General features: G+C 44.2%; 2 protein-coding genes across 2 annotated transcripts; both read left to right on the top strand.

Moving 5' to 3' along the window:
* Positions 1–58,373: 58,373 nt before the first annotated feature.
* ercc4 (excision repair cross-complementation group 4) lies at positions 58,374–65,237 on the top strand. Its single transcript, XM_055890296.1, has 11 exons — positions 58,374–58,852; positions 59,134–59,314; positions 59,553–59,748; positions 59,888–60,095; positions 61,632–61,812; positions 61,991–62,116; positions 62,320–62,424; positions 62,571–63,147; positions 63,259–63,351; positions 63,459–63,571; positions 63,695–65,237. Exons 1-11 carry the CDS (start codon positions 58,676–58,678, stop codon positions 64,426–64,428), a joined length of 2,691 nt encoding a protein of 896 aa, XP_055746271.1. The 5' UTR covers positions 58,374–58,675; the 3' UTR covers positions 64,429–65,237.
* A 191-nt stretch (positions 65,238–65,428) lies between these two features.
* Positions 65,429–109,198, top strand: mrtfba (myocardin related transcription factor Ba). The gene is made up of 14 exons (XM_055890295.1): positions 65,429–65,588; positions 74,555–74,637; positions 80,824–81,056; positions 94,988–95,053; positions 95,154–95,209; positions 95,307–95,544; positions 95,786–95,970; positions 97,023–97,163; positions 97,487–97,737; positions 98,566–99,667; positions 99,831–99,983; positions 100,163–100,297; positions 104,319–104,379; positions 104,577–109,198. The coding sequence occupies exons 3-14, from the start codon at positions 80,903–80,905 to the stop codon at positions 105,074–105,076; spliced, it is 3,042 nt and encodes a 1,013-aa protein (XP_055746270.1). The 5' UTR covers positions 65,429–65,588; positions 74,555–74,637; positions 80,824–80,902; the 3' UTR covers positions 105,077–109,198.
* The last annotated feature ends 27,832 nt before the right edge of the window (positions 109,199–137,030 follow it).

Raw genomic sequence — 137,030 nt, 5'->3', positions numbered from 1 at the left:
GAGAGAACCAAGGGCTATATCTGTTTCTGGTTCTAAATTTCTTGAATGGGGCATGCTTATTTAAGATGGTCAGGAAGGCATTTAAAAAAAATAACCATCCTCTACTGAGATCAATATCCTTCCAGGATCCTTCCAGATCATTACTGAGGTCGGGCACTGATCGGTATTCATCCCAAAAGTGTTCTATGGGGTAGAGGTCGAGATTCATCACTCCAGAGAATGCATTTCCACTGCTCAGGGGTCCAATGGCGATGAGCTTTACACCACTCCAGCCGACACATGGTGAACTTAGGATCGCGTGCGGCAGCTTGGCCATGGAAACCCATTTCATGAAGCTCTTGATGATCAGTTCATGTGCTGACGCAAAAACCCTTGTGCTTACAGTTTGGAACTCGGTAGTGAGTTTTGCAACCGAGGTCAGACGATTTTTACACGCTGCGCGAGCTTGTGTGAGCTTGTGTGGGCTTGTGTGGCCTACCACTTTGCGGCTGAGGGCAGAAAGTTGATGAACTGGCTTGTTAGAAAGGTGGCATTCTATAACGGTGCCACGTTTAAAGTCTCTTCAGTAAGGCCATTCTACTGGCAATGTTTGTCTTTGGAGATTGCATGGCTGTGTGCTCGAGTTTATACACCTGTCATTAATGGGTGTGGCTGAAATAGCTGAATCCATTCATTTGAAGGGGTGTCCACATACTTTTGTATATATAGTGTACCTCATGAAGCAACAACTGCTCTCTATAATCACCTCATGATCATGCATTCGTCTGTCTCTTCCATAGCAGGCGTAAAAGAAACACAGACTGGACAAGTAGATGCTCAATGGATTATGATCACTGTAGTTAATTACCACGTTTTATGCGCTTAACTATGTAGTATATTTGCTTGTTGGAAACTAGAACTCCCTACTACATTGCACAGTTCGGGCTGGATCTGATTTATTTCTAGAGAAACTGTGCAATGTGCGCTTTGAGCATTCATTTCTGGGTAACATTTAAGTTCCTTACTGTGATTGTTTTCAATTATATATATTTTTTTTAATGAACGAAAATAGCTTCTTAGCAAGAGCAATGTCTTAAGCAAGAGGTTTGCTAGGAAAAAATCTTGCTTGAGTGGTCTAAGTGGGGAGAGGAAAACGGAAAACTACCTATTATTGGCAGAGAGATTTGTAACTCTTTCTTATTGGTCTATGAACTAAATTACTACCTGGTGATGTCACCAGGCAGGCCAAAACTCCACCCCACCACAACAGGCAGAAATTCCAGATATTCCTTTCAAACAGCTCTTACACTAAAAGGGTATTATCATCATTTTGACTATATCACAGTATTATTACAACCTTAGTGTGGAAATATATGCATCAAATACAGGAAATCATGTTTTTGACTGCGCTGGGCCTTTAATACCACAGATTTGTATAACTAAACTAAGATAGACCACAGCTTGTCGTTTCCAATGGCAACAAATGAGTCATAGTGGGCAGAACCAAGTACGCGTTAGCGATATCCTATTAGCCCGTTCTAGCAAACATCTGCATATTTCCGTTAGGGAACGCCTACTCTGTGAAGTGTGCATGTGCAATAACTCAATTCGCCTTTGCACTCCTAAACAGTATGGTTTTTAAAAACTTTTGCAAAAGATCAAGTCTACAAAACTTAGTTAACTCCGTTCATAACAGATTTTAGTTTTGGGAACAGAAAACTGTATTGAGATCAAATGTTTAATCGATGAGAAAATTTGCAGAATGTCGGCCAAAATGCATCTTGTTCCCTCTTCCCCCTCCATATCTGGTAGTGAGTGGAAACGCCAACCGGATGCTTCACATTTATACATCCAGTGAAATATCTGTCTCATTGTTCTATTTGTGCTCATACCATTGTTCCTTTGGAGCCCTGAGACGTACAGTATAGTAATATAACACACACACGCACACGCACACGCACGCAGACACACACGCAGATACACACAGACACACACACACACACACACACACACACACACACACACACACACACACACACACACACACACACACACACACACACACACACACACACACACACACACACACACACACACACACACACACACACACACACACACACACACACACACACACAGCCAATGATGTGAGCCATGTTGTCTACTCTACTCTAGCTCCACAATGAGATAGGGTGCAGGCCAAGCAGCAGGCTGTTAGTCAGCCTGCCAGATTAGTGGAGTCTGCCACTAGCACAGTCAGTGTAGTCAGCTCAGCTATCCCCAAGAATCCGTGTCTGTGCCTCGATTTAGGTTGAGCAAAACAAAACATGGTGGTGTTCCCCTTAGGCATCTCTCTGGAATAAAGACCTCCTCCATTCCTATCATTATTGAAAGAGATTGTGATGTCTCACATCTCAAATAGGGTTACTTAATGTTTAGATCCCTCACTTCCAAGGCAGTTATAGTCAATGAACTAATCACTGATCATAATCTTGATGTGATTGGCCTGACTGAAACATGGCACAAGCCTGATGAATTTACTGTGTGAAACTAAGCCTCTCCCCCTGGTTACACTAGTGACCATATCCCCTCGCATCCCGCAAAGGCGGAGGTGTTGCTAACATTTATGACAGCAAATTTCAATTTACAAAAAAAATAGCTTCTTTTGAGCTTCTAGTCATGAAATCTATGCAGCCTACTCAATCACTTTTTATAGCTACTGTTTATAGGCCTCCTGGGCCGTATACAGCCTTCCATCAATGAGTTCCCGGAATTCCTATTGGACCTTGTAGTCATGAAAGATAATATTCAAATTTTTGGTGACTTTAATATTCACATGGAAAAGTCCACAGACCCACTCCAAAAGGATTTTGGAGCCATCATCGACTCAGTGAGTTTTGTCCAACATGTCTCCAGACCTACTCATTGCCACTGTCATACTCTGGATCTAGTTTTGTCCTGTGAAATAAATATTGTGGATGTTAACCTGTTGAGGCTGGGGGCGCTGTTGTCACTATTTATGGTAATCGTGTAATTTTTGAAACGGCTTCCTACAAAATTCTTGATCGTACAATATGCATATTATTATTATTATTGGATAGAAAACAGTCTATAGTTTCTATGGGAGTTGAAATTTTGTCTCTAAGTGGAACAGAACCCATTCTACAGCAATTTCCCTGACATGGAGTCAGATTTCAGAAATGTTGGCCCCTGATCTGGAGTCAGTTAAAAGGCCACTGTTATTGCTATGAGTATACGGACACTGCTTACGTCTTCCCCTGGATGCCTTTACGTGATGACGATTTGAATGGGGTCGATTGCGCGTTCACAGGCACTATAAATTAAAAAACCCTGTAGCTAGTAAGTCTTTTGGAGCTGCGTCATGCGCGTGGAGGACACCGACCCGCACCTGTTCCAAGCATTAGTGTTGGGAGTAATCTTTCTCCGGTCATGTTAAGACTCGTTATAGGAGTTAAAAACATCATAAGGTAGTTAATTTAAAGCGTTTTATAGCAATTTATATCCGTTTAGTGCGATTTTGGGACATTTATTTCTGAAACGCTGTGAATCGCTGGGCACGCTTCCAGTTCATGCTGAACGCAGTTGGCATTTCCACATGGCAAGAGGACAGCTTTCCACCAAAAGACGATTAGACCCAAGAAAGGATCCTTTGCCCAAGATACTGATGGAAGAACAGCTCAAAGTAGGAAATTTTTATTATGATAAATCGTGTTTCTGTCGAAAAATGTTAGTGGCTTAGGACGCCATGTTTTTTGACGTAGCTTCGCTTGGCGCAAACTGTATTGAAAAGTAAGGATAATTTAAAAAATGTAATTCCGCGATTGTATTAAGAATTAAATTGTCTATCAATCGCTGTCCACCCTATATTTTTTAGTCACGTTTATGAGTATTTATGTATACGAGTAGATCACTGTCTAATGTGGCGCACGGACATTTTCTCACCAGCTGGGCTACTTTCCCCATTGTCTAACCATGATTTTGGTGGCTAAATATGCACATTTTCGAACAAACTGTATATGCATGTTGTAATGTGATGTTACAGGGGTGTCATCTGAAGAATTCTGAGAAGGTTAGTGAAAAAAATAATATATTTTGGCGATGTTTACGTTATCGCTCACTTTGGCTAGAATTAATGCTGGGGTAATGTTTGCACATGTGCTATGCTAATATAACGATTTATTGTGTTTTCGCTGTAAGACACTTAGAAAATCTGAAATATTGTCTGTATTCACAGGATCTGTGTCTTTCGATTAGTGTATGCTGTGTATTTTTACGAAATGTTTGATGATTAGTAAGTAGGTAAACACGTTGCTCTATGTAGTTATTCTAGTCCATTTGTGACGGTGGGTGCAATTGTAACCTATGCCATCTACCTGAAATATGCACATTTTTCTAACAAAACCTATCCCATACCATAAATATGTTATCAGACTGTCATCTGATGAGTTTTTTTCTTGGTTAGGGGCTATAAATATCTTAGTTTAGCCGAATTGGTGATAGCTACTGGTGTTGGTGGACAAATAAAAGATGGTGGATTATGCTAATGTGTTTTTAGGTAATAGGTTTACATCTTTACATATTGTGTCTTCCCTGTAAAACATTTTAAAAATCGGACATGTTGGCTGGATTCACAAGATCTGTGTCTTTCATTAGCTGTATTGGACTTTAATGTGTGAAAGTTAAATATTTAAACAAAATATTTTTTTTGAATTTCGCGGCTCTGCCTTTTCAGTGGGGGTGGGGGGGGAGTGCCGCTAGCGGCACCCTCATCCTAGACAGGTTAACGTTTTTCCTCATAATCCTGGACTATCGGACCAACATTTTATTACTTCTGCAATCGCAACAAATAATCTGCTCAGACCCCAACCAAGGATCATCAAATGCCGTGCTATAAATTCTCGGATGACACAAAGATTCCTAGATGCCCTTCCAGACTCCCTCCACCTACCCAAGGATGTCAGAGTACAAAAATCGGTAAACCACCTAACTGAGGATCTAAATGTAAACTTGCGTGATACCCTAGATGCAGTCTCACCCCTAAAACTAAAAACATTTGTCACAAGAAATTTGCTCCCTGTTATACAGAAAATACCAGAGCCCTGAAACAAGCTTCCAGAAAATTGGAACGGAAATGGTGCTCCACCAATCTGGAAGTCTTCCGACTAGCTTGGAAAGGCAGTGCCGTGCAATATCGACGAGTGCTCACTGCTGCTCGATCATACGCTTTTTCCAACCTAATTGAGGAGAATACGAACAATCCCCCCCCAAAATGTGCATGCTATCGCAAAGCTAACTAAAAAGCAGCATTCAACAAGAGACAATAGCTTTCACTTCAGCAGTGATAAATTCATGAACTTCTTAAACGAAAAGATCATGATCATTAGAAAGCAAATTACGGACACCTCTTTGAATCTGTGTATTTCTCCAAAGCTCAGTTGTCCTGAGTCTGCACAGAACTGCCAGGTCCTAGGATCAATGGAGGCACTCACACTTTTTAATCCTGTATCTCTTGACACATTCATGAAAATAGTCATGGCTTCTAAACCATCAAGCTGCATACTGGACCCTATTCCAACTAAACTAATGAAAGAGCTATTTCCTGTGCTTGTTCCTCCAATGTTGAACGTAATAAATGGCTCCCTATCCTCCGGATGTGTACCAAACTCACTAAAAGTGGCAGTAACAAAGACTCTCTTGAAAAAGACAAATCTTAACCCGGAAAATGTAAAAAACTACTGACCTATATCGAATCTCCCATTCCACTCAAATGTTTTAGAAAAAGCTATTGCGCAGCAACTCACTGCCTTCCTGAAGACAAATAATGTATATGAAACTCTTCAGTCTTGTTTAAGACCCCATCATAGCACTGAGACTGCACTCGTGGAGGTGATAAATTATTGGCGTCAGACCGAGGCTCTGCATCTGTTCTCATGCTCCTAGACCTTAGTGCTGCTTTTGACACGATCAATCCTACATTCTTTTGGAGAGATTAGAACCCCAAATTGGTCTACACGGACAAGTTCTTGCCTGGTTTAGATCTTATGTGTCGGAAAGATGGTTTGTCCACTGACAAATCAATTGTACGTTTCTGTGTTCCTCAAGGTTCTGTTTGAGGACCAGTATTGTTTTCACTATATATTCTACCTCTTGGTGATGTCATTCGGAAACACAATGTCAACTTTCATTGCTATGTGGATGACACACAGCTGTACATTTCAATGAAACATGGTGAAGCTCCAAAATTGCCTACCCTGGAAGCCTGTGTTTCAGACATAAGGAAGTGGATTGCGGTATATTTTTACATTTTAAACTTGAACAAAACAGACATGCTAGTTCTAGGTCCCAAGAAACAAAGAGAGCTGCTGTTGGATCTGACAATTAATCTTGTGTCATGCCCTGCTATAGAGAAGGTTTTTATTCTCTATTTTGGTTAGGCCAGGGTGTGACTAGGGTGGGCAGTCTATGTTCTTTTTTCTAGGTTATTGGTTTTCTATGTGTTTGGCCTGGTGTGGTTCCCAATCAGAGGCAGCTGTCTATCGTTGTCTCTGATTGGGAGCCATATTTAGGTAGTCTGTTTTCCATTGTGTGTTGTGGGTGATTAATTTCTGTTTAGTGTGTGTTGCACCTGATGGAGCTGTTTTCAGTTGTCACTTTGTTGTTTTGCTTTGTAGTGTTCAGTTTACCATTAAAATGACGAACACTTACAACACTGCGTTGTGGTCCTCTCCTTCTCCAGACGACAATCGTGAAATATCACCCACCACCAAAGGACCAAGCATCGTGGTGGAATGGACTCCTGGACATGGGAGGAAATCTTGGACGGAAAAGGACCATGGGCACAGCCGGGAGAGTATCGCCGTCCGAAAGAGGAGCTGGAGGCAGCTAAAGCGGAGCGGCGACGCTATGAGGAATTGGCGAGAGGAAAAGTGCACGAGAGGCAGCCCCAGAATTCTTTGGGGGGGGGAACATGGGTAGATTGGCGGACTCGGGTAGGAGACCTGAGCCAACTCCCCGTGCATACCGTGGTGAGAGAGTGACTGGGCAGGCACCGTGTTATGCAGAGAAGCGCAAGGTGTCCCCAGTGCGCCCTGTGCGCTACATCGCAGCTCCTCGAATTGGCCGGGCTAGAGTGGGCATCGAGCCAGGAGGGATGATGCCGGCTCAGCGCATCTGGTCTCCAGTGCGTCTCCTCGGCCCGGGGTATACTGCACCAGCCCTACGCACGGTGTCTCCAGTTCGCCAGCACAGCCCAGTGCGGCCTGTTCCAACTCCCCGCACTTGCCGGGCTACAGGGGGGATCCAGCCAGGACGAGTGGTGCTAGCTCTGCGCTCGAGACCGCCAGTGCGCCTCCACTGTCCAGTGCATCCGGTGCCTCGGCCAAGGACAAGGCCTCCTGCATGTCTCCCCAGCCTGGTGAGTTCTGTGCCTGTGCTAAGCACTAACCATCCTGCATGTCTCCCCAGCCTGGTGAGTCCTGTGCCTTCTCCCAGAGCCAGGCCTTCTGTGTGTCTCTCCAATCCAGTGATAATCCACGGCAAGAAGCCTCCAGTGATAATCCATGGCACAAAGCCTCCAGTGATAATCTATGGCACGAAGCCTCCAGTGATGATCCATGGCACGAAGCCTCCAGTGATGATCCATGGCACGAAGCCTCCAGTGATAATCCATGGCACGAAGCCTCCAGTGATGATCCATGGCACGAAGCCTCCTGTGAGGATCCATGGCACGAAGCCTCCAGTGATAATCCATGGCAAGAAGCCTCCAGTGATAATCCATGGCACGAAGCCTCCAGTAATGATCCATGGCACGAAGCCTCCAGTGATGATCCATGGCACGAAGCCTCCAGTGATGATCCATGGCACGAAGCCTCCAGTGATGATCCATGGCACGAAGCCTCCTGTGAGGATCCATGGCACGAAGCCTCCGGTGAGGATCCATGGCACGGAGCCTCTGGCGACGCCCTCTAGTCCGGAGCCTCTGGCGACGCCCCACTGTCCGGAGCGGCCAGAGTCTCCCTCCTGTCCGGAGCGGCCAGAGTCTCCCTCCTGTCCGGAGCAGCCAGAGTCGCCCGTCTGTCCGGAGCAGCCAGAGTCGCCCGTCTGTCCGGAGCAGCCAGAGCCGCCCGTCTGTCCGGAGCAGCCAGAGCCGCCCGTCTGTCCGGAGCAGCCAGAGCCGCCCGTCTGTCCGGAGCAGCCAGAGCCGCCCGTCTGTCCGGAGCAGCCAGAGCCGCCCGTCTGTCCTGAGCTGCCAGAGCCGCCCGTCTGTCCTGAGCTGAGCTGCCAGAGCCGCCCGTCTGTCCTGAGCTGCCAGAGCCGCCCGTCAGTCCGGAGCTGCCAGAGCCGCCCGTCTGTCCTGAGCTGCCAGAGCCGCCCGTCTGTCCTGAGCTGCCAGAGCCGCCCGTCTGTCCTGAGCTGCCAGAACCGCCCGTCAGTCCGGAGCTGCCAGAGCCGCCCGTCAGTCCGGAGCTGCCAGAGGCGCCCCTCAGTCCGGGGCCCGCTGCGAGGGGTCCACGTCCCGCACCCGAGCCGCCGTCGTAAGGAAGGCCCACCCGGACCCTCCCCTTTAGAGTCAGGTTTTGCGGCCGGAGTCCGCATCTTTGGGGGGGTGGTTACTGTCACGCTCTGGCTATAGAGATGGTTTTTATTCTCTATTTTGGTTAAGCCGGGGTGTGACTAGGGTGGGCAGTCTCTGATTGGGAGCCATATTTAGGTAGCCTGTTTTCCATTGTGTGTTTAATTTCTGTTTAGTGTGTGTTGCACCTGACAGAGCTGTTTTCGGTTGTCACTTTGTTGTTTTGCTTTGTAGTGTTCAGTTTACCATTAAAATGACGAACACTTACCACGCTGCGTTTTGGTCCTCACCTTCTCCAGACGACAATCGTGACATCTTGATAGTTTTACAGTCATCTCAAATAAAACTGTGAAGGACCTTGGCGTTACTCTGGACCCTGAGCTCTCTTTTTGCGAACATATCAAGAATATTTCAAGGACAGCGTTTTTTCATCTTCGTAACATTGCAAAAATCCGAAACTTTTTGTCCAAAAATTATACAGAAAAGCTAATCCATGCTTTTTTCACTTCTAGGTTAGGCTACCCGGATAAAGCACTAAATAAACTTCAGTTAGTGCTAAACACGGCTGCTAGAATCCTGACTAGAACTAAACAAATTTATCATATTACTCCAGGGCTAGCCTCTCTACATTGGCTTCCTGTTAAGGCTAGGGCTGATTTCAATGTTTTACGGCTAACCTACAAAGCATGACATGGGCATGCTCCTCCCTATCGCTCTGTTTTAATCCTGCCGTTCATACCTACAAATACGCTACGGTCACAAGACACAGGCCTCCTTATTGTCCCTAAAATTTAGGGCTTCCTGCCTCCAGGAGCGATGAACCGTCATTGCTGTCTCTGCCTGGCTAGCTCCCCTCTCTCCACTGGGATTCTCTGCCTCTGACCCTATTACGGGTGCTGAGTCACTGGTTTACTAGTGCTCTTCCATGCCGTCCCTAGGAGGGGTGCGTCACTTGAGTGGGTCGAGTCACAGACGTGATATTCCTGTCCGGTTTTGCACCCCCTCGGGCTCGTATGGTGGAGTAGGTCTTCATGGGCTATACTCAGCCTTTTTTCAGCGTAGTAAGATGGTGGTCTGTTGATATCCTTCTAGTGGTTTGGGGGCTGTGCTTTGGAAAAGTGGGTGGGGTTATATCCTGCCTGGTTGTCCCTGTCCGGGGGTTTCGCCAGACGGGGCCACAGTGTCTCCGGACCCACCCCTGTCTCATTCTCCAGTATCTATGCTGCAATAGTCTATGTGCCGGGGGGATAGGGTCAGTCTGTTATATCTGGTGTAATTATCCTGTCTTATCTGGTGTCCTGCGTGAATTTAAGTATGCTCCCTCTGATTTTCTCTCTCTCCCTCTCTCCCTCCTCTCCCTGAGGACCTGAGCCCTAGGATCATGCCTCAGGACTACCTGGCCTGATGACTCCTGGCTGCCCCCAGTCCACCTGGTCGTGCTGCTGCTCCAGTTTCAACTGTTCTGCCTGCGGCTAGGGAACCCTGACCTGTTCACTGGAAGTGCTACCTTGTCCCGGACCTGCTGTTTTTGACTCTCTCTCTCTCTACTGCACCTGCTGTCTTGACCTCTGAATGCCCGGCTATGAAATGCCCGGCCTGTATGTTCTATGAAAAGCCTTAACCTGTCTGTTCTGGCCTGGAGGCATAGAGCTGTGATCGGCCTCCTCTCTGTGTGTTAGCCTGTCTGTTCTGGCCTGGAGGCATAGAGCTGTGATTGGCCTCCTCTCTGTGTGTTAGCCTGTCTGTTCTGGCCTGGAGGCATAGAGCTGTGATTGGCCTCCTCTCTGTGTGTTAGCCTGTCTGTTCTGGCCTGGAGGCATAGAGCTGTGATCGGCCTCCTCTCTGTGTGTGTTAGCCTGTCTGTTCTGGCCTGGAGGCATAGAGCTGTGATCGGCCTCCTCTCTGTGTGTGTTAGCCTGTCTGTTCTGGCCTGGAGGCATAGAGCTGTGATTGGCCTCCTCTCTGTGTGTGTTAGCCTGTCTGTTCTGGCCTGGAGGCATAGAGCTGTGATCAGCCTCCTCTCTCTGTTAGCAGGAGGTGCTGCTATTCCTATCATTCCTAATCATCAGGGTGAGATACGGGTTAGGATCTCTAAGCTATTGTTTACACAGTACTTTATTTGTTCTGCTCTGGGTGCATTATACAGCAGTAGGCAGGCAGGCTGCAGTGTATTTTGGTTCTTAGACTCTAAAGGAAATATTGTGTTTTTACAGACAATTTGTTCCTGTTATTGGGAAATTGGCACATATGTAAGTACATATGAACCGTTTTTCACTGCTGTGGGCGTCTGGTAAAAATATCCCGACCAACTGACCAAGCTTAATTAAACATTTTTCTGCTTGGAAAAACAGCTAATTATTTCAACGTAACTAAATAATGCACAATTTCAAAATAAGTGTTATGTTCCATATGTCTGGAAAAACTGCAGAGGGTAAGAGGGTGTTTTCCCACTCGTAGTGTTCGTGGTAAATAGTCTTATTTCCTAGATGGCAGCTCTGCTTCTAGCTCCTAAGCAACTTTGCACTATTTTTTTTGTGTGTGTGTTATTTCTTCCATTATTAGCCCAGAACATTTTTTGTGTTATTACATACAGCCGGAAATAACTTTTGGATATCAGAGCGGCGGTAAGTCACCAGCATTACGACCAGGAATACGACTTTCCCGAATTGGATCCGTTGTTCGTACCCCCCCAGAGTAAGTGAACTTATTCCAGAGGCTGCACCAAAACACTGGCTGCGGAGAAGAGGTATTCGGAGTGGACTTCTAGTCCGACTCAGGAGGCGTGCACAACATCCACCTCTTCCGAGTATATTACTCGATAATGTTCAGTCTCTGGATAATAAAGTAGACGAGCTCAGGGAGAGGATCTCCTTCCAAAGAGACATCAGGGATTGTAACATACTCTGTTTTACGGAAACATGGCTCTCTCGGGATATACTCTCCCAATCCTTACATCCAACTGGGTTCTCAGTACATCGCGCAGACAGGAATAAAGTACTCTCTGGGAAGAAGAAAGGCGGGGGTGTATGTTTCACGATTAACTACTCATGGTGTGCTTTTGATAATATACAGAAACTCAAGTCCTTTTGTTCACCCGACCTAGAATATCTCACAATCAAATGCCGACCATATTACCTCCCAAGATAATTATCTTTGATTATAGTCACAGCGTGTATATTCCCCCTCAAGCCGATACCATGACGGCCCTCAAAGAACTACACTGGACTTTATGCAAACTGGAAACCACATATCCTGAGGCCGCATTTATTGTAGCTGGGGATTTGAATAAGGCAACTTTGAGGAAAACACTACCGAAGTTAAACTGTAGTACTCACTTTGACTGTAGTACTCGCTCTGGAAAAACATTGGAACATTGCTACTCAACTTTTCAAAACGCCTACAAGGCCCTCCCCAGCCCTCCCTTCGGCAAATCTGATCATGACTCCATTTTGTTCCTCTCTTCCTATAGAAACTCAAACAGGAAGTACCAGTGCTAAGGTCTATTCAACGCTGGACTGACCAATCGGAATCCATGCTTCAAGATTGTTTTGATCACGCGGACTGGGATATGTTCCGTCTAGCCTCTGAGAATAACATTGACGAATACACGGATACGGCGACTGAGTTCATCAGGAAGTGTATAGGAGGTGACTATTAAAACCTACCCAAATCAGAAACCGGGGATAGATGGCAGCATTCGCGCAAAACTGAAAGCGCGAACCAGCACATTTAACCATGGCAAGGTGACTAGGAATATGGCCGAATACAAACAGTGTAGTTATTCCCTCCGTAAGGCTATCAAACAGGTAAAATGTCAGTACAGAGACAAAGTGGAGTCGTAATTCAACGGCTCAGACACGAGACATATGTGGCAGGGTCTACAGACAATCACGGACTACAAAGGGGAAACCAGCCACGTCACAGACACTGATGTCTTGCTTCCGAACAAGCTAAACACCTTCTTCACCCACTTTGAGGATAACACAGTGCCACCAACACGGCCCACTACCAAGGACTGTGGGTTCTCCTTCTCCGTGGCCAACCTGAGTAAGACACTTTAAGCGTGTTAATCCTCGCAAGGCTGCCAGCCCAGACGGCATTCCTAGTCGCGTCCTCAGAGCATGCGCAGACCAGCTGGCTGCTGTCCCCACTTGCTTCAAGATGTCCACCATTGTTCCTGTACCCAAGAATGCAAAGGTAACTGAACTAAATTACTATTGCCCCGTAGCACTCACTTCTGTCATCATGAAGTGCTTTAAGAGGCTAGTTAAGGATCCTATCACCTCTAACTTACCTGACACCCTAGACCCACTTCAATTTGCTTACCGTCCCAATAGATCCACAGACGATGCAATCTCCATCGCACTGCACACTGCCCTATCCCATCTGGACAAAAGGAATACCTATGTAAGATTGCTGTTCATTTACTGTAACTCAGCATTCAACACCATAGTACCCTCCAAGCTCATCATTAAGCTCAGGGCCTTGGTTCTGAAACCCACCCTGTGCAACTGGGTCCTGGACTACCTGATGGGCCGCCCCCAGGTGGTGATGGTAGGAAACAACATCTCCACTCTGCTGATCCTCAACTCAGCCCCCTTCTGAACTCCCTGTTCACCTATGACTGCGTGGCCACACACGCTTCCAACTCAATCATCAAGTTTGCAGACAACACAACAGTAGTAGGCCTGGTTACCAACAATGACGAGACAGCCTACAGGGAGGAGGTGAAGGCCATGGGAGAGTGGTGTCAGGAAAATAACCTCTCACTCGACGTCAACAAAACAAAGGAGCTTCAGGAAACAACAGAGGGAGCACCCCCCTATCCACATCGACGGGACCGCAGTGGAGAAGGTGGAAAGCTTCAAGTTCCTCATCGTACACATCACTGACGATCTGAAATGGTCGACCCACACAGACAGTGTGGTGAAGAAGGCGCAACAGATTCACAATTGAGAGCATGCTGTCGGACTGTATCACCGCCTGGTACGGTAACTGTACCGCCCGCAACTGCAGGGCTCTTCAGAGGGTGGTGGCATCTGCCCAACGCATCACTGGGGGCAAACTACCTGCCCTCCAGGACACCTACAACCCCCAATGTCACATGAAGGCCAAAAATATCATCAAGGACATCAACCACCTGAGCTCCAGAAGGCGAGGTCAGTACAGGTGCACCAAAGCTGGGACCGAGAGACTGAAAAACAGCTTATATCTCAAGGACATCAGACTGTTAAATAGCCATCACTAGCTGGCTTCTACCCGGTTACGCAATCCTGCACCTTAGAGGTTGCTGCCCTATATAGTTAGACTTGGAATCAGTGGCCTCTTTAATAATGGATCACTAGTCACTTTAATAATGTTTACATACTGCTTTACTCATCTCATATGTATATACTGTATTCTATTCTACTGTATTTTAGTCAATGCCACTATGAAATTGCTCAATCTAATATTTATATATTTCTTAATTCTATTCTTTTACTTTTAGATTTGTGTGTATTGTTGTGAATTGTTAGATACTACTGCACTGTTGGAGTTAGGAACACAAGCATTTCGCTAAATCCGCAATAACAACTGCTAAATATGTGTACTGTATGTGACCAATAAAATTTGATTTGATTATAACACATACATACTGTTCAGTATATCACATACATACTGTTCAGTATAACACATACATACTGTTCAGTATAACACATACATACTGTTCAGTATAACACATACATACTGTTCAGTATATCACATACATACTGTTCAGTATAACACATACATACTGTTCAGTATAACACATACATACTGTTCAGTATAACACATACATACTGTTCAGTATAACACATACATACTGTTCAGTATATCACATACATACTGTTCAGTATATCACATACATACTGTTCAGTATATCACATACATACTGTTCAGTTTAACACATACATACTGTTCAGTTTAACACATACATACTGTTCAGTATATCACATACATACTGTTCAGTATATCACATACATACTGTTTAATATATCACATACATACTGTTCAGTATATCACATACATACTGTTCAGTATATCACATACATACTGTTCAGTATATCACATACATACTGTTCAGTATATCACATACATACTGTTCAGTATATCACATACATACTGTTCAGTATATCACATACATACTGTTTAATATATCACATACATACTGTTTAATATATCACATACATACTGTTCAGTATATCACATACATACTGTTCAGTATATCACATACATACTGTTCAGTATATCACATACATACTGTTCAGTTTAACACATACATACTGTTCAGTTTAACACATACATACTGTTCAGTATATGAAATCAAAACAAATGTTATTTGTCACATGCTCCAAATACAACATGCGTACTTACATGCCCTTAACCAACAACGCAGGTTTAAGAAAAATAAGTGTAAAGTAAAAAATAGATAAGTAAATAAAAAATAAATATAAAAGGTACAAATAATTAAAGAGCAGCAGTAAAATATATACAGAGGGTACCGGTACAGAGTCAATGCGCGGGGGCACCGGTTAGTTGAGGTAATCGAGGTATATGTACATGTAGGTAGAGTTAAAGTGACTATGTATGCATAGATAATAAACAGAGAGTATTTTATTTTATTTTTGTATTTATTTTTTAATTAACCTTTATTTAACTAGGCAAGTCAGTTAAGAACAAATTATTATTTACAATGATGGCCTACCAAAAGGCAAAAGGCCTCCTGCGGGGACGGAGGCCTGTGATAAATAAAAATAAAATAAAAATACAATATAAATATAGGACAAAACACACATTACAACAAGAGAGATACAACACTACATAAAGAGAGACCTAAGACAACAACATAACAGAAAAACATGACACAACATGACAACAACATGGTAGCAACACAACATGGTAGCAGCACAAAAACATGGTACAAACATTATTAGACACAGTCAACATCACAAAGGTCAAGAAGGTAGAGACAACAATGCATCATATAAAGCAGCCACAACTGTCAGTAAGAGTGTCCATGATTGAGTCTTTGAATTAAGAGATTGAGATAAAACTGTCCAGTTTGAGTGTTTGTTGCAGCTCGTTCCAGTCGCTAGCTGCAGTGAACTGAAAAGAAGAGTGACCTAGGGATGTGTGTGCTTTGGGGACCTTTAACAACTGTCAGAATGGGTGTTGGCAGAACGGGTGTTGTATGTGGAGAATGAGGGCTGCAGTAGATATCTCAGATAAGGGGGAGTGAGGCCTAAGAGGGTTTTAATAATAATCATCAACCAGTGGGTCTTGTGACGGGTATAGCAGCAGCGTAAAAGAGGGGGGGCAATGCAAATAGTATGGGTAGCCCCTTGATAAGCTGTTTAGGAGTCTTATGGCTTGGGGGTGGAAGCTGTTCAGAAGCCTTGTGGACCTAGACTTGGCGCTCCGGTACTGCTTACCGTGCTGTAGCAGAGAGAACAGTCTATGACCAGGGTGGCTGGAGTCTGTGACAATTTTATGGGCCTTCCTTTGACACCACCTGGTATAGAGGTCCTGGATGGCAGGCAGCTTAGCCCCAGTTATGTACCGGGCCGTACGCACTACCCTCTGTAGTGCCTTGCTTTCGGAGGCCGAGCAGTTGCCATAACAGGCAGTGATGCAGCCAGTCAGGATGCTCTCGATGGTGCAGCTGTAGAACTTTTTTAGGATCTGAGGACCCATGCCAAATCTTTTCAGTCTCCTGAGGGGGAATAGCCTTTGTCGTGCCCTCTTCACGACTGTCTTGGTGTGTTTGGACCATGACAGTTTGTTGGTGATGTGGACACCAAGGAACTTGAAGTTCTCAACCTGCTCCACTACAGCCCCGTCGATGAGACTGGGGGCGTGCTTCTTTTCCTTTAGTCCACAATCATCTACTTTGTCTTGATCACGTTGAGGGAGATGTTGTTGTCCTGGCACCACACGGCCAGGTCTCTGACCTCCTCTCTATATGCTGTCTCATTGTTGTCAGTAATCAATCCTAACACTGTTGTGTCATTTACAAACTTAATGATGGTGTTGGAGTTGTGCCTGGCCATGCAGTCATGAGTGAACAGGGAGTACAGGAGGGGACTGAGCACGCACCCCTGAGTGGCCCCCGTGTTGAGCGTGAAGGATGTGTTGTTACCTACCCTTACCACCTTGGGGCGGCCCATCAGGAAGTCCAGGATCCAGTTGCAGAGGGAGGTGTTTAGTCCCAGGATCTTTAGCTTAGTGATGAGCTTTGAGGGCACTATGGGCTTGAACGCTGAGCTGTAGTCAATGAATAGCATTCTCACATAGGTGTTCCTTTTGTCCAGGTGGGAAAGGGCGGTGTGGAGTGCAATAGAGATTGCATCATCTGTGGATCTGTTGGGGCGGTATGCAAATTGGAGTGGGTCTAGTGTCCCTGGGATAATGGTGTTGATGTGAACCATGACCAGCCTTACAAGCACTTCATGGCTACATACGTGAGTGCTACGGGTCGGTAGTCATTTAGGCAGGTTACCTTAGTATACTGCTCCTAACCCAGTTTCTATTCAGCTGTAATAACAATTGTGGTTCTCGATCCCCTTTGAAATGGTATTAGTGCTGAATTTGAATGGAAAGGTCTCTATCATTCAAAAAAAAAAAAATTTTCTAAAAACTAGGGTTCAGGTCGTTAAAGTCTCATAGGTATATTTTGGTTAATTTACCTTTAGTATAGTCAGAGCCACCCACCCCTTCCCTCCACATGCAGAGTAATAATAAAGATGCCCCCAGCAGTCTCGGTAGGATCTCTAGCTCCCATCACAGATTCATGCTACCTTCGTTAGCATTCAGCCCTGTTCTATTCTTTAAAACACATTGGAATTCCCAACATAGCTAACGGCGCTAGAGTTGCATATACAGTAACTACTTAGCGGAGATAGATAAGCCTGTTCTTAGTATATTACCCTGCTATCTCCTCCTTTCCTCTCCTATCCACCCTACCCTGCCACGGGTTCCCAGGCTGAGCTAGGCTGCGTCCTCAATGGCACCCTATTCCCTACATAGTGCACTACTATGGGCCCTGGTCAAAAGTAGTGAACTATATAGGGAATAGGGTGTCATTTGGGACGCATTCCAAGTCTCTATCTAACAGCAGGGGAACCTTTTCTCTTAACTAAGGTAACATTTATCATCCCCAGGGATTTGATTAGAGGCAGGAGATAAGACTTTAAACCCCCTTGTTTTAAGCCTGAGAGGGTGAGGAATGGAGGTAGCAGGTGTAGAGCCATGGGAACAGAGATGGAGGTTGGTGATAATGTAATGTTTAGTGTTGCACCAGGTTGTGTGTCAGAGCCCAGAGGACGGGAACCAAAATGAAGCTGTTAAATGTCCAGTGTCATCTTGGGAATGTGTCACTTGTTGCACGCCCATAGACTCTCACTGTTTAATTTAGGTGATGGACGCTTCGTTGTGTTTACGGACCGGGAAAGACGAGGGTTCTCTCTCTACTGTATTGTGTCAGACTCTGAAGTAATTTCTATTGTAGATGCATGAGCATTGTTTTTCCTCGCGCTCTCAGAATGGGGGACATTTAAAGGGATACTGCAAGGTTTTACTTACCCAGAGTCAGATGAACTCTTGGATCCCATTTGTATGTATATGTGTGCTGTATGAAGGAAGTTAGTGGTAGTTTCACGAGCCAATGCTAAATAGCATTAGCGCAGTGACTTGAAGTCTACAGGTACTGTAGCATTGCTCGCAGTATCCCTTTAACTGTGTATAATATGATGTAAGGTTTTAGTTGAATCCATGTTTCCTTTGTGTTGTCAAGCATGATGTGAATTGACATAAGGCAAGTACAACTACTATGACCAAGCTGAGTTGTGTGTTTACCCATTCATATCTCATGAGTTAGTATGATTTAGTATTCGATTTAGTATTCATGAGGACCCACAATACCTGGCCATCTGCCCTCCCTAAATCATTGCATTGAACGTTTTAACAGACTTGTAGCCCTCCCTAACTGCAGCTCTGTGGGTGATAAAATGTAGTGACAATTTTGATACCTTCTGGAATCAAAGCTTCTTTTATCAGGAGGATGGGATGCACCGAAATCATTTGGGTTTCTGGATCCTTTCACACCATTATAAGGCTGCGTTGAGACAATTACTTATCAATGACCCCAGCCCAGCTCCATTAATCCATACCCTTGTGTCGCTGAGTTGCCATAATGCTTCAGCAAATGTACATTATCCCAGGGGGCGTTGGAAAACACAATTGTAAGTAACCTAATTTAAGTCCCTCTAACAGCCCTGAATGCCTCTGCTGATCCCACAGCTATTTTATGCAGTTGTCATGTGCCTATGAACCAGAGTTATACTGTTAGCACTGAGGCAGTGTGCCCTAGTAGGAATTCCACTGTGTGCAGTTTACCCTGCACTAACATAAATAGCATGAGCACATCTACTTCTGCTAAACTTCCCAGTAAAGCAATGAAAGCAAGTAAGCATCCCAGAAAAGTGCTAAAAATAGCCCATGTTAACATATGTAGCCTAAGAAACAAGGTTCATGAAGTCAATAACTTGCTAGTAACAGATGACATTCATATTCTGATTATCTCAGAAACTCACTTAGATAATACCATTGATGATACCGTGGGAGCAATACATGGTTATAACATCTACAGAAAAGGCAGCAATTCCAGTGGGAGCGGTGTTCGGTCTATATTAAGAACCACATTCCTGTAAAGCTTAGAGAGGATCTCATGTTAAACACTGTTGAAGTAATATGGCTACAGGTTCATCTGCCTCACCTAAATTCCATTATTGCGGGAAGCTGCTATAGACCACCAAGTGCTAACAGTCAGTAACTGTATAATATGTGTGAAATGCTTGATAATGTATGTGATATCGACAGAGGTATATTTTCTGGGTGATGTCAATATTGACTGGCCTTCATCAAGCTGCCCACTCAAGAAAAAGCATCAAACTGTAACCAGTGCCTGCAACCTGTTTCAGGTTATAAGTCAACCTACCAGGGTAGTTACAAACAGCACAGGAAGGAAGTCATCAACCTGTACTGATCACATCTTTACTAATGCTGCAGAAATTTGCTTTAAAGCAGTTTCCAGATCCATCAGATGTAGTGATCACAATATAATTGCCATATCTAGGAAAACCAAAGTTCCAAAGGCTGGGCCTAATATAGTGTATAGGAGGTCATACAAGAAGTGATTCTTATGTTGATGATGTAAATAATATTTTCTGGTCTGTGGTGTATAATGAGGAGCAGCCAGATGCTGCACTTATGAAATCGCTTATTCCAGTTACTAATAATCATGCACCCATTAAGACAATTACTGTAAAAACGGTTTAATCTCCTTGGATTGATGAGGAATTGAAAAATGGTATGGTTGAGAGGGATGAGGCAAAAGGTTTGGCAAATAAGTCTGGCAGCACAACCGATTGGGAAAAGTACTGCAAAATGAGAAATCATGTGACTAAACTGAATAGAAAGAAGAAGAAACTATGCTATGAAACAAAGATAAATAATATAAAGAATGATAGTAAAAGGCTTTGGAGCACCTTAACTTCTTTGGGGTAGGAGGCAGTATTTTCATGTCCGGATGAAAAGCGTGCCCAGAGTAAACTGCCTGCTACTCAGGCCCAGATGCTAGGATATGCATATTATTGGTAGATTCGGATGGAAAACACTCTGAAGTTTCTAAAACTATTTGAATGATGTCTGTGGGTATAACAGAACTCATATGGCAGACAAAAACCTGAGAAAAAATCCAACCAGCAGGTGGGAAATCTGAGGTTTGTAGTTTTTCAACTCTTTGCTTATACAAGATACAGTGGGAATGGGGTCATATTGCACTTCCTAAGGCTTCCACTAGATGTCAAGAGTCTTTAGAACCTTGTTTCAGGCTTCTACTGTGAAGTGGTGGCGAATGAGAGGGGAATGAGTCAGAGGTCTGCCAGAGAGCCACGAGCTGACCAGGAACGTTCACGTGAGAGAGTTAGCTTGCGTTCCATTGCATTTCTGAAGACAAAGGAATTTAGAAGATTTATGTTAAAAACATCCTAAAGATTGATTCTATAAATCGTTTGACATGTTTCTACGGACTGTAATGGAACTTTTTGACTTTTCGTCTGCACCTAGTTATCGCGCGTCATGAATTTTGATTACTGGGCTAAACGCGCTAACAAAAAGGGGTTATTTGGACATAAATGATGGACTTCATCGAACAAAACAAACATTTATTGTGGAACTGGGATTCCTGGGAGTGCATTCTGATGAAGATCATCAAAGGTAAGTGAATATTTATAATGACATTTCTGGCTTCTGTTGACTCCAACATGGGGGATATCTGTTTGGCTTGATTTGTCGTCTGAGCGCCGTACTAGATTATTGCATGGTGTGCTTTTTCCGTAAAGTTTAAAAAAAATCTGACACAGCGGTTGCATTAAGGAGAAGTGGATCTAAAATTCCATGCATAACAGTTGTATCTTTTAGCAATGTATATTATGAGAATTTTTGTACATGTGGCTCTCTGCAAAATCACCGGATGTTTTGGAACTACTGAACATAACGCGCCAATGTAAACTGAGATTTTTGGATATAAATATGAACTTTACCGAACAAAACATACATGTATTGTGTAACATGAAGTCCTATGACTGTCATCTGATGAAGATCATCAAAGGTTAGTGATTAATTTTATCTCTATTTCTGCTTTTTGTGACTCCTCTCTTTGGCTGGAAAAATGGCTGTGTTGTTTGGCTGACTTAGCTCTGACCTAACATAATCGTTTGGTGTGCTTTCGTCGTAAAGCCTTTTTAAAATTGGACACTGTGGCTGGATTTACAACAAGTGTATCTTTAAAATGGTGTAAAATACTTGTATGTTTGAGGAATTTTAATTATGGGATTTCTGTTGTTGTCACGTTCCTGACCTGTTTTCTCTTGTTTTATATGTCTTTATTGGTCAGGGCGTGAGTGTTGGGTGGGCAGTCTATGTTTTCTATTTCTATGTGGGGTTTTGTGTTCGGCCTGGTATGATTCTCAATTAGAGACAGGTGTGTATCGTTTGTCTCTGATTGAGAGTCATACTAAGGCAGCCAGGGTTTCACTGGTGTTTTGTGGGTGTTTGTTTCCTGTGTTAGCGTTTGGGCCACACAGGACTGTTGCAGGTTAGTCACGTTTGTTGTTTTGTTAATTTGTAGTGTTTGTTGGTTTGCCATTAAAATCATGAATACCTCCTACTCCGCATCTTGGTCCGATCCATGCTCCTCCTCGTCTGAGGAGGAGAACGACATTGACAACCTTTACAGAAACACCCACCAAACCAGGACCAAGCGGATTGGAGAAGGACGGCAAGAACCAAAGCAATGGAGAGAAGAGGAATGGACTTGGGAGGAGATCCTAGACGGTAAAGGACCCTGGGCACAGCCAGTGGAGTGTCGCCGCCCCAAAGCGGAGCTGGAGGCAGCGAAAGCGGAGAGGCGGCATTATGAGGCGCTTGCAAGGCAGAGTGGCTGGAAACCCGAGAGGCTCACCCAAAAATTTCTTGGGGGGGGGGGGGGGGGGCTAAAGGGGAGTGTGGCGAAGCCGGGTTGGATACCTGAGCCAACTCCCCGGGCTTACCGTGGAGTGAGAGGGCGTCGTACTGGTCAGACACCGTGTTATGCGGTAAAGCGCACGGTGTCCCCAGTACGCGTGCTTAGCCCAGTGCGGGCTATTCCACCTTGCCGCACTGGGAGGGCTAGGTTGGGCATCGAGCCGGATGTCATGAAGCCGGCCCAACGTATCTGGCCTCCAGTACGTCTCCTCGGGCCGGCGTACATGGCACCAGCCTTACAGGTGGTGTCCCCGGTTCGCCTGCATAGCCCAGTACGGGCTATTCCACCTCGCCGCAGTGGCAGGGCTACGGGGACCATTCAACCTGGTAAGGTTGGAGAGGCTCGGTGCTCAAGAGCGCGTGTCCTCCTTCACGGTCCGGTATATCCGGCGCCACCTTCCCGCCCCAGCCCAGTACCACCAGTGCCTACACCACGCACCAGGCTTCCAGTGCATCACCAGAGCCCTGTTCCTCCTCCCCGCACTCGCCCTGAGGTGCGTGCCCTCAGCCCGGTACCTCCAGTTCCGGCACCACGCATCAGGCCTATAGTGCGTCTCAGCCGGCCAGAGTCTGCCGTCTGCCCAGCGGCGCCTGAACTGCCCGTCTGCCCAGCGGCGCCTGAACTGCCCGTCTGCCCAGCGGCGTCTGAGCCATCCGTCTGCCCAGCGCCATCTGAGCCATCCGTCTGCCCAGCGCCATCTGAACCATCCGTCTGCCCAGCGCCATCTGAGCCATCCGTCTGCCCAGCGCCGTCTGAGCCATCTGTCTGCCCAGCGCCATCTGAGTCATCCGTCTGCCACGAGCCATTAGAGCTGTCCGCCAGTCAGGAGCCGCCAGAGACGCCCGCCAGTCAGGAGCCGCCAGAGACGCCCGCCAGTCAGGAGCCGCCAGAGACGCCCGCCAGTCAGGAGCCGCCAGAGACGCCCGCCAGTCAGGAGCCGCCAGAGACGCCCGCCAGTCAGGAGCCGCCAGAGACGCCCGCCAGTCAGGAGCCGCCAGAGACGCCCGCCAGTCAGGAGCCGCCAGAGACGCCCGCCAGTCAGGAGCCGCTAGAGACGCCCGCCAGTCAGGAGCCGCCAGAGACGCCCGCCAGTCAGGAGCCGCCAGAGACGCCCGCCAGTCAGGAGCCGCCAGAGACGCCCGCCAGTCAGGAGCCGCCAGAGACGCCCGCCAGTCAGGAGCCGCCAGAGACGCCCGCCAGTCAGGAGCCGCCAGAGACGCCCGCCAGTCAGGAGCCGCCAGAGACGCCCGCCAGTCAGGAGCCGCCAGAGACGCCCGCCAGTCAGGAGCCGCCAGAGACGCCCGCCAGTCAGGAGCCGCCAGAGACGCCCGCCAGTCAGGAGCCGCCAGAGACGCCCGCCAGTCAGGAGCCGCCAGAGACGCCCGCCAGTCAGGAGCTGCCAGAGACGCCCTCCAGTCATGAGCTGCCCTCCAGTCATGAGCTGCCCTCCAGTCATGAGCTGCCCTCCAGTCATGAGCTGCCCTCCAGTCATGAGCTGCCACTCAGTCCGGAGCTGCCCCTTATCCCGGAGCAGCTGCCCCTTATCCCGGAGCAGCTGCCCCTTATCCCGGAGCTGCTGCCCCTTCTCCCGGAGCTGCTGCCCCTTCTCCCGGAGCTGCTGCCCCTTCTCCCGGAGCTGCTGCCCCTTCTCCCGGAGCTGCTGCCCCTTCTCCCGGAGCTGCTGCCCCTTCTCCCGGAGCTGCTGCCCCTTATCCCGGTGCTGGCCCTTATCCCGGTGCTGCCCCTTCATTTAGGTGGGTTGAGTTGGAGGGTGGTCATTGGGAGGGGGATACGGAAGCGGGGAGTGACTATGGTGGGGTGGGGACCTCGCCCAGAGCCTGAGCCACCACCGTGGTCAGATGCCCACCCAGACCCTCCCCTAGACTTTGTGCTGGTGCGCCCGGAGTTCGCACCTTAAGGGGGGGGGTTATGTCACGTTCCTGACCTGTTTTCTCTTGTTTTATATGTCTTTATTGGTCAGGGCATGAGTGTTGGGTGGGCAGTCTATGTTTTCTATTTCTATGTGGGGTTTTGTGTTCGGCCTGGTATGATTCTCAATTAGAGACAGGTGTGTATCGTTTGTCTCTGATTGAGAGTCATACTAAGGCAGCCAGGGTTTCACTGGTGTTTTGTGGGTGTTTGTTTCCTGTGTTAGCGTTTGGGCCACACAGGACTGTTGCAGGTTAGTCACGTTTGTTGTTTTGTTAATTTGTAGTGTTTGTTGGTTTGCCATTAAAATCATGAATACCTCCTACTCCGCATCTTGGTCCGATCCATGCTCCTCCTCGTCTGAGGAGGAGAACGACATTGACAACCTTTACAGTTGTTTTGAATTTGGCGCCCTGCAGTTTCACTGGCTGTTGACGAGGTGAGACTCTACCGTCCCACATACCCTAGAGAGGTTAAATGATATTTTGGACAAAAGGCAAACTCAAATTCATCATCCATTGAACCAGATGGCTCATTGATCACAAAACACACTGATATTGTCATGCCCTGATCTGTTTCACCTGTCTTTGTGATTGTCTCCACCCACCTCCAGGTGTCACCTGTTTTCCCCATTAGTCCCTGGGTATTTATTCCGGTGTTCCCTGTTGGTCTGTTGCCAGTTCATCTTGTCTTGTTCAAGTCAACCAGTGTGTTTTCCCATGCACCTGCTTTTTCTTATCTCTCTTTTGCTAGTATCCAGGTTTTGACCCTTGCCTGCCTTGACTCTGAACCCGCCTGCCTGACCATACGGCCTGCCCTGACCTCGAGCCTGCCTGCAACTCTGTACCTTCTGGGCTCTGACCTTGTTTATGATATTTTTCCTGTCCACGAACATTCTCTTGCCTGCCCCTTTGATTATAATAAATATCAGACTCGAACCATCTGCCTCCCGTGTCTGCATCTGGGTCTCGCACTGTGCCCTTATATTGCCAACTACTTTAATGTTTTTTTCATTGGCAAGGCTTGCACACCTAGGCATGACATGCCAGCAACAAATTCTGACACTACACATCATAGTATATCTGACGCAATTTATGAAGGACAAGTATTGTAATTTTGAATTGCGTAAAGTGAGTGTGGAAGAGGTGAAAAAATTATTGTTGTGTATCAACAATGACAAGCCACCGGGGTCTGACAACTTGGATGGAAAATGACTGAGGATAATAGCGGACGATATTGCCACTCGTATTTTCCATATGTTCAATTTAAGCTTACTAGAAATTGAGTCCCCTCAGGCCTGGAGGAAAGCAAAAGTAATTCCGCTACCTAAGAATAGTAAAGCCCACCTTTACTGGCTCAAATAGCTGACCAATCTGCCTGTTACCAACAATTAGTAAACATTTGGGGAAAAATGGTGTTTGACCAGATACAATGTTATTTTACAATAAACAAATTGACAACAGACTTTCAGCAGGCTTAAAGTGAAGGACATTAAACAAGCACAGCACTTACACAATTGACTGATTGGCTGAGATAAATTGATGACAAAACGATTGTGGGGGCTCTTTTGTTAGACTTCGGTGTGGATTTTGACATTATCGATCATAGTCTGCTGTTGGAAAAACGTATTTGTTATGGCTCTACAACCCCTGCTATGTTGTGGATAAGAGTTACGTGTCTAACAGAACACAGGATGTTCTTTAATGGAAGCCTCTCAAACATAATCCAGGTAGAATGAGGAAGTCCCCAAGGTAGCTGTCTAGACCCCTTACTTTTCTCAATTGTTACTAACGGCATTAAACTGACATAATTTTGCTGGACCCCAGGAAGATTAACAGCTAATGGGGATCCATAATAAATGATGGATGTTTCACATTTACCAGACACTCTTACAGTAACAAGTGCATACATTATTCATACTTGTTTTTCTCTGTACTGGTCCCCCATGGGAATTGAACCCACAACCCTGTCGTTGTAAGCGCCATGCTCTACCAACTGAGCCACACAGTAGTGCCCCCTCATATATTAACTGTTTTTTCATTTCATTTTTTTTCATTTCTGGCCTTTCATTGATATTACTGAGAGTGGCGAGCTGGATAATGTACATATCTGGTTTCCCAGGCAGGTGGAAATGTATACTGTTTTTCTCTAACACTGCATTGATGTTACTGATAGAGTGTAGAAATCAGAAATCACCTAGAAATCAGTCTCTGGATGAAAGGCAAGGACGGAAAACAGCTGGACTGCAGCCTTCAAGGACTGGAGCTGTGCACCTCTGATCTAGACACCACAGTAACACACAGTACAGTAGTAGTTACAGTAGCAGTGTGTGTGGGGTGAGGACATTGGGAAGGAATCCTGAGACAGAGGCTGTGTCCAAAATGGCACTCCATTCCCAATAAAGTGCACTACCTTTCATCATGAAAAGGACTGGTTAAATGTAGTCCTCTGTATAGGGTGCCATTTGGGACACAGTAAGAGAGTGATATGTTGGATGAGTGATTTATCTGTCAGGCACAGGCTATAGATGAGAATCCCCACACTAGCTACTTCATGTTGTACCTCCCTCTGTCATGCAATGTATCTACAGCTGGACACGCTTTCATTAATAATTATTTCCAGTTCAATACTCTAATGACACCCGCGCTCTACCGCACACACACAGGGTGCGAATGCACGCGCATTCACACACACGCGTGCACACACACACTCTATACACGTCTTACAGATGTGTCAGTGACATCTCTGTTGGGGGTGAACAGTGTGAGAGCGGGAGTTACAGGGTCCTTACTTGGAGAGTATAGAGATGGAGGTAAGAGATTTGCCCTTGAAGAAATCACTGATCTGAACAGGTTGGATCACTTATTTATCCAATCCTTTTAATGAAGTGGTCCCGAGCTAATCTCGAGCTCCCGCTGCGTGGTCCTGAGCTCCCGCTGTGCCACTCGGGCGGTCTAATGCACTGCATCTCAGTGCTAGAGACATCACTACAGACCCTGGTTCGATTCCTGGCTGTATCACAACCGGCCGTGATTGGGAGTCCCATAGGGCGGCGCACAATTGGCCCAGCGTCGTTCGGGTTTGGCCGGGGTAGACCGTCATTGTAAATAAGAATTTGTTCTTAACTGACTTGCCTAGTTAAATAAAGGTTCAATCAAATAAATAAATCAAATCAAAAGAGGTCAGGAAAAACTCCTAAGTGAAAGAGCCAGAGCTCTTGAGTTTCCCTGTCTGGTGTTGAGTGGGACTGTCTGACTGGGACATTAGAGCCAGTGACTAATAACACTTGTGAGTGCAGACCGACAGACTGAGTGTGAAAATGTTTATCAAGTCATTATTTTTCTCTTAAGATTCCCAGCAGGCCTGACTAGCTGGAGATATGAATGAGCAAGTAACACTGGCTGTTGATAAGTGATCACCTCCAATTAATCCCGATTCTTCACCACGCTATCAAGAAGAGCAGAGTAGGCTGAAGGCTCCTTCTTAACATTGACAGAGATATTAAAAGTGACATGGATAGTTTTATGCATAATAATTCATTCTAATAATTTTTGTTTATGAGCTCTTTACACGACAGTGTAAAGCTGATATATTCAAATTAATTCAGGATAATTCTATTGTAACATGAATCTATTTTTATTTTAGGGTACATAGAGTTGTCTTAATTCCACTGTTCCAGACTATGATAGGACGGTTGTGTAAGGTTTGTGACAGCCAAACCCTCAGATCGTGAGACCCTTCAAGCATTCGGCAGGTTAGGCACAGTTCCTGTCCTGCTGTGCCAACTGAAGATAGAAAACATACTAATAGAGCTCTTACGACTCCCTATTCTCAACAACAATGAATTACAAATAATGTTTACAATACATTTCTATCTGAACATTCTGAACGGGTTCTGTCTCACTCAAGGTAGGACATCACATAGGGAACCATCTTTCACGCAAAGAAAGGGAGATGTAGAAAGAGAGAGATGTAGAAAGAGAGAGATGTATAGCTGATTCAGACTGGGCTGGCTGGTTGCCTGCTGTCATTAATAGCTTACTGCACTGCCTTTCTCTTTCCTAGCTTTCTCTCTCTCTCTCTCCCCCCTACTCTTCCCTCTCTATCTCCCCTACCCTTCCCTCTCTCTCTCTATCTCCCCTACTCTTCCCCCTCTCTCTCTATCTCCCCTACTCTTCCCTCTCTATCTCTATCTCCCCCCCCCATGTAATTACCGTATGATTCACCCTAGTGATTAAAATCTAGATCAAACGTTACCCTCTGTTGTTTTCGTTTTCTCTTTGTTAAGGTTTGGAAGGCTTGTCTAATTGTAGTTCTGTTGGGCTGTTAAGAGGACTGCAGTATTGGCCGTGTACACACACACACACACACACACACACACACACACACACACACACACACACACACACACACACACACACACACACACACACACACACCTTAGTTGGCAGAACCTCTGTGGTTGAGTGGGAGCTGCCGTAGTATCCTCAATGACTGTGCCGTGGGGTACCACAGGAAAACAGAGGGGTGCATTGGCATAACTATATGCTAGAACCATAGCCTCTGGGTTTTGATTGCAAATGAACTTAGCCTGCAAAAATAAGATGTTAATCATCAATTTTCATCTATGTTCGATTAATTATTCAATGGTGCAGTGTATGCACCCACTGTTTTGCTATTTATATCATTTATATTTTTATTCTCTGTGATAATCCCCAGGGTGTTTTTGGTGATATGCACAGTGCAGGACAAATGTCTGTAGAACCTGAATGTTGCTGACCAGAAATAAAAGGCTGTTCTTGGAAAGTAACTCTGGGGTTTTCTGGATGTTATTTTAGTGTTATGGATCGATTTCCAGGACATGAGTGATGTCTTCATTTGTACTGTAGACCGGAATTGAGGTTCTTTGTTGCCAGCGTTTGCCCGTTTTCATTATATCCTTGGCATTTGTTGTGTTTATGGTGTATTACTTCAGAGGAATGGCAGCCAGCGAGAAGAAGTCTAGCTACTGCTCCACTGTTAGAAATGGAACATCTTACTTCCTCTGTCTGCCAAAACCTGGATTGAACTCACAGTAGAGCACGCACACACACACACACACGCCCACACCTCTACAAAAAGTGAAGAACTCATTTACGCTTCTTATTCAGACTGGGGCTTGCTTGGCCAACCAGTGTGAGTGTGCAATCAGTTCACTGCCTTCTATTTTGCTGCAGAAACAGAGTGCTGCAGAAACAGCGCTTCAGGGGAAGCGATAGCAATCATTTCAATAATGACGATGACGACTGTGATGAAAAATACATTGAAAAGAAAAACTTAGCCCCGAGTAAAAGTTTCTAAATTTTCCAAAAATATTCTAAAAATGAGTTCACTTTCATTCTGTTTGCTCTCGCTCTCTCAGACTCCCCTCTCCCTCCCTCTTTACTTTCTCAGGCGTTCGTTTGCAGTCTATCTGACAGATATAGCATAGCCAATGATCTCATTATGCAATTATATTGAGCTAATATTAATATATTGCTATTATATGCAGAGTAGATACCTTTATCAGGGACAATTTGCATATGTTACATTTCGCTCTGCATATGCATGTAGACAGGATGCAGACTGGAGCTGTAGGGAGGAACAGAACAGGCTTTTCTCCAACAACACCAACAGAGATAGACACCCGCCAGACACCATGTCGCCTAGGGTTAATCCATGCTAATAAATGATTCATTGATACTGTCAATGATAACCCTTCTTCTCCTCTCTCTCTCTCTCTCTCTCTCTCTCTCTCTCTCTCTGTGTTGTGCTGTGTAGGAGTGAAGGCGGTATTCTCAGACCACTACCAGCGTAACGCAGGCCCAAAATGGCCTGGACATGCTGGTGAGCTCCGCTATAGGCTGCCAGGGTGGTGGTAGTGACCGCCGACCAGATCAACCATCACTACCACAGCCTGGAGCAACTCAGTGGGCGGGGCAAGGACGAGGACCTCAGGAAACCACTGCAGGTCTGAGCCAATCAGGGGATAGAACACATTTCGGACCATAAAACACCAGGGCCCGATTCATAAAGTATCTCAGAGTAGGAGTGCTGATCTAGGATCAGGTCCCCCTTTTTATTCCTTATGATTTCAAAAGCAAAACTGATCCTAGATCAGCACTGCGACTCTGACTGTGAATACAGGCTGAGGACCAGAACTCCAGAAAGTGGAGATAACGTCTGAGAAGTCTTAAGACCTGTAGCCTACTGTGAATAAGCACTGTGTCACGTCCTGACCTAAGAGAGCCTTTTTATGTCTCTATTTGGTTTGGTCAGGGTGTGATTTGGGGTGGGCATTCTATGTTTTGTTTTCTATGTTTCTTTATTTCTATGTTTTGGCCGGGTATGGTTCTCAATCAGGGACAGCTGTCTATCGTTGTCTCTGATTGGGAACCATACTTAGGTAGCCCTTTTCCCTCCTTTCAGTGTGGGAAGTTAACTTTGTTTGTGGCACTATTTGCCCTTAAGCTTCACGGCCGTTTTGTATTGTTTTGTTGGCGTCATTCCAAAATAAAAAGTAATGAACGCTCCCCACGCTGCACCTTGGTCTTCTTCCAGCATCGGCCGTGACACACTGGCCCATTGTATTGTACGAGGTCATCGGTCGCAGAATGGATTTACCTTTACTCCAGACAGAAAAAACTGTTCTACTGTTTAGCATTTTCATGCTTCATGTCCAAATCATTCTAAAGTATCTAAAAATAGTGTTGTCACGATACAAACATTTTACTAGCCAAGTGTCACAATACCGAGTAGTATTGCATTGAAAATAACTGCGACATTTTGTGTCGATTAAACTTAATGACGTCACCCCCCCCCCCCCCCCCCCAAAAACGACACTGTCGAATAAAAATGTAGTGGTTGTAGTGTTTCATTACCCATTTAGGCAAATTGCGCATTAATAAATTGGAGACAGCCCTCCCACCTCGAGTTACATGTCTCAGGTAGCAAGCGAAAGCCAGCATGGATAGAATGGAATAATTGACTAATATTTGCCATATTCTAATAATAATAATGTGCCAAGATATTTTCAGCGTCTGTGCAATGGTGAAACTTGCCAGCCAACCAGAAAAGCAAGGCGAAGCAATTCAAGCATTCTTGAAAGTCAGGACAATCCTTGTCCTGCAAAGAAAACATTATTTTATAGTGAAAAGATGTAGGCATTTAGAATGAATTATGGAGTGGATCTTTATTGTGACCGGTGACATCGCGTGCCCCGCGCAGTCCTACCTTCAAAGTGATTCGGCAATTTCCATCATAATTTGTCGCAATAAAGAAAGTTCGACACAAGAAAAATCCACCCTTGTCAAACGCTAAACAAATTTTGGAGATCATAAGAAAACATATCCTATATCTGCCGTTTCCATTATACATGTCAAATTTTTTTTTTTTGCGACATTGTTTTTATAGAATAAAACTGGGTCAATAGGGTCAATGGAAACATGCCTAGTGACGTTCACACTTTTCACGAATTCCCCTGGTACTGCTGCTCATTCACCAGCTCCGGAGGTTTATATCACCGGCCTATAGGCGTCACTGAACTATTTCATTACGCACACCTGGTTCCCATTCCCGCTGATTAGTAATTGTATATATGTGCCCTCTGTTCACCATTGTTTTGTCGGTTATTGCTCCCTTGTCCGTTGGTCTTGTGAGTACCTGTGCTTTGTTGTTTTGGCTTTTGTGCTGCGTGTATTGTGTACTCGTTATTACGGGTCTCGTCCGGTGTATTGTTATTACGGGTCTCGTCCCGTGTATTGTTGTTACGGGTCTCGTCCCGTGTATTGTTATTACGGGTCTCGTCCCGTGTATTGTCATTACGTGTCTCGTTCCGTGTATTGTCATTACGGGTCTCGTCCCGTGTATTGTCATTACGGGTCTCGTCCGGTGTATTGTTATTACGGGTGTCGTCCCGTGTATTGTTGTTACGGGTCTCGTCCCGTGTATTGTTATTACGGGTCTCGTCCCGTGTATTGATATTACGGGTCTCGTCCCGTGTATTGTCATTACGGGTCTCGTCCCGTGTATTGTTATTACGGGTCTCGTCCCGTGTATTGTTATTACGGGTCTCGTCCCGTGTATTGTTATTACGGGTATCGTCCCGTGTATTGTCATTACGGGTCTCGTCCCGTGTATTGTTATTACGGGTCTCGTCCGGTGTATTGTTATTACGGGTGTCGTCCCGTGTATTGTTATTACGGGTCTCGTCCCGTGTATTGATATTACGGGTCTCGTCCCGTGTATTGTCATTACGGGTCTCGTCCCGTCTATTGTCATTACGGGTCTCGTCCCGTGTATTGTCATTACGGGTCTCGTCCCGTGTATTGTCATTACGTGTCTCGTCCCGTGTATTGTCATTACAGGTCTCGTCCCGTGTATTGTCATTACGGGTCTCGTCCCGTGTATTGTTATTACGGGTCTCGTCCCGTGTATTGTTATTACGGGTCTCGTCCCGTGTATTGTCATTACGGTTATCGTCCCGTGTATTGTCATTACGGGTCTCGTCCCGTGTATTGTTATTACGGGTCTCGTCCGGTGTATTGTTATTACGGGTGTCGTCCCGTGTATTGATATTACGGGTCTCGTCCCGTGTATTGTTGTTACGGGTCTCGTCCCGTGTATTGTTATTACGGGTCTCGTCCCGTGTATTGTCATTACGTGTCTCGTTCCGTGTATTGTCATTACGGGTCTCGTCCCGTGTATTGTCATTACGGGTCTCGTCCCGTGTATTGTTATTACGGGTCTCGTCCCGTGTATTGTTATTACGGGTCTCGTCCCGTGTATTGTTATTACGGGTATCGTCCCGTGTATTGTCATTACGGGTCTCGTCCCGTGTATTGTTATTACGGGTCTCGTCCCGTGTATTGTTATTACGGGTCTCGTCCCGTGTATTGTTATTACGGGTCTCGCTCCGTGTATTGTTATTACGGGTCTCGTCCCGTGTATTGTTATTACGGGTCTCGTCCCGTGCATTGTTATTACGGGTCTCGTCCCGTGTATTTATTAGCAGTTTTGTTTGGGTTACATCCCTGTGTTTTTGTATACGTGTTTGTTTTGGGCTTCGGCCCCGTGCCTTTCATGGCATGTTGTATTTTTGCGTGGAGTATTACAACTCCCTATTACGTATTCCTGTGCCTGTCTCCAATCATTTATACAATTTTCTACTCAAAACAAGCCATTATTGAATTTAACTTCACAATATTCACTATAATAGAATACTGCATAAAATGGCTGATTTTCTAAGGCCTACCTGTGATTTGGCTGGCGGAATGGGAGAAAGGAATATACTGTACATGCACAATGATCTACATGTCAGTAGCTTGGTTTCCATCCAATTTGTGACAGATTTTCATGCAAATATTCTAAACTCTCCCTAAAACAATGTGCACATTTCCCCACCAGAGCTGTGCTTCCATCAAACGGACTTTTTGCAGATAAAATACTGAGTAATGTAATCATATTACCAGAATAACATACTCAATATTTGTTAAAAAGGAGCAAGCTCCTTTCAAGCTCATCATCTTGAACATTCACCACCCTGTGAAGTTCATCATAAATGATTTAATATGTAGCCTAATAAACTGCATGCTTTCCCAACAAGTCGTAGTGGGAGGACCACACAACATATCATTGAGTTACTCCATGTCTACTTCGATATGATGGTTATTATACTGAACAAAAATATAAACGCAACATGCAACAATTTCAAAGAGTTTACTTAGTTACAGTTCAAATAAGAAAATCAATCAATTGAAATTAATTAATTAGGCCCTAATCTATGGATTTCATATGACTGGGCAGGGGTGCAGCCATGGGTGGGCCTTGGAGGGCATAGGCCCATCCACTGGGAGGCAGGCCCATCCAATCAGAATTAGTTTTTCCCCACAAAATGGCTTTATTGCAGACATAAATACTTGAGAGAAATACTTTTTTTGTGCGTATGAAACATGGGACCAACACTTTACATGTTGCGCTTATATTTTTGTTCGGTGGTTTATCAATATTTGAGCATAAAGGCGTTTCCACAGCCATTTCTCGCATAGTACATTTTACCGACACAAAGAGATCCCACCATGCCAAATGAACAAATTGTCATTTGGCATTTCTAAAATGTTGGCATTTCATGTTTCCATCAACCCGGTTGTGACTTTTTTCATGCCTCAGGTAATTAATCTGCATGAAATGGTTGGATGGAAACATGGTTAGTGTGGCAGTAAGGAAAAAACACTGCCTGAAACCTGCTCACTTTCTCTCACTTTCTCTCAAGGCTTGTCTAATTGTAGTTCTGTTGGGCTGTTAAGAGGACTGCAGTATTGGCCGTGTACACACACACACACACACACACACACACACACACACACACACACACACACACACACACACACACACACACACACACACACACACACCACTCTCTCACCCACAAACACATAAACACACTTCTCCCAACTTTAAAAACGTAACGTTAGACACCAAACAGAATGTAAGAAGCACAAGAAAGGGATTGATTTTGATATACTCATAGTTTAGGCTTACAGTGCTTTTGGGAAGTATTAAGACCCCTTGACTTTTTCCACATTTTGTTATATTATAGCCTTTTTTTTAAAATTCATTAAATAAAAACTAATCCTCAGCAATCTACACACAATACCCCATAATGACGAAGCAAACCGTTTTTTTTGCACATTTATTAAAAATCTAAAACAGAACACCTTATTTACATAAGTATTCAGACCCTTTGCTATGAGACTTGAAATTGAGCTCAGATGCATCCTGTTTCCGTTGATCATCTTTGAGATGTTTCTACAACTTGATTGGAGTTCACCTGTGGTAAATTCAATTGATTGGACATGATTTGGAAAGGCACACACCTGTCTATATAAGGTCCCACAGTAGACAGTGCAAGTCAGAGCAAAAACCAAGCCATGAGGTCGAAGGAATTGTTTGTAGAGCTCCGAGACAGGATTGTGTTGAGGCACAGATCAGGGGAAGGGTATCAAAAAATGTCTGCAGTGTTGAAGATCCCCAAGAACACAGTGGCCTCCTTTTCCTCTCTGGCACTGCTGCGTGACAGCGATCTTGCAAAGCCTGCTCAGACTGGCCTGTGCACTGGTTATACCAGAGATGAATTTATATACAATGTATCATCTTTGCTCGCTCTCCGTGCTGCTCCTACAAATGTAACAACAGAATACTGATCAGGGTCTGCATTCCCACTCGCCATCACAGCTAAATGATATTTTAGAAACTGATGGAGGAATAGATGAGCAGGAAGAGTGGATGGAGAGAAGCAGGTGAGTGATGGTTGGAAGTGGATGCTGCTGGCTGATTACAGCTGTGCTGTGATATGCGCATGAAAGGGAAGTGGACATTATTGGACCAGTGCAAGAGACTAGTGCAAGAGACTTTACTGAATTGATAACCAAAAGTGACTTTAGAAATAGCTAGTTTTTTAGACTAATTTATCTGAACAGGGGAAAAACACATCACCCAATTCACTGAGAATACATGACATAGGATGAAAAAACAATACCCCGAACTGCAGCTCCATACTACTTGTCAAACATACAGAACTGATACCATATACTCATTGTTGGGGTGGGATTGATATGGGTGTGGGTGGTGGCTTGCATGACATGGAACTAACCTTTTGTCTTACAAAGCCACTGTCTGTAACACTCATTATGCAAACTAATCCAATGACCATGTCTTGTGTTAGTTGTCATTTGTCTGTATTTTTAATATCAAGGCTGAGAAATCGCTTGGGGGGGAATATTGTTTGCCTAGTCTAGTAGCAGCACTGAATGTCTTTACTGACGAGGGGTACTAGTCAGTGGAGGCTGCTGAGGGGAGGACGGCTCATAATAATGGCTGGAACGGAGCGAATGGAATGGCATTAAACCATTTGATCATTCCACTTATTCCGCTCCAGCCATTACCACGAGCCCATCCTCCCCAATTAAGGTACCACCAACCTCCTGTGGTAATATTATGACTCTCTAAAGCCCTGAGACGACTCCCTGTACAGCTCTATCTTCAACCCCACTCAATCCTCAACTCAACAAATCGTCATGGCAACAGCTGTTGTCCTCCTTGAATGGGTTTGATGGTGGTGCTGGGTGGGCCAGCAACAACTCATGACCTCTGCAATGAAAATACTGTAATAAGATAAACAATACTTTTTAGTTCCCTTTACAGCAATGTCCTGTCTGTGAAAGTGATGTTCTGTACTACTTATTTGTTCAAGTCTTTCTTCTTGACCTCATTGAAAATGTGTTATATTAGATTTGTGAATTGATTTACTACTTAATAAGTTGGGGTTTGGTCAGGATAATTCCATCACGAGTTTGTTTACTCACACTACAATTACATTTAATGTTCTGTTTTTTTATTTTTATAAATAAACATTGGAGTTTAACTATTGCAATGATTATGTAAGTGGTGTTGCTGAATTGTTGATCATCAGTCCATATCTGCTACACACACACATTTTCTGCACCATCCCCTCCCCAGTGCACCCACCCATCGCCTCCCAGTAAAGGTATTGTACTGTGTTCTGTATTGATCAGGACTGGCCTGTCTCTGTGCCCCAGACTCTCTAAACATGTGGAATTACTGAACCAAAACATCACAGCAGCTTTTACCTGAACCTGTTAGGCGGAGCGGAAATGGTGAACTCAAGAGCAGACTCGGACAAGGAGATGGGGATGAAGTAACCAAGGTATTTATTGTAACACAGGGGGAAGATGGAGTGCAGGTCAGGGGAAGCTCGGGCGGGTTTCTGGACACCAGGTGCGGAGGCTGAGGCTGGAGCGAGAGAGGTTGAGATAGGGTAAGCAGGTCCGGGGATGAATCCAGGACCGGATACGGGAGTAGTGGAGTGGGGAATCCAGGACAGAGTAGCAGGATGACCAGACGTGGGACAGGAGACAGGGACCAGAGTCAGAGCGGGCGGAACTGTAGCGGAGAGGAAAACAGCGTCAGGCAGGGAAACCGGATCTGAGTGGTAACAAATAGCTAGAGGCGTAGACTGACTGAGCAGAGATTACGATCTGGCAGTGTGGAAGTGGCAGAACTGAGTATTTGTAGAGGTCTTGATTATGGAACAGGTTGCAGCTGGTGGGGATCTGCTCTGACTCCAGCACACCTGTCTCCCCCCAAACAATCACACAGAGAGAGAGAGAGGGAAAGAGCACTGGGGAGGTGGCAGGTAAAAGAGACACAGGAGAAGACGTTGCATGAGCAGTTGTGACAGTACCCCCCCCCCCCCCCCCCAGGCGCCCGACCAGGCTTATCTGGGTGTGAGATATAGAAATCCCGTAAGATGGAGGGGTCCAGAATGTGGCGGCGGGGCACCCAGCAATGCTCCTTAGGCCCATATCCCTCCCAGTCCACTAGGTACTGCACGCCACGACCCCTTCGGAGCACGTCCAAAAGTCGCCGGACGTTATAGGCAGAATTGTCATCGATGACCCTGGGGGGGTGTAGGAGCTGCAGCAGGAGGAGGCAGGGGACTGGAGCAGACAGGTTTAATTAGGGATACGTGGAAGGTAGGATAGATCCTGAGAGAGGCTTGGGGTTTCAGGCGCACCACAGAGGGGTTGATGACATGGTCAATCTCAAAGGGACCAATGAATCGGGGGGAAAGTTTCTTTGATGACACCTTCAATGGCAGGTCCTTCGATGAGAGCCATATTTTTTGCTCTGGGGTGTAGACTGGGGCTGAGGCCCGGCGACCGTTGGCTTGGGACTGAGTCCTGTCGGAGGCACGAAGCAGGGCAGCCCGGGGCTTCCTCCAGGTACGGTGACAACGGCGCAGATGGTCCTGGACAGAGGGAACTGCAACCTCAACCTCTTGGGCGGGGAACAAGGGGGGTTGATAACCCACAGCACACTCGAAGGGTGACATATCTGACAAGGCATTGGTGAGAGTGTTGTGGGCATATTCCACCCAGGGTAGCTGAGCGCTCCAGGAGGAAGGGTTGGCAGAGGTCACGCAGTGTCATGCAGTCTCCATCTTTTGATTGGCCCGTTCGGTCTGGGGGTTTTCCAAGATGGCTCACTTCATTCCCCTCTCCAAGCTCCCGTCCTCCAGGGAGACTGCATATCTGCCGATATGATATCCAGAAGAAAGACTGACATTGATATCAAGAACTGAACAGTAGGATCTCCATACCTGGGAGGTAAACTGGGGTCCTCTGTTGGAAACGATGTCATTGGTGATGCCATGCAGATGAAATACATGGGATACTAACAGGTCTGCAGTCTCCCTGGAGGACGGGAGCTTGGAGAGGGGAATGAAGTGAGCCATCTTGGAAAACCTGTCAATACTGGTGAGGATGACAGAGTTACCGTTAGATGGGGGAAGGCCAGTGACTAAGTACAGAGCTATGTGTGACCAGGGGTGACTGGGTATGGGAAGAGGGCGGAGCAGACCAGAAGTGGGTTTAGTGAAGGTTTTGTTGCAGGCACAAACGAGCAGGCTGAGACAAACTCCCGGACATCGCTCTCCATGGTGGGCCACCAAAAGCGTTGACGCAGGAAGGCAAGGGTCCAGTTCATACCAGGGTGACAGGTGAGGTGGGTGGAATGGCCCCACTGAGGGACATCAGAATGAACATAATCTGAAACAAACAGAGCATTACTAGGACCGTTACCGGGGTCAGGCTGGTTCTGCTGAGCCTGGCGGATACGGGACTCGATCTCCCAGGTGACGGCGGCAATGATGCAGGTGGATGGCACAATGGAATCTGGCTCGGTACCCGTGTTGTCGGTGGTGAACTGGCGAGAGAGGGCATCAGGCTTGGTATTCTTCGAACCGGGGCGATAGGTGAGTGTGAAACTGAATCTACCGAAGAACAAGGCCCACCTGGCTTCCCGGGAGTTCAGACGTTTGGCAGTCTGGATGTAGGACAGGTTTTTATGGTCAGTCCACACGATGAAGGGGAGTACAGAGCCCTCCAGCCAGGGACGCTTCCCCCAGAGCCAGCTTAACTGCCAGGAGTTCCCAGTTTTCAATGTCAAAATTGCTCTCTGCAGATGAAAGCTTACAGGAAAAGAACGCACAAGGGTGGACCTTCTGATCAGAGGGTGAACGTTGAGACAGAACAGCACCTACCCCGGTGTCAGAGGCGTCCACCTCCACGATGAACTGGAGTTCTGGGTCAGGTTGAGTAAGGACCAGAGAGGAGGTGAAACGACGCTTGAGTTTCAGGAAAGCTGCCTCTGCCTCAGGGGTCCAGTGGAACGGGGTGGAGGTGGAGGTGAGAGTGGTGAAAGCTGCCTCTGCCTCAGGGGTCCAGTGGAACGGAGTGGAGGTGGAGGTGAGAGTGGTGAAAGCTGCCTCTGCCTCAGGGGTCCAGTGGAACGGGGTGGAGGTGGAGGTGAGAGTGGTGAAAGCTGCCTCTGCCTCAGGGGTCCAGTGGAACGGAGTGGAGGTGGAGGTGAGAGTGGTGAAAGCTGCCTCTGCCTCAGGGGTCCAGTGGAACGGGGTGGAGGTGGAGGTGAGAGTGGTGAAAGCTGCCTCTGCCTCAGGGGTCCAGTGGAACGGAGTGGAGGTGGAGGTGAGAGTGGTGAAAGCTGCCTCTGCCTCAGGGGTCCAGTGGAACGGAGTGGAGGTGGAGGTGAGAGTGGTGAAAGCTGCCTCTGCCTCAGGGGTCCAGTGGAACGGGGTGGAGGTGGAGGTGAGAGTGGTGAAAGCTGCCTCTGCCTCAGGGGTCCAGTGGAACGGGGTGGAGGTGGAGGTGAGAGTGGTGAAAGCTGCCTCTGCCTCAGGGGTCCAGTGGAACGGGGTGGAGGTGGAGGTGAGAGTGGTGAAAGCTGCCTCTGCCTCAGGGGTCCAGTGGAACGGGGTGGAGGTGGAGGTGAGAGTGGTGAAAGGTGCTGCTAGACGGCTGTAGCTGCGGATGAAACGTCTGTAAAAATGTGCAAACCCCAGGAAACGCTGTAGCTACTTCAGGTTAAAGGGCGCAGGCCACTCTGTGACTGCCATGACCTTGGCGGGGTCCATACGTAACTGTCCCTGTACAATAATATAACCCAGGAAAGACACTGTGGCAGCATGGAACTCACATTTTTCAGCTTTAACCAAAAGTTTATTCTCCAACATCCGTTGAAGAACTTGGCGAACGTGTTGATGGTGAGCCTCAGAGTCCTTGGAAAACATCAGGATGTCATCTAAATAGACAAAAACGAATCGTCCAATCACATCGCTTGATGGTCCCTATTACTTATTTATTTATGTCTTAAATCTTCTTGATCTAATTGTGAACGTGTTATTTGAAGCCCTGTTTAGGCTATAACTAGTGCTAGCATGTGTCCTTTGTCCTGATCTTGTCCACAATACATGCTGACTACACCGGCAACATGAGTGGGTCTGCGTGCGCCATCACACATGTTGATTTTATCCATCCACACCAGACGCCATCTTAACACGCATGTTAAAATATCAAAACCAACTGTGAACCAACTATATTAATTTGAGGGCATGATGAAACATTAATGGACCTTTATCTTGCTATTGCTAACTAATTTGTCCTGGGAGATGAACATATTGTTATTTCACCTGTAATGTATATTGTCCTTTTGTTAGCTGGATCTTTGTAAAATTTTGACCCAGAATCGTACAAAATTGTGTGTTTCTCTATTCCAACTATTTTAACACTAGAAAAGATGGAAATTGAGCAATTCCGTTCTGAACCAATGCATTCTAAGTCTAATAAATATAATCATTTGGTTGTGTTTATGTTTATGTAGGTCTTAGGTAACATTATAATATGAAAAAAAGCATTTTCAATTTATGTTACTGTAGGTCGGGTGACCAAATGACAAGGGTTGTGAGGGACAATCTAGCATTTTGTCCCTTTGTCCCAGAACCAAACAATAATTTCCCTCATTTTATCAACAAATTCTAAGACCACTCACTTAGAAAAAAAGTTTGATTTGTCCTGTATTTCCGTCAGACATTCCGACCTGTCTTTTGCAATCATGTTGCATTTATTAAAATATATACAGTAGTCTATATCGGAAGGATGTGGTAGCCTACTGGTGATGTTAAACACTTCTCCAATGGTTGTTGAGATCTGATATTCTGCGCAGCGCAAGACAAAACGTAGGCCAATGTCATAGACCTATTCAACCAATCATATTTCTCAAATCCTTTCGGGCAAAATTCCAGTTATGTCTAACTACTTCCATGCTTTTAATGAAGAGCTGCAAAAGAAAGTAAATAGCCATATTAGACTGAAAGATATAAGTTCATTTCATCAAACTTGTGAGGCTCTCCATGTTCATTCATTAGCTGCACATAACAACATATTTTCTGCTACTTCATTCAATCCCGTTTTAAAAGTGTCCCTTCCTGTTTTACATTCGATGAGACCAACTCCAGGGATGTAGTGCTGCCAAAGCTTCACCCAGCCACTTCTAACAATGGTGCTGAATCAATGTCTTCGACGGTCACATAATGACTAATTAGTATTTTACATAACATAACAAAATATTATAGCATAACGTTACTGTTATTCCAAAAACACAACTAGGCAGAATGTGTTTTGATTGAAACAAAATATAGGAAGGCTATTTAGTTTGTTAACGCCATCTGCTCTAATTTGCTCACGAAACAGTAATTCAAAAGGGTCTAAATGCATATTCCGATGAAACTGATTGAGATCAAATGATTGGTATGTAGACATAGTTTGGACATTTCACTGGGAAAATGTGAAGAATTATCATTCATGATTGACAGTGATGTTGCCATGGCCTGTTTTGAAATTAGGTATGCCTAACTTGGTGTTTGAGGGTATTAAAAATATAAAATGGTCTTGAGGCAATATGTGTGGGCATAGGCAGACGTTGCATTTGAGGGTGCATGTTAATGCACATTCTATAATGATATTCCCTTTCCAGTACATGACACACTGACGTCACACACGGATGCGCGCGACTCTTGGCAGCAGTAAGAAAGCCATTGCCATCTGCACCCCTTCAACATAGCCCAGATTCACGTTTTTATTACTTCTAAACAAAATATATTTTTAGCTTCTCATACGCAGTGGCGATTTTAGCATGTAAATCTTGATGGGGCAAAACATTTTTTTATTATTTTTGATGCATGCCAGCAAAGCCACTATAAAAACACAACACAACACTAAACAATTCCTTAATTGCACTATAACGGTAACAAATGGTGCCCACAAACGGTTTGGGCCTACATAAAGCTGTCCCAACAGCAGAGTCCCAACAGCAGTCCCAACACCTTACCACTGCTGGCAGCAAAACAGTTCATTCTGCCTCATTTACTGCCTTTAAAAAAACAGCTGATATGGCTGACTTGCTTAAACAAATGTGGTTTCTACTGACATATGAGATGTGCAAACTATGGCAAAAGAGGAGGATGAGCGGATAAGAGGCGATCAGTCATTTCGATTAAGACATTAATGAGCGAGCTAGGACTGACGTAGTCAATATAACTACTTGTTCAGCACTTTCTAAATGTAAAGCGACAGAATTCAGAAGATGGGCCGTTCTTATAGTAATCTCCCGGGAACACCAAGTCAGAGCCGTAGGATAAATAAAGGGGGCATATAAGCAGACAATAAAAGCTCTTACAATATTCAATGATTACATTTCTCTAAAACAGGCCATAGGCTACATGTGCACCACCAAGTCAGAACAGTAGGCTAAATTATGAGGGGAAAACTGACCAAATGATTAAGGTGAAGCACATGGGCTACTAACAGCTTACTACACAACATACACTTAGTATTACTTTCTTAGCTTCGGTATACATATCTCCCTGGCATATTACGTCATTTGTGCAGCAGCATACAAGACACTTTTGGACTCACCTTGTTATGCTGTGCTCACTTGAACAGGAAGGTGTCGCAGCGGTCCTTCATTGAATCATGATGACGTCAGGGATCTTCAGGTCGGAGCTCTAGAAAGAGGCCCGAGTTACCGAATTGAAATTCTGAGTTGGATGACCGTTGAAAACATATTTTCCCAGTTGCAGTTAGTTTTTTTCCCGAGCTCCCAGTTGTCTTGAACTCACTGAAGTCTGGGATTTCCCAGTTCCTCGTTTCCAGTTGTTTTGAACGCGGCAGAAGTCATGCTGGATTGACAGAGATGATCACCCAGGACAATGGATCTAATCCCAGCAGGCGACCCAAAACAACGGCGCCGCAGAAGAGGCAGACTGAGCGGCCTCCTGGTCAGGCTCCGTAGATGTGCACATCGCTCACCGCTCCCGAGAATACTACTTGCCAATGTCCAGTCTCTTGACAAGGTAGATGAAATTTGAGCAAGGGTTGCCTTCCAGAAAGTCATCAGAGATTGTAACGTTCTCTGTTTCACGGAAACATGTCTCTCTCGGGATATGTTGTTGGATTCGGTTCAGCCACCAGGCTTCTCCATGCATCGCACCGACAATGTTAAACACCTCTCTGGGAAGAGGAAGGGCGGGGTGCCCTCCCTTCGGCAAATCCGACCACGATGCCATCTTGCTCGTTCCGTCTTATAGGCAGAAACTCAAACAGGATGTACCAATGATGAGAACCATTCAACGCTGGTCTGACTATTCAGAAGCCACGCTTCAAGATGGTTTTGATCACAGGGACTGGAATATGTTCCGGTCAGCCTCAGAGAACAACATTGACCTATACGCTGACTCGGTGAGTGCGTTTATAAAGAAGTGCATTGGAGATGTACCCACTGTGACTATTGAAATCTACGCTAACCAGAAACCGTGGATCGAAGGCGGCATTCGCACAAAACTAAAAGTGCGATCCACCGCATTTAACTATGGAAAGAGGTCTGGAAATATGGCTAAATATAAACAGTGTAGTTATTCCCTCCGCAAGGCAATCAAACAAGTGAAATGCCGGTACAGGGACAAGGTGGAGTTGCAATTCAACGGCTTAGACACAAGATGTATGTGGCAGGTTCTACAGGAAATCACAAACTACAAAAACAAAAACAGCCACGTCACAGACACCGACGTCACGCTTCCAGACAAACTAAACATCTTCTTTGCCCGCTTTGAGGATAATACAGTGCCACTGTCGCGGGTCGCTAAACAAAGACTACACCCCCACCCTCTCCTTCTCCGTGGCTGATGTAAGTAAAACATTTAAACTTGTTAACCCTCGCAGGGCTGCTGGCCCAAACGGCATCCCTAGCCGCATCCTCAGAGCATGCGCAGACCAGCTGGCTGGTGTGTTTATGGACATATTCAATCACTCCCTATGCCCGTCTGTTGTCCCCAAATGCTTCAAGATGGCCACCATTGTTCCTGTACCCAGAAAGGCAAAGGTAACTGAACTTAATGACTATCGCCCCATTGCACTCACCTCTGTCATCATGAAGTGCTTTGAGAGGCTAGTCAAGGATCATGTCACCGCCACCTTACCGGCCACCCTAGACCCAATTCAGTTTGCATAACGCCCCAACAGGTTCACAGATGACGCAATCGCCATCACAGTGCACACTGCCCTATCCCATCTGGACAAAAAGAATACCTATGTAAGAATGCTGTTCATACAGCTCAGCATTCAATACCATAGTACCCTCCAAGCTCATCATCAAGCTGGAGGCCCTGGATCTCAACCCAGCCCTGTGCAACTGGGTCCTGGACTTTCTGATGAGCCACCGCCAGGTGGTGAAGGTAGGAAACAACATCTCCACTTCGCTGACCCTCAACACTGGGGCCCCACAAGGGTGTGTGCTCAGCCCTCTTCTGTACTCCCTGTTCACCCACGACTGCGTGGCCAAGCACAACTCCAACACTATCATTAAGTTTGCTGGCGACACAACAGTGGTAGGCCTGATCACCGACAGCTATGAGACAAAGGAGGAGACAAAGGAGCAAGACAAAGGAGCTGATCTTGGACTACAGGAAAAGGCGGGCCGAACAGGCTCCCATTAACATCAACGGGGCTGTAGTGGAGCGGGTCGAGAGTTTCAAGTTCCTTGGTGTCCACATCACCAACAAACTATCACAGTCCAAACACACCAAGATAGTTGTGAAGAGGGCACGACAACACATCTTCCCCCTCGGGAGACTGAAAAGATTTAGCTTGGGTCCCCAGCTCCTCAAAAAGTTCTACAGCTGCAATATCGAGAGCATCTTCACCGGTTGCATCACTGCCTGGTATGGCAACCGTTCGGCATCTGACCGTAAGGCGCTGCAGAGGGTAGTGCATATGGCCCAGTACATCATTACTGGCCAAGCTTCCTGCCATCCAGGACCTATATACTTGGTGGTGTCAGAGGAAAGCCCAAAAAATTGTCAAAGACTCCAGTCACCCAAGTCATAGACTGTTGTCTCTGCTACCGCATGGCAAGCGGTACCGGAGCACTTGCCTAGAACCAAAAGGCTCCTTAACAGCTTCTAACCCCAAGCCATAAGACTGCTGAACAATTAATCAAATGGCCACCCGGACTATTTAAATTGACACCTCCTCCCCCTTGGGTTCTACACTGCTGCTACTCACTGTTTATTATCTATGTATAGTTACTTTATAAATTACCTCGACTAACCTGTACCCCCGCACATTGACTTGGTACTGGTACCCCCTGTATATAGCCTTGTTATGCCACTGTGCTTCTATGGCTATATGCACCATACCAATGCCTACTTCATTTGTTCATTTAGCAAACAAAACATAATCCAGTGCCTTTATTATAACAGTCAACACACCTATATTTTAGCTTTAATAAGCTTAAGAAATGCCAAATGTTCTCTCACCCTCATGGCAATTGTGTAGAATAGCATGAGATTAGCTATAAAACTGCACCTTTTTTTTCTTTGCCCCGTGGCAAAATGTGTAGAATCTTTTCCATATATATTTTTTGAACCCACACAAATGTCAGCAGGCCCACCCACCAACGAATTTCTGGCTACGTTACTGGTCACGAAAGCTTCTGTTTTCTCTGTGTGCTCTTTGTAAACAAACATACCATGTGACTGGCTCAATCAGCTGCTTTGGGGAACGACTCTATAATGAACAAATAATGCAACAGGTAAAATTAACAACACCATCTGCAATATCTGCACAAGGTGACTGCAGGATATTTTTTTTATCATACCATGGGTATATATGGTATACCGCCCAAGCCTAGCTGGAGGTGGTCAGTAAGATCAGATCACAATGCGTCTTTTAATCGTCTACACCTGTCTAAAAATGTGGGACAATCAGAATTAGGACAAGATCAGGACAAAGGATACATGTTAGCACTAGGTATTAACAAGGCGTTTTATTTGCACTTTCCTCTTCACAGCGCGCCTACCCATACCCTCCCAACAGAGGTCTTGTACTGTGTTAATGTGCTGACAGGGAGCCTACTCTGTAGTGGTCCATGGGATTATCTCTATGTGCATACCAAATGGCACCCTATTCCCTCCATAGTGCACTTCTTTTGACCAGGGCACATAGGGATCTAATGATCAAAAGTGGTGCACTATGTAGGGAATAGGTTGCCATTTGGGATGCAAGCCCTGCCTTGGCAGATGAAAGGTAGCCGTTGTTTATTGATCAGACCTGCCCTGTCTCTGTGTCCCAGAGCCCCTAAACGCATCACGCATGAATTACTGAACCAAACCATCACAGCAGCTTTTAGGAAACAACATGACAATATGAAAAGGCTGGCATGTTTCATATCTCTGTGGTCATCATGGTGGAAGGTAAGTTGATCAGGGAGGGACTTACGGGGTGGACTTCTGTCAGGGAAGTGCAGGAGGTACAGTGTAAGGAACAGAGTAGGGAGGGGTGACATGAAACATTCTGTCTCATAAGTGATCCTGTGGTACCTCTGTTCACTAATCTCACGAGAATGATCTTACATTAGCTACAGTATTTGATTCCTTGTGGAATATAGGCCATTAACGAACAGCTTCAAAACCAAAAACACTTAAAGCATGAGGAGCTACAATACATTGCTGGAGAAGAGAAAGGTTCGGAATGATTTAATGTTACAGATTTAAAGCTGCAATATGCAACTTTTTGGGCACCCCGACCAAATGCACATAGAAAAGTGAGTTATAGATCTGCCATTCTCATTGAAAGCGAGTATAAGAAGCGGTAGATCTATTCTATGTGCACTATTTCTATGCTTCCGGTTCTTCAGTTACATTTTTTTATATTTTACCTTTGGTTGTGTACACCAGCTTCAAACTAGCTGTGGCTAGGTAAAATCAATGAGGAAGCCAAGCCAAGCCAGTAGAAAAGGCATATTACAACCTGTTGTGATAATTGCGTTGTTTGCTCTATAACCCATTCGTTCATACGCCACCGTGATATACAATAATGCTGTGACAACAAAAAGACAACAGTCACACAGTAGCGGAATAAATTCAATAACACATACATTTGTTTCATCACAAAACCAGATAGCAACATCTGTCCAGTGAAGTCCACAACACAAATATTGCATATAACAAACAGTTATATCACCTGCAGTAGGGTCAAGCAAGTTACTGTTTGACAGCTTACTAAACAACTACTGATTTAGAACCACAAAGTTACTGTAAGTCAGCACAAAGACAACAGGAGCACTGCCTCGACAATTCAAGCACCATTTCAACTTAAACACGTAAACAACATCAAATCAACAAGACTATATATGCTTAGCTAGTTTAATACACTTGGTGGGAAAAAGGAACTCCTTTTTGTTAAATGATTTAGTTTGATAGGCAACATCTCCCTCTTAAACATCTCCCTCATTTCCCTCTTAAAATAACAAATTATAGTATCTCATCCTCTAATGCGTGGGCTACTGAAAACAGCAGTGACCCTCCTGGTTTGGCTCTAGACACAGCTATTATCTCTCTGTAGAAGCCAGAATGAGTGTGACACAATGCTCACCGGAACTAAAGCTCTTTATTTCATTAAGTTCCACAGGTGTTAGTACACTGTATGAAAAAATAAACGCAACAATGGATATTGATGGGAACTGGAACACACTATCCTACAAGTCGATCAAGAGCATCCCAAACATGAGATCAAACTTTATTTGTCACAGGCGCCAAATACAACAACCTTACCGTGAAATACTTACTTACAAGCCCTTAACCAACTGAACTAAGCAGTTCAAGAAAGAGTTAAGAAAATATTTACCAAATAAACCCATGTAAAAAATTATAAAAAGTAACACAATAAAATAACAATAACGAGGCTATATACAGGGGGCACCGGTCAATGTGCGGGGGTCCAGGTTAGTCGAGGTCATTTGTATGTAGGTAAGGGTAAAGTGACTATGTATAGATAATAAACAGCGAGTAGCAGCAGTGTAAAAATAAATGGGAGGGGGGGGGGTGGGTCAATGTAAATAGTCCGGGTGGCCATTTAAGTAATTGTTCAGCAGTCTTATGGCTTGGGGGTAGAAGCTGTTAAGGAGCCTTTTGGTCCTAGACTTGACGCTCCGGTATCGCTTGCTGTACGATAGTGGAGAGAACAGTCTATGATTAGGGTGACTGGAGTCTTTAGACAATTTTTTGGGCCTTCCTCTGACACCACCTAGTATATAGGTCCTGGATGGCAGGAAGCTTGGCCCCAGTGATGTACTGAGCCGTACGCACTACCCTCTGTAGCACCTTATGGTCAGATGCCGAGCAGTTGCTATACCAGGTGGTGATGCAACCGGTCAGGATGCTCTCAATGGTGCAGCTGTAGAACTTTTTGAGGATCTGGGGACCCATGCCAAATCATTTCGGTCTCTTGAGGGGGAAAAGGTGTTGTCGTGCCCTCTTCATGCTCAATGGGTGGTGACATGTCTGGTGAGTATGCAGGCCATAGAAGAACTGGGACATTTTCAGCTTCCTGGAATTGTGTACAGATCCTTGCGACATGGGGCCGTGCATTATCATTCTGAAACATGAAGTGATGGCGGCGGATGAATGGCACGACAATGGGCCTCAGGATCTCATCACGGTATCTCTGTGCATTCAAATAGACATCGATAAAAGGCAATTGTGTTCGTTGTCCATAGCTTATGCCTGACCATACCATAAGCCCACCGCCACCATAGGGCACTCTGTTTACAACGTTCACATCAGCTTCCCTGAGACAGTTTCTGACAGTTTGTGCAGAAATTCTTCGGTTGTGCAAACCCACAGTTTCATCAGCTGTCAGCGTGGCTGGTCTCAGACGATCCTGCAGGTGAAGAAGCCGGATGTGGAGGTCCTGGGCTGGAGTGGTTACACGTGGTCTGTGGTTGCGAGGCCGGTTTGACGTACTGCCAAATTCTCTAAAACGTTGGAAGCAGCTTATGGTAGAGAAATGAACATTCAATTCTCTAGCAACCGCTCTGCTGGACATTCCTGCAGTCAGCATGCCAATTGCACACTCCCTTAAAACTTGAGACATCTGTTGGATTCTGTTGTGTGAAGAAACTGCACATTTTAAAGTGACCTTTTATTGTCCCCAGCACAAAGTGCACCTCTGCAATGATCATGCTGTTTAATCAGCTTTTTGATATGCCACACCTGTCAGGTGGATGGATTATCATCGCAAAGGAGAAATGTTCACTAACAGGGATATAAACAAATTTGTGTGCAAAATGTGAGAGAAATAAGCTTTTTATGCATTTGGAAAATGTCTGGGGTATTTTATTTCAGCTCTTGCAACATGGGACCAACACTTACATGTTGCATTTATGTTTTTGTTCAGTATAGATTAGACAGCATATCCAATCATGGCCCGGTACTAGGGAGCCACCCTCCACCCCACTGGCCCCATGCCCACAAAGAGTGCACCGTCTGGGGACCACAGAGCCCTCACCTCTACCCCCACCAGCCCCTCGCCACCCTGCCCTCAGGCCTTCATAGAAAACAGCCACTCAGGAAGAACCATGGTTAAAATTGGATGACTGTCACGCCCTGACCTTAGTATTCTTTGTTTTCTTTATTATTTTTGGTTAGGTCAGGGTGTGATAAGGGTGATATATTTTTTTTGTTCTGTCTAGGGTTTTTGTATGTTTATGGGGTTGTTACTGGTCTAGGTGTTTTGTATGTCTATGGTTGCCTAGATTGGTTCTCAATTAGAGGCAGCTGTTTATCGTTGTCTCTGATTGGGAACCATATTTAGGCAGCCATATTCCTTGAGTATTTCGTGGGTGATTGTCTATGGTTAGCTGCCTGTGTCAGCACTATTATTATATAGCTTCACGTTTGTTTTGTTGTTTTTGTATAGTTCGTTCAGTGTTCTTTCTTCATTAAAGAAGATGTACTCAAATCACGCTGCGCTTTGGTCTCATCACTATAACGAACGTGACAATGACAACATGGTTAAGATATGTAAACTCTGTTGATACTTTACTTTTTATTCTGTGTATAGTGTGGATCCATAAAACAATGTAACTATTAATTAAAGCTCTTCATATCTCTGCACAAATTCTGTACTAAAACACAGTCTGCAGGCTGAAGACATACACTCACTAGCCAGTCTATTTGGTACACCACCCCGTTCACGAAAATGGATCGTTCCTACAGTGAGTCACATGGCCGTGGCTTGCTATATAAAGCAGGCAGACAGGCATCGAGGCATTCAGTTGCTGTTCGATTGAACATTAGAATGGGCAAAATGAGTGACCTAAGCAACTTTGAGTGTGGCATGATCGTCGGTGCCAAGCACTCCGGATCCAGAATCAGAAACGGCCGCCCTCCTGGGCTATTCACACACAACAGTGTCTAAGGTTTCCCGAGAATGGTGCGACAAACAAAAAATAATCATGCAAGCTAACATGCGGGCCAGCATGGACCAACATCCCTTTGGAACATTTCCAACTTGTAGAATACTTTCCCCCAGAAAAATTCAGGCTGATCTGGAGGCAAAGGCGGGTCCGACCCGATACTAGATGGGTGTACCTAATAAACTGTCTGGTGAGTGTACTGTACCAAAGTGATGTTGCGGCAGGAGAGGTGTTAGCGTTTTCCATTATTTCCTTCCCTCTACTTCCTCTGAATTGTCACAGTGCAGTTCCAGGGCTGATTGCCGCCGGTGGGCATGAACACAACTGACAGGGAGAGAACACACATACGTACACACATACACACAGGGAGTTTAAACTCTATGACTTCATCTGTCTGGGTGGGTTGTTGGCCTCCTCCGTGTAAGCTGTAATTCAGTGTGTCATCACCCCCCTGCAGCACGTACAGTATGACACACTGACACACACACACACACACCACAGTGAGGTAAACATTGCTTCTCTGACATGCCTGATCATCCCCATCTCCTCTTAGACTCAGGAGTGGGATGCAGGGCAGCAGAAAAAAATACATTCCATTTGCCGAGGGGCGTTGGAGCTCGCACTGTAAACAGTTTTTCACTGTCACTTTCTGCTCCCTGTCTGAGTAGTAAAAATAGGTAACTATTTGTGAGGTTTCCCATATATGTATGAATAAAGGGCTGTCTAGTTGTGGATAAACAGGAGTAGGCATCAAGGGAGAAGGGTGTGAGTTTGAAATAAAGACCTGCCACTCACCTTGCACCAAAAGTCTCAGCAACACAGTTCTGTGCCTGGAGAATGTTCAGTGTTTGTTCAGTTAGTCGGCCTGGGAACAGAAGGCTGAGTAACGTTTAACACGTTGTCATCTTTCACACCACTGACTGGACTCCCACTCTTTGAAAGTCAGTGGGGCTTTTTAACAGCAAGTTATAACAACTTTTTTCTTGCCAAACAACCACCTGTTTACTTAGTTTCAATAACAAATTGTATCTATTTTATTTGAGCTTTTTCACTGGTTTGCTCTTTGTGACTGATTTATGGAAATTGGATGGGTGTCTTGTCTTGTCTTTGCCATTTCAACTAGCCTAACAAACTGTCACGACTTTCCCCAGTCTTGTATAGACTGCAGCTTCGATAGCCCTACAGCAGTTGGTTTTGCAGTTATGAACTCTTACACTCTATTAAATGTATTCTTCCTCAGGGGAATAAAAAACACAGAAACAGAACAGGTAGCCTCGGTTTGTTTTTCTAAATCTGTCAGTCATCTCTGCTCAACACATGGCCAGCTTGCTGAGTCGCCAGCCCATCTGCATGTCATTACTGTAGGCTTCTTTTGACACTAATGGAGCTATTTCAGAAAGCAATAAACTGTGGGGAACATTAGCTGAGATGCAGAGGGGAACACACTGAAATGAAGAGTAGCTGACGTGCAGAACATCGCTAAGATGTCTCCCCCAGGCCTCCAAGGGGAAATTATTATTCCAAATAAAACTATTAAATTGAGAAGGGGGAGAAATGAAAGAAATAAACCACATGTATTCGCCAAGAGATTGAGTAACGAGACGGAAGGCAACGGCTCATGTTGAAGACGTGAAAAAAACACTGTGTTGTAATGTAGCCAATCAGGCAGTCTCACCTGTCGTCCTTTATGGTGCTCTGTCTCTTTAATTCTCCCACGTTCCCCTCCATCTATGGTGTTTTTACACATGATTGCATGTGCTTGGCATGCTGACACTGACAATGAATTCCTCCATATCATTAATTGAACGAGCAGAAATAGAAGCAGAAATAGTAGCATGATTAAAAAACAGAAATCCAATCAAATATGCTTATTTAATGTAAGTCCACAGATGAGGTGAACTATTCAATAAAGACGTACAGCACACATTTAGAAATAAATCCCTCTCACTGTTCATCAAACAATCCCTTCAACAATGATAATTAATCACACTATCTTTTCCCACACTGGATACATCAGCCCTGGCTCCCCTCTCCAATTAGATTTACCTTCATACTGCAATGTTAGTGTTTGGATTAAGTGGAATTATCCAGGAATACTAATGTTTTAAATCCTCCTTAGCCTTTGACTCATCGTGTATCAGCCGCTTGACAGCTATCAGGGATTTAACATGCTGTGTTGTGGGGTTTATATAGTATGTTACGCAAAAATATGCCACAGATATTAGCAGGAGCTTCCCTGTTGGGTTGGAACCCTAGTCAGTCAGTTCTGTGTTCCAACTCAGAGCTGTGGAATGATTTCACCATTCTGGAGATTCTTTCAGAGTTCCGTCAGAGGATTTTTCTGTCCCTGTATGGTCTCCTTTAGAATCTCTGGATGGTTATTAAAACCAAAGAGTAATGGGGCAGAAGTGAGGAGGCAAAGGAGAAAATGAGGATATCTGGGAGAAGGAAGAAGAGAGAAGAGAAGGAGGGGCGGAAGGGCTATTGTTCTCTGCCTTCTTCATCCTCTCCTACATGATAGGGCTTGATTTTCAAAAGGCAGCTTTGTTATAAAATGGGTCCAAAGAGAGGCGACATAGGGACCCAAGTTGAAACACACATTCAACATTTTCCTAGAGCTGGTTGATTCTTTGTGAGAGGAGAGTGACTGTGGAAATATGTAAATGTTCCCTGATACTCTCCCTGAGCGTCTTGCCTCACCCTCACCCCCACTACACACACTCTCCCCCATTGTAATGAGTCATTGACAAACTGTAGTGTGTAAAGTGGCTCCCCTGTAATCCATCACTGCAAACACCCTCCAAACCTCCCCACTCTTGTCTCTTTTTCTGTCTGTCTCTCTCTCCAACTCTGTCTGTCTCGCCATCTCTCTGTGTGTCTGTCTGTCTCTCTGTCTCGTATCTGGCAAGCCTTACTGAATTATTCATACAATATGCTTTCTGATTAGTCCCATCACTGCAGTATTTCAACACTCACTATATATATATTCTTTTTTTTCCCGACTGGTTTTTCTTTCTCTACCCTATTCTATGCCTCCAAACACCATATTTCATTCTCCTTATTGCCATTCACTGTCGCACAGATTTGCTAAACTAGATGTGACAGGGGAGAAGCTTGTTCATGCCTCTTATAAAAGCCATACATTTGGGTTAATGGACATTTCTCTTCCCTTTCCATTTTCTCTCTCTCCAGTTTTCATACATTTGTTCTGACCATGAGGATGCTTCTTTTCGTAAGATGTTTTATTTTAGTTTGTCACAGTGATTCAAGGGCTACCATTTGCATATACAGTACCAGTCAAAAGCATGAAAGACATCAAAACTATGAAATAACACATGGAATCATGTAGTAACCAAAAAAGTGTTAAACTAAACAAAATATATTTTATATTTGAGATTCTTCAAAGTAGCCACCCTTTGCCTTGATGACAGCTTTGCACATTCTTGGCATTCTCTCAACCAGCTTCACCTGGAATGCTTTTCCAACAGTCTTGAAGGAGTTCCCACATATGCTGAGCACTTGTTGCCTGCTTTTCCTTTACTCTGCGGTCCTGTAGGCCAGGTCATCTGATGTAGCACTCAATCACTCTCCTTGGTCAAATAGCCCTTACACAACCTGGAGGTGTGATTTGGGTCATTTACCTGTTGAAAAACAAATGACAGTCCCACTAAGCGCAAACCAGATGGGATGGCGTATTGCTGCAGAATGCTGTGGTAGCCATGCTGGTTAAGTGTGCCTTGAATTCTAAATAAATCACTGACAGTGTCACCAGCAAAGCACCCCCACACATCACACCTCCTCCTCCATGCTTCAAAATGCCAACACAAAAAATAAATAAAAGTAACAAATAATTAAAGAGAGCCAGTTTCATCATAGCGCTTGATGGTTTTTGCGACTGCACTGAAGAAACTTGAAAAGTTCTTGAAATGTTCCATATTGACTGACCTTCATGTCTTAAAGTAATGATGGACTGTCATTTCTCTTTGCTTATTTGAGCTGTTCTTGCCATAATATGAACTTAGTCTTTTACCAAATAGGGCTATCTTCTGTATACCACCCTGACCTTGTCACAACACAACTGATTAACTTTTAACAAGGCACACCTGTTAATTTAAATTAATTCCAGGTGACTACCTCATTGAGCTGGTTGAGAGAATGCCAAGGGTGTGCAAAGCTGTCATCAAGGCAAAGGGTGGCTACTTTGAAGAATCTCAAATATAAAATATATTTTGTTTAGTTTAACACTTTTTTGCTTACTACATGATTCCATATGTGTTATTTCATCGTCCTCACTATTATTCTACAATATAGAAAATGGTAAGAATAACGAAAAACCCTTGAATGAGTAGGTGTGTCCAAACTTTTGACTGGTACTGTATATGTGCAAATGGTAGCCCTTGAAAAGTAAGTATCTTTTTTTTTTGGTAATCAGCTCCTGTTTACATAAACAAAGCAATTAACTTGGAGTGTATCATTGTTTCCCAGCAGCTACTCTCAGGCTGCCTGACTTGTTTGAGCAGCCTAACTCTGCCAATATGCTTTTCTCCTCATCTATATTTTAGTGTACAGAGAAAGCAATAAGCTCAATGAATGAATTATAGGGACTTGTTTTTGGTTTGTAGGCTACCATTGTTGAACCTAAGAGGGAGAGTCATTGTGCTTGATACTGTATGTCACTGTGCCCTGAAAAAGTGGGCTGCTTGAAAAGTCTAAATCTTCTGTCCTATTTTTATTTTTTAGCCCTCTCTCTCTCTTTCTCTCCCTCTCTGTCTCTCTCTTTCTCTCCCTCTCTGTCTCTCTCTTTCTCTCTCTCTCTGTCTCTCTCTTTCCCTCTCTGTCTCTCTCTTTTTCTCCCTCTCTGTCTCTCTGTCTCCTTCTCTCTACATGAAACATCTACTATAAGTAGCCCACTATATTTTGGTTCCTTTATCTAACAATACTCTGCTATTCAAGACCTACACATCTCTCCTTCTCTGTTGCTCTCATAGAAATGACATCCGATGATCCATTTCTTCACAGGTACTATACATGAAGAAACCTAAAAATTCCCCAGGCATTAGTCATAATGCCTTATAATAACTAGACAGATCTGGAGGCAATACAGTTATAACAGTCCTCGAGACTTGGGGTGCTTCCAAAATGGCACGCTATTCCCTATATAGGGCACTGTTTGACCAGAGACCTATCAATCCCGGTCAAAAGTAGTGCACTATATAGGGAATAGGGTGCCATTTGGGGCACACACATTTTCAGACACCCGTTTGAGATGTCTTCCAGTCATATGTGGAGGGAATAATGTAAAATGCCCTATAAAAACTAGCCAGTTCTGAAGGCCATACAGTTATCAGACTTGTAGAGCAGTAGACACCCGTTTTAGCCGTCTCCCACAGCTGCGACCTTCCTAATGAGGGTTGGAGGGGAGTGCTGCTGCTGTTTAGTCCATCTCTCTGTCTCTCTCTCTCCCCCCTCTCTCTAGTCATCATTAAATATCATCTTACTTCCCCCTCCAGCCTGCGTGCCTTACATTTTAAGCTGTTCCCGTGTCATTTACACTGGCACACAACCAGTAATGATGTCAGGAAACTGCAAGGTACGAGCTGACAAATAGTATTTTTTTGACTCATCCTATAGGGAGATAAATATGAGTGGAAAATGGATGTGATAGATGCATCTATGACATCCATTCGCATCTATCACATCCCCTGGGACCTGGGGACCTATACAGTCATAAGTAGCATGTTTATGGATAATTTGGTCCCACTTCATGAAACAGGAAGGGAAACGTAATCAAGACGTGATCAGCTGCCTAGTTTTCCCTAGTCTTTCTGTCTCTTTAATCCTAATCACTTTTTGCTCTCATCAAACCCTCATCAAGTCTCGTCATGTTTGACATTACGCACTTGAATACATCCTCAGAACAGGAAAAGGATTTTTAGAGAAGTTCAGACTGTAAACATTAGATGAGTTCTACAGTACATCGTGGAACAAAGCAGTAGAATAGAGAATTATGGAGATTGAGCAACAGTAAAACAGTCCTCTAGTGCTCTCTAAAGGCCATTCTGGAACAGGGCATGACTTCTCTTACTTTACATACTGTATGCTTTCTATACACATTGCTTACATTGCCTGCTGCTGTATGACCTGGAATCAACACTGAATAGTGATGAAATGGAGTGATATTCAGTTTAGTTTCCAGGTTAACTGCTGACTGAAGTTGACTGAAGTTCAGTGATGTCGTGCTAGAGAAGGATCTCCAAGAAGAGACCCACAATGACAGTGATGTAACAGACTTTTAGAGCACAGCCAGGCAGCAGAGAGCTTGTTTACCCTGGAGGATCATATGTTTGACTGCACCACGGAGATGAACCTATTGAAACATTGATGCCCGTGTTCCATTGAGGTATTCCACAAGCATGGTTTAAGCCTCACAACCTGCCTAAGTTTCTTCTCTGTGGCCACTTCACTTTTAAGAACAAGAGAAAGGAACTAACTCTTTCTGTGTTGTTAAGTGGAAGTGTTTCACAGCTACTTACCCATATTTTATGGGGAAGGTGAAACAAACGGACTATTCTGAGAATAAATCCTTCTCTGTAGGTCTCACAGTATGCATGGCTCTGGATCGGAAATGCACCAAAATGTGAATACCGGTACGAATGTAAATATTAAAGCATGTAAATGCAGGTCACAGTGTTAAATAGCTACAGTACTGAGGTGAGTCATGTCAACAACATCTCCATCTGACTAGGAGAGCCAGGGTTGGAGGAGCGGGAGCTGTATGTGTGTGTGTGTGTGTGTGTGTGTGTGTGTGTGTGTGTGTGTGTGTGTGTGTGTGTGTGTGTGTGTGTGTGTGTGTGTGTGTGTGTGTGTGTGTGTGTGTGTGTGTGTGCTGTCTGAAGCAGACAGAACCCTCCCCCACTCCTTCTCCTCCTCCTCCAGTGCCATTTACAAGCCTGTCCTATTCTGAGCTACGATTACACACTGCCTCTTCACTGATTATGGAGAAACGTGGGTTGGCAGGACATAGCACAGAACATAGCCCAGCTGGGTACAATTTAGCAGCACAACATACACACACGTATGCAACCACTCTACCTTGTCATCGTCTTTTCACTGCTGTGCTTCCCTTTGCCTCCCCAGGGGAATCATTAGTGTTTTGTTATTGGTAAATATTGTAGATTTTGTCACCTGATTGCATTTCCCTGCTAGCTCTCAAAATCCCCTGAAGGTGGACACTATGCATGATAATAAGTTGGGTTGTACAGTACATCACAGGTGGCTGGTGGTACCTTAATTATGGAGGACAGGCTCATCGTAATTGCTTGAACGAAATGAATGGGATGGTATCAAACACATCAAACATGTGGTTTCCATGAGTTTGATACCAATTAATTTACTCCATCCAAGACATTTATAAGCCGTCCTCCTCTCACTAGCCTCCTGTGCAGTACATGTCCAGTATGTATGTACTGTACACATGTACAGTATGTAATGTACACATTCCTACTGTATATAGTTACTATTCCACTACAGCAGATGGCGCTAAAAATCCTGTAGCTTGTTCCCGCTTCACCGTTACGTGACCGGATATGCAATTTTGAAAACATTGGTGGGATGTGCAGGCTAATACAATGAAGCTCCTAATAACTCCTAATTTATGCACTTGTTGTTATTTTCTTACAATTGATGATATGCGTGTATAGCGAAAGCAGTTTTAGTTAGCAAACAAGTTAAATGTATTTTCTTTACCGACTCGTTCTTGCAGAATACTTCCATGTTGTATAGCTAGCAAGCTAGATAGCATTCAAGCTATATTGTCTGACTGACCAACATTATTACTGACAACAACTCACCGTACACGGAGGGAGATGGCTGGTCAACTACTTGAGTTTGAGACGGAGATGTTCCTGGGTTTGTTTGGCTCGGACGGACTGCTGGTGACTGCGGAGGGCATGGGGATAGACCGCATCCTGCTGCAGTTCATGCGGGTGTACTCCGAGGAGGGGAGTCTGGTGCTGCTGCTGAACACTACCACGCCCGAGCAGGTGGGTGAATAATAGCGGTGCTAGGGGAACGAATGGTCAGGGGCCCAGTTCAGGAGGGGGCAACGTTACACAACGATCATAGGCAGCTACTTGTCATCTGCTTGACTTTCAAGCTTGCATCAGGAGGGCTTCAGCTATGATGGACCCCCCTTGGTTGCAGATCTTGCATGAATCGAACTATAGGTGATGTTTGTATAACGTTACATGTCTTTCTATGTAGAAAGTTTGTAATAGTAACCAATAACCCATGTTCCTATTTGTGCTTCTATTTCCTCTGCTAGGAGTTCTTCACAGAGCAGCTGCGAGCTGAGGGAGTGAGCCACCTGCCCCAGACAGTGACCAGTGATGTCCAGAGTACAGAGCGCTACGAAGTTTATACACAGGGAGGGGTCCTGTTCGTCACCAGCCGCATCCTAGTGGTGGACTTCCTCACTGACAGGATACCTGCACACCTCATCTCGGGTCAGTATATAGTGTAGACAAAACTAGAGTTTTGACATACCAGTTATGTTATATTAGTATGGATAATGGTTACAAATCAGACTGGGATGTGTGAAAACAATGCCCTAAGATGTAGTTGCTCAAAAGGACACTCCTATTGCTCTCTCTGTCTAAGCACTATCCTTTCTTTCTTTGTGCTGCTTCACTTTATTTATTTACCTTGTTTACATCGACCCACAACTTTCTCTGTTTTCCCCAGGTATACTGGTGTACCGGGCTCATAAGATAATTGAGTCTTGCCAGGAGGCCTTCATCTTGAGACTGTTCAGACAGAAGAATAAGACAGGCTTCATCAAGGCCTTCACAGACAAGGCCACCTCCTTCTCCTCAGGCTTCTGTCAGGTGGAGAGAGTCATGAGGAACCTCTTTGTCAAGAAACTTTTCCTCTGGCCCAGGTGGGTGGGGGAGCCCTTTTTAATGAAATGTTTTACTCCTTTGTGTGGTAACTTCTTGAATTATTGATGATGATGGATAGTTCTCTTTCTCTGCTCCCATCTCTCTCTCTTTTTCTCTCTGTCTCCCCGCCTCTTTCAGGTTCCAGGCGTCAGTGAACTCGGTTTTGGACAGACACAAGCCAGATGTGGTGGAGCTGCATGTGTCTTTGACCCCGGCCATGAGGGCCATCCAGAGCTCTGTCCTGGACATCATGAACGCCTGTCTGAAGGAGCTGAAGCGCTACAACCCCACGCTGGAGGCAGAGGACCTCTCCCTGGAGAATACCCTTGGGAATGCCTTCGAAAAGGTCAGACTTGTTAGTTACATAGGAATTAAGCATCAATACCCACTGGAGTAAACTAACTACAACTTCTTGCAGTTCAGCAATAACCATTGTATACATAACACAACTCAATGTGAATGTACATTTAGTGTTCTTTATATTAGCGTTAGTGATATAAAAATACACTGCACACTGCTCGTCTCCAGACTAGAGGTCGACCGATTATGATACTGAATGAACACTTATTTTAACTTAATATAATACATCAATAAAATCAATTTAGTCTCAAATAAATAATGAAACATGTTCAATTTGGTTTAAATAATGCAAAAACAAACTGTTGGAGAAGAAAGTAAAAGTGCAATATTTGCCATGTAAAAAAGCTAACGTTTAAGTTCCTTGCTCAGAACATGAGAACATATGAAAGCTGGTGGTTCCTTTTAACATGAGTCTTCAATATTCCCAGGTAAGAAGTTTTATATTGTAGTTATTATAGGAATTATAGGACTATTTCTCTCTATACCATTTGTATTTCATATACCTTTGACTATTGGATGCTCTTACAGGCACTATAGTATTGCCAGCCTAATCTCGGGAGTTGATAGGCTTGAAGTCATGAACAGCGCAATGCTTGAAGCACAGCGAAGAGCTGCTGGCAAATGCAGGAAAGTGCTGTTTGAATGAATGCTTACGAGCCTGCTGCTGCCTACCACCGCTCAGTCAGATTGCTCTATCAAATCATAGACTTAATTATAATATAATAACACACAGAAATACAAGCCTTAGATCATTAATATGGTCGAATTTCAAAAACAAAACGTTTATTCTTTCAGTGAAATACGGAACCGTTCAGGGTGGCATCCATAAGTGTAACTATTGCTGTTACAATGCACAACCTTCAATGTTATGTCATAATTATGTACAATTCTGGCTCTTCTTGCACAGAATGCAAGAGAATTGACACAATTTCCCTAGTTAAAATAAATTCATGTTAGCAGGCAATATTAACTAAATATGCAGGTTTAAAAATATATACTTGTGTATTGATTTTAAGAAAGGCATTGATGTTTATGGTTAGTTACACAGTGCTTTTTTTGCGAATGCGCTTGTTAAATCATCACCCGTTTGGCGAAGTAGGCTGTGATTCGATGATAAATTAACAGGCACCGCATCGATTTTATGCAACGCAGGGCAAGCTAGATAAACAAGTAATATCAACAACCATGTGTAATTAACTAGTGATTATGTTAAGATTGATTGTTTTTTTATATGATAAGTTTAATGCTAGCTAGCAACTTACCTTGGCTCCTTGCTGCACTCACGTAACAGGTAGTCAGCCTGCCACGCAGTCTCCTCGTGGAGTGCAATGTAATCGTGTCCAAAAATTACCAATTGTTACCAATTGTTATGAAAACTTGAAATCGCGCCTAATTAATCGGCCATTCTGATTAATCGGTCGACCTCTACTCCAGACATTAAATCAAGGCATCCACTGTACTCTATTGACCACTTACAGATTTCCTCTCATATTCCTGTTTGTTGTGCCTGTTTGACCCCCAGACCATCCGTCACTACCTGGACCCTCTGTGGCACCAGCTGGGAGCCAAGACCAAGTCTTTGGTCCAGGACCTGAAGATCTTACGTACCCTGCTGCTCTACCTCACCCAGTACGACTGTGTCACCTTCCTCAACCTCCTCGAGTCACTCCGCTCCAGCCAGAAAAACTTTGGAAGCAACTCTGGTAAGAAGTTGTAAGAACTGTCCTTGGAGAGTGAGAGAATATGAATAGCTAAATGCATTGCTTAGTTTCATTGGAGAGCTATCATATGAAGGTCTCTGTGTTTCCCCTTCCATTATGTTGGTAGCTCTAGATGCTGATTCAAGGAAAAATGTCACTTGCCTGTGGTTCATTTCAACAGGGTGGTTGTTCCTGGACTCCAGCACCTCCATGTTTATCAACGCCAGGAGTCGGGTGTATTGCATTCCTGAGTCCAAGAAGAAACTCAAGGTGGGAGCTGACACAGAAAAACAACAAAGCACTTCAGGTAACTAACTGCTCTCAAAATATACATTCAAGCACAATCTCTATGGCTATATTATATGTAATTCTATTTCTTTCAGAGGAAGAGCTTCATGAACATTTCGCTACACCCGCGATAACATCTGCAAAAAATGTGTATGCGAACAATACAATTTTATTTTATGCTTTCTGGAGCTGAAGAAAATTATTTTTGTGTGTCTGCCCCAGAGGTGAAGAGGGTGCTGGTGCTGGAACAGAACCCAAAGTGGGAGGCTCTGACAGAGGTGCTGCAGGAGATAGAGAAGGAGAACAAGAGCTCTGAACTCAAACCAGGTCAGCCACTAGCAGATTACAATATAGATTAAGTATTGTATATGGACACAGAAAGCATAACATATTCCTACCAAAGCTATGACATGCGTTGGTAAACTGTTCAGTCCTAGGTGGTGAGTCTCACTATTCTTTGTCTGATTCCCCAGGCCACATCTTGATCTGTGCCAGTGATGACAGAACCTGTGCTCAGCTTCATGAGTACATCAGTCGTGGCTCAGACTCCCTACTCAATAGACTCTACGCTCGCACCATTGGCAAAAGAGATGCCCTGTTCGACCCAGACGCACACAAACAACAGGGCCAGGGTTGGTCCAGGAAACAACAGCCTGAGAAAGAGACCAAAGGCAAAAAAGCCAAAGGGAAGGCGGCAACCACGCTGAACTCAAAGAGTAAAAAGAGGCCGTCTCTGACCCTGACTCAAATGGTTGGCAACAGAGAGGGGGATGAGGGAGAAGTGATGGGCAGTAGTGGGGATGAGGGAGGCCTGTTGGAAAAGGAGGAGGAGGAGGAGCTAAAGTTAGACTTGTCGTCTGACGCCTACTACGATGTTCTGAAAGAGCCATTGACTGTTATCCACCCTCTGAGGGGTTGCACTGACCCCTACAGTCTGACACGGGTACTGCACGAGGTGGAGCCCAGTTTCGTGGTGCTTTATGACGCCGAGCTCAGCTTTGTTCGTCAGCTGGAGATTTACAAAGCCTCCAGACCGGGGAAACCACTGAGGTAATCAAACAAAACCTTTATCCCCTTATTCATTTTACACAGATCTTGTGAATTACATGTTGTTTTTTCCCCAGATGAAGTCACTCATGAAGCATTTCCTCCTCCTCTCAGGGTGTACTTCCTGATCTATGGTGGCTCCACAGAGGAGCAGAGGTACCTGACTGGTCTGGCTAAAGAGAAACAAGCCTTTGAACACCTCATCAGGTAAGACATCTGCTGCATTATATTATGATCATCCTGCAGTTTCCATACCATGTGTTAGTTTGTGAGCTGTGCTGACTGACGGGGTGTCTGTGTGTGTGTGATTGCAGGGAGAAGGCCACTATGGTGGTTCCTGAGGAGAGAGAGGGAAGAGAAGACACCAACCTGGATCTGAGCAGGAGTCAGGAGCCTGCTTACTCTATTACCAACACACGCAAAGCGGGTAAGTGATGTGATGACATTTTATCTGATTCATTACACTGTGGGCGGCTTAGGTCTTACAATCCACATCATCTATCTGAGTCTGATTGGTTGATATAATTTAATGTCATGTCTCTCCAATCAGGGGGCCAGGAGCAGCCCAAGGAGCCTTCCCGTGTGATTGTGGACATGCGTGAGTTCCGCAGTGAGCTCCCGTCCCTCCTCCACCGACGCGGCCTGGACATCGAGCCTGTCACCCTGGAGGTGGGCGATTACATCCTCACTGCCGACACCTGCGTGGAGCGCAAGAGCGTCAGTGACCTGATTGGCTCGCTTCAGAGCGGACGCCTCTACACCCAGTGCCTGTCCATGACGCGGTACTACCGGAAGCCCGTCCTGCTGATCGAGTTCGACTCGGCCAAGCCCTTTTCCCTGGTGGCCCGCACCGACTTCCGCCAGGAGATCTCAGCTAACGACGTCACCTCCAAGCTGACCCTCCTCACCCTGCACTTCCCCCGCCTCAGGATCCTTTGGTGCCCCTCCCCACACGCCACCGCAGAACTTTTCCAGGAGCTGAAGAAAGGTCGACCCGAGCCGGATGCCGCCGCTGCCCAGGCCATCACGGCCGAGTCGGACACGGTGGCAGAGTCAGCTGACCTCTTCAACCCTGGGCCATACGACTTCCTGCTTCGGATGCCAGGGGTTAATGCGAAGAACTACAGGGCTCTGGTTAAACACGCAGATAGCCTGGCACACCTAGCCAAACTAAGCCAGGAAAGGCTAGCACAGATTCTGGGGCATGCTGGCAATGGGAAGTCGCTCTATGAGTTCCTGCATAATACTGTGGACATCCCTGCCCCTGCACAGAAAAGTAAATAGTCATACACTTAAAAGGAACAGAGGCTGACATGTGATATCAGCTATGCTCAAGTTTGACTTTTAGAAAGACTATGGAAGGAACTGTGCCTTGTGTATGGACTGACCTCAATTGTGTTGTCATTGTACGTGTTTGTGAATTTAAAAATGTTGTTTTCCAACTTTGACTTTGTAAATCTTTGAATATGTAAATGGATGTTTTGCTTACATGAGCTGAATTATATTTAGGATCTGCTGTTGGATTTGATACTTGCAGTACTGTAGTAGAAAACTGCTGATACAGAGAAGTCAGTAAGCAGAAAGTGTTTTAAATCGGGTGTGAAGCATCCGGTCTGTGGGTGGTTTCATAAAAACAATAAAATAAATGTGTGGGAGGAACGAAGTCAATATACTTTCAAATTACTAAAACCAAATAGAAACTGGAGCATTCCAGTTTTGACAGCAAGGAAATATAACACATTTTCAGTGCGGCCCTCCGAACCTCATTGATGATCGAATGCGGCCCCGAGGCAAAATTAGTTTGCCACCCCTGTTTTAAAACAAATGAAGGTTTATTTGTTGCATTTACAGCATACGACAGATATTAAAACTGTCCAGGGAAATGCTTAGTTACAAGCTCTTACTCAACAATGCAGTGTTTAAATGCTAGGTTTGATTATGATGAATGAATTGTCTGATAATGTTGGTAATTAATTTTTTTTTATACTGTTTGTCAGAACTAGACTAGGGGTCTATTAAAATATGCCGGTATTGAACATTGGCTCTACATACGTTTGGTCTTATCTCTTGCAAAATAAACTTGCCAGAAAGTGCTTCATGATTTTTAATTCTTTGTTTGCTCAGAGTTATAAGATATATATAGCTGCCAACGATAAACATTTTTTATACACTTATGTATGGCTTTGGGGTGTGGAATGATTTGCCATCTAAATGGAAGACTCGAGCGCCCCCTGTGTCTTGAATGCAAGTGAGGTAACGCAAGCTTCCGTTTGACTACTGATTACGTCACCAAATTTATCTGAAGATATCAGCAGGAGCCATTTTATTCCGCGAATGAAACTTCCGATTTCCTAAAAAACACAAGACATTCTCCTCGACATCAATGGCAGTGTGTCGTTGAATCGAATGATAAACCTTTTCATACGGCAATGCGAAGGAATTGGGTAAGATATTTGAACTGGGTAGGGCTGTCTTGTTTTTAACGTGCGAGCAGAACTAGCAGCATGGCTAGTAGCGTTAGTGAGTGCAGAGGTTGTTGATGCAGTCATGCCATGCAGAATACAGCGAGCTAGTTAGCTACCAGTGCGAGTGGTTAAAGCCACAGTAGACAATGTGTAAACTGATTTAAATTACAAGATGACAATATTGTTCCGTGTCTTTTCTTTCACCCTGAGGCTACCAGTAACCGCTAGTGAATTGAACTCAAATGTTTTTTTTGTGTATACTGTGTTATCTCTAGACCTCCCAGCAATGCCACCTGTTACAATGTAATGTTAGCAGCTAGCAAGTCAACTCTTTGATATCCTACCCCATTTGCTTCATTATCACGAAGGATATCTGTTAAAGGGCTGCCACATCTTTTGTCAACTGTTAGCACTGGGAATGCTTGACTCTGCACACAGGTAACTCGGCGAGGTCAATTTAGGTCTGTCATAAATGGGTGAGTGAGGATGAGCCAGCCCCTTGGGATATGGCCTTGGGATAACTAGCACCAAAGAGAGACTGGCAGATCAAAGAAGCTAAAGATGAAAGTGAGAGTGAAGTGGTTGCTGCCTGCAACACGTCACTGGATGATGACACACAACACAAACACCTCACCTGACAACAGTCTTGCTTGAAATGGGATAAGGTAGATTTGAGATTTTGCATAGGACTTCGTCAGAGTCACATATGGCTCTGCCTTATGAAGCTAACAGATGGTGAGGAAAACAATAGTGAATTGTTCTGGCATACTAAATTGTGATTATAATCTGTCTTGCCAAACTTTTTACTTCTAACTGATGTTGCCAAGTTTTTAAAGCTTCTCTCCTCATCCTAACAATGTCTTGATTGGTGGTTCATTGGTTGCCAGAGTTAGGTTCTGTTTTTCCTGCACACAAAAAAATCTTATCCGGTTCAAACCTTCACACCAGAGTAACCTGAACCATCCACCCAATTTAAACCTCTTATGATGTCTCAATGAACTGTAACCTTCGGTCTATATATTAATAGATGCCTTCTCCTCTTGGATTTCTGCCTATTTTCTCTGTTTGTTGTGATATGGCCTCATGGGTCACAGATTAGGCTAGGTTTGTTGTGCCTGGAGTCACTGTCACGTTCCATGCAATAACTTATTTCCCTCAAGGAGTAGGCGGGACGTGAGTGGTTTTGGTTTTGGTTTTGTATTTACATTTGACATTTGACTTATTTAGCAGATGATCTTATCCAGAGTGACTTATGGCAGTGAGTTGTACTAGTCCCCTGTGGGAGTCGAACCCACAACCCTGGAGTTGCAAGTGCCATGCTCAACCAACGGAGCTACACGGGACCTTTTATCTTGTCTGTATTGATTTGTTTGGGTGGCGGGGGTGAAAGCAGTTGTCTAGCAGGAAAAGGTCTGTCTGGCCAGCTGGCTGAGGTGATAGAGCAGACTTTACTTTAGTGAACTCTATGCAGTAAAATACTACTTGAGTAAAAGTCTAAACGTATTTGGATTTAAATATACTTTAAATATAAGTTAAATATTAAGCAAACCAGATGCCTCAATTTAAAAAATAAAATAAAAAGAATGGATGGATAGCCAGGGGCACACTCCAACATAATTTACAATCAATGCATTTGCGTTTAGTGAGTCCACCAGATCAGAGGCAGTAGGGATGTTCTCTTGATAAATGTGTGAATTGGACCATTTTCCTTGCCTGCCAAGCATTCAAAATGTAATGAGTACTTTTGGGTGTCAGAGAAAATGTATGGTTTAAAAAGTACATTATTTCCTTTAGGAATGTATCGAAGTAAACATTGTCAAAAAGACATACTAAAGATGCCCCAGAAAACTATTTTTACTTAAGTACTTTACACCACTGACTCAGACATGAACCATAATAACATCAGCATTGGCCTTATCTCAAGAAAAAGCAGTAATTTTTGTTGGACCAGACTTGTGGGCTATTTCAGTCTCTGAGAAACCAACTTCAAATTGCTAGGATTGGGATTGAGGGGCAATAAATGTCTACTGCACAAGATACTGTTACTGGGCTGTGACTTGCTGCAAAGGGACTGGTTTTATATCTGACACACACACCAGGAGATTGTGTGTTGAAGTCTGCCGAGAGAGACTAGACCACCCTGACTGAACAGAGAGCAGAATACTGGGTGGGTATTTACCTAAAGACGGTGTGAGGAGGAGTTCCTCCCTGTAGTGAATATGAAGCATGTTACCACTGCAGTAGCCTGGAGTAGCATAACCCCTTTACAGACTGGAGAGGGGCTTGTGTTGTGTATAGATACTTAGCTGACCTATGACCTCTTCTTTGTAATGATGAGGAAGGGGCAGTCCCAGACCCTGTGGGAGAATGTGTTTAGTTCAAGCTGTCTTATTGTTTCTTTGATATTCTGGAACTATGTTATCCCAGGCTGTAGACTGCTATTATGCAATATTATGATATATTAATTGCAAAGTTATGTTTACTGTTAGGTGTATGTCTCCATCCTGCGTCTGTATGCCCATAGTTGGTGATATGGACCTTGTATCGTTACTTTAAGACTGCTGGGTCACCACATACTGGATCAGTAGGATACTACTAGGCAGGAGCAGAAGGTAATCGATCTGTCATACACACCCTCGTGGATTATCATGCACAGCACACTTAGACCCTTGTAGACTTTGCACCCAACAACCTTCAGTTTTCTGAAAGCGCAAAACAACAGTCTTTTAAAGCTGAATTGTAAACACCAGCACATTTACATACACCAATAATCTCCAAAGCCATCTACCATTAGGCCTAGCTGGGCACCACCTTGTACATTCTGTGGGTTTCCCTTTGATGAACACATGGTACTCGTTGCTGATGCCTATAGCAGGACAGAGCATTTTGGTAGGAGCACGGTTGATATTTACCACACATTGTCTAGTCATGCATGATGTTTGCTTTCCCTCTGAGGGGACCAGGTACTTCCCTCTGTTTGAATGTAAACAAACCTGTTGACCTCAATCTTCAGTGGTCAGTCAGCAACTGTGCTCCTGGAGAGCAACAAGTTTTGTGCATGCTCACTGTTTTGTTCCAGCCCAACAATAAAAACTCCTCCTGATTCAACGATCACCAATACCTTGATGAGTTGAATCAGGTGTTTTAACATGATGCGCACACACACACTATCTGTTCAGGATGCATTGATTGTGGCCATTGGTAGCCCAGGACCTGAGGAGAGTGCACTAGATCCTCTGTAGCTTCGAAACTGAGTTCTGAGGTGTTTTATATCTTGTTTGAACTGGTTGGTGCTACTGTCACAGTTTGCCTTTCAGTAAAGAGCCCCTCATGTAGGTGAGAGCTTGTCCAGCTACTGTGTCTCCTTTCTATCTTTCAATTTAAGGGACTTTGTTGGCATGGGAAACATATGTTTACATTGCAAAAGCAAGTGAAGTAGATAATAAACAACAAACATTAATAGTAAACATTACACTCAACTCTGGCTCACTGGCTTCCTGGCTCTGACTCTCAATTCAATTTCAATGTAAGTCCTTTATTGGCATGGGAAACATATGTTGTCATTGCCAAAGCCAGTGAAGGAGATGATAAACAAAAGTGAAATAAACAGTAAAAATTATCAGTAAACATTAGGCTCACAAAGCTCTCTGGCTCTCTCTCTCCCCCCTCCTCCAGAACACCCCTTCATCCCATCGCCATAAAGACCGCAGCATACTGTTGCTATAGCAACCGTCACTTGCCGCTGCAGTCCCGGTGTTCCTTTGCAATACCTCTGTTTTTGTCTCTGGTAGACTGTATGCTTTGGTACTTTGGCGACTAGTATTTTTTTTGACCCCCCCCCCCCCTGCTTTGGGCTGAGTGTGTCAATGTCTAGTTTATACATGCAGAATTACTGTTACCTCAATTAGTCACGAAATCCCTAGTTTGAAAGCGTCTGTTTTCAGTAAGCTGTACTGTCATTTTTTTTTCTTCTACATTTCCCCCCACATGGGCCAGCACCCTAGCAATTCAAGTTCCAGCCAATCAGATTCAGTCCCTCGCCATTTGAGTGACCGCTAGCAAGAATCACATACAGCAGAGCAAGAGCGCAATGACGTGGTGCACATAGCTGTACCAGAGAATCCCTTTGTCCTTTTTACTTGTGAGTTCCAAATATCTCTTAACGCTCTCCCCAGCGTGAGTTTTCTTATGCGCGTGATGTCAGAATTTACTCACTGTTCGTAAATGTTGTTGTTACGCAACAGGACAAATGCCGTCAAACCAAGACACGCTGCCTGCTAATTATCAATAGGGTGTGTTTCAACTTGTCAATTTTACATGATTTTCTAACAACAGTTTGAAATAAGGTATGTTCCGCCTCATTAATTCACAGAACAGTGGTTCCCAAACTTTTTATAGTCCCGTACCCCTTCAAACATTCAACCTCCAGCTGCGTACCCCCTCTAGCACCAGGGTCACTGCACTCACAAATTGTTTTTTTTGCTATTATTATAAGCCTACCACACACTATACAGTACATTTATTAAACATAAGAATGAGTGTAAGTTTTTGTCACAACCCGGCTCGTGGGAAGTGACAAAGAGGTCTTATAGGACCAGGGCACAAATAATAATATTATAATAATCTTGCTCTTTATTTAACCATCTTACATATAAAACCTTATTTGTTCATTGAAAATTGTGAATAGCTCACCACAGGTTAATTTGAAGGGTGTGCTTTAAAGGATGCACATAACTCTGCAATGTTGTATTGGAGAGTCTGTCTTCAATCATTTTCCACACAGTCTGTGCCTGTATTTAGTTTTCATGCTAGTGAGGGCCGAGAATCCACTCTCACATAGGTACATGGTTGCAAAAGGGCATCAGTGTCTTAGTGCGATTTGCCAAGGAAGGACACGCTCAGCGCAGCCCAGAACAGAAATCTGGCAGTGGCTTCTGATTTTAAATTCAATTTTCACAGAACAGCTTGTTGCAATTTCGACGAGGCTCTAATGTTCAGATATCGGTAAGTGGACTGGAGGTAGGGCATGAAAGGGATAACGAATCCAGTTGTTTGTGTCATCCGTTTCGGGAAAGTAATTGCGTGCCCAACTCGCTCAATCTCACATTTGACATTGTCCGTAAACTTGTTCATTTGCACACACAAAAATCATAGAATGATGGGAATAGCTGTGTGTTGTCCTTGTTAATGCAGACGGAGAAGAGCTACAACTTAATCATAGCCTCAATTTTGTCCCGCACATTGAATATAGTTGCGGAGTGTCCCTGTAATCCTAGCTTCAGATCATTCAGGCGAGAAAGAACATCACCCAGATAGGCCAGTCGTGTGAGAAACTTGTCATAATGCAAGCGGTCAGACAAGTGAAACTTATGGTCAGTAAAGAACTTTAAGCTCATCTCTCAATTTAAAAAGACGTGTTAATACTTTGCCCCTTGATAACCAGCGCACTTCTGTATGTTGTAAAAGCGTTACATGGTCGCTGACCATATCATTGCATAGTGCAGAAAATACACAAGAGTTCAGGTGCCTTGCTTTAAAAGTTAACCATTTTCAATGTAGTGTCCAAAATGTCTTTCAAGCTGTCAGGCATTCCTTTGGCAGCAAGAGCCTCTCGGTGGATGCTGCAGTGTACCCAAGTGGCGTCGGGAGCAACTGCTTGCACGTGCATTACCACTCCTATGTCTCCCTGTCATGGCTTTTGCACCATCAGTACAGATACCATCACATCTTGACCACCAAAGTCCATTTGATGTCACAAAGCTGTCCAGTACTTTAAAAATATCCTCATCTGTTTTGCAGAATAGGATGGCTTCCTTAATTGACCCCCCCATAAACGTAACGGACATATACCAGGAGCTGTGCCAGGCCTGCCACATCTGACTCATCCAGCTGTAATGCATAGATTCACTGCCTTGTATGCGAAACAGGAATCGTTTCAAAACATCTAATGCCATGTCACTGATGCGTTGTGAAACAGAGTTTGTTGAAGGCATTGTCTGTATAGTTTTTTTGCCTTTTCCTCCCAGCATTGTCCCAGCCATATCCACGGCAGCAGGAAGAATTAAGTCCTCCACAATGGTATGGGGCTTGCCTGTCCTAACCACTCGGTAACTCGCCATATAAGACGCTTCTAGACCCTTCTTATTAATGGTATCTGTTGCTTTTATACATGTCATACTACTCAAAAGTAGTCTTAATTCTCGCTCAAAAAACTCCTGTGGCTTATTTCAAATTGGCATGTTTTGTTTCTAAATGTGTGTGTGTGTGTGTGTGTGTGTTTCATCGAGTTGTGAGATAGTACTTTTGCACATATAACACTGTGGCTGAGGAAAGGCACTACTCCCAATATAAGTGAACCCCAAATCAATGTGGTTCTCATCATATTTGCTCTTCTTCGATGGTCCAACGTCCCTGTCTTTTTGGTGCTTTCCCGGGTAAGGGGGCAGTAGCTCTTCGGCTGCATCAGATTCACAACTGTCAGTGTCCATGCTAACTGGGCTAAAAACAAATGTAGAATTACTGATGTTAGCATTGGATGTGCTCGTGGAAGCAGAACAACTTGTCGTCGACAGGTGCAGGTGTAGCAGAGCTGGTATGTGTCTCTATGAACACGGGCCTTTTAAATAAAAAAATATTAGAACTATTTATCCATTTTTGAGCAAATCGAATGAGCAGCAGCTACGTTTGGCTACATACGGACCGTTAATGTAATTCCCGCGAGAGAGTAACGGTTAATGTGATCGGATATAAATTATTTGACTAGGCTACCAGTATTTGACATTGTGTTGTTATTCGCTGAACACTAGACGGTTTAGTTTTACAAGGAACTGATTTCATAACCTTCATACATATTTCTAATAGTTCTGTAAAACAATGCTAATGCTAATGGCATCAAATAAGTATTAGCTTTTGTTGTATTCTTTGAAAATGTCCTGGTCGTATCATGACCATTGCATTGACCTGTGTATTAATTTGGCCTGCATATCTCTGCCTGCCTGCTTGTGGAGCCATTGTGGAGCTGTTCAGTTATGTTACTTGTAATATTGTTTTATTTATATATCCTCCTTTCTATAGCTCAATGGGTGGCATGTCTGGTGAGTATGCAGGCAAATGGAAGAACTGGGACATTTACAGCTTCCTGGAATTGTGTACAGATCCTTGTGACATGGAGCCGTGCATTATCATGCTGAAACATGAGCTGATGGCAGGTGATTGGCACGACAATGGGCCCCCTGTTATCTCGGTGCGTTCAAATTGCCATAAAAAAAAATGCAATTGTGTTCGTTGTCTGTAACTTATGCCGGCTCTCTGTTCACAACATTGACATCAGTAAAACATTCGCTCACATGCCTGGTACAGTTGAAACTGGGATTCATCCGTGAAAAGCACACTTCTCCAGCATGCCAGTGGCTATCGAAGGTGAGCATTTGCCCACTGAAGTCGGTTAGGACGCCGAACTGTAGTCAGGTCCTAGTGAGGACGACGAGCACGCAGATGAATTTCCCTGAGATGGTTTCTCACAGTCTGTGCAGAAATTCTTCGGTTTTGCAAACCCATAGTTTCATCAGCTGTCAGTGTGGCTGGTCTCAGATGATCCTGTAGGTGGAGGTCCTGGGTTGGAGTGGTTACATGTGGTCTGTGAAGCTGGTTGGACATACTGCCAAATTCTCTAAATTGATGGAGGTGGCTTATGGTAGAGAAATTAATATTCATTTGTCTGTCAACAGCTCTGGTGGACATTCATGCAGTCAGCATACCAATTGCACACTCCCTCAACTTGAGACATCTGTGGTGTTGTATGATGTGCATTTTAGTGGCCTTTTATTGTCCCCAGCACAAGGTGCACCTGTGTAATGATCATGCTGTTTAACCAGCTTCTTGATATGCCACACCTGTCAGGTGGATGGATTATCTTGGCAAAGGAGAAATGCTCACCAACACAACATTTAAGAGAAATACGCTTTTGTGCGTATGGAACATTTCTGTGATCTTTTTATTTCAGCTCATGAAACATGGGACCAACACTTTACATGTTGTGTCTATTTTTGTTCGTAAATATTTTGAAGGTTGTACTGATTATGATGAGCTAATGCTAAGCCATTTGCTCTTTGTGTGGAGCCATGTTTGTTGACATCATTCAATACATTCTGTGTGTCACGTAAATGTCTGTCAGACAAACAATGTTTATAGCAAAACGAGGAGAAGGGATGGTTCACTCGTCTTTCAAGTAAACTTCCGTAAGTGAATGATGGTAGATGACGCACTCCCTTCAACATGCATACTGCAAACAGACCCAACATATCTTGTCACCTCATGTTTGGTTGACGCAGAAAAACGAAAATGGCGGCACGCACAAACTACCCACTGTGGGATTACTTTTGACTTTTAGAAAGTATTTTACTGAGTTATTTCAATCACTGGTTAGCTCACCCGTGATGTGATGAATTGTAAGTAGTAATTGATATTTAGCTAATTCATATTATGGTTTCTATCAGCCGATAGTTGGCTATATATGACCGCTAGTGTTAGCTCACTCTTTACTCAGTTAGCATTAGCACTATTGTAGCCTACATGTTCAGATTTGGATGAGAATTGTGTTATGCTACTTCTGTGACTCTCTGAACATTGCATCCATAATAAACTGCTCACATTGAGGACCTAACATTGTAAAGACTGTTTGTGAAAAAAGTGTGGCTAGCTCAAATGCTGACTGTTGCGTCAATTGTAACTACACGTTCTAATCACACCGGTTTGAGTCTACGCTGCAGGGACCACTGTGTTCATATGCGTTAATGATTTCTGATCTGATACAAATCTTACAAAGGTTGGTGGTCAAGGTCTTCGACATTCAAATTTGCACAAAATGCTTTCTTAGTTTTGATAGAGCATTATTTGTAGTTTGTAGCAGAATGTAATTTTAAATAGTCTCTGTCTTCTGTTCCCAGGTCTGTCTCCATGGCTTAGTGTGCTGTAGCAGCTGGACCCAGGCAGAAGTCTCTCTTCTCCTTCACCCCTTCTTCCAGCGGTGGTAAGGAATGGCATTATGAGATAACGTTTCCATACCGAATGGTACAAAAAAAAAATAAGACTCCTAATAGGCTATATAAACACATTTTGGCCAACATTCAGTTGTCTAGCAATAGTAACAGGTAGACCTTTTACTAATAAAATTAACAATCCAAGGAAGAAAAGGTATCTACACCATTCAAACAGAAAGATTAAGCTACATCAACATACATTTTTTATTTTTTTATTTGATCTTTATTTAACTAGGCAAGTCAGTTGAGAACAAATTCTTATTTTCAATGACTCCCATAGGAACAGTGTCTACGCTGTTGGTTTCCAATAATATTAGGCCTAAGTCTGATATTAAGGGCCAACTACTTAAATCTGGAAGAAATGGGAGTTCAGGTAAAATTTAGGAGCTGAATCTGAGACTCAACAGCCTATTTTGAAATGTCCTCTTTTAGAAACTCAGATCCAGCTGTGGCGGGCTGCACTCCCCTCACTAGGGCACAACACTGGAACTTTCAGAATCACTCATGTTGTGTAGAACAGACCAGGGCTGTTGCAGTGACCATATTACCGCCACGCCAGCAGTCATGACCACAGTAAAATTCCACATGACCGTTGAGTTACGGTAATTTCTTATACACTCTGGACATGCGTTGATAGTAGCCAACTTGCTAACAACCATCAGGTCGCTAATGGCCTGGTACTCAGGGCTCTATTGTCCCTCTAACCACTCTGACATCAATGTAAATGCAATGAAAAATCACGTCAAACATTTAGCTGCAAACCAATATCAGGCTTTTAACACTCGCCTCACTGTGATTGATCAATTTGAAGCAGTTCAACAACATATTTATTTTTATTTCACCTTTGTTTAACCAGGTAACAAGTTCTCATTTACAACTGCGACCTGCCAAGATAAAGCAAAGCAGTGCGACACAAACAACAACACAGTTACACATAAACAAACGTACAGTCAATAACACAATAGAAAAACCTATGTACAGTGTGTGCAAATGTAGAAGAGGAGGGAGGTAAGGCAATGTGGTCGTTGTGGATGTTGTTTCAAATCCTAACAACGAAATGCACCCTGCTTTCTAAAGTGACGATTAATTCAAAACACCCAGACACACAAGCTCAAATACACATAGTCCTATACAGTGCAGACTCCAGCCACCCAAGTCATAGACTGTTCTCTCTGCTACCACACGGCAAGCGGTACCGGAGCGCCAAGTCTAGGTCCAAGAGGCTTCTAAACAGCTACTACCTCCAAGCCATAAGACTCCTGAACATCTACTCAAATGTCTACCTAGACTATTCACATTGTCCTCCCCTCTCCACACCACTGCCACTCTCTGTTGTCATCTATGCATAGTCACTTTAATTAACTCTACCTACATGTACATACAACCTCAGCTAATCAGTGCACACTGACTCTGTACCGGCACCCCCCTGTATATATTTTTACTGCTGCATATTTTTTTTGTATGTTTTAGGGGCTCGTAAGTAAGCATTTCACTGTAAGGTCTACACCTGTTGTATTTGGCGCATGTGACTAATACAATTTGATTAGCATTTGGAAAGTATTCAGACCGTTTGACTTTTCCACATTTTGTTGTGTAATAACCTTATTCTAAAATTGATCAAATGAATTTTCCTCGTCAATCTACAAACACTACCTCATAATGACAAAGCAAAAAAAGGTTTTTAGAAATGTTTGCAAATTTATTACAAATTAGAAACAGATACCTGAAGGGGTCCTAAAATTCTAAATCCAATAGCTAAATGAACAATGGTATGGCCATCTAAAACAATTGTCTTTTGCATGACTGACCGGCTGACAAAGTCATGACTGCTACAACCCTAGAACACACACAACTTAGTAAGGGATCATGTCGTGGAGTTAGGGATCATGTCAGCTCTATTCATTAAATCTCTAATGGGTTTTCTGCTACGTTCAGAACCTTGCATCCTCTTCAGCGCAACCCTAATATCACAGTCGGTCTCCAGCCCATCTTTCCTCCACCAGACAGACAGACTTTATTGTTCTAACCTGGGCCCAGTCTCCAGTGACATCATACGTTGAATACCCAGATTCTCAAGATAAAGTAACATTTAATTTCAACTGTTTTTTAACTGGCTCATGTGGTGGGCTCGACTACCTCTGTTTGGCTGAGGAGAGGTGGAAGGCAAGTGCTGACTGACCAGATTATATACATTTCCTGCCTCTTGAAATGTGAATATTTGTGTGTTTAGATGTACTTGTGGGGACACTTTGGTCAGTACATATGATCTGAAATAAAGACTGCGATGTCTGTAGTATCTAGTGTCCCCACTGTCACCAGTTTTTCTTCTTGGAAAAGAAAACATAACCGTAGATACTGATTAATGGATATTTGTCTCTTGAGGCACACTAAAGTCAGACATGGCAGAACAGTGGTTGTGTCTTCTGTATCTGTACACACTGACTCTTGTATTTGTGTGTGTTGGTGATACTGCTGGGTCTCTTAGCAACAGTGTCCATTTTAGGAGTGGCTGCGCTCAAATCACTGTCTTCTGGACTATGTAAGATAATGTTTATTATCCAACAGATGTAACAATTAAGTTATTCGATTATTGAAACGATTGGACTACAGCAACGGAATGGCAACAGTAATGAACGAAGAGAGGGATGTTTCTATGTAGAGAATCAACAATCCTCAAGGGATTCACAGAAAATCCCTGATATGGTCTCAAGTATTGTATTCTGAAGTTGGTTACAGATTATTATATTATTTTTTTTATGTCGTTGTGAACATAAGTTATGACGTGTGTGTAGACGTTTTTAAAATCTTTGTCCTTTAAGTTGGTACATTGGTTGGAATGTTGGTGCTGTTTCTGAGTCCAGAGGCGAAGCAAAGTAAGAACGTAGCTGCATGGTGCCCTGCCAATACCAACATGCCAACATGTCAGGATTGTGTCCTTTAGCCCTACATGGATGTGGTTTGGCTGAATGGAGCTGATGGTGGGACCGGAACCATCATCATAAACTGGTTATTAGGAACTATAGTTGCCAAACTGTTTGTTTTGCTCCCTTAACACTAGAACCGCCTGGCCTTACAGCCTATAAGTACCCGCTAGAGAACGTTTCTGGGCGTCCCATTTAGCATATGCATCAGATCAGTGGTGTAAAGTACTTCAGTAAAAATACTATAAAGTACTACATAAGTAGTTTTTTGGGGTATATGTACTTTACTATTTTATATTTTTGACAACTTTTACTTCATTACATTCATTACTCCATACATTTTCTCGGACACCCAACAGTACTAGTAACATTTGTAATGCTTAGCAGGACAGGAAAATGGTCCAATTCATGCACTTATCAAGAGAACATACCTGGTCATCCCTACTGCCTCTGATCTGGCGGACTCGCTAAACACACGTTTTGTTTGTAAATTATGTCTGCGTGTTGTAGTGTGCCCCTGGTTATCCTAAATAAAAAAAACAAAGTTATGCCCTCAAGTTTGCTTAATTGAAGGAATTTGAAATTATTTATACTTTTACTTTAAAACCTCTTAAGGATCGTACCCCCCTTTTTATAATTTCACCTAAAATTACATACCCAAACCTAACTGCCTGTAACTTGGGACCTGAAGCAAGGATATGCATATTGTTGATACCATTTGAAAGGAAACACTTTGAAGTTTGTGGAAATGTGAAATTAATGTAGGAGAATATAACACATTAAATCTGGTAAAAGATAATACAAAGAAAAAAACATGACTTTTCTATTTATTTTTTGTTCCTTCTTTGAAATGCAAAAGTATGGCCATTATATGACTTAGGAGTCTAGCCACAATTTATATTTTGGCCAATAGATGGCAGCAGTGTGTGTGTGTGTGCAACGGTTTAGACTGATCCAATGAACCATTGCATTACTGTTCAAAATGTTGCATCAAGTCTGCCCAAATGTGCCTAATTTGGTTTATTTATACATTTTCAAGTACATAACTGTGCACTCTCCTCAAACAATAGCATGGCATTCTTTCACTAATACCTAATGTAAATTGGAGAGTGCAGTTAAATTAGCAAGAATATCAGCTTTCTGCCCATATAATACATGTCTATGTCCTGGAAAGTTTGCTGTTACAACTGTCATGCTAATCACATTAGCGCACATTAGCTCAACTGTCCCGTTATAGGGACACTGATCCTGTATATTTGAGCAGTTACATTTAATTTTGATTCTTAATTATATTTAAACCAAATACTTTTACTCAAGTAGTATTTTACTGGGTGACTTTTACTTGAGTCATTACTCAAGTATAACAATTGGGTACTTTTCCCACCACTGCATCAGATGCATATCAACCCGCAAGGTGTGCAAACATAACCACCAACGTGCATAAACTATTCGAAATAATTAATTAATAATTAATTTTCAAGCTCAATCGCCAATCCAACTCCAACTCTGCTATTTTCTGCAGCATTTACAGTACTGTCATTGCGTCCATTAGTTTTGGTTCGGCTTGCCATTGTGAACTACACACATTGTATGTTGTACTCAGTGTCTGATTTGCCTCTGCAAGGGGAAATTATATACCATTTCCAGCCTTTCAGAATAAAATAATTAGACCGCCCACAATTCTTCATTACACTATTGTTCTAAATTCAATCATCCTATTCACTCTCATCATTCAAATCAATCATCATCCTCCTCATCCTTCAGTTCATTGAAGTAACATGCACCATTGCGTTTCTATCGCCTGTTCAGCCATTGACGACAGAATAGCATATTTACATTTTAAGTTTGTTACTAGTGTTTGCGTAGTCGCCAGATCATTGCTGCTGTGCGAGTGGTCATGTGCTGAATGCATGGATTTTCTTGGAAAAAGTGACATTTGGAAATCGAGCTGCACTCTTTTAATTTTGAGCTCTTTCTGATACTATATAGAAATCAAAATGTTTTACCTGCATGTGACTCGGAAGGAGGATTTCATGAAGTGATGCTCCTTTCTCTGCATCTCTCAATTACAAGATGCACCCATCTATTCATGTACAATTTTATAACAGATAGGCCTAATGTAGTCACTCATCAGATTGTCAATTTAATCTTGTCTATGGGCTAACTCTTGTGTGAAAATGTGTAATTTCGATGAGCCGGCTGTGCAGGCTGGCATCGTTTTCTTCCCGCTCATCAACTTGTTAAAGTATAGGTTTTGCATTATTCTAAAGGCCTACTGCAACACAGCATGTGTTAGTTTCCCTTACAATACATTTGATTAGTAATATTTATAGTTAATATAACTGTTCCATAACAGCTTCTTTTTACAAAGTAAAACATAAGAGAATGGTATCAACCCGCAAGGTGCGTGGACAAATGATTTGCTGAGGAATAGGCATACACAAACTCCTCATTACACTATTGTCTTTCTAAATGAAATCAACCTCTACCCTCATCATTCAGTTAGGCCAAATTTTAATTGTGAATTAAAGTGCACAATTATCATCCATTCATCCGTTTGTCATTCAGTGAGGAGAGGGCGCGAGAGAGAGACTCATTAGCGCCTGGCTGGGTACCAACATCCTATAGCACATTGTCATGGGGGGTTACGTTAGGAATAGGTGTGAAAACTGGTAAAAAGGCTCTAAATACTTTTCTGTTTGTGATTTCAAAATTCAGACAAATGAGCAGTGTAAAATACAAACATTTAGGAAAAGTCATGGAAGGAGCAGGACAGCTTATTTTTTTTGGCAGATGTTTTTTTTCAGTGGCCTATGGCGGTTCTAGTGTTAAGTTTTTCCATTCCCACTGTTTCAAACCACCATCAGTTAGGCAACTCTGGACACGATTCATTAATCTTAGTGACTGAGCTTCTTTCTTATAACTGTTGGTTAAAACGGGTATTTTACTCACGCACACATCAATACCTCCTAAATGAATAATATGGTTTGAACTCTTCCAGGTGGTCGGTTCTATATTAGACATTCCACACCACCACTCCCAGTAGGTTGAGGAGTCATGCCATTGATGTCAACCTGGAAATCATGTTGAGTTTAGAAGAACACTCTTATTAACAGGGCATGTTGTAACATTCTTTACTCATTTATAAGTGTAAAAGTTGATTTTGCCTTTGAACAAGTCCCTGTTCTGTTCTTTGTGTCTTGTTAAAAAAAAAAAATGGGGGGAAAAAATATTTTATTCTCTCTTCCCATGCAGAGATCATCGTGACATCACACCAGGACGGTAACTGCCCCTGCTGGTTACTAGGGAGTCCCCTGACCCCCCCCCTGTGGAGATGGAGCCCCAGGGGCTGCCCAGAGCAGAGGGGGATTATGAGATGTTGGGTCTGCTGGTGCCCAGTCCCCAGAGTGAGGCGGTCACCCATGAGCTGGAGGAGCTGACCCTACAGCCCAGCAACAACCTGCCCCCCCTCAACGAACGCAAGAACGGTGAGTGGGGAGGAGAAACAAGCACAAACAATGGTGATCGTCAAATTGATTGTCCTTTTTGGTTTTGAGTTGTGACCATCTGTAATCACTGGATGTTCTCAGCTGACTCACAGAGAAACAGACTCTGGTAATAATAAGTAATCAGCTTTGTAGCATGCAGGCGATCTACTCACATTGCACAGTTGTTGTTCTGGCAGCTCTATGCGTCTGGCTATGGCACTGATGAATGAACACATGATTACTGGTTTGAATGGGGCTTTAGAAACGCCATTCTGTTTGCCAGTTCCTAATGACAGCTTAGATGGCTTAAGGATATCAGTCCGACTGATTTTATATTGGGCACCCTACACAGGAAGTCTGTTTCTCATACATAATGATCACTTTGTTCTGCTCCACTGTGATAAATGTGGTTGATTGGTTGCTCACTTGCGCAGGCCTATGCTTGAAAAGACCTTACTCAAAGCCTGGAAGATGGAACTCCAGTGAACCTGTCATAATCATGTTTATAGTGTCTTTGTTTACAACTGGGATTGGTCTTTTAACCCTTAACACTCGCATATGGGTTGAAAATAGCAGATGTGGGTACTGATAAGTATACATTGGAACCCTCCAGCTCAGTAACATGCTATATATTACGTCATAGCTCAGGCTCTGCGCTTCACAGCGTTGTATGGGTTTGACTGCCAGCCGTCCTGAACGCGACAATAGGTTGACCCCCTCCCTCCCCCAATTGGGTAACTTTGCATGATTTTAAATGGTTTAAATTAAGAGGACTTTATGTATTTTGAAAGATGAGAAGGTGAGTATTTAAATATTGCAAAAGGGTTTTCTAATGATCAATTAGCCTTTTAAAATTATACATTTGGATTAGCTAACAAAACGTGCCATTGGAACACAGGAGTCATGGTTGCTGATAATGGGCCTCTCTACACCTATGTAGATATTCCATAAAAAAATCTGCCTTTTCCAGCTACAATAGTCATTTACAAAATTAACCATGTCTACACTGTATTTCTGATCAATTTCATGTTAATTTAATGGACAAAAAATAGAATTGTCCTTGTTTTTTAAATAAAAGCTAAGTGACCCCAATACGATATGTATTGTGCCGATACGATATGTATTGCGACTCTGACGATTCGCTATTCTATATCTATTGCGATTTGATCTTCCAAACATATTGCTCACCATGTCTGCTGCAGAGACACGAGAGAGCATGATAACGATTTTGGATCAGTCATGGAAATAAAAGTGAGGAAAACACAGTGGCTCACTTTTTAAAAGAAGATTGTGGCTAAGCTATAGGATGAAAAATACCAGAGTTTTTGCACAGGTACAGCCGACTAACATTAGCTAACGCTACTTACAGTTATTTTTACAAATTGATACTTTGAGTCAAATATCGACGTAATATTATCCAAAAATAATATTGCGATATGTAACTAGATTTTTTTTTACCCCCCCACCACTAGTCTGTGTTTTTGCATGTAAACTTGTTTCCGGTGTATGTATATGTGCACACACCTACAGTACCAGTCAAAAGTTTGTACACCTACTCATGCAAAGGTTTTTCTTTATTTTTATTGTAGAATAATAGTGAAGACTTCAAAACTATGAAATAACACATGAAATCATGTAGTAACCAAAAAACTGTTAACAAATCAAAATATATATTTGAGATTCTTCAAAGTAGCCACCCTTTGCCTTGATGACAGCTTTGCACACTCTGGGCATTCTCTCAACCAGCTTCACCTGGAATGCTTTTCCAACAGTCTTGAAGAACTTCCCACATATGCTGAGCACTTGTTGGCTGCTTCTCCTTCACTCTGCCGTCCAACTCATCCCAAACCATCTCAATTGGGTTGAGGTTGGGTGATTGTGGAGGCCAGGTCATCTGATGCAGCACTCATCACTCTCCTCCTTGGTCAAATAGCCCTTACACAGCCTGGAGGTGTATTGGGTCATTTGTCCTGTTGAAAAACAAATGGTAGTCCCACTTAGCGCAAACCAGATTCGATGGCGTATTGCTGTGAGTGTGCCTTGAATTCTAAATAAATCACTGGCAGTGTCACTAGCAAATCACCATCACACCACCTCCTCCATGCTTCACTTAAGTGGGAACCACACATGCAGAGATCATCTATTCACCTACTCTGCGTCTCACAAAGACAAGGCGGTTTGAACAAAAAATCTAAAATTTGGACTCAAGACCAAAGGACAGACTTCCACTGGTCTAATGTCCATTGCTTTTGTTTCTTGGCCCAAGCAAGTCTCTTCTTCTTATGGGTGTCCTTTTAGTCGTGGTTTCTTTGGAGAAATTCAACCATGAAGGCCTGATACATTGTCTCGTCTGAACATTTGTTAAGATGTGTCTGTTACTTGAACTCTGAAGCTTTTATTTGGGCTGCAATCTAAGGTGCAGTTAAATGACGATTTCCAATCAAATTGTATTAGTCACATGCTCCGAATAGAACAGGTGTAGTCCTTACAGTGAAATGCTTACTTACGAGCCCCTAACCAACAATGCAGTTTAAAAAAAATATGGATAAGTATAAGAGATAAAAGTAACAAGCAAGTAATTAAAGAGCAGCAGTAAAATAACAATAGTGAGACTATAGACGGTGGTACCGATACAGAGTCAATGTGCGGGGGCACCGGTTAGTTGAGGTAATATGTACATGTAGGTAGTTTTTATAATGACTATGCATAGATGAAAACAACAGAGTAGCAGCGGTGTAAGGGGCGGGGTTTATATGCAAATAGTCTGGGTAGCCATTTCATTAGATGTTCAGGAGTCTTACGGCTTTGGGGTAGAAGATGTTTAGAATCACGTTGAGGAAGAGGTTGTTGTCCTGGCACCACACGGACAGGTCACTGACCTCCTCCCTATAGGCTGTCTCGTCGATGATCAGGCCTACCACTGTTGTCATCGGTAAATTTAGTGATTGTGTTGGAGTCGTGCCAGGCTGTGCAGTCATGAGCGGACTGAGCACGCACCCCTGAGGGGCCCCTGTGTTCAGGATCAGCATGGCTTGTGTTACCTACCCTTACCACCTGGCCACGGCCCGTCAGGAAGTCCAGGATCCAGTTTCAGAGGAAGGTGTTTAGTTCCAGGATCCTTAGCTGATTGATTAGCTTTGAGGGCACTATGGTGTTGAATGCTGAGCTGTAGTCAATGAATAGCATTCTGACATTGGTGTTCCTTTTGTCCAGGTGGGAAAGGGCAGTGTGGAGTGCAATAGAGATTGCATCCGTGGATCTGTTGGGGCGGTATGCAAATTGGAGTGGGTCTAGGGTCTCTGGGATAATGGTGTTGATGTGAGGCATGACCAGCTTTTCAAAGTGCTGCATGGCTACAGAGGTGAGTGCTACGGGTCGGTAGTCATTTAGGCAGGCTACCTTAGTGTTCTTGGCTACAGGCACTATGGTGGTCTGCTTAAAACATGTTGGTATTACATCCTCGGACAGGGAGAGGTTGAAAATGTCAGTGAAGTCACATGCCAGTTGGTCAGCGCATGCTCGCGGTACACGTCCTGGTAATCCGTCTGGCCCTGCGACCTTGTGAGTGTTGACCTGTTTAAAGGTCTTACTCACTCACATCGGCTGCAGAAAGCGTGATTACAGTCTTCCGGAACAGCTGGTGCTCATGCATGTTTCAGTGTTATTTGTCTCGAAGCGAGCATAGAAGTAGTTTAGTTTGTCTGATAGGCTCATGTCACTGGGTAGCTCTCGGCTATGCTTTTTTTTGTAGTCTGTGATAGTTTGCGAGCCCTGCCACATCCGACTAGCGTCAGAGCCAGTGTAGTACGATTCGATCTTAGTCCTGTATTGATGCTTTGCCTGTTTGATGGTTCGTCGGAAGGCAATGCGGGATTTCTTATAAGCTTCCGGGTTAGTGTCTCGCTCCTTGAAAGCGGCAGCTCTAGTCTTTAGCTCAGTGCGGATGCTGCCTGTATTCCGTGACTTCAGGTTGGGGTATGTACATACGGTCACTGGGGACAACGTCATCGATGCACTTAACGATGAAGCCAGTGACTGATGTGGTGTACTCCTCAATGCCATCGGAGGAATCCCAGAACATATTCCAGTCTGTGCTAGCAAAACAGTCCTGTAGCTTAACATCTGCTTCATCTGACCACTTTTTTATTGATCTAGTCACTGGTGCTTCCTGCTATAATTTTTGCTTGTAAGCAGGAATCAGGATGATAGAATTATGGTCAGATTTTTTAAATGGAGGGCGAGGGAGAGCTTGGTATGGGTCTCGGTGGAGAATAGGTTGTTCAGAGTAGTTGTATTTTTTTCCAGCTCTGGTTGCACATTTAACATGCTGATAGAAATTTGGTAGAACGGATTTAAGTTTCCCTGCCTCTGGGTGAGCTTTTTCTTGTTTTCTTATAGCGGAATCCAGCTCATTCAATGCTGTCTTAGTGCCAGCCTCTGACTGTGGTGGTATGTACACAGCCACGAATAATACAGATAAACTCTCTCGGTAGATGGTGTGGTTTACAGCTTATCATGAGATACTCTACCTCAGGCGAGCAATAGCTCGAGACTTCCTTAGATATCGTGCACCAGCTGTTATTTACAAAAATACATAGTCCGCCGCCCCTTGTCTTACCAGACGCCGCTGTTCTATCCTGCCGGTGCAGCGTATAACCAGCCAGCTGTATGTTGATAGTGTCGTCGTTCATCCACGACTCCAAGAAGCAACAGATGTTACAGTTTTTAATGTCCCGTTGGTAGTTTAATCTTCCGTGTAGTTCGACGATTTAATTCTCAAAAAATTGCATGTTTGTTAGCAGAATGGAGGGAAGTGGGGATTTATTCGATCGCCTACGAATTCTCAGAAGGTAGCCTGCCCTTCCTCCCCTCATTCTCCGCCTCTTCACGCAGATCATGGGGATCTGGGCCTGTTCCTGAGAAAGCAGTATAACCGCCTCGTCTTGCTCGTCAGAGTCGTGAAAGGGAAAAAAGGATTTTGCTAGTCCGTGGTGAGTAATCGCAGTCCTTATGTCTAGAAGTCATTTTTGGTCATAAGAGATGGCTGCGGCAACATTATGTACAAAATAAGTAAAAAAACTATTTACAAACAACGCAAATAAACAAATAAAAAAACACAATCGGTTGGGGACACGTAAAACGTCTGACTTCTTCTATGGCGCCATTTTCTGAGGCTGTTAACTCTAAAGAACCTATCCGCTGCAGTAGAGGTAACTGGGTCTTTCCTTCCTGAGGTGGTCCTCATGAGAGACCGTTTCATCATAGCTCTTGATTGTTTTTGCGACTGCACTTGAAGAAACTTTGAAAGTTCTTGCTTTTTTCCGGATTGACTGACCTTCATGTCTTAAGGTAATGATGGACTGTCTTTTCTCTTTGCTTATTTGAGTTTTTCTTGCCATAATATGGACTTGGTCTTTTACCAAATAGGGCTATCTTCTGTATACCACCCCTACCTTGTCACAACACAACTGATTTAATAAAAAAATGTTAATAATATTTTAAATGACTAGTTAAATAAATTAAGAACACATTCTTATTTACAATGACGGCCTACCAAAAGGCGTCATGCGGGGGACGGGGGTTGGGATTAAACATTTTAATAAATGTTAAAATATATAAGACAAAACACACATCACGACGAGTCAACACAACATTACATAAAGAGACACCTAAGACAACAACATAGCATTGCAGCAGCACAATATGGCAGCAGCACAACATGGTAGCAGCACAAGACAGGGTGCAAACATTACTGGGCACAGACAACAGCACAAAGTGCAGGAAGGTAGAGCCAACAATACATCATGCAAAGCAGCCACAACTGTCAGTAAGAGTGTCCATGACTGAGTCTTTCAATGAAGAGATTGCGATAAAACTGTCCAGTTTGAGTGTTTGTTGCAGCTCGTTCCAGTCGCTAGCTGCAACGAACTGAAAAGACGAGCGACCCAAGGATGTGTGCTTTGGGGACCTTTAACAGAATGTGCAGAACGGGTGGAGGATGAGGGCTGCAGTAGATATCTCAGATAGGGGGGAGTGAGGCTCAACCGCATTAAGAACGAAAGAAATTCCACAAATTAACTTTTAACAAGGCACATCTGTTTATTTAAATGCGTTTCAGGTGTCTACCTCATGAAGCTGGTTGAGAGAATGCCAGGAGTGTGCAAAGCTGTCAAGGCAAAGGGTGGCTACATTGAAGAATCTCAAATATAAAATATATTTTGATTTGTTTAACACTTTTTGGGTTACTTCATGATTCCATATGTGTTATTTCATAGTTTTGATTTCTTCACTATTATTCTACAATGTAGAAAATAAAGAAAAACCTTTTGAATGAGTAGGTGACTGGTACTGTATGTGTGTGTTTATCTCCTGCATGTTAACTCAGCCCTACAGAAAACAGTGTTTACATATCACTATGACTGACAGTCTGGTCAGTGTTGTTACTACATGGAAATGTGAATCAGCTTAACAAAACAGACCCCAGTGTCACTCAGCTAGTGTTTTTGTGACTTTTTCTTCTAAAAGATACTGTAAGGTGTTAACTTGAACTGGTCCACCCTCCTGTCCTGGTGGGTCGGTTGCGATTGACGAGGACATGCACAATCCATCTACTGATGCTTTAGAAACAAACAAAGAGTCTAAGAGAATGTGCAAGAGAGGGGGCAGTGGTTGATCTGCCTACAAGAGAAGAATTGTGAGTGACATGAAGAGTGTAGTAGAGTAGAGCTTTGAGAGAATATTGAGGCATGGACATCCAGGAAGACTTGTGGTACGGTGGTTCATCTTTCCTGTAGCTCTCCGTGTCGGCTAACAGATTGACTGACCAATAAACATATGGGACAGTAATTAGTCAGTCGTGTGCAGACCTTCCAGAGCCTCCTCAGCCCTGTCCTCCGTGGCTGATATTGACTATGGCTTGTCTGGATGTGGAGACCCCCTCGGTCTGCAGGGACAGTTTGGGATCAGGTGATTAGCTCTTGCAGCACTCGCTGCACTGCCTCTGTCAGCCTTTCTTGTTTATCAGTTGGTTGGCACATGGTGCTTGCAACACCAGAGTTGTGAGTTTGAGTTCTGCATGGGCCATAGACACAAAATCCATTTGTTAGCTAAATTAGCAGAGAGATGTTATCATCGTATTGTATCATCAGTTAGACAGTATTGTGTTAGACTGGCGATTTCAGTGAGGGAGTGGATTGGAGGTAGTTTATCAGGGTCGGATAAGGTTTCTGTCTGCTCAGAATGACTGAGGTCACAGGCTACTGAGCATACTTTAACGTGATGGATGTGTCACATAGGGTTTAGCCACTAAATGGTACAACTCAAAATGCATGTTCTGTATTCATCCAGTAGACTGTTTTTGTCTGGGTAATCAATTTGGTTTCCTGGTTGCAATAATGTTGTTGTTATTGTAACAGGAAGGAATCACTAAGCTTGGGTGGCATACCGTATGCTGGGGAAAAAGACACGGATGATTTTTCAATACTGCTAGGGGTGTTGCCAGGGGCATTGTCAGCTGTAATCTTGTACCCATTCGTTTGAACCCCACTCTAAGATCTGCTATTGTCAGCTCAAAAGAAGAGCCCACTGTGGTCTGCTCACCCAGTGCTTTAAGTTCAAATGTGAATTCCATAAATGTGAATACCCCCTCGGTTCTCACATCACGTAGAGTGCTTGGGTTGTTACATGGGCTTCGGTTGCTATCATGTAAGTCTGTTTATAACATTCCATCATTGGTTACTGAGTTCTTCATATTGACATTGGCTGCAGTCTTAGGCCCTATGGTGCTAACCTTAATTCTAATTCAAAAAGTTATTCAAATTTCTTCTGCCTTTTACTAATAGGGATAGACCAAATGGTGCAGTTCTGTGCAATCGTATAGCCATACCAACTATATCAATATCAACCATCCGACAGGGCCCAAAACCGTCTATTGAACGTAGCTTGTTGGAGTTTCCATGTGACTGTAAAAATCATAAAGGACTTGGGTTGACGCATCTGAACATTAGGAGCTTACTTCCTAAACTAGATTTAATTCAGAAATCTGGGCTATGCAGACAAATCTGGACGTTTTGGTATTGACTGAAACCTGGATATCTGGGGACATTCTGGACTCTGATATTAATGGGCATCATGTGTTCAGAGCTGATAGACAGAGTAGAGGTGGTGGTGTGGCCATTTTTATTAAAATAATTCTGTCTCTTTGGGGAAATCCATTTCCCTTGCCCAAAAATTGTGGCTACTATCTTTAAGCCTTTGTCTGGAGAAAGATGTGTCCATAACTGTTATAGGAGTCTGTCCTCACTCGGCTAACCTTTTGTGCACTCGCGGAGTTAACTAGTTTGCCTTCTTTTACTAAGTCTTAAGTTATTATTCTAGGTGACCTGAATTATGATTGTGAAATGCAGGCTTTGGACAATCTAAAAAAGTGTGTAATGATCTAAACCTCACTCAGCTGGTGGCTAAGCCTAAACGGCCCAACCCTAAAGATCCTTCAAAGTCAAATCTGATTGAGCTTATTTTAACGAATACACCAGAGAAATGTCTCTACTAGTGTCTTCGCCAAAGACAATAGTGACCATTGCCCAGTTGTTTGTATTATACATGTGAGAATACAAAAATCTAAGCCTTGTGTCATCAAAGAGGACCTAAAAAAAGTTCAGTGAATAGGCTTTTTTACACTATCTTTATTTTAGTGACCTTGATTGTATTTCAGCTGTCCCTGAAACTGATATAGCTTTTAGCCTCTTTGCAGAAGTCTTCAATACTATTGGATAATCATGCTCCGTTCAAAAAAAGGAAGGTTTAAAGGTAGATTGAATGCCTGGTACACTCCGGATTTATCAGAAGTCATTCATAAAAGAGATGACGCTTGTGTCAAGGCCAGGTACACAGGCTTAGGTCCAGACTGGCAAGCTTTTAAGAAACTGAGGAATCAAATCATTGTGCAAAAAATAAAATCAGAAAGGCTAATGATTATGATGTAACCGCTCCTTCAAATTGTAATAGGAACCCGGCTAAATTATGTAAAACTGTCAAATACCTGAAGGGTTCTACTTCCTCCTCTGCCAGAACAAATGAATTTAGATACTGGCCTCATTACGGAAAGAAATGCCGTCATTGATGCGTTTTATATCGGCGGGCTATCTCTCTGAAAGAACTTCTAAGCCTGTTCACAATGTTATTGGTCTGGATGCTGATAAAGGACACTTGCTGAATGATCAGAGAAATGATAGTCTCAACTTTTCTTTTAGGCTATTTGCAGAATAGTAAGACCTGGATGCTTTGCTAGCAATAGACAACAAGAATTCCACAGGGGCCAACCAATTGGATCCTGGTCTGCTTAAGTGCGTAGCACCCATCATTGTTGGCTCAATAACACACACTTTTTAATGTAACATTGTTATCAGGAAAAATTCCAGAAGTCTGGTAATCAGCTCTTGTGCTGCCTCGCCATAAGGACGGGGATAGTAGGAATCTTAATCATTATCGACCCATTTCAAGGCTTCCTTGTCTAGCTAAGATTCTCAATCGTTGGTAAATTTACAACTTTGCTCCCTTTTTTTTTATCTAAGAAATATATGTTGAATGTAAACCAATCAGGGTTTAGGCCTGGACACTAATACAGCAACCACTTTAGTTGTTAATGTTCTTGTCAATGCTTTATACACTAAATTAAATGTGCTGCTTTGTTTGTGGACCTGTCAAAAGCATTTGATAATGCTGATCATGCTATTTTATTTAATAAGTTGACCTCTATAGGCCTGAGCTCTGACGCATGTTCATAATTTCTTGATTATCTTAGTGACAGAATTCAGGCCATTGTGATTGATGGGTTAAAGTCTGAATTTCTTGAAGTGCATAAATGTGTACCACAGGTTGTTTTTGGGACCTGTTCTCTTCACTATTTATTCAAACACCATTGGTCAATCTGTTAAAAATGGTCAAATTCATCTATATGCGGATGATGATATTGCCCCGACTGTTGATCTAGCTTTTTCAAAACTACAGTCAGATTTCATAGCTAGGCAGTAATCCTTTGCTGATTTTAAAACTTGGACTTAATACTGGCAAAACAAAATGAACGTTTTTAAACTCGTGTAAGAATGTTTCAGATTGATTACATGTTCACTCATTAGACGGTTTTCCAAAAGAACGTGTTCGCACATGTAAGGGCTGTCCCCAATTTTTTTTAAATAATAATCTTGGTTGACCAATAGTTGTCTGGTTTTTCAAACAATCGATTGGTCGAAATTCTAAAACGTATGTTTTTCCATATAGACACATTCGGGAATTATTCAGACCCTTCCCTTTTTCCACATTTTGTTACGTTACAGCCTTATTCTAAAATTGATTAAAAGTTTTTTTTTTTTTTTTTTTAAACAAACTAAAAATTCAGAGCTTTTGCTATGAGATGTGAAATTGAGCTCAGGTGCATCCTGTTTCCATCGATCATCCTTGATGTTTCTACAATTTGATTTGGAATCCACCTGTGGTCAATTCAATTGCTTGGACATGATTTGGAAAGGCACACACACACCTGTCTATATAAGGTCCCACAATTGACAGTGCATGTTGGAGCAAAACCAAGCCATGAGTTCGAAGGAATTGTCCGTAGAGCTCCGAGACAAGATTGTGTCGAGGCACAAATCTGGGGAAGGGTACCAAAACATTTCTGCAGCATTGAAAGTCCCCTTCAGTGGCCTCCTTCAGAACACAGTGGCCTCCATTCTTCTTTAATAGAAGAAGTTTGGAACCACCAAGACTCTCCCTGGAGCTGGCCGCCTGGCCAAACTGAGCAATCGGGAGAGAAGGGCCTTGGTCAGGGAGGTGACCAAGAACCCAATGGTCATTCTGGCAGAGCTCCAGAGTTCCTCTGTGGAGATGGGAGAAGCTTCCAGAAGGACAACCATCTCTGCAGCACTCCACCAATCAGGCCTTTATGGTAGTGGCAAGACGGAAGCTACTTCTCAGTAAAAGGCACATGACAGCCGGCTTGGAGTTTGCCAAAAGGCACCTAAAGACTCTCAGACCATGAGAAACAAGATTCTCTGGTCTGATGAAACCAAGATTGAACTCTTTTGCCTGAATGCCATGTCTGGCACCTTTCCTACAGTGAAGCATGGTGGTGGCAGCATCATGTTGTGGGCATGTTTTTCAGTGGCAGGGACTGGGAGACTAGTCAGGAGAAAGGGAAAGATGAACGGAACTAAGCACAGAGCGATGCTTGATGAAAACCTGCTCCAGAGCGCTCAGGACCTCAGACTGGGGTGAAGGTTCACCTTCCAACAGGACAACAACCCTAAGCACACAGCCAAGACAACGCAGGAGTGGTTTTGAGAAGTCTCAATGTCCTTGAGTGGCCCAGCCAGAGCCCGGACTTGAACCCGATTTGAACATCTCTGGACAGACCTGAAAATAGCTGTGCAGCAACGCTCCCCATCCAATCTGACGAGCTTGAGAGCATCTGCAGTGAAGAATGGGAGAAACTCCCCAAATACAGATGTGCCAAGCTTGTAGTGTGATACGCAAGGCTGTAATCACTGATTTTAAGGTGCTTCAACAAAGTACTGAGTAAAGGGTTTGAATACTTACGGAAATGTGATATTTCATTTTTAGATTTTTTTTTTCTGAACCGGTTTTTACTTTGTCATTATGGGGTATTGTGTGTAGATTGAGGGGGGAAAACAATGTAATCCATTTTAGAATAAGCCTGTAACAAAATGTGGGAAAAAATCAAGGGGTCTGAATACTTTCCGAATGAACTGTATGTGCTTTAATTAAATAAACTATATGTAAGCTTGTCTAATGCTTTAAGCACACACTGTGATTAAATAACTAAGACTGACAAATGACTCAAGAGGGAGCCAGAGACCAAGGTGGCCTAACCAGAAGAAAAACAACTTTTCCAGACCCCCCTCCTGCTGCTGCGGCTGGCCTTTGTATATTCTGCCGTTTTATGCTCCTGAAGTGAGCAGAGTGTGAGCCACTGTGTTCTTTGGGTCCTTCAATGATGTAGAAGTTGTTTTGGTAACCTTTCCCAGATCTGTGCCTCGACACAATCCTGTCTCGAGCTATGGACAATTCCTTTGACCTCATGGCTTGATTTTTGCTCTGACATGCACTGTCAACTGTGGGACCTTACATAGACAGGTTTGTGCCTTTCCAAATCATGTCCAATCTAGAGGTCGACCGATTATGATTTTTCAATACCGATACCGATTATTGTAGAACCAAAAAATACCGATTAATCTGACTTTTTTTTATTTGTAATGACAATTACAACAATACTGAATGAACAGTTTTATTTTAACTTAATATAATACATCAATCAAATCAATTTAGCCTCAAATAAATAATGAAACATGTTCAATTTGGTTTAAATAATGCAAAAACAAAGTGTTGGAGAAGAAAGTAAAAGTGCAATATGTGCCATGTAAAAAAGCTAAAGTTTAAGTTCCTTGTTCAGATCATGAGAACATATGAAAGCTGGTGGTTCCTTTTTAACATGAGTCTTCAATATGATTCTTCAATTCCCAGGTAAATAGTTTTAGGTTGAGAATTATAGGACTATTTCTCTCTTTACCATTTAACATTGGTTACACCAGCCTAATCTCGGAAGTTAATAGGCTTGAAGTCATAAACCGCTCAATGCTTGAAGCACAACGAAGAGCTGCTGGCAAACGCACGAAAGTGCTGTTTTAATGAATGCTTACGAGCCTGCTGCTGCCTACCACCGCTCAGTCAGACTGCTCTATCAAATATCAAATCATAGACTTAATTATAATATAATAACACACAAAAATACGAGCCTTAGGTCATTAATATGGTCAAATCCGGGAACTGTCATTTCAAAAACAAAACGTTTATTCTTTCAGTGAAATACGGAACCGTTACGTATTTTATCTAACGGGTGGCATCCATAAGTCCATGTGGTGATGTTACACTTGTATGCAATTCACTACTAAATGTTTGCCATCAGATAGCCTATAATGTCTTCATGCCAGAAGTCAAAAAGCTCTGGATGAGTTATTTCTTCCCTGTGCTTCCTACTAGCGTTTTTTTTCTTTTTCTCCCATTTGTGCCTTGTACACGCATGCTTTTCATAACTTTTTTCATTTGCACAATTTCTCTCATTCACTTTTGCATGTAAATGTCCACACTCACCGAAAAAGACATTCGGTAGCTATTGGCTATGCTTGTATAACTTTATGATCTGTATTTTGCTGTCTTTGCGATTTAGTTTATGTTCGTTTTCGCTCGTTAGCATTTAGCTGACAGCGTCTATGTGATCTCGCTATTAGTTTGCTAATTTTGTTAGCTTTCTGGTACTAGAGGCCCAATGGGCTTTTCTTGTGTGCTATGCCAGTAATACCATAAATCCCAGGATGAGAGAAGGACGGTATGAAAATCTAGATACTGCCCAAGCCTATTAATCAAGTACATTTAGGCTAGCTGATTTAGCTGTTTGAAATCATGTTTTGCCTATTTAGCTATTTGAGAGAAATCACAATTCCCCCTGATTTCTGTTCCTGTACAATTTTCCAATGCTTTTGATTATTGAAATGAGTTTGTGCCGGATTTGATTAGCCTTGGCTGCAGCTAAAAGGAACAAAGAATGAAACCGTTTTAAGTAATTAAATTATTGTTCAGAAAAGGGATTCAAGTGAAACCAACCAGGCTTGTTAATGATTTGATGGACATTCCATTGTTGTCACACTGCTGGTGGTAAAGGAAGTGAGTTGTGGTGGCCGTGGGAGTCCAAACTCTGCTGGTCTGTGTGTCTAGCGTTCTAACAGAACCACATCCTCTTGTGAAACCTCAGATGCCTCAGTTACTCATGATGACTTCAGACCCGCAGATGCAGGCAGTTTCTGGTTGTGTTTACTGAAGAGTCTACATTTCTCTCTCGCCCCCCCCCCCCCCCCCAACAGTCCTTCAGCTGAGGCTACAGCAGAGACGTACCCGTGAGCAGCTGGTAGACCAGGGCATCATGCCTCGTGAGTATGGGCACTGCCACTTCATGTAGTCATAATTGAGTTATGTGTTAGAGTTAGAGGTGTCTGTTGAGAAGCTGACAATGTGTTTCTCTCCATGCAGCTCTAAAGAGCCCAGCGGCGTTTCATGAGCAGATACGCAGCCTGGAGAGAGCCAGGGTAAGAGCTCAGCCTTGCAAATACATTCCCCAATATATTCAGTATTCTTGTATGGACATTTCTTGAAAATGCCCTGTCCCCGTTTTCCCTTTCCCAGACTGAAAACTTCCTGAAACACAAGATCCGCAGCCGACCAGAGAGATCTGAACTGGTCAGAATGCACATCCTCAAGGAGACTGGGGCAGAGCCCTCCCTGCAGGCCACCCAGATGAAGCTGAAGAGGGCCAGGCTGGCTGACGACCTGAATGAGAAGCTGGCCCAGCGCCCCGGCCCCATGGAACTGGTAGAAAAGAACATTCTGCCTGTAGAACCCAGCGTCAAGGAGGCCATCATTGGTAAGGCCTGGTAGAGAGAGAGAAAGTGATATGGAGCCGTATCAGGAGTCTGAGTATAGGAGTGCTGAATTGGGATCAGTTTTGTTTTTTAGATCATAATAAATACAATTAGATGGACAGCCTGACCCTGCCTAAATCACAGAATTCTGAGGCCTGTTCGTTCACCTTTACCCCTTTCTAAACTTGATGTGGACATTTTGGTTAATGTGCTGTGTTAATGTTGGATGTGTTGGTCCCTCAGTAAACTACCCCAAAGCGCTGGACACGTACGGGTTTGAGGAGGACAGCGGGGACGCCCTGTCTCCAGAGCAGCCGGCCAGCCATGAGTCCAAGGCCTCCACACCCTCCCCTGGGGAACCTCGGGCCCTGGAGGCCCCCTGCCCACCACCGCTGCCCACAATCACCAACAACCACACAATCCTACAGGTAGGACTAGGGAGGTTCTTTATCTACTTGAATTTCCTTTTGAAGGACAATACATATGTTTCATCATACCTGAGTTACAAAGAGAGGGTATATTACTTGAAACTTTCAGAGTTTACCAGTAAACTACTAGAATTTTGGTAGCTTTCAAGCTTTGGGGGGGGAATTTTATAAGATGACATCTAGTGGCCTTTTTGGGTACTACAGATTATCACAGGTGTCTAATTAGCTGTGGTTCTCTGTGTAAAATATCGAAAATAATCAAATAAGATGATTTTAAAATAAGCATTTTAATGACAAAGCTGTAAAACATGATCTCATATATACATACCATCAACTTAGTGAATACCATTGATGTTTTAATATGAGGGTTTCAGCATTAAATATATTTTCTATTTCTTTACACAGTTATTTATTTTACTATGTCTTTGTTATCAATGTTTTGCCATTAAACTGGTGGCAGTTGTGAAAAAAGTTAATAGTTGAAAGACTTTCAGTTAATTAAAAATAATGTTGTTGATTTTAGATGCTTTTTTCATTACTTAGGCTATTTTCTCTTGAACAATATGGTCTATCCACTAGAGCAGTGTTTCCCAACTCCAGTCCTCGGGTACCCTCCAAAAGTACACATTTTTGTTGTAGCCGTGAACAAGCACACCTGATTCAACTTGTCAATGAATCATCAAGCTCTCAATGAGTTGAATCGGACGAGTTCGGGGCTACAACAAAAATGTGTGTTGATGAGGTACTTGAGGACTGGAGTAAGGAAATCTGGACTAGAAACTCATGGAAAATATGGACACGTATAAAAAACGAGTATGTATATGAATATCTTTTTTTAAAGTTATCCAAGTATAAATGACCAAAGTAACTTTGGTAAATTACCAGTAGCTTTGCAACCCTAATCATACCTCTCGTTCTTTGTCTACCCCTGAATGATTGTAATAATTTATGTAAATGTTCAGAGAAATGCAAATTATTAACAAGAACCTTAGTTATGTAAGTTATAGGCTTACAGTTATGACTGAAATCTGTTCCTCTGTCTTCTGTCCCAGCCCTTTCCTGTTGTCACCCAGGCAACAGCAGACTTCCTCAAAGCTCTCTCCACCAAAGAGCTGCCAGTCAGTCGCCCAGCACCCGCGTCTCAGCCTATCATCACTGTCGTTCCTTCAAAGCCAGGGCCCACCCTAGTGAAAGTAAGCAGACACTTTGTTCTGTGTACTGTTTAGGAAAGTATACTTTCTAAACATCAAGCTTCACATTGAAACAAAAGCTCAGTCTTTGAACTAGCATTGAATCCAAATCGCTGAATAAATAAATGTAAATATATCTTTCTGTACTAAAATCTGGATTGTCATCTTTCGGTCATTGGAAAAAAAACTAAAGTACTTGATTCACTTCTCAACACAGATTGTCAGACCTGTCCCTGTTCATTAAAGCAAGTCTGTAAGGCAGACTGACTAGTTTTCAATCATGTGCATCTTCTTTATCTTGATGTTTCTCCTCTCTCATCCCACAGCAGAGCCAGCCCAAACAGCCGGGAGAGAGGAATCGCAGTAAGAAGGGCAAGGAGCCAAAGCCCCGGGTCAAGAAGTTAAAGTACCACCAGTATGTCCCCCCAGACCAGAAACAGGAGGCCAGCGATGCCCCCATGGACTCATCCTACGCCAAGATCCTCCACCAGCAGCAGCTCTTCCTCCAGCTGCAGATCCTCAACCAGCAGCAGCAGCAACACTACAACTACCACACCATCCTCCCAGCACCCTTAAAGTAGGATTTTACTGTCATATCAGGACAAGAAAATAACACTCCTGGTGTCAAATCGAAACTTCCACTTTAAGTCCAATCTCCACTTTGTCAATGGGAGACTTAGTGAAAATGTGATTTAAGTTTGCATTTGCCCCAGAGGCTCAATAGACCTGAAATTCCGAGATCCGACCCGAGCGGGTCCGGTAGTCTTGGGCGATACCCTGGTTTACGGTATAAACAGTATATTTAAAAAATACAGATGGTCTGATTTTCAATACCAGGGGGTTGGTGGCACCCCCGCCTCGCTGGTGTGCGTGCTACGCCACTGCTTGTAACTTAAAGGAGAATTCCACCTAAAAACTATATTTTGTTATTTGTTTCTTTAGTCCATTGTTGACATAGTCAACATGACATATTGTATATAACTTTCAAACTACAGAATACACCTATAAAATACACCTATAAAGCAAACCAACTGTTGTTTCCAATGGCCTGGATGGCAAACTGACAATTAGTTTCCAATAACAAATCCTCTAATGTTATTAATAACCTGCAGGATGTTGTTTTAGCCTTTTCTATCATTTCCCTGTTAGTGGGAGTTGATCCAAGGCCCATTAGAACTGTGTATGTCAGTTATTGTTGGAACTCTGCATTGTTCTATTGACTGATTGTGTACTAAGGTGCAGGGCAGATGAAGCTCCTTATTCCTTTCATATTGCTAACACATTTCCCTTCTCTCTCTCTTTCCCCCACATTTCCCCTCCCGTCTTTGCCATATCTCACTCCACCCTCTTTACACTCCCTTTTCCTCTTGTTTCTCTCTCCATTCACCTCCCTCTCCTCCTCCAGGCCTGTAGCTGAGGGTCAGAACAGCAGTGTGAGCGGCCTGCCAACCTCTATAGTGCTGTCCCTACCTCCTGCCGCCCATGTCACTGTCCCTCCTTCCACCCCTGTCCGTCCCAACAGCCTGTCCAACCGCAAGCCTGGCCACCTGCCTCCTAACCTGGAGGACATGAAGGTGGCCGAGTTGAAACTGGAGCTGAAATTGCGAAGCCTCCCTGTCTCAGGGACCAAGACTGATCTCATCGAGAGGCTGAAGCCCTACCAGGAGAGTCCCAGCACCCCGGTCCCAACCCCCGGTCCTAAAACCCTCCCCTCCTCAGTTCCCATAGAGGTTGGCTCATCCCCTGCACTTCTTCTACCTGCCCACCAGGTGGCACCAGAGAGCATGAGCGCCACAGCCCCAGTGTCCCCAATCCCCACAGACCTCGCCACCTTCAGAGACGACGGAGGGATGCCCAGGGTATCCAAGCTCCTTTGCGACCCCCAGAGGGTGAGCCTCTGTCGGACAGGTGCGGGGATGTCCCACCTTGGGCCGGGTGTTGTCCCGGAGGAGAAAGACCGACGGCTCCACGAGAAGGAACGTCAGATCGAGGAGCTGATGAGGAAGCTGGAGCAGGAGCAGAGGCTGGTGGAGGAGCTCAAGATGCAGCTGGGGGTGGAGAAGAAGACCCAGCCCCTCCAGGAACCCTCCTCAGACCCCGTCCCCATGATCCAGACCGCCAACGCAGTCAAAATGGAAGGCAGGGTCCTTCCTAACTGCTCAGCCATGATTAACTCAACCCTGGCCCCACAGACTCTCCCCACTGTGGTGAAGGTAGAGGATGTCATTTGTAACTCCAGACCCCATTCCCAGCCCAATCCGGCCCCCAGTCTGCCCCAGTTCTTCATCAGCCACCAGGGGAGAGTGTCCCAGGTTCTAGGCCAGCCTGTTTCCCAGACCCTACTGACGGCCCAGGATGGCTCTACTCAGATCCTCCTTCCTGTCCTCCAGGCTACGTTGTCAAATCAAGCCCCAGGTTTGATGCAAGCCTCCATCTCCCAGCTGCATACCACCAAGATGGAGACAGCCTCCACTCAGCAGATAACTAATCACAACCACATTTTGCAGGTGATTTCAAGTCACATAGATGCACATCTTAAATCAGGTTACAGACCAGTTAACTAGGCTTAAGACCCCTAGACTTAGCGAGTGCAGTGATATTAGCAAGCTAGTTAATTGGTTTCTTAACACTACGATCCTGTATTTTTACCCCCTTCTGTGTCTTTTCTAGACTCTTACGGTTTGTAATGGGTCTGGGATGGTGGAGAACCAGACTATGCCCGACATGCCTCCCCAGTGTTTCCTGAGCAGCTCCCCAGATAACAGGCTCTCTCCCCGTGGGGCTTCACCCAGCCACAACCTTTCCGATGGGCCTGTTAACAAGGTACGCTTTCTCTATTTATTATTAGGAAAACATCATACTCTAACCTAAATGTCAAAATACATATTGCAAACCTACCTTTCTCTCTCAAATCCTTTCAAATCTTACATTCGGTATATGAGTCTTTGTTACAGACCAGGTAGGTTGTGATAAATGTTTTCCTCTTCTCTCAATCCCCCCAGTCTCCATCCCAGCCCGCCTTCATCCTCCACCCCTCCTCCCTCGTTACCCAGCCCCCCAAGAACAGGGACCCCCCCCGCTACGAGGATGCCGTTAAACAGACCCGCAACCTGCAGCAGGCCAACAACCTCACACAGGTGAACACTAGGGTTGAATGACATTTACCAAGATTTACTGCCCAAAACCACTCCCTTTTCCCGCCATAAATAACTGTGAGAAACCGGTAAATTATAATCAAATTTGTATGAACAGCATGACGTTAAATTATATGCAATGTCTACATCTGAGTTCTCTATGGCCTTCTCTCTGGTCAATGCATGATGAATCATCAACACTTAGGTTGGAGACAGACAGCCCATCTAAGTATAGTCCTATCATCTCATGGTAACATTTTATTGTGACAGGAGACCTACATTTGCTGCAGCTTAGCCTGTGCTACAGTCATATAAAGACCGACTGAGCATCTAATTTACACATCTCCATCTGGCTTTCGGGGGTCAACTTATTTTTTAATTGTATAGAAGATTATAATTTTTTATTTTATTGCAGCTGCAGAGTTTTAAAACAGGTCTAAGGCACTGCATCTCAGTGCTAGAGGCGTCAGTACAGACCCTGGTTTGATTCATGCCAGCAGCATACCACCCTGCATTCCACTGCTGGCTTGCTTCTGACGCTAAGCAGGGTTGGTCCTGGTCGGTCCCTAGATGGGAGACCAGATGCTGCTGGAAGTGGTGTTGGTGGGCCAGTAGGAGGCACCCTTAACTCTGGTCACACAAAACAAATCCCAATACCCCAGAGCAGTGATTGGGGACATTGCCCTGTGTAGGGTGCTGTCTTTCGGATGGGACGTTAAACGGGTGTCCTGACTCTCTGTGGTCACTAAAGATCCCATGGCACTTATCATAAGAGTAGGGGTGTTAACCCCGGTGTCCTGGCATACCATCATGGTCACTTAATCCCCAGTTTACAATTGGCTCATTCATTTCCCCTGTAACTATTCCTCAGGTTGTTGCTGTCAACTTACCTGGTAAAATAAGGGTTATTTAACAAAAAGATATCATGCTGTATCACAACCGTCCGTGATTGGGAGTCCCATAGGGCGGCGCACAATTGGCCCAGTATTGTCCGGGTTATGGTTTGGACGGGGTAGGCCGTCATTGTAAATAATAATTTGTTCTTAACTGACTTAAAGGTTCAATTAAATATAAATATTATTGCTTTAAGTCAGTGCACATGCGAACACTCTCTAGCAGTCTTTATCTCTCCAACTCCATTCAAATTGCATCCAAAATAGATCATCCTGTTCAAGATTGATATATAGATATCCTAGCCTACCTCTTTCAGGTTTTATTTTTAGTGATTACGATAGAGGAAACCAAGTCTAGATGTAACTTTAGCCTGCAGCTTTGATATGTGCTGAGAGGACAGTGTACCGTCTATCCATACTCCGAAGTACTTGTATGAGGTGACTACCTCAAGCTCTGAACCCTCAGAGGTAGTAATCACACCTCTGGGGAGAGGCATTCTTCTTACCAAACCGCATGACCTTTGTTTTGGAGGTGTTCAGAGCAAGGTTATGGGTAGAGCATTTAACACAAGTATAAGACTGTAGCATCTGCACATAAATCTGCACATAAGTAGATGAGAGAGCTTCCTACTTCCTGAGCTATGTTGATGTAAATGGAGAAGAGCGTGGGGCCTTGGATCGAGCCTTGGGGTACACCCTTGGTGACAGGCAATGGCTGAGATGGCAGATGTTCTGACTTTATACACTGCACTCCTTTGAGAGAGGTAATTAGCAAACCAGGCCAAAGACCCCTTACACCAATACTCCTTAGCCGGCCCAAAGAATGGAATGGTCTACCGTATCAAAAGCTTTGGCCAAGTCAATAAAAATAGCAGCACAACATTGCTTAGAGTCAAGGGCGATGGTGACATCATTGAGGACCCTTTAAGGTTGCAGTGATACATCCATAACCTGAGCGGAAACCAGATTGCATACCGAGAGAATACTATAGACATCAAGAAAGCCAGTCAGTTGATTATTGACAAGTTTTTCCAACACTTTTGATAAACAAGGCAAAATAGAAATAACAGTTTGATCTCCCCTTCAAATAAAGGACGAACTGTGGCTGCCTTCCAAGCAATGGGACAGGTTAAAAAGGTCAGAGATGGGCTTGGCAATTTTATAGGGGCAGCAACTTTAAAGAAGAATGGGTCTTAACCATCTGACCCAGATGTTTTTTTGGGGTCAAGTTTATGGAGCTCCTCTAGCACCTCGGACTCAGTGACCGCCTGCAGGGAGAAATGTTGTATTGGGGCAGGGGAAAAAGAGGGAGGAGCATCGGGGCTAGTAGCATTATAAGGGGTGGGAGATGAGGAAATGTTGGATGGGGAAGGAGGCATGGCTGAGTCGGATAGGAATCCTGACTTAATGAAGTGGTGATTAAAAAGCTCAGCCATGTGCCACAACCATATCATCAACTTTAAGGGACATGAGCAGCTGTGAGGAGGAGGGTTTATTCTCCAGGTCTTTTAACCGTTTTCCAGAACTTAATGGAGTTAGACTCACAAAGGGAGAACTGCTTCTTAAAGTAACTAACTTTGACCTTCTGGATAGCCTGAATGTACTTATTTCTCATTTGCCTGAACAAGAGTATGCCTAAGAATGCATGTGCCGAGCCTTTCGCAAAATGCAATTCTTGTGGTGGAGTAACTCTGCAAGATCACGGTCGAACCAGGGGCTGAACCTGTTTTTAATTCTTATTTTCTTTGTGGCGGCGTTTTGTTAACAAAATCACTTACAATATCGAAAAATAAGGTCCAAGCGTCTTAGACTGAGGGGGATCAAGCTGATTCTTTATCAATTTACAGAGGCCAGGTAATGCATTCAGTGCCTTATATTTAGGTAATTAATGATGTGTTATGCATAATAAGCTTTTAACTTAAAGCCTCTGTCTCTTGCGCAATACGCAAGCATCTATGCTTCGTTGGCCTCTAAAAAGGCTCCTTAGCTCTTGGAGTCCCATGCAAATAAAGCTAGACTAGAATAGCTTGCTGGACATTATGCTTTTAGTGTTTCTTATACGTATAGTCTATTCGAAGAGGGACGGAAGCTCTTTTTTTCTGAATGTTAAATACAGCAGCTCAATAAAACTCACAGGTAGATCGAAAGAAGAGCGAACTCTCAGTGGCGGTAGGCTATAGCAGTTATTTATTCAGACCCATAACAATTCAATGCTCTTGAAGAAAAGTGAAAGCCGTTTGCATCTAATTCTAGTCATATATTATTCAAGCATGTCATTAGAATGATGAAGATAAGGACAACAAAACATATTTAATTTAACTGTTGAAAGCGAGGAAGGAATGAAATAACACTAAAGAGAGAGAGGAGATATGCTAATAACGTTCGTGGAAATATTATGAGAAATGTAAATCCAACTCGCTAGCCTGTACTTGTAACTTTATAGGCCTCTTGTGCCCCACCAGAATTCAATGTTTTCGCTCTGCTTTATCGTGGTTTGAACGAGGTGTGTAATTCCAGTCCATATAATACAATACAGTAATAGTCTACACTCAAAAGGATTAGCCTACTGGAGCTAGTTTAATTTATTTACCCAGGAGAGCATATAACTAGTTACATCTATGGGCTTTCATGTTTTTCTGCCATGCGTAATGTGGACTAGCCTATGTCATATAGCCTAAGTATTGAATAACGGCACAATCATTTGAGTTTTTGGGGCTTGGGCTCATTAAATGTCTTTTAATGTAGGGCTCATTAAATGTCTTTTAATGTAGGGCTCATAAAATGTATTTAATCGGGCTCAGGTTGCTTCAGGTTTGAATTTTCAATCAAAGCTCTAATCAAATCCAGACATAGACCTATTTATATGTTTTATAATGCTTTTGAATGACACCTCTGGTTTTGGCGGGAAATATCGGGTTACATGGGAGAAAAGGGATTTATTCTCTGGATGAAACATTTTGTAAAATACTGTGAAAATATTCAACCCTAGTGAACGCACACGCTCGTACAGTAAGACAGACACACACACATTCACAAATGTATGATGTGCGCTCTAATGCAATTGGTCACACCCGAGAGAGTCATGTTATTGGTCATGCATCTCCACCCCCTTACCTTATTGGCTCTCTCAGGTTTCCACGGCAACCAGCCAGCAGATGGACGACCTGTTTGACATCCTGATTCAGAGTGGAGGTGAGAACTTACAGCATGAAGAAACATTTACACCTTTAGCTCCTTGTCCTAACCCTGAAGTGACTAAGTTACAACAATCTGGTCTTTTCATGTCTGCAAACAGTGATAAGGTTGGAGTTTCTTTTTAGACTTCAGCCTGTGTTACAATACAGGTGAATAATCTTTGCTATCCTGTTCCTGTCTCTTCTCTCCTCCAGAGATCACTCCATTCATCCAGCAGGACCTGCCTTCTCTAAGCACTAAGACTGTCCCTGTCACAGCCAACATCACTACCCTCCCTGTCAACACCGCCCTGTCCAGAACCCCTCCACAGATCCAGGTAGCTCCCCCTCCCACCCCTCCCTTCGACCCCCTGCCCCTCCCCAGCCTGGCCTCCGACAACCAGCTGGAGGCCTTCCTGGAGGGGACTCTGAACAACCCGTCCCCAACCATGGACCCCCGCACCCTGGGTCTGATCGAGGAGTTGCAGTCCCAGCTCCTGGATCAACCCTACTCCCCCATGGACACCTCAGAGCTGTCCTTCTGCGACTCCACGTCTCCCCCTTCCTCCCTCAACATGGGCTTGTCCGACACAGTCCTGGACAACATGGAGTGGCTGGATCTAACCATGCCGTCCGACCCCGCGGGGGGGCTCACACCCCTGGGGATTCCTTCAGACTTCCTGGATACACACGACCTGCAGCTGCACTGGGACTGAGGGAGAAGGGGATAGATGGAGTGAGGAAGGAAGGAAGAGGATTGTTGTAGGGATAGAGGCACTCAAGGTAACAAATGCAGACCTGGTAGGTGAGGTTAGTCCTCCTTGTGTATTTAAAACATAACAAAAAAATAAAAATGTTCTTCCATATAATAAGATTAGCCAGCTGGTGATCGGGGCATTGGATGTTTCATAGGAGTACTGGGACCAGAGCCAAATGAACAAGGAGGCAGACGGTATGTAAATATCCTGTAAATGACAGTTATTTGAACCAGAACAAGGTTAGATGTTCACTCAGACCTGCTGGAGTTTTTATTGAATTGGGCAAAGCTTTCACTATACGACACATGGCAGTCAGCCTTACGCTGTTCAGCTTTCCTTGCAGTGAACACGTGGATGTGTTAACTTAGCATGCGTTTCACATCGGTCATGCTACAGGGTCTGGATCTACAGCCATTGCTCTGTGGAAGCATGCTGCTGTGCCATACAGTCTGAGAATGTGGTTTGTTTGTTACAGATCTGTTGTGCACAAGCCACGACAAACCGCATAACTGACATAAGTAAAACTGACAAGAGTACAAGGCTGTTTTACACTGGTCTTTTTTTGCGACATACCTATATTTGGTATTGTGACATGGCTACATATTGTATTCGATGAGACTGTTTTTTTCCTGAACAAAACAGACGCTATGGTCAGTTGGACTATTTAAGCAATGAACTGAACTGACACTGAGAACAAAGACTCACTCCTATTGGATGAGGAGGAGTGGACTCCTCCCACTCTGAGCTATGCACTAAGGAGGTGGGCCTTACACCTGCACCTCACACAAGGAAATCTGAATCACAAGATTTTAATGAGCCGTTTATTGAAAAAAATGTCAATCCACGTGTTGGTTATCTTTGTGTACTTTCAATTCAAGGATTCCAAGTTGATCCGTCTGAATGAAAGTGGAAAGTTTACATTGTTGGCAGCTTTATCTTCTGAAAGACAACTGATGTATTAGTGGCAAGGGAACAATTATGCTATCACACAGGTACACTACATAGAGGTTAATGTGTGTATACTTACTGTATGCTAGCCTGGTCCCAAGTCTGTCTGTGCTCTTGCCAACTCCATTGCCAAGCATGTTTGACATGACAATGAGTGACAAGAAGTTGGCATGATAGTCTGAGTGCCAGTTGTTTTGTATGCTACAAGTGTTTGTGACATGTTTTAATGTGGCTGCATGACCTCTGGCAGAAAGAGGTGCTAGACTGTAATCTTCTCTGTCTGTCCTGAAAACTGTCTGTCAAATCTCTGCATGTGTCTCAGTCTCTCACTGTGTGTCTGTGGTTCTGTCTGTCAAATCTCTGCATGTCTCTGTCTGCATGTGTGTCTATGTGTGCCCTTTCTGTATGTCTCTGTGTTGTTGAATGCACGTTTTAAACAATGTCTGATATCGGGCTATATTTGTCTCTGTCACGGAGTTGGCTGCAACTCACTTAAGTCGTCTTTTTTTTTATGAAGTTGGACGTTCATAAGACAAATGAACAACTTTTATAGGCTGAGTTTTTTTTTAAAGGTTCGTCTCACAGAACAGCTTTGTATGACTGTTCCATCTGTCCTGTTTGGTTTGTGTTATGTGGTAAAACACACAGTAAACACCCACAGTGGTGTGACCAACAGAGTTAAACTAAAAGGGATGACATTAAGCTTCTGGTATAGCTACCATTTTGTGGATGAATTTGATGATGATGTTTATGCGTATAATACCTTTTTAAATTTGCATTGTGTAGTTCTACCTGGCATATCATGTCAAACGAGTTTAGTAGTATTCAGCATCTCAATCCAAATATTATTATGATCAATATTGTATAGAACTAATACGGTTGTACTGTGCAGCACTTTGGGATATCATGGCTTTATTTTTATGTTTGAACAATCATTCTTATCCAACAAGTCCAACACTAAGGATAACCTGTAGGCAGGTAATAATGCCAAATACTGTACTGTTACCATTAGGAACCAGATTCTTGTAACTGTGGTTTAGGGCTATCAAGGAATTATTTGTTTTTCAATTGTTGCCTAATAAGGACAGTGAAACATTGGGGAATATCTATTGTTGCCACTTTTTTTTTAAATTGTATTTATCACATTTTTGTGTTTTAAAATCGATTGTTTTTTCTGTATATATGCAAGAGGAAGATTACTGTAAATGTTTTTTACCACCCATAACAGAAATATATGGCCAAATGCATCTATACATGGGTATGTTGTAAAATATGATGGTTGGATTCTAAAACATTTTGAATCATATCAAACCTGTGTACTACTACTGTTAATAGGATGTTAGTGAAGCAATAAGGCCATAGCCTTGCACTTACAGTACTGGTGCATTTGTGTTGTCACTATCTTATAACAAGATGTCATCATGTTAATTATTGCAAGCAAATATTGATTTGGGCCTTACCTAATTCTGTGTCTTCTGTATGGTACTGTCTCCCGTTCAACCCTGGTTCTTTGTCTGAAATTACACTGAACAAAAGTATAAATGCAACATGCAACATTTTCAAAGATTTTACTGAGGTACAGTTCATATAAGGAAATCAGTCAATTGAAATAAATAAATTAGGCCCTCATCTATGGATTTCACATGACTGGGAATACAGATATGCATCTGTTGGTCATAGATACCTTTAAAAAATCAAATACAGGCGTGGATCAGAAAACCAGTCAGTATCTGGTGTAACCACCATTTTGCCAAAGGCAGTGCAACACATTTCCTTCACAAAGAGTTGATCAGGCTGTTTGTGGCATGTTGTCCCACTCCTCTGGATATTAGTGGGAACTGGAACATGCTGTCATACACGTCGATCCAGACTATCCCAAACATGCTCAATGGGTGACCTGTCTGAGTATGGCACATTTCTGGAATATCACTTCCAGAAATTGTGTACAGATCTTTCTGACAGGGGCTGTGTATTTTCATGCTGAAACATGAGGTGATGGAGGCAGATGAATGGCACGACAATGAGCCGCAGGATCTCTGTGCATTCAAATTGCAATCAATAAAATGCAATTGTGATCGTTGTCCATAGCTTATGCCTGCCCATACCATAACCCCACCGCCACCATGGGGCACTCTGTTCACAATGTTGACGTCAGAAAACCTCTCGCCCACACATCTGCCATCTACCCGGTACAGTTGAAACCGTGATTCAACCATGAATAGCACACTTTTCCAGTGTGCCAGTGGCCATCGAGGGTGCGCATTTGCCCACTGCAGTCTTTTACGACCCCCGAACTGCAGTCAGGTCAAGACTCAGAGGACGACGAGCACGCCGATGAGCTTCCCTGAGGCGATTTATGACCGTTTGTTCAGAAATGATTCGGTTGTTCAGACGCACAATTTCTTCAGCTGTCCGGTTGGCTGGTCTCAGACGGTTACGCAGGTGAAGAAGCCGGATGTGGAGGTCCTGGGCTGGCGTGGTTACACCTGGTCTGTGCTTGTGAGGCCGTTTGGACATACTGCCAAATTCTCTAAAATGACGTTTAGGCTGCTTATGGTAGAGAAATGAACGTTCCATTCTCTGACAACAGCCCTGGTGGACATTCCAGTAGTCAGCATGCCAATTGCACACTCCCTCAAAACTTGACTGCAAATTTCAGAGTGGACTTTTATTGTCCCCAGCACAAGATGCACCTATGTAATGTTCATGCTGTTTATTCAGCTTCTTGATATGCCACACCTGTCAGGTGGATGGATTATCTTGGCAAAGGAGAAATGCTCACTAACACAACATTTGAGAGAAATAAGCTTTTTGTGTGTATGGAACATTTCTAGGATATTTTATCTCAGCTCATGAAACATGGGACCAACATTTTATATGTTGCGTTTTATATTTTTGTTCAGTGTAGTAGACATCTGCCACTCACCCACACGCACTGTCAAGTCTCTGTCATCATCTGTACGCCATACATACATTTTGCACATTGTGTACACAGTTATGTCATGCATATTTTTATACAAGTGTAGCACATCCATTATACAAGTGTAGCACATCCATCTATTTTGTAAATAATATGAAAAAATGTATGTACTGAATGCCTTTTGTGTCAATAAAATGTGGTGCATTGTGAAAGTCTCTCCTAACATCTGGGGCTGGAGGCCAGCGCTCACATGAGGTTTGGTCCTGGGCTGCTGAGATTATTGTTAAAGTAAAGTTTTACTGTGAATATCTTTTGAAATGATGTTAAGCTGTCAACAAACACAGCATCATACTCCATTGTATAATTGTACTATATAAAAGTAGTAAGCATTTGAGGCATTATTAGATTTGATGTTATGTAGTTCCACAAGATTAATCAAAACACTTGAAAGGAAAATAGAAAATGATAGTTCACAACATTTGCCAGGTTAATTCACTTACATTGACCTTTGTCACTGTAATGAAAGAGGGAAGTAGAATATACAGGCTATTGTTGCTTGCTGGTAAAGTTTGTCTTCATTTTCATAAATCCTAGGTGGTTGTGTGATAAATGGCTTACTGTCAGTGCATCACCTGCTTTCCCTTTGACATTTGCATGACCAATGCGTTGATTAGGCTTCAATGATAATGTTCTCATACGGTCTCTGGTGAGTAGAAACATTTTCTCTCTTAAGAATATACAAACATATGTTCTAAAGATAATGAAGCAAGGAATGCTATATTCTTTCAGTATGTGTTATTCCAGTCCATAAATGTGGTCAAAGTCTTCTCAGGTTCTGTTGGTATCTGCACCGTTGATAGAACCAAATGCTGTCACAGCTGGACACTGCTTGAGATTCCCAGTGCTTTTTAGGATCATCCTCCCAACTTTTTCAAGAAAGAAACTATCACCCCAACAACAGTCAATCTCCATCCCCTCAAACTGTGATCATAACACAGTACTGTACGGCATCAGCCACCAGGTGTCATTAGAGCTGTCCAGTCTCGGCTTCAAATGTCCCACAGTTCAGAGGGCATAACGCCCATCCAACCACTCCATTCACTGTCCCACTCCATCCAACACCAGAGAAACAGTAGCCAGTGATGTAGTATCTGTAGAAGTACCATGCTGTCTTCACATCCGTTCTGCGGTGTAGATGTTGCTGTGACACTCAGGGCATCGATGTCTGACGTCCTTTAGGTTGTCCAAGCAGAAGGGGATGAGACAGCACCCAGCCACACACCTGGCAGAGGGGGTTTATACAGTATTTACAGTATTATAAACTGGGTGGTTCGAGGTCTGAATGCTGATTGGCTGAAAGCCATGTATATCAGACCTTATACCACGGGTATGACATGTCTTTTACTGTTCTAATTATGTTGGTAACCAGTTGATAATAGCAATAAGGCATCTCGGGGGGAGGGGGATATACCACGGCTAAGGGTTGTATCCATTTACTCTGCATTTTTGTGCATAATAACAGCCCTTTGCCCTGGTATATTGGCCATATACCACCCCCCCCCCCCCCCCCCCCCCCAGGCCGTATTGCTTAATTAAGACAGACTAAAGTAAGAGCACATCTGGTTTCTGCTCATCTGGTTGTAGGATAAAGTTGCCCCTAGACTTTGATATAAGGTCGGATGTTTTAGAGGAGTGCTGACCTATGATCAGTTTTGTTTTTTATATAACAATGAATAAAAGACCACATGAACATGGGGGAGCAGCTCCTAAATCATCACTCCTACTCTGTGATGTTTGATACTAGAACTTGTCTGACAGGACTCACCCTAACATGCTGGACATAATGCATAGCGTCCAGGCTGCCCCGCCTATTTTGCGATATGTTTCCGTGGTGATGACCTGCTCGCAGATAGGGCATTGGACGATCGCTGGGTCACTGTTGAGTTTCTCCACCTCCACTATGTCCTCTGGGGCCACTGGAGGAGAGGAGAAAACAGGCATTGTCGTTGCCATCTATGCTCATCTGGACATACTGCTTATGTCAGAGCTTGTCTCATGTATCTACTCTACCTAATTGTTCATCCTACCAAAGCTCACACACACATACCTGGCACAGCAGGAGGTGTAGCCTGTTGTGTATATTGATTCATGTTCTCTGGTGTGTTACTCGGTAGGACATACACTCCTTGATAGGGGGCCATTAGTTCCTCTGTATAGTCTATAAAATAGTGTGCTCAGTCATGAGGAAATAAAGTTATGAAACATCCTATTGACGTCTATCCAAACATGAATGGAAGGCATAAATCAATCGTTTTTACGGACAAAGATCTCTGCTGCACTTTAGACTCAAGCAAACAATCTAGATTAAAATATCTAGGATAAGGCAGCTTGTTTCAAAATGTATTTGCTGTGTACAGGACTGGTATAGTGAGCAGGTGTCTACCTGACAGTGGTTTGTGATCCGCTCCAATGTTGTTGGCTGTCTGTATCTGTAGTAGCTCCTGTTCTCGTTCCACCAGATCATGTAGCTCCTGTTCTATGGCCTCCAGCTCTGTAGGCTCCGACTCCTCTGGGAAAGAGACTGTAGGGGACAGAGCTGGGCGACAGAGGAAGATGTGGTTGAAAAGCTTTGGGATACACTGCTTTTCAGTTCCTCAATAAGTAGGGGAGACCGGGGTTGGTTTGTCTCCCTGGGCTGGTGTTCACAGTGCTAGTTACTCACAATCTAAATGGCACTGTCTAATTTATATTTCACCCTGGACTCGGGTACACAACGAAGTAAATGTCTGGGACACTCCAATTAGTATATTTTATGTTTTGTATTAATTACGTGGATGTCCATCCATTTTGTATATGTTACGAATTACAATTCGTGCAACATGTTAAGAATTGCAATTCCTACAATATGTTACACATTTGCTAAACCTATGTTATGAATTCCAATATGTTGTCGCTAACGTTAACTAGGTGGCTAATGCTAATGTTAGCGAGGTGGCTAATGGTAGTTAGGTTAGGGGAAGGGTTAGCTTATATGCAAAGTTGAAAATTAGCTAAAGCTGTCCGTGATCAGATTCAAACACGCAACCTTTGGGTTGCTAGACGTTCTAACCAACCAACCACCCTACTTTAATATTTGCCTAAAGTACCTTGTCTTATGTAACCATACCAAATATAACATATCATACTAATTTAATGCCCCGGATTGATGTTTACTATGTTACGTCTAGTCTGAAACCAGGCCGACAATTTTGAAAGTTAATGTGTGAATTCTTTGAAAGAACTCATCCACTTGGTCAATTCATGTCAGCATGAAGTGAGGAGAATGTATGTGTTTCTCATAGGTTAAAGTAATGCGTGTGCGTGCGTGCCACACACACGCACGCCCACACACAGTACACTATATATACAAAGTATGTATACACCCCTTCAAATGAGGGGATTAGGCTATTTAAACCACACCCGTTGCTGACAGGTGTATAAAATTGAGCACACAGCCATGCAATCTTCATAGACAAAACATTGGCAGTATAATGGTCTTACTGAAGAGCTCAGTGACTTTCAACGTGGCACTGTCATAGGATGCCACCTTTCCAAGTCAGTTTGTCAAATTTCTGCCCTGCTAGAGCTGCCTCGGTCAACTGTAAGTGCTGTTATTGTGAAAACATGGAAATGTCTAGGAGAAACAACGTCTCAGCCGCGAAGTGGTAGGCCACACAAGCTCACAGAACGGGACCGCCGAGTGATGAAGCGCTTAGCGCGTAACAATCGCCTGTCCTCGGATGCAACAATCACTACTGAGTTCGAAACTGCCTCTGGAAGCAGTATCAGCGCAAGAACTGTTCGTTGGGCGCTTAATGAAATGGGTTTCCATGGCCGAGTAGCCGCACACAAACGTAAGATCACCATGCGCAATGCCAAGCGTTGGCTGGAGTGGTGCATAGCTCGCTGCCATTGGACTCTGGAGCAGTGGAAATATGTTCTCTGGGGTGATGAATCACGCTTATCCATCCGATGGAGGAATCTGGGTTTGGTGGATGGCAGGAGAAGGCTACCTGCCCCAATGCATAGTGCCAACTGTAAAGTTGGGTGGAGGAGGAATAATATGGTTCGGGCTATGCCCCTTAGTTCCAGTGAAGGGAAATCTTAATGCTGCTGCATACAATGACATGCTAGATGATTATGTGCTTCCAACTTTGTGGCAACAATTTGGGGAAAGCCCTTTCCTGTTTCAGCATTACAATGCCCCCGTACACAAAGCGAGGTCCATACAGAAATGGTTTGTTGAGATCGGTGTGGAAGAACATGACTAGCCTGCACAGAGCCCTGACCTCAACCCCATCAAACACCTTTGGGATGAATTGGAACGCTGACTGTGAGCCAGGACCTAATCGCCCAACATCAGTGCCTGACCTCATTAATGCTCTTGTGGCTGAATGGTAGCAAGTCCCCGCAGCAATGTTCCAACATCTAGTGGAAAGCCTTCCCAGAAGAGTGGAGCACTGCTAGCTAGCCAACTTCTACCGAATAGCAGCACTGTAGAAACTATTACATTACAACGGTACGATTTGATTAGTGTAGTGTTAGCTAGCTAGTGTTAGCTAGCTACATAGTTGTCTTTGCTGTCCTTGTATCTAAGACAATTGCGTAGTTTAGACTAATTTCTAGCCAGTTACCGAGGTCACCTAGCCAGCTACACTTTCAAACAAAGTCAACAACGCAGCCACTGCTAGCTAGCCTACCTCAGCAGTACTGTATCATTTTAATCATTTTAGTCAATAAGATTTTTGCAACGTAAGCTTAACTTTCTGAACATTCGAGACGTGTAGTCCACTTGTCATTCCAATCTCCTTTGCATTAGCGTAGCCTCTTCTGTAGCCGGTCAACTATGTGTCTGTCTATCCCTGTTCTCTCCTCTCTGCACAGACCATACAAACGCTTCACACCGCGTGGCCGCGGCCACCCTAACCTGGTGGTCCCAGCGCGCACGACCCACGTGGAGTTCCAGGTCTCCGGCAGCCTCTGGAACTGCCGATCTGCGGCCAACAAGGCAGAGTTCATCTCAGCCTATGCTTCCCTCCAGTCCCTCGACTTCTTGGCACTGACGGAAACATGGATCACCACAGATAACACTGCTACTCCTACTGCTCTCTCTTCGTCTGCCCACGTGTTCTCGCACACCCCGAGAGCTTCTGGTCAGCGGGGTGGTGGCACCGGGATCCTCATCTCTCCCAAGTGGTCATTCTCTCTTTCTCCCCTTACCCATCTGTCTATCGCCTCCTTTGAATTCCATGCTGTCACAGTTACCAGCCCTTTCAAGCTTAACATCCTTATCATTTATCGCCCTCCAGGTTCCCTCGGAGAGTTCATCAATGAGCTTGATGCCTTGATAAGCTCCTTTCCTGAGGACGGCTCACCTCTCACAGTTCTGGGTGACTTTAACCTCCCCACGTCTACCTTTGACTCATTCCTCTCTGCCTCCTTCTTTCCACTCCTCTCCTCTTTTGACCTCACCCTCTCACCTTCCCCCCCTACTCACAAGGCAGGCAATACACTTGACCTCATCTTTACTAGATGCTGTTCTTCCACTAACCTCATTGCAACTCCCCTCCAAGTCTCCGACCACTACCTTGTATCCTTTTCCCTCTCGCTCTCATCCAACACTTCCCACACTGCCCCTACTCGGATGGTATCGCGCCGTCCCAACCTTCGCTCTCTCTCCCCCGCTACTCTCTCCTCTTCCATCCTATCAGCTCTTCCCTCTGCTCAAACCTTCTCCAACCTATCTCCTGATTCTGCCTCCTCAACTCTCCTCTCCTCCCTTTCTGCATCCTTTGACTCTCTATGTCCCCTATCCTCCAGGCCGGCTCGGTCCTCCCCTCCCGCTCCGTGGCTCGACGACTCATTGCGAGCTCACAGAACAGGGCTCCGGGCAGCCGAGCGGAAATGGAGGAAAACTCACCTCCCTGCGGACCTGGCATCCTTTCACTCCCTCCTCTCTACATTTTCCTCTTCTGTCTCTGCTGCTAAAGCCACTTTCTACCACTCTAAATTCCAAGCATCTGCCTCTAACCCTAGGAAGCTCTTTGCCACCTTCTACTCCCTCCTGAATCCCCCCCCCCCCCCCCCCCCCCTCCTCCCTCTCTGCAGATGACTTCGTCAACCATTTTGAAAAGAAGGTCGACGACATCCGATCCTCGTTTGCTAAGTCAAACGACACCGCTGGTTCTGCTCACACTGCCCTACCCTGTGCTCTGACCTCTTTCTCCCCTCTCTCTCCAGATGAAATCTTGCGTCTTGTGACGGCCGGCCGCCCAACAACCTGCCCGCTTGACCCTATCCCCTCCTCTCTTCTCCAGACCATTTCCGGAGACCTTCTCCCTTACCTCACCTCGCTCATCAACTCATCCTTGACCGCTGGCTACGTCCCTTCCGTCTTCAAGAGAGCGAGAGTTGCACCCCTTCTGAAAAAACCTACACTCGATCCCTCCGATGTCAACAACTACAGACCAGTATCCTTTCTTTCTTTTCTCTCCAAAACTCATCTCGCTTGGATTGCGTCCTACCTGACAGGTCGCTCCTACCAGGTGGCGTGGCGAGAATCTGTCTCCTCACCACGTGCTCTCACCACTGGTGTCCCCCAGGGCTCTGTTCTAGGCCCTCTCCTATTCTCGCTATACACCAAGTCACTTGGTTCTGTCATAACCTCACATGGTCTCTCCTATCACTGCTATGCAGACGACACACAATTAATCTTCTCCTTTCCCCCTTCTGATGACCAGGTGGCGAATCGCATCTCTGCATGTCTGGCAGACATATCAGTGTGGATGACGGATCACCACCTCAAGCTGAACCTCGGCAAGACGGAGCTGCTCTTCCTCCCGGGGAAGGACTGCCCGTTCCATGATCTCGCCATCACGGTTGACAACTCCATTGTGTCCTCCTCCCAGAGCGCTAAGAACCTTGGCGTGATCCTGGACAACACCCTGTCGTTCTCAACTAACATCAAGGCGGTGGCCCGTTCCTGTAGGTTCATGCTCTACAACATCCTCAGAGTACGACCCTGCCTCACACAGGAAGCGGCGCAGGTCCTAATCCAGGCACTTGTCATCTCCCGTCTGGATTACTGCAACTCACTGTTGGCTGTGCCCCCTGCCTGTGCCATTAAACCCCTACAACTCATCCAGAACGCCGCAGCCCGTCTGGTGTTCAACCTTCCCAAGTTCTCCCACGTCACCCCGCTCCTCCGCTCTCTCCACTGGCTTCCAGTTGAAGCTCGCATCCGCTACAAGACCATGGTGCCTGCCTACGGAGCTGTGAGGGGAACGGCACCTCCTTACCTTCAGGCTCTGATCAGGCCCTACACCCAAACAAGGGCACTGCGTTCATCCACCTCTGGCCTGCTCGCCTCCCTACCACTGAGGAAGTACAGTTCCCGCTCAGCCCAGTCAAAACTGTTCGCTGCTCTGGCACCCCAATGGTGGAACAAACTCCCTCACGACGCCAGGACAGCGGAGTCAATCACCACCTTCCGGAGACACCTGAAACCCCACCTCTTTAAGGAATACCTAGGATAGGATAAAGTAATCCTTCTGACCCCCCCCCCCCCCCTTAAAAGATTTAGATGCACTATTGTAAAGTGGCTGTTCCGCTGGATATCTTAAGGTGAATGCACCAATTTGTAAGTCGCTCTGGATAAGAGCGTCTGCTAAATGACTTAAATGTAAATGTTAAATGTGGAGGCTGTTATAGCACCAAAGGGGGACCAACTCCTTATTAATGCCCATGATTTTGGAATGAGATGTTCGACAAGCAGGTGTCCACATGCTTTTGTGTGTGTGTATGAGATATATATAATCACACACATATATAATCTCTCACACATAGTGTGTGTCTGTGATATAGATATGTGTGATATACAATTGAAGTCAGAAGTTTACATACACCTTAGCCAAATACATTTAAACTCAGTTTTTCACAATTCCTGACATTTAATCCTAGTAAAAATTCCGTCTTAAGTCAGTTCGGATCACCACTTTATTTTAAGAATGTGAAATGTCAGAATAATAGTAGTGATTTATGTCAGCTTTTACTTCTTTCATCTCATTCCCAGTGGGTCAGAAGTTTACATACACTCAATTAGTATTTGGCAGCATTGCCTTTAAATTGTTTAACTTGGGTCCAACATTTCGGGTAGCCTTCCACAAGCTTCCCACAATAAGTTGGGTGAATTTTGGCCCATTCCTCCTGACAGAGCTGGTGTCAGGTTTGTAGGCCTCCTTGCTCGCACACACTTTTTCAGTTCTGCCCACAAATGTTCTATAAGATTGTGGTCATGGGTTTATGATGGTCACTCCAATACCTCAACTTTGTTGTCCTTAAGCCATTTTGCCACAACTTTGGAAGTATGCTTGAGGTCATTGTCCATTTGGAAGACCCATTTGTGACCAGGCTTTAAATTCTGGGATTGATTTGCACTTTTCGCACCAAAGTACGTTCCTCTCTAGGAGACAGAACGCGTCTCCTTCCTGAGCGGTATGACGGCTGCGCGGTCCCATGGTGTTTATACTTGCGTACTATTGTTTGTACAGATGAACGTGGTACCTTCAGGCATTTGGAAATTGCTCCCAAGGATGAACCAGATTTGTGGAGGTCTACAATTTTTTTTTCTGAGATCTTGGCTGATTTCTTTTTGATTTTCCAATGATGTCAAGCAAAGAGGCACTGAGTTTGAAGGTAGGCCTTGAAATACATCCACAGATAAACCTCCAATTGACTCAAATTATGTCAATTAGCCTATCAGAAGCTTCTAAAGCCATGACATTTTCTGGAATTTTCACTGGAATTGTGATACAGTGAATTATAAGTGAAATTATCTGTCTGTAAACAATTGTTGGAAAAATTACTCTTGTCATGCACAAAGTAGATGTCCTCACCGACTTGGCAAAACTATAGTTTGTTAACAAGACATTTGTGGAGTGGTTGAAAAACTAGTTTTAATGACTTTGACCTAAATTTATGTAAACTTCCGACTTCAGCTGTGTGTGTGTGTGTGTATATATATATCACACTACCGTTCCAAAGTTTGGGGTCACTTAGAAATGTCCTTGTTTTTGAAAGAAAAACACTTGTAATTTTAAAATAAAAAATCAAACTGATCAGAAATACACTGTAGACATTGTTAATAATGTAAATTACTTTTGGAGCTGGAAACGGAAGATTTAAAATTAAAAAAAATCCAAGTTCATCATTTTAAAAGGCATATTGATCATTAGAAATCCCCTTTGCAATTATTTTAGCACAGCTGAAAACTGTTGTGCTGATTAAAGAAGCAATAAAACTGGCCTTCTTTGGACTAGTTGAGTATCTGGAGCATCAGCATTTGTGGGTTAAATTACAGGCTCAGAAACAAAGAACTTTCTACTGAAACTTGTCAGTCTATTCTTGTTCTGAGAAATGAAGGTTAATCCACGCGAGAAATTTCCAAGAAACTGAAGATCTCGTACAACGCTGTGTACTACTCCTTTCACAGAACAGTGCAAAATGGTTCTAAACAGAATAGAAAGAGGAGTGCACAACTGAGCAAAAGGACAGTTGAGCTCAGTCCATGTTGGTTTAATATAGGAGGATAAAACAGGTACCCATTTCAAATCAAAATCGAATCAAATGTTATTAGTCACATGCACCGAATACAACAGGTACCTTACAGTGAAATGCTTATTAACGAGCTCCTAACCAACAATGCAGTTTCAAAAAATACAGATAAGAATAAGAGATTAAAGTAACAAGTAATTAAAGAGCAGCAGTGAAATAACAATAGCGAGACTATATACAGGGGGGTACTGATACAATGTGTGGGGGCACCGGTTATTTGAGGTAGTATGTACATGTAGGTAGAGTTATTAAAGTGACTATGCATAGATGATGCATTTCAACCCAAGACCTTGATCTTTCTCCTAATATTGAAAATTGTCTTGTGTAAGATATACTGGTCCTGAGAAATACAACATGAGTAAAAAGTCTTGACAACCAACCCTGGTTTCCTTGTATGGTTATTGTTTGTGTATGCACATATGCATGTGTGCTATCTGTCTGTTTGATTCCCCCATAGCCCCACTATTATGATTTGTCTTGACCAGACCACTCACCTTCCCTGTCTTTTCTCTTATTTCTGAACTGCTGCATCTTCAGCAGCATGATCCGCCGGTTGTGGAGCAGCTGCCTCCGGAAGGTGATGAAGGCCAGCTGAGAGGACACCCTACCCAGGTCTGCGGAGACCTGGTTGGGCTCAGAGGAGACGCTCTCAGCCTCTATGGAGAGCTGCTCTGAGTCTTCAGAGATTGTCTCTACCTGCTCTGTGTCAGGCTGCAGGTCTTCCCTTGATCCAGCTGATGAAAGGAACTCTGGGTCCTGAGCAGAAAAACTCTCCTCCAATTCCATTCTAGTTTCAGTAGTTTCAGTGTTTCTCCATTGATTAAGAAGAGTATACTTAGAAGCTCCAAGATGGAAAAAGACCTAAGGTTCTTCTAGCTAACATGTTGAACTGACCTCTGTTAGATGCCACCCAGTGGGGGGAAAAAACAGCTATCAGCTTATAAAGGGCAAAACATAGGCTTTCATGCATTTGCATGTTTTATTACTAATGATGACACAAACCATTCCAGTGAAGATGGTGGATGGGGACCTGTTTTGAATAGCCACATGCACACAACCAAATGAGACTAGCGTTGGCACAGAAACCACTTTATGGCACCACATTTTTGGGGGTGACATTAATCTTGCTGAACTTACAATTTCATCTGTCTCATTTACATTTTTTAAGTCACTCCAACTGAGTTGGGTGGAAATTTGACGAACTGACTTGTTGAAAAGGTGGCATCCTATGACGGTGCCACATTGAAAGTCACTGACAATGTTTGTCTACGGAGATTGCATGGTTGTGTGCTCGATTTTATACACCACTCAGCAACGATACGGCTGAAATAGCCGAATCCATTAATTTGGAGTGTCCACATACTTTTGTGTATGTGTATATATATATATATATATATATATATATATACTGCTCAAAAAAATGAAGGGAACACTAAAATAGCACATCCTAGATCTGAATGAATGAAATATTCTTATTAAATACTTTTTTCTTTACATAGTTGAATGTGCTGACAACAAAATCACACAACAATTATCAATGGAAATCAAATTTATCAACCCATGGAGGTCTGGATTTGGAGTCACACTCAAAATTAAAGTGGAAAACCACACTACAGGCTGATCCAACTTTGATGTAATGTCCTTAAAACAAGTCAAAATGAGGCTCAGTAGTGTGTGTGGCCTCCACGTGCCTGTATGACCTCCCTACAACGCCTGGGCATGCTCCTGATGAGGTGGCGGATGGTCTCCTGAGGGATCTCCTCCCAGACCTGGACTAAAGCATCCGCCTGGACAGTCTGTGGTGCAACGTGGCGTTGGTGGAAGGAGCGAGACATGATGTCCCAGATGTGCTCAATTCGATTCAGGTCTGGGGAACGGGCGGGCCAGTCCATAGCATCAATGCCTTCCTCTTGCAGGAACTGCTGACACACTCCAGCCACATGAGGTCTAGCATTGTCTTGCATTAGGAGGAACCTAGGGCCAACCGCACCAGCATATGGTCTCACAAGGGGTCTGAGGATCTCATCTCGGTACCTAATGGCAGTCAGGCTACCTCTGGCGAGCACGTGGAGGGCTGTGCGGCCCCCCAAAGAAATGCCACCTCACACCATGACTGACCCACCGCCAAACCGGTCATGCTGGTGGATGTTGCAGGCAGCAGAACGTTCTCCACGGCGTCTCCAGACTCTGTCACATGTGCTCATGTGCTCAGTGTGAACCTGCTTTCATCTGTGAAGAGCACAGGGCTCCAGTGGCGAATTTGCCAATCTTGGTGTTCTCTGGCAAATGCCAAACGTCCTGCACGGTGTTGGGCTGTAAGCACAACCCCCACCTGTGGATGTCGGGCCCTCATACCACCCTCATGGAGTCTGTTTCTGACCGTTTGAGCAGACACATGCACATTTGTGGCCTGCTGGAGGTCATTTTGCAGGGCTCTGGCAGTGCACCTCCTTGCACTAAGGCGGAGGTACCGGTCCTGCTGCTGGGTTGTTGCCCTCCTACGGCCTCCTCCACGTCTCCTGATGTACTGGCCTGTCTACTGGTAGCGCCTGCATGCTCTGGACACTACGCTGACAGACACAGCAAACCTTTTTGCCACAGTTCGCATTGATGTGCCATCCTGTATGAACTGCACTACCTGAGCCACTTGTGTGGGTTGTAGACTCCGTCTCATGCTACCACTAGAGTGAGAGCACCGCCAGCATTCAAAAGTGACCAAAACATCAGCCAGGAAGCATAGGAACTGAGAAGTGGTCTGTGGTCACCACCTGCAGAATCACTCCTGTTTTGGGGGGTGTCTTGCTAATTGCCTATAATTTCCACCTTTTGTCTATTCCATTTGCACAACAGCATGTGAAATTTATTGTCAATCAGTGTTGCTTCCTAAGTGGACAGTTTGATTTCACAGAAGTGTGATTGACTTGGAGTTACATTGTGTTGTTTAAGTGTTCCCTTTATTTTTTTGAGCAGTGTATTATACACTGAGTGCACAAAACTTTAGGAACACCTTCCTAATATTGAGTTGCACCCCCTTTTGCCTTCGGAACAGCCTCAATTTGTCAGGCCATGGTGTCGAAAGCATTTCACATGAGTGATGGCCCATGTTGACTCCAATGCTTCTTACAGTTGTGTCAAGTTGGCTGGATGTCCTTTAGGTGGCGGACCACTGTTGATACACATGGGAAACTGTTGTGTGAAAAACCCAGCAGCGTTGCAGTTCTTGACACACTCAAACCGGTGCGCCTGGATCCTACTACCATGCCCCGGTCAAAGGCACTTAAATGTTTTGTCTTGCCCGTTCACCCTCTGAATGGCACATACACAATCCATGTCTCAGTTGTCTCAAGGCTTAACATTTTTTTTTAAACCTGTCTCCTACCCTTCATCTACACTGATCTAAGTGGATTTAACAGGTGACATCGAGGGATCGTAGCTTTCAACTGGATTCACCTGGTCAGTCTATCATGAAAGGTGCAGGTGTTCCTAATGTTTTGTACAGTCAGTGTAGACCGTTTTAACCTAGGTATTTGAAAATTGTATTTTAAACAGTTTGAAAATACTTTCAAATACTATTTGGTTTTTACAAATATCCATTAAAATACTCAAATTAAAGTACTTGTTTTGGGCTGTGTATTTGAAAATACTCATACACAAAAGTATTTTAAATAACAAATATTCAAATGCATATGTATTTGAACCTAGGTCTCAAATACCCCTAATATAGAGTAAACAATAAACATCATACTGTACCCAGTGAGACTGGCTCTGTTTGACCCCCAGCCAGCCACCATAATCATAATCAAGTCAATAAAACATGCAGCCACTTCATCAGAATAGAACAGGATGTGAGCTAATTCCATCCTGACCTATATTCACAATAATAACTACTGTACACAACTTCCCATTCATATTGCAACACAATCACCAGCTGCTTTAATCATAAATCATTGTAACTGTAGTCAGTTTATGCAGATAAGAATAGCAGTTGCTGTAGCCTTATCGTGTTGGCCTTATTTATATTGAAGCCTCTTAATAGTGGTATAGAGTGGGTGCCTTATGATACAATATATATTGTGGTTTTTACCACCACTAGAGGGCAGCCTCTCATAGATGCCAATGCAGCCTGCGGCATGTCATATTGTTACATGCCTCCCTCCCTCTGCCTTGCTGCATCATACAGAGATGGAATATTAACTACCAGACAAAGAAGTCGGCCCCCTTTTCTCTACTTCCTCCTTTCCACTCCTCCCACACACCCATTCTCTACTAATCCTCCTCTCTCTCTCACTCACTCTCCCTCTCATTCCAACTCTTCCTTGATTCTCTCTCCTCCTCTGACTTCATTCTCTCTCTCCATTCTCTTTCTCTCTCCCAGGTGACATGAGGGATCCTAGTTCAGGTATCCTCCCACAGGGTGTCTACTAATCGCCATTCATTACCAACAATTACACACGAACACACAGACACACACAAAACATCTCTTCATGGGTGATCTGTCCTGCTGCTCCCTATACCCTCCTGTGAGATGTGACACAGATCGAGTGACAGGGAAAGAGCATCCATGTCAGTGATGCCAGCTGTTTGTGTTACCTCCCATGGACAGTGGTGTATATTCATGGATGTCAGGCTTCCCCAAATATTTTACCAATAAAAAAATACAATTTGAACATAATTAGTCTTTCGTCTCTGTTTTCATAATATTCCTTCAATACGCAAGTGGCTGAATCTCTCAGAGAAATCATCCGAGCGAAGGAAACAGTGCCCCTCTGTCTCAGTATGTGTAGCCCATGTATCTGATGCTGTCTTGAACAAAAGAGTATGACATGTTGCTGCTGTATCATTTGATTGATGCAATAAAGTATTTCGCCTCCCTTGATCATTTTTTCCAATAAAATAATTAGCAAATCCGCATCGGACTGAGCTCAACTGTGTGTTGTCCTGGCGTGGCGAAAAGCCCCCTAAGGGAGGCCAGTTTGGATTCGGCTTCACACCAATCAAATCACATCCTGAGCAAAACATAATTGTCAAATAAACATGTCTGTTTCTGCTCGATGTCCTGCGGTAGCTATCTTGCTAAATCGGCCTTTTACTAACCCATGGATGGAGATGGGTATTAGAGACTTGTGGTTTTGACTGACTTATTTCTCTGTACAGGCCCAATGATTATGACGGCGATTCTGATCTAACCATAAATTAATATCTTGAGCGACTGGACTGAGATGATTGAAGTTCAATATGTAGCGTAGATGTAGCCTAATAGACTCACGTTAATTAGCTAGCTAACTTAGCTGGTTCATTGTTTGCTCAAGCGAGGAATTTAGGCTAGCAAGCATTTTAGCTAGGTAGCCAAATAAAACCAAAACTAAAAGCGTACAGAGACATAGACCATTTTGCCAACATGGAAGAGAGGAGGACGGCATTGGCGTTCAACAAGTCTACAAGTAGGGTGAGTCCCCAAAATTATTTTTACTTCCACTTACACACAGACAGAAAACAGTTCCATGGACAGCCACATGATATTTAGCAGCATTGATTGGACTAAATTGTTTTTGGTGTCTTAAGTCTGTTTTCAGTGTAGTAAACTAAGAATATATACAGTGCATTCGGAAAGTATTCAGACTCCTTGACGTTTTCCACATTTTGTTATGTGACAGCCTTTTTGTGGGGTCGCAGGTAGCCTAGTTGTTAGAGCGTTGGGCCAGTAACCGAAAGGTTGCTAGATCTAAACCCTGAGCTGACAAGGTAAACATCTGTCTTTCTGTCCCTGAACAAGGCAGTTAACCCACTGTTCCTAGGCCGTCATTGTAAGTAAGAATTTGTTCTTAACTGACTTAAATAAAGATTTTTAAAAAAACAATTCTAACATGGATTAAATTGTTTTTTCTCCCTTATCAATCTAAGTTATCCCAGTTACCCCATAATGACAAAGTAAAAACAAGTGAAAGTTTTTGTTGCAAATGTATTAAAAATAAACAACTGAAATATCACATTTACATAAGTATTTAGACCCTTATCTCAGAACTTTGTTGAAGCACCTTTGGCAGCAATTACAGTCTCAAGTCTTCTAGAGTATGACGCTACAAGCTTGGCACACCTGTATTTTGGGAGTTTCTCCCATTTCTTCTCTGCAGGTCCTCTCAAGCTCTGTCAGGTTGGATTGGAAGGGTTGCTGCCCAGCTATTTTCAGGTCTCTCCCGAGATATTAGATCGGGTTCAAGTACGGGCTCTGGCTGGGCCACTCAAGGACATTGTCCCGAAGCCTCTCCTGCATTGTCTTGGCTGTGTGCTTAGGGTCGTTGTCCTGTTGGAAGGTGAATCTTCGCCCCCAATCTGAGGTCCTGAGCGCTCTGGAGCAGGTTTTCATCAAGGATCGCTCTGTACTGTGCTCCGTTCACCTTTGCCTCAATCCTGACTAGTCTCCCAGTCCCTGCCGCTAAAAAACCATCCCCACAGCATAATGCTGCCACCACCATGCTTTACCGGAGGTTTCCTCCAGACGTGATGCTTGGCATTCAGGCCAAAGAGTTCAATCTTGGTTTCATCAGACCAGATGAACAAGATTCTGATGGTCTGAGAGTCTTTCGGTGCCTTTTGGCAAACTCCAAACTCTGACAGAGTAGCTCTGTCAGAGTGACCATCGGGTTCTTGGTCACCTCACTGACCAAGGCCCTTCTCCCCTTGCTCAGTTTGGCCGGGCGGCCAGCTCCAGGAAGAGTCTTGGTGGTTACAAACTTCTTCCATTTAAGAATGATGGAGGCCACTGTGTTCTTGGGGACCTCCAATGCTGCAGAAATATTTTGGTACCCTTCCCCAGATCTGTGCCTGAACACAACCCTGCCTCGGAGCTCTATGGATAATTCCTTCTACCTCATGGCTTGGTTTTTGCTCTGACATGCACTGTCAACTGTGGGACCTTCAATATAGACAGGTGTGTGCCTTTCCAAATCATGTCCAATCAATTGAATTGACCACAGGCGGACTCCTCCAAGTTGTAAAAACATCTCAAGGATGATCAATGGAAACACGATGCACCTGAGCTCAATTTCGAGACTCATAGCAAAGGATCTGAATACTTCTGTAAATAAGGTATTTATGTTGTTTTGGATACATTCGCAAACATTTCTAGAAACCTGTTTTTGCGTTGTCATTATGGGGTTTTGTGTGTAGATTGCTGAGGATTTGTATTTATTTAATCCATTTTAGAATAAGGCTGTAACGTAACAAAATGTGGAAAAAGTCAAGGGGTCTGAATACTTTCCGAAGGCACTGTAGTTTTGTTAATTTGATGATATATAAATGTTTAAATTGAAATGGTGCTGGATTAGCAGAGGCAGTGTTCCTGTTGCCTTTGTGATGATTTGCTGTAACTCTGTGGTTCTAAATCAGTAGTTGTTTAGTAAACTGTCAAATATTAACTTGCTTGACCATACTGCAGGTGATATAGATGTTTGTTACATGCACTATTTGCTTTGTGGACTTCACTGGACAGATGTTGCTTTGTGGACTTCACTGGACAGATGTTGCTTTGTGGACTTCACTGGACAGATGTTGCTTTGTGGACTTCACTGGACAGATGTTGCTTTGTGGACTTCACTGGATAGATGTTGCTTTGTGGACTTCACTGGACAGATGTTGCTTTGTGGACTTCACTGGACAGATGTTGCTTTGTGGACTTCACTGGACAGATGTTGCTTTGCGGTTTTGTGATGAAACAAATGTGTGTAATTTATTCCGCCACTATGTGACTGTTGTCTTTTTGTTGTCATGGGCTTATTGTATGCTATATCATCCTAGCATAGACTGTTCTCTCTGCTACCGCATGGCAAGCGGTACCCGGAGCGCCAAGTCCAGGTCCAAGATACTTCTAAACAGCTTCTACCCCCAAGTCATACAACTCCTGAACATCTAATCAAATGGCTACCCAGACTATTTGCAGCACCCCCCCCCCCCCCCCATTTTACACCGCTGCTACTCTCTGTTGTTATTCTCTATGCATAGTCACTTCAATAACTCTACCTACATGTACATATTACCTCAACTAACCGGTGCCCCCGCACATTGACTCTGTACCGGTACTCCCCCTGTATGTAGTCTCATTATTGTTATTTTACTGCTGTTCTTTAATTACTTGTTACTTTTATTTCTGTATTTGCTGCATCGTTGGTTAGGGGCTCGTAAGTAAGTTGTATTCGGTTTTTATACATTTTTTAATTTTTTTTTAATTTCACCTTTATTTAACCAGGTAGGCTAGTTGAGAACAAGTTCTCATTTGCAACTGCGACCTGGCCAAGATAAAGCATAGCAGTGTGAACAGACAACAACACAGAGTTACACATGGAGTAAACAATAAACAAGTCAATAACATGGTAGAAAAAAAAGAGAATCTATATACAATGTGTGCAAAAGGCATGAGGAGGTAGGCAATAAATCGAATAATTACAATTTAGCAGATTAACACTGGAGTGATAAATCATCAGATGATCATGTGCAAGCAGAGATACTGGTGTGCAAAGGAGCAGAAAAGTAAATAAATAAAAGCAGTATGGGGGTGAGGTAGGTAAATTGGGTGGGCTATATACCGATGGACTATGTACAGCTGCAGCGATCGGTTAGCTGCTTGGATAGCAGATGTTTAAAGTTGTTGAGGGAGATAAAAGTCTCCAACTTCAGAGATTTTTGCAATTCGTTCCAGTCGCAGGCAGCAGAGAACTGGAAGGAAAGGCGTCCAAATGAGGTTTTGACTTTAGGGATGATCAGTGAGATACACCTGCTGGAGCGCGTGCTACGGGTGGGTGTAGCCATCGTGACCAGTGAACTGAGATAAGGCGGCACTTTACCTAGCATAGCCTTGTAGATGACCTGGAGCCAGTGGGTCTGACGATGAACATGTAGCGAGGGCCAGCTGACTAGGGCATACAGGTCGCAGTGGTGGGTCGTATAAGGTGCTTTAGTAACAAAACGGATGGCACTGTGATAAACTGCATCCAGTTTGCTGAGTAGAGTATTGGAAGCTATTTTGTAGATGACATCGCCGAAGTCGAGGATCGGTAGGATAGTCAGTTTTACTAGGGTAAGTTTGGCGGCGTGAGTGAAGGAGGCTTTGTTGCGAAATAGAAAGCCGACTCTAGATTTGATTTTGGATTGGAGATGTTTGATATGAGTCTGGAAGGAGAATTTGCAGTCTAGCCAGACACCTAGGTACTTATACTTATAGATGTCCACATATTCTAGGTCGGAACCGCCCAGGGTGGTGATGCTAGTCAGGCGTGCGGGTGCAGGCAGCGAACGGTTGAAAAGCATGCATTTGGTTTTACTAGTGTTTAAGAGCAGTTGGAGGCCACGGAAGGAGTGTTGTATGGCATTGAAGCTCGTTTGGAGGTTAGATAGCACAATGTCCAAGGAAGGGCCAGAAGTATACAGAATGGTGTCGTCTGCGTAGAGGTGGATCAGGGAATCGCCCGCAGCAAGAGCAACATTATTGATATATACAGAGAAAAGAGTCGGCCCGAGAATTGAACCCTGAGGTACCCCCATAGAGACTGCCAGAGGACCGGACAGCATGCCCTCCGATTTGACACACTGAGCTCTGTCTGCAAAGTAGTTGGTGAACCAGGCAAGGCAGTCATTAGAAAAAGCGAGGCTACTGAGTCTGCCGATAAGAATATGGTGATTGACAGAGTCGAAAGCCTTGGCCAGGTCGATGAAGACGGCTGCACAGTACTGTCTTTTATCGATGGCGGTTATGATATCGTTTAGTACCTTGAGCGTGGCTGAGGTGCACCCGTGACCGGCTCGGAAACCGGATTGCACAGCGGAGAAGGTACGGTGGGATTCGAGATGGTCAGTGATCTGTTTGTTGACTTGGCTTTCGAAGACCTTAGATAGGCAGGGCAGGATGGATATAGGTCTGTAACAGTTTGGGTCAAGGTTGTCTCCCCCGTTGAAGAGGGGGATGACCACGGCAGCTTTCCAATCCTTGGGGATCTCAGATGATACGAAGGAGAGGTTGAACAGGCTGGTAATAGGGGGTGCGACAATGGCGGCGGACAGTTTCAGAAATAGGGGGTCCAGATTTTGCAGCTCTTTCAGAACATCTGCTATCTGGATTTGGGTAAAGGAGAAGCTGGGGAGGCTTGGGCAAGTAGCAGCGGGGGGGACGGGGCTGTGGGCCAAGGTTGGAGTCGCCAGGAGGAAGGCATGGCCAGCCGTTGAGAAATGCTTGTTGAAGTTTTCGATTATCACGGATTTATCGGTGGTGACCGTGTTACCTAGCCTCAGTGCAGTGGGCAGCTGGGAGGAGGTGCTCTTGTTCTTCATGGACTTTACAGTATCCCAGAACTTTTTGGAGTTAGAGCTACAGGATGCAAATTTCTGCTTGAAAAAGCTGGCCTTTGCTTTCCTGACTGACTGCGTGTATTGGTTCCTGACTTCCCTGAACAGTTGCATATCGCGGGGGCTCTTCGATGCTATTGCAGTTCGCCACAGGATGTTTTTGTGCTGGTCGAGGGCAGTCAGGTCTGGAGTGAACCAAGGGCTATATCTGTTCTTAGTTCTGCATTTTTTGAACGGAGCATGCTTGTCTAATATGGTGAGGAAGTAACTTTTAAAGAATGACCAGGCATCCTCAACTGACGGGATGAGGTCAATATCCTTCCAGGGTACCCGGACCAGGTTGATTAGAAAGGCCTGCTCGCAGAAGTGTTTTAGGGAGCGTTTGACAGTGATGAGGGGTGGTCGTTTGACCGCGGACCCGTAGCGGATACAGGCAATGAGGCAGTGATCGCTGAGATCTTGATTGAAGACAGCAGAGGTGTATTTGGAGGGCAAGTTGGTCAGGATAATGTCTATTAGGGTGCCCATGTTTACGGATTTAGGGTTGTACCTGGTGGGTTCCTTGATGATTTGTGTGAGATTGAGGGCATCTAGCTTCGATTGTAGGACTGCCGGGGTGTTAAGCATATCCCAGTTTAGGTCACCTAACAGAACAAACTCTGAAGCTAGATGGGGAGCGATCAATTCACAGATGGTGTCCAGGGCATAGCTGGGAGCTGAGGGGGGTCGGTAGCAGGCGGCAACAGTGAGAGACTTATTTCTGGAGAGATTAATTTTTAAAATTAGAAGTTCGAACTGTTTGGGCATAGACCTGGAAAGTATGACAGAACTTTGCAGGCTATCTCTGCAGTAGATTGCAACTCCTCCCCCTTTGGCAGTTCTATCTTGACGGAAAGTGTTATAGTTGGGTATGGAAATCTCAGAATTTTTGGTGGCCTTCCTAAGCCAGGATTCAGACACGGCAAGGACATCAGGGTTGGCAGAGTGTGCTAAAGCGGTGAGTGAGACAAACTTAGGGAGGAGGCTTCTGATGTTGACATGCATGAGGCCAAGGCTTTTTCGATCACAGAAGTCAACAAATGAGGGTGCCTGGGGACATGCAGGGCCTGACCTCCACATCACCCGAGGAACAGAGGAGTAGTAGGATGAGGGTGCGGCTAAAGGCTATCAAAACTGGTCGCCTAGAGCGTTGGGGACAAGGAATAAAAGGAACAGATTTATGGGCGTGGTAGAACAGATTCTGGGCATAATGTGCAGACAGGGGTATGGTAGGGCACGGGTACAGCGGAGGCAAGCCCAGGCACTGGGTGATGATAAGAGAGGTTGTATCTCTGGCCATGCTGGTCTCAATGGGTGAGGTCACCGCATGTGTGGGAGGTGGGACAAAGGAGGTATCAGAGGTACGGAGAGTGGAACTACGGGGTCCATTGCAGACCAAAACAATGATAACTAGCCTGAACAACAGTATACAAGGCATATTGATATTTGAGAGAGACATACAGTAAGGCATAAAGTGATTGCAGGTCTTGATTGGGAGAGCTAGCTAAAACAACAGGTGAGATAACAGCAGCTAGTCAGCTAACACAGCAACAGCAGGTAAAAATGGCGACGACTAGGCAGAGAGGGTCGGATTAACTACACACAGAGCCTGAGTTAAAACACAGAGCCGACAAATAAAACACAAATAAACAGAATGGAGTACCGTGAATTAATGGACAGTCCGGCAGGCATCAGCTATGTAGCCAAGTGATCATAGTGTCCAGGGGGCAGCCGTAGATGGAGCAGGGAAGCCGCCACTACGCTAGCACGCGGCGTTTAAAGTTAGTAGCCCGGGGGGTGGTCTGCTCAGACGGAGGGGGTCTGCTCAGACGGAGGCCGGTTGAGGGCACAGCGGATGGGGTATTCGTCTGCAGACCAGACGTGGTCGTGTCGACAGAGAATCCAAGCCGGATGGCGATGGCGAAAGAGGCATTGTAGAATTGTGTTTGCTAACTGGTGCTAGCTTCGTGCTAGCTTCATGGCAGTGGTGCTAGCTGCAAGCTAGCTGTGAGGATCAGAAGTAGTGGCTCAGGGATTACGGCAGGAATCCGGCGTTGTTGTGGAGAGACAGTCCGATGCTGGTAAATTGGAGAGTAATATCCAGGTTAATAACAGGGCTGGTGTCTGTGCAGAAGGTAAAAGCTGCTAGCAGCGGCTAAAAATGACTAAATAGCTTGTAGCTGATTAGCTGGTTAGCTACTGGGGGTTCTTGAATGTGTTCCAAAGTTAAGAAATAATAGCGATTCCGTATCACATTGGGTGAGGTAGGTTACCGGAAGGTATAATCGAGATAAAAATCGAAAAGAGATTAAAATATATGCAAGAAATGCGAAAAATACAAACGTACACGAGAGGATGAAACAAAACACGTCTACACTGCTATGCCATCTTGGATTTGGGGCAATTATCACAACACAGGTTGTAATATGGATTTTTTAATGGCTTGGCTTGGCTTTCGCAGTTTTACTGATGCACCAGGCAGGAACAAATAAAACACATGGAGAAAAGGTACACAAATATGATATGGTAAGTTTTGAGGCTAGGGTTAGGGTTGAGGCTAGGATGTGGACAAGAAGCTAAGGTTAGGGTTGAGGCTAGGATGTGGACAGGAAGCTAGGGTTAGGGTTGAGGCTAGGATGTGGACATGAAGCTAGGGTTAGGGTTGAGGCTAGGATGTGGACATGAAGCTAGGGTAAGGATTGAGCAAGGATGTGGACATGAAGCTAGGGTTGAGGCTAGGATGTGGACATGAAGCTTGGGTTAGGGTTGAGACTACGATGTGGACATGAAGATGTGGACATGATGCGAAGATGTGGACATGAAGATAGGTTTAGGGTTGAGTCTAGGATGTGGAAATTAAGCTAGGGTTAGGGTTAAGATTGAGGCTAAGATGTGGACATTAAGCTAGGGATAAGGTTGAGCCTAAGATGTGGACATGAAGCTAGGGTAGGGTAAGGGTTGAGCTAGGATGTGGACATGAAACTAATGTTAGGGTTGAGGCTAGGATGTGGACATGAAGCTAGGGTCGGGTTAAGGTTGAGGCTAGGATGTGGACATGAAGCTTGGGTTAGGGTTGAGGCTAAGCTGTGGACATGAAGCTAGGGATATGGTTGAGCCTACGATGTGGACATGAAGCTAGGGATATGGTTGAGCCTACGATGTGGACATGAAGCTAGGGTTAGGGTTGATGCTAGGATGTGGATATGAAGCTAGGGTTAGGATTGATGCTAGGATGTGGATATGAAGCTAGGGTTAGGGTTGAGGCTAGGATGTGAACATGAAGCTAGGGTTAGGGTTGAGGCTGGGATGTGGATATGGATATGAAGCTAGGGTTAGGGTTGAGGCTAGGATGTGACATGAAGTAAGGGTTGAGGCCAGGATGTGAACATGAAGCTAGGGTTAGTGTTGAAGCTAAGATGTGGACATGAAGCTAGGGTTAGGATTGAAGCTAGGATGGGGACATGAAGCTAGGGTTAGGGTTGAAGCTAGGATGGGGACATGAAGCTAGGGTTAGGGTTGAAGCTAGGATGGGGACATGAAGCTAGGGTTAGGGTTGGAGCTAGAATTTGAACATGAAGCTAGGGTTAGGGATGAGGCTAGGATGTGGACATGAAGCTAGGGTTAGGGTTGAAGCTAGGATGGGGACATGAAGCTAGGGTTAGGGTTGGAGCTAGAATTTGAACATGAAGCTAGGGTTAGGGATGAGGCTAAGATGTGGACATGAAGATAGGGTAGGGTTAGGGTTGAGGCTAGGATGGGGACATGAAACTGGGGTTAGGGTTTAGGCTAGGATTTGGACATGAAGCTAGGGTTAGGGTTGAGGCTAGGATGTGGACATGAAGATAGGGTTAGGGTTGAGGCTAAGATGTGGACATGAAGCCAGGGTTTGTGTTGTGGCTAGGATGTGGACATGAAGTTAGGCTTGAGACTAGGAGGTGAAATTGAAGCTAGGGTTAGCTTGAGCTAGGATGTGGACATGAAGCTAGTGTTAGTGTTGAGACTAGGATGTGGACATGCAGCTCTGGTTAGGGTTGAGGTTGAGGCTAGGATGTTGACATGAAGCTGGGGTTAGGGATGAGGCTGGGATTTGGACATGAAGCTAAGGTTAGGGTTGAGGCTAGGATGTGAAATTGAAGCTAGGGTTAGGGTTGAGGCTAGTATGTGGACATGAAGCTAGGGTTAGGGTTGAGGCTAGGAATTGGACATGAAGTTAGGGTTGAGGCTAGAATTTGGTACATGAAGCTAGGGATAGGTATGAAGCTAATATGTGGACATGAAGCTAGGGTTAGGGTTGATGTAAGGATGTGCACATGAAGCTAGGGTTTGGGTTGTGGCTAGGATGTGGACATGAAGTTAGGCTTGAGACTAGGAGGTGAAATTGAAGCTAGGGTTAGAGTTGAGGCTGGGATGTGAACAAGAAGCTTGTGTTAGGGTTGAGACTAGGATCTGGACATTAAGCTAGGGTTAGGCTTGAGCTAGGATGTGGACATGAAGCTCGGGTTAGTGTTAGGGTTGAAGCAAGGATGCAGACATGAAGCTAGGGTTAGGGTTGAGCTAGGATGTGGACATGAAGCTAGGGTTGAGGCTAGGATGTGGACATGAAGCTAGGGTTAGGGTTGAGCTAGGATGTGGACATGAAGCTAGGGTTAGTGTTGAGACTAGGATGTGGACATGAAGCTAGGGTTAGAGTTGAGCTAGGATGTGGACATGAAGCTGGGGTTAGGGTTGAGGCTGGGATTTGGACATGAAGCTAAGGTTAGGCTGGAGGCTAGGATGTGAAATTGAAGCTAAGGTTAGGGTTGAGGCTAGTATGTGGACATGAAGCTAGGGTTAGGGTTGAGGCTAGTATGTGGACATGAAGCTAGGGTTAGGGTTGAGGCTAGAATGTGGACATGAAGCTAGTGTAGGGTTAGGGTTTAGGCTAGGATTTGGAAATGAAGTTAGGGTTGAGGCTAGAATTTGGTACATGAAGCTAGGGTTAGGGATGAGGCCAAGATGTGGACATGAAGCTAGGGTTAGGGTTTAGGCTAGGATGGGGACATGAAGCTAGGGTTAGGGTTGAGGCTAGTATGTGGACATGAAGCTAGGGTTAGGGTTGAGGCTAGAATGTGGACATGAAGCTAGTGTAGGGTTAGGGTTTAGGCTAGGATTTGGAAATGAAGTTAGGGTTGAGGCTAGAATTTGGTACATGAAGCTAGGGTTAGGGTTGAAGCAAGGATGCGGACATGAAGCTAGGGTTAGGGTTTAGGCTAGGATGGGGACATGAAGCTAGTGTAGGGTTAGGGTTGAGGCTAGGATTTGGAAATGAAGTTAGGGTTGAGGCTAGAATTTGGTACATGAAGCTAGGGTTAGGGTTGAAGCAAGGATGTGGATATGAAGCTAGGTTTAGGGTTGGGGCTAGGATTTAGACATGAAGCTAGGTTTAGGGTTGGGGCTAGGATGTGAACATGAAGCTAGGGTTAGGGTTGAGGCTATGATGTGGACATGAAGCTAGGTTTAGGGTTGGGGCTAGAATGTGGAACAGAAGCTAGGTTTAGGGTTGTGGCTAGAATGTGGAACAGAAGCTAGGTTTAGGGTTGAGGCTAGGATGTGAACATGAAGCTAGGTTTAGGGTTGGGGCTAGGATGTGGATATGAAGCTAGGGTTATGGTTGAGGCTATGATGTGGACATGAAGCTAGGTTTAGGGTTGGGGCTAGGATGTGGATATGAAGCTAGGGTTATGGTTGAGGCTATGATGTGGACATGAAGCTAGGTTTAGGGTTGGGGCTAGGATGGGGAGATGAAGCTAGCATAGGGTTAGGGTTGAGGCTAGGATGTGGATATGATGCTAGATTTAGGGTTGGGGCTAGGATGTGAACATGACACTAGGTTTAGGGTTGAGGCTATGATGTGGACATGAAGCTAGGTTTAGGGTTGGGGCTAGGATGTGGAACAGAAGCTAGGTTTAGGGTTGGGGCTATGATGTGAACATGAAGCTAGGTTTAGGGTTGAGGCTAGGATGTGGAACATGAAGCTAGGTTTAGGGTTGGGGCTAGGATGTGAACATGAAGCTAGGTTTAGGGTTGGGGCTAGGATGTGGAACAGAAGCTAGGTTTAGGGTTGAGGCTAGGATGTGAACATGAAGCTAGGTTTAGGGTTGGGGCTAGGATGTGGAACAGAAGCTAGGTTTAGGGTTGAGGCTAGGATGTGAACATGAAGCTAGGTTTAGGGTTGGGGCTAGGATGTGGAACAGAAGCTAGGTTTAGGGTTGAGGCTAGGATGAGGAGATGAAGCTAGGTTTAGGGTTGAGGCTAGGATGTGAACATGAAGCTAGGTTTAGGGTTGGGGCTAGGATGTGGAACAGAAGCTAGGTTTAGGGTTGGGGCTAGGATGTGGAACAGAAGCTAGGTTTAGGGTTGAGGCTAGGATGTGAACATGAAACTAGGTTTAGGGTTGGGGTTAGGATGTGGAACAGAAGCTAGGTTTAGGGTTGAGGCTAGGATGTGAACATGAAGCTAGGTTTAGGGTTGGGGCTAGGATGTGAACATGAAGCTAGGTTTAGGGTTGGGGCTAGGATGTGGAACAGAAGCTAGGTTTAGGGTTGGGGCTAGGATGTGAACATGAAGCTAGGTTTAGGGTTGGGGCTAGGATGAGGAGATGAAGCTAGCATAGGGTTAGGGTTGAGGCTAGAATGTGGACCTGAAGCTAGGGTTAGAGTTGAGGCTAGGATGTGGAACAGAAGCTAGGGTTAGGACTAGACTAATAACCTATACCCTAACCCATTAGACTGTAGATGTTGCATTGGGTCTTTCAAACATGAACTGCCCAGTACTTGTAAAGTGGCTGTTCCACTGGATGTCATTAGGTGAATGCACCAATTTGTAAGTCGCTCTGGATAAGAGCGTCTGCTAAATGACTTAAATGTAATGTAAAATGTTCAAAGGAGATTAGAATTAATGTGATACACTCATCTGGAACAGGTATTCCCAAACTTGGCTTTGCACAATGCCATCGGGGGTACCTCAAATAAAAATGTGATTCGCTTTTTGTGGTTGTTCAAACAGTACATTTATATTTTGGGCGAGATTTTTTTCTGGCCTGAGTAGCCTCGTTTCACTGCCAAAAATACAATTAAGTGTCTAGTGTTCAGCGAAATAAGAACACAATGTCAAATACAGGTAGCCTAGTCAAATAATTAACATCCAATCACATTAACCATTACTCTCTCGCTGGAAACCTTGACTCTTGCGCAGACATTTAGAAATGAAACATGACAATTTGAAAAATAAGCCACCAGAGTTTTTTGAGCGAGAAGAAAGACATGTATAAAAGCAACAGATACCATTAATAAAAAGGAGCTAGAAGCGTCGTATAGGGTGAGCTACCGAGTGGCTAGGACAGGCAAGCCCCATACTATTATGGAGGACTTAATTCTTCCTGCTGCTGCGGATATGGCTGGGACAATGCTGGAGGAAAAGGCCAAAAACACTGTACAGACATTGCCTTCAACACTTTTTCACGACGCATCAGTGACATGGCAGGAGATGTTTTGAAACAGTTACTGCTTCATCTACAAGCCAGTGAATTATATGCGTTACAGCTGGATGAGTCAACAGACGTGACGGGCCTGGCACAGCTCCTGGTATATGTCCGTTACGTTTATGAGGGGTCAATTAAAGAAGACATCCTCTTCTGCAAACAACTGCAAATCAGGACAACATGAGAGAATATTTTTAAAGTACTGGGCAGCTTTGTGACATCAAATGGACTTTGGTAGTCAAGATGTGTTTGTATCTGTACTGATGGCGCAAAAGCCATGACAGGGAGACATAGTGGAGTCGTAATGCGCATGCAAGTAGTTGCTCCTGACGCCACTTGAGTACACTGCAGCATCCACCGAGAGGCTCTTGCTGTCAAGGGAATGCCTGACAGCTTGAACGACGTTTTGGATGCTGTCCCCTGAACTCTCGTGTATTTTCTGCATTATGCAATGATATGGGCAGCAACCATGTAACGCTTTTACAACATACAGAAGTGCTCTG

This window comes from Salvelinus fontinalis, chromosome 30 (genome assembly GCF_029448725.1).
Source record: "Salvelinus fontinalis isolate EN_2023a chromosome 30, ASM2944872v1, whole genome shotgun sequence".
NCBI classification, from domain to species: Eukaryota; Metazoa; Chordata; class Actinopteri; order Salmoniformes; family Salmonidae; genus Salvelinus; species Salvelinus fontinalis.
The sequence above is the reverse complement of the archived record's forward strand: the minus strand, read 5'-3'. Positions and strand labels throughout refer to the sequence as shown.

Excerpts from the sequence above, each read along its gene's own strand:
- ercc4 (XM_055890296.1), top strand. The coding sequence starts at position 58,676 with ATGGCTGGTCAACTACTTGAGTTTGAGACGGAGATGTTCCTGGGTTTG. Across the intron at positions 58,853-59,133 it reads ACACTACCACGCCCGAGCAG|GAGTTCTTCACAGAGCAGCT; the intron begins GTGGGTGAATAA and ends TTCCTCTGCTAG. Across the intron at positions 63,352-63,458 it reads GCCTTTGAACACCTCATCAG|GGAGAAGGCCACTATGGTGG; the intron begins GTAAGACATCTG and ends GTGTGATTGCAG.
- mrtfba (XM_055890295.1), top strand. The coding sequence starts at position 80,903 with ATGGAGCCCCAGGGGCTGCCCAGAGCAGAGGGGGATTATGAGATGTTG. Across the intron at positions 95,210-95,306 it reads GCAGCCTGGAGAGAGCCAGG|ACTGAAAACTTCCTGAAACA; the intron begins GTAAGAGCTCAG and ends TCCCTTTCCCAG. Across the intron at positions 104,380-104,576 it reads CATCCTGATTCAGAGTGGAG|AGATCACTCCATTCATCCAG; the intron begins GTGAGAACTTAC and ends TCTCTCCTCCAG.